We start from the raw sequence: 144,179 nt of genomic DNA, 5'->3' as shown, positions 1-144,179 counted from the left end.
AGGGCTGTGGACCCTTGATGATGCATCTAAGAATCATAATATTTCGTGCGAAATAAAAATTGACAAAATTGATATGTTACATAATTTATTTAATGACTAAAACAAGGATTTTTCTCCGTAGTACTGTACAGTAAAGTAATGCTTTTGAAACATCTCTCGAAACTGCACAGTGATTACAAGAAGAATGACATTAATTTCATATGAAGATTAATGGCATTGATAAAAATTGATATGAAATATATAATTGGCAATACAGTTTTCTGTTTTTATCAATTGTTTTAGAAATATAGATGATAGGCTGACAGTTGATCGTCGAGGGAAGCTAATATAACTAAAACTAAATTTATTGTTAAGTGTAAATAATATTAATTGATAATAAAAATGAATGAAATAAATATGATGATAAACTTGCATGTAATTTCATCGCATTATCACGAAAGAGGGTTAGAAGTATATATTTATCAAAACGTTTTTGTCTTTCCTTATTATACATCATAAACAATCATATATATTAAAAATTAAAGACAAAGGTAAAACACTTGTTGCTTTAGAACGTAAACTTTGATTGATCTTGATAAGTAAAATCAGCTAAGGGTTGGTAGAATTGTTTTGTATCCCACACTTTTTTATATGTTTGCTGATCTAAAATATCAAAATAGATCAACACGTTCGATGTTCTAAAAGTTTATAAGAGCTAAAGAATTTTTTCCTTATACTTAAGAACTCCTTTTCTAATCAAATGTTTTAAATGCAGACTAAACGAAATTTTTTTTCTCAATTATAGATGACGATTAAATATAATAAGGAAAATATTTCCCATGCTAAAAAAATCACTTATCTGTTTTGCATGACAGAGTATTAAATTTACAGTAAACATTATTAAATTAATAAAATGGCGCTTTAGAAACTTTAAACATAAAATATCCTCTTTGTGGATAATAATATTCTTCTTCCGAAAGAATATTTCAAATATTTTTTAAATATTAAATGTTTAGGAAATATATTAAATTAATTAAAATTACACGTTTAAAAACTTAAAGCATAAACTGTCCTCTTTGTAGATCCGAAAGAATTATTTTAATAATGTTCAGGAAACATTATTAAATTAATTAAAGTGGCACATTTAAAAACTTCAAACATAAACTATCTTCTTCGTAGATCCGAAAGAATATTTTAACCCTTTAAAGGGCCATTTTTTTTCTAGTCATATCATGTTAAAATATTTTTAGGCTTAAAATTAGAATAAGAAAAGGGATTCATTTAGCTTATTAGATAAATTTAATTTGATGGATTAATTAATTTGGTTAATTAATAATTAACTAACAAATCAAGACACATCATTTTGTGTGAGATAAAGAACTGAAGCATCTAAGTTTCTGTCTTTCTAAAAAAATGTGTCAGAACTTATGCCAACCTACATAAATTCATACAAAGATTGATAAATTTGGTGGGAAGCATACTTCCCACGGCCTTAGAAAGGGTTAAACTCCCATTCTGCACCATCATCTGCATAATAAGCATTTTCTTTCTTCAATTAGATACACTGCGAAGAAGACATTTCGGACAATATTTATTTTCTGAACCGTCCCTCAATTTACAAGAGTGAGAGGTTGTCTTCGCCAGGACACTTCAGGGCGTGACTTCATCCTCGAGTTTCCTCTGGAGAGTTGGGGTTGATTGTTGCATCCCATATCAGATACACCTACTCTCTGGCCCTGCCTCTCTTTTTTTCCGATTAGAAAGCTAGGCAAAAAGACTCAAAACAAATAAATCTAGAAAAGAAAACAGAAAGCAGCCGAGTTCTGTGAATCGGCTGCTTCCGACTGAATCTGAGTTATATATATATATATATATATATATATATATATATATATATATATATATAGCTTTAGCGGCGTTTTGGTTGTCGTGCTTCGGTAAAAATTTCTTTTTTCAAAAAACATCAACTCTTGTTTTACTCCGGAAATTCCCTTGCGGTTGAGAGACGATATTCCGAATTCGTGGAATCATTAGTCTGGAACACGGTATTCAACCCTTTGCTCTCCCCATCCTTCTGGCATTTTCCCAGAAATCACTGCGTAGAATAAGAAAATCCGATACATCTAACGAGAGAGACTTTCTTTCCCACATATGAAAATTCCAGATTTCTCAAAAATGTCATTCAAAACTGTAATATATAATTTTGTGAAATCTCTGAAATATTATAAATTTCGAGAAAAGATTAATGTGAGTAAATGGCATAAGCAAGTAAATTAATCAGAAAATATAGGGAGTTTTATTGGCTTTCAGTTTCTCCAATTTCGAGAAAAGATTAATGGGAGTAAACGGCATTAGCAAGTAAATTAATCAGAAAATCTCGAGATTTTTTTTATTAGCATTGCTTTTCTCCAGTCTGGTAAAAGTGAACGGTAGAATAAATAGATGTGTAAAACAGTATGGTTAAGCCTAAATCTAAATTCAAAACCTTATTCATGTAAGATCTCTCTAAATCTTACCTTAAGAAAAATCTCAAAATATATTCCTTTAAATTTTGGCAGGATAGGCGAAATCTTTCTTAAAAACGCCGTCCAGCTTTCCTATTCATATTCTATGTTAACTTCAACTCATCATCATTCGATTAAAAAATTATTCATCACAGAACTTGGGCTATTGTGGCTCATCTTCACAAGTTTGGTTTTTGTTCACATGATCGTTGCGTCTGAAACTAAGTGATTCTGACCATAGTGACAAATTGACCTGTGATAAAAAGGTTATATCTCTCTCAAATAATGGTCAAATGTCATCTAATAGCAAATTGCATATATAATATATGCTTTTGATGCCATGCATATGGCATGCAACATACACTTTTGATTCCAATATTAAAATAGTGCAACGCATTTTACATCTAATACCATGATAAACTGGATAAAAATTTGCCGATAGAAATTATTAAAGATTTCCAACCATAATTTTTAATCATTTACTATCTCAGAGAACTTCGATCAGAATTTCTAAAAAAAATTTATAAAATAAAATTTAAAAGTAAAATCTCACTTGCGACATTACCAAAAAAAGGATGAAAAATACATACAGAATCTATATTGATTAACTTTTTAACAATAAAAGAAACGCAAACAATAAAATATTTATGGAAACTACAAAACGTTTTAAATGAATTTGCAATAGACAAAATATTGTCGCAAATCATACATAAAGCTATTATTTAAAGTTTTTTTTAAATGGATGAAGAAGTGAACAACAATCAAAATCCTATCAATGAGAAAATAATGTTTACAGTTTTATGTCGGTTTAAAAATTACTTTTGTGATTTAAAGATCACTGTTTCCAGGATTTTCCAGTCTTTTTCGATATTGCAAACAACGTATATACAAAGCTTTCCATCATATAAATAAAGAATTTTATCTGTACAGTTGTTGCAAATGAATTGGAATTTGTGGTAAAAGGGCGTTAAAACGGGAAAAAGGGCGTTAATACGGCAAAATGTAAAAACGATGTTTTATTGCATTTGTATTTCACTTGGAAAAAAGCAGCCAAATCAATAGCTAGCTAGTGTAAACGCTATGAGCAACATTTTGCTAAATCACACACTCGATCTGCTAGTTTGTTAAATAAAGGGAGTTAAAATCATAATTAGAGGCTTGAAGTCAATTTCTGATTGATTGGTTTGGTTTGGTTATATTAACGTCCCATTTGAAGCAACACTAGGGCTATTTTGGGACGGACCTCGTAATTTTGAACCTCGGTCAAATGACGAGGACGACACCTGAGCTTGCACCCCCCTCTCCACACCACACCACACCAACGGGAGGACGTTTGGTCATGACGGATTTAACGTGCAACAGACCCCCTTACACGACGGTTCTTCTGTGGAATCGGGTCACGAACCTGAAACCCTCCGGTTCCGAAGCCGAGACCTTACCACCAGGCACCGCGGCCATTTCTGTCAAGAGACGTCTAAATTTACCAGACCGCTAATGGCCATATTTGATTTCCAATTTCCTTATGATAACATTTCTATGTTATTCTTAATCTTTTTCGGAATACCAATTTTATACTGTCGTTTTCATACCATGTCAGCTCTTTCTCTTTACAAATTCTAAAATAAAACTCTCGGAAGTTTTTTAGTGAATAATAATGCATTCATGACAAATTGGTACAAATTCTTTTTTTTTCGGGGGGGGGGGAGATTACTCAAATACTTTGGCAGATTTTGTAATTTTACACCAAATAAAATTGTATGCGAAATTATTTCTAAAACTGGCACTCTTTAATCCACTCTTTAATAAATGTGTTAACCCACACACCCCCACCCACGAAAAATTATGAGCCTTGGATAAGGAAAAGAGCACTTCGCAGAGCACTGGCGTACAATAGTTACAAAATATTAACTTTTGTATTAAAATTAGCATTTTTACCGAATCTATCGTGTGATTTTTGCAATGAATCCGTGACATACGGTAAATAATAACCGAAGAACACATTTGGGCTTTAGAAGCATTTCCTCTAAAGACTGAAACCAAAATTTCATACAGAACTACAACTGTAGTCACAAAATTACATATCGAATTTCATATATTAAGTCATTGCGTGTTTGAGTAATCACGTTCACATGCTTCTGAAAGTACAGACCGACAGATTGCCAACTCCATGTTGGATTTAGCTGATAATGTGTTAGATGTGTATGGTATATTATGCGCCATTTAACTCTCTTCGTTTTTTAGTAAACATATTAACTTATATTCAAACAGTCATACAGGCAACGGATTTTTTCAAAACTCGGTAGAAATATACGAATCTGTGTAATGAATATGTGCCAATTTTTATCCGTCTAGCTTAAACATTTAAGTGTCATCTGTGTCAAACACAGAACGGTGGGCGGACAGATAGACAGTCATAAAGCCAAAAATGTGTTTTTAGAACTCAGAGAGATCTAAAACATGGAAATTTCTCAAAATCTCGAGTTCAAATGTTTCGACGATTGCAGTTCTTTCTCTATACTACGTATACGAGAAAGTAAAAAGGAAAAAGAATTCTTATTTTAATAATACTTTAAAGATACAGGAAAACCAAAATAAATTTAAAATTTGAAAAACAAGAAAAGCTTTTAAAATGACTGCAATTTGTTGTTCTTTTAATTCTGTGTCATTAACGCAACTAAAACAGTTCCAGAGTTTGCAGGAAAACTTACGAAGAATGTTAAATATACGATCTTTTAAATTCTTTCTTTATTTTTACTGGTGAAACGCTGTTTTCCGGATCCTCGCGTGATATTCTATACCCGATTATTTACTTCATAATTACGGTAACGTATAATTTCTGTGAATTTTCCAGCGCGAAAAGCAGTAATTGAGGAAAAAAAAAGTTAATTCAAGTTCATTCAAGAGCTATCAGAAAAACAAAAGGGTGCAGCGTTTACGATAATAATCACGATTTCAACAGGCATGGTCAGCATATAAAATTTGGCATTTCCTTTTCTTTCGGAACATTCGGTATTTCTTCCTAAAAATCTAATTTATTTTTACATAGAAAAAAGTTCTTTTTTTTTTTCACTTTTATTATGTTGTCGGTGATACGGATTGAAACTCGCAGGATCGATTTTTCAAACCTGGTATATTCATCTTATTTTCTGCCGCCAGCGGAATAGATTTGGAAGTCAAAAAAATAAATTACCTAGAAAGAAAAATGCTCCACAGGGGAAAAAATGCATGACAACGACAAAAGAATTTAGAAAACTTGATTTTCAACAATATTTTTTTAAGTGACTGATTGCGTTTGTCATGGCAAGAGAAAAATCTGAAATAAACCACGAAAATTCTTCCTCTTCTATCACAAATAATAGCATATCTAAGTTCTTTTTGTATCGAATCCCGCAAATGTATATTTCTTTTATTTAAAACCGGCTGTTATCCTGTGAGTTGCTACAGCAGAAGAAACAATTTTTGTTAAATTATTTCTTCTGCTTAATATCGTTTGCGTTCTGAAATATCGTTTGAAATTTGAAATAGCTATCTTGTTTAATTAGGAAATGGCATTTATTTTCTTGTCGACAATGAATACGTTCATTGAAATTGTAGGATATAAAAAGGAGAAGTGCAAATAATATCTATTCTATTTTTTTATAATATCTATTCTATTATATTTTTAACTTTATTATTCAAGTGCTTTAGGGTAGAATAATATTTTTTGTTTTTCCAACTTCAGCAAAAACAAATAAATTTCTTGGCTGTCCGACTCGTAAGCATCCAACATACAACTGGCCATGTGAAAAATATGGGTTTTCTAGATTCAAACGCTCGCACTTGAAGTGATTGACTTTGTGTCTTGTTGATGTCCATGGAGAAGTAAACGGACAAAAATTAATTAATGAATGAAAAGAAAAAATTTAGCCTTGCACTAAACTTTTTGATTTCATTTCACTCATATTGATTGGGATCAATGATAATAATTTTAGTTTATTTGATTCATGTGCGATTAATTCCAAATGATATATGTCGTTTACTATTTGTGTTTTGTCGATTGTCAATTATCAATTTTAAAATAATGTTAAATCATAGAAACACATGAAACGATTTATTTTTAAATTTCATTCTGTTCAAAGTTCAAACTTCGCGCAAGTGCAAGCAGTAAGTTGATAAATTTTTAGCGCACTTGGATAAACGGTACGACAGCGCATAATGATACGAACAAACAGGCATTTATTTTTATATATTAGATATTAAAACATTTTGAAAAACAGATTCAAATGTAACAATAAAGCAAAAATATTAATATCACTCTTCTTCTTCAATTAATGGTTCCCATTTATTCTGTTACTTTATATATGCTCAATGCAATAAATGATTTGTGCATAATTTCAAAGTATGTTTTGGTTTAATATTGGATCTTAAACTTTTAGAATTGGACACAGAGAGCATCATCTGCTTTAATCGTACTTCTCTTTATATGAATAAATTTTTAACAAATAATCTCAAGATAGTCTCTAAACTACTTAAAAGTTTTTTTTTTTTTTTTTTTTTTTTTTGAAATGGAGATTAATGCGTTTAGAAAATGCAAGAAGTATAATTCTAGTCTTCATTTCAACAAGACTGCTTGAATGTAGGATTCAGATTACATGAAACAGTCTGATATCCTCAATGTTGATCAGGATGAAAAAATTTCCATATTTTTAATTAATAAAAAAATCATTTAGTTAATTCGCACAAAACCTCTTTAAAGATTTTTTTTATATTTCAGAATTAGATAGCAAAAAATCAAACTAAAATTTAAAATATTGACTTCAAAATAAATTTTTTATCAAAAATTAATCATATCTTATAACCTCAAACGTACAATTCTTTTATAGTATGTATAATTTCGCGTATCTCGGAAACGGCTCTAACATTTGGATCAAATTTTATATTTAGAGGTTTTGCTTTTTAAGTTTTTCTATATAGGTGTTTTTCCTGAAAAAATGCGATTTTACGTAAAAAGAGCATTTTATAACTAACTATTAGAATAAGTATATTCAACTTCAGCTTTGAAGTGTGGGGCTTACGGTATAGTGGCTAGAACTACATGAATGACTCATGTTTTGCCTGTTCGACTCGCGCTTTTTGCTTTGTTTCTTTTACTTATGTATTTATATTTAATATTTTTGCTTTTTAAGTTCATATATATAAGCGTCTTTCCTGAAAAAAACTCAATTTTACACAAAAAAGGAAGCATTTTTTTTTATAATTAACTGTTAGCACCTTTTTCTATCTGCTCTCACGCTGGCAATGTCATATAACGCCATTTCGAACCCGATTTCACCTGGTAAAACTGAATGTAAATTCAAAAAATCTAAGTAATGATAGGTAAACTGTAATGTAGCAGATTATTTCGTTAAAGTTCGATTTCGACTTTAAACTAAGTGCATTCGTGTTCTTTTTTAATATATAAATTACCCGTTCAAATGTAGGTATGGTTGAAAAATATTCATATGCAATCAGTATCTGATTCGTATCTAAATATTTTCTCCTGAAATACACGATTTTACAAAAAAAAAAAAAAATAAATAAATAAACTGCCGAAAGACGTTTGGTTTCTCAGATATTCAGCATTTATATATATATTTGCAATGCAAAATTTTTTTTATATAAAATATTAAATAATTCGCAAAATCATTCTAATGTCTACAGCTTTATTTTAATTAAATTGATAACATTTATTGGATCAAAAAGTTTTATATATTGTATTTTTTCGAAAAATTAAAGATTGTTTTCATACAATCTTTAAATACCTCAGAAAGTTAATTTTATATAAGTTATTAATAATTTATAAAAAATTATGCAAGATTTCATTAACTATTTTGTCTGGAAGTTTAAATATTTGTTTACAACGTGGAATATGTAGACTGCCATTTTCAATCTCGAATGGTTGTTAAAAGCAAATGGCCAAGTTTTAAATCGATTCTCAAATAACAAGGAACCTCAAAATAATTTTCGATTAAATCATTTTTATTATTTCAGCACCAATAAGATAAAATAAATCTTATTTATATGTTTCTCTTCCCCATATTTTGAATTTTTTTTTCAAATCACTTTTGACTAAAGGAATTTTAAGACACAATTGAAATTTAAAAAAAAAACTACTTCACTATTTCTTTTACATGAAAAAAATAAACCTTGACAGTATCTCAACAACTAAATAAAATATCTTAAGTATCAATTTCACCAATTTTTATTTAACGATAATGTACAGAATTTTCTAAAAGGTTCATTCCGATCTCGATTTCTAATAAATATATCACTATAATTCTTGCATTTTCCAGAACCTTCAGTTTTGTTACCAAATAGTCGATAAAGTCAGAAGTCTGATATCGATTAAGAATTAATAATCCTTTCAGTGATATGCAAACTTGCAGGAAGCTCTATTACAGTTCGTAACAATATTTTTGTATTAATGGAAAATATAACCAATGTAAAAAGTATCAAAATAAAAACTAAAAGAATACAGAAAAAAAATCTATGAAATTTTTTATATCAATTCAAAGGATTCAAAAAATTTCACTTGAAATTAGAAAATAAAAATTTATTCTAATTTTTTCATTAGTAATGAAGAAAACGTCTTCTAAATTTTATGTATATATTTTAAGAATTAACTTGTTTTGTTTCCATTTGTTTTTAGAGGAAAAACACTTAAAAAATTCCATCAAATCAACAAGATTGTCTTCTCATTATTTCATTATTAATATCGTCTTAATCTCTTCTAATAAGAAAAGAAATTTGTTCTATATATATGTGTGTGTGTATCCATTGGCGCTCAACAGGGACCATTATACCTAGAACAATCAAATTCGACTGACATATATAAACATTGGAGCGCAAAATGGGAAACCTCTGAACGATTTTTTTAATTAATTAAACAAAAATTTAGCCTTTTTCATTGATAATTTCATGTAATATTGCCTCAGGAAAACGATTTTTGCATCAACTTAAATTGTAAAAAATCTTGAGTAAAAATTTAGTTATTGTTCAGTTCTTTTCATTTGTTTTAATAATTCTTCAAAAATAGTTTTATGCATCATTTGCCACAATACTTTTCATTATTGTAATATAATTCCATTCGTAATAAAATTCAAACAATTTTTATTATTTAATTGTGTATTTCTAATTCATTGTTGGAAATTAAGAGCCTATTCTAATAAAATTTACTTTCTTTTTTATTTCACTAGTTTTTTTTTGTGATATTCCTAAATAAAGTTCTCTAATATGATAAATATCAGTATACATACATACATACATACATATATATATATATATATATATATATATATATATATATATATATATATATATATCACTGCCATTTGTAACGCTGCTCGAAGTTAAAAAATATCTCTGCCGTTTCAGTGTGGGTCATTATGGATACCGAATCCTAACTTAATGTCTAAAAATTGATATAAGTTTCTTTTTATGTTTAAATTGCCCGTATTATTTTCTGTTAATGCTGATTCATTATATTCTCTCTTCATGGACCAAATTGAAAGCTATTACTAATATTTTCTTTCAGCATTTTTTTTTATTTGGTATTGTTACTGTTGTTGTTTTACTTTGTACTCGGCATTGCATTTCCTTTATGTTAGTGAATCACTATTATTTTCAGTTCTGAATTTAATATTTAATACTGATTTGAGTGTTCATGAACGTTATGAATAGAAAACACCCCAATCTGAATAATTGGGGTGCTAATCTGAAGTATATTAATTTTTTTAAAAAAAATATCTCTTAAGGGCTTTGCCAATATACATGAGATTTTCTACTACAACATTCGTTAGGAATCTATGACTGTCATATCCCAGATATTGCCAATAGGAAAATAAGTGATCTAAACAAGTACATCTTCTAGTATAAGGAGATATGCAAAATAGAGAGAAGTTCAATTAAATGGTTATGACTGTTAACTTCTAATTATGTTTCGGTTTCCCCATTCTGTTTTAATTCGTCTCACATGCTTCTGAACATAAAGTGTGTGTTATTATATCTTCATTAGGGATATTCATCCATATAATAAAAAAACATGTAAACATAAACACAGCGTGGATGTCTATCCCAATTTGACGTTTAAAATTACTTTGCTAAAAGAACCTTAAACAGTAAATTATTCATAAGAGATTCAATTGAAATTTAACAAAAATAATTATTTAATGGAAAATTGCTATCGTAGAATACGGCTGATAAAGTGGATCAACGATGCTAGAAAAAAATATTTCTAAATAAAACATTTCCCTAGTAGAAACATTTTTACTCCGTCCCTTTTGATAACATATTTTATTAACAGTCATTTCCTTTCTAACATCGACATACTGCCGAATAAAATTTTCGGACGACATTCTTGAGTAACGCACGCATTCAAAATATTTCGAATCTTCGTAAGAGTTTTCAAGGGCACTTACGAGCTCCGCATTTGGTGGAGAACGGATGTTGTCCTTTTGTTAAAAGGCATGCACGCTTGTATTGATTGCTATCAACGGAGTAAATTCATTAAAAAAGGCTTGCTACTACCAACCTAAATAAAGACATTCTAATTGTTTTGATAAGTCACGTTCCAATCTCTAACATTTTTTGGGGAATAAGATTTTAGGAATCAATATAAAAGAAAATGAAGTCAGATATTTCTGAAAATTCAGAATGCGAACTACAAAATGACATTTTGACATTTTTATTCGAGACAGTGAATTCTCTTTTGCTTTTGAATATTCTGTTGTGCACCAACAGCAGTAAGGGAAAGTTCTAAATATCTGGAAATAGCATGATTTGATGAGAAAATGTTCACATTATTCTCAATTTGCTTAGAATACTTTATTGGACAAACTGAATGATTACATTAATATTTTAACATTTAAAATGCAGAATGCCTACTAAAAACAAAAGCCTCACTTCCTTTATTTCAAAACGGTGACAGCTATAATCATAAAAGTAATGCTCTTAGTATAGAAAAGTGGTACATGATGAGACTACTTATAGCGCCTCTTAGCGATAAAATCCGAAATATTTTTGTCTTGAAAAGTGATTCGAAATACGGAATGAAAAAAGTCAATCGTAAAATAATAGATCATCATCAATTAACATGAAAAGATGCTTTGCACACATTAATGTCTAAAATAGAACACATAAAAATTTCATTTATCTGATCGCATTTTCACAACTAAGAATGTAATCTTGTGACTACAGCTGTAACTCTGTGCCAAATTTAGGTTTCAACTGGTCGACAAAAAGACGTCCAAAATTACATATTCGAACGACAAATTCATGAAAAATGCTACATTCTCGCCAAAGATCTGCATTTTGTAATTATTGTTCGTCAATTCTATGCAAGGCATTCGAGGTCTTACCAGGGTCCACAATTTTATGCCGGCAATGAAGGACAAGACCTTTCCTGGAGAATATACGAAAAAGTTTCGAAGAGGCAACTCCCGCTGGTTTTATCTTTCTGCCATAATGCACATCTTGAAGGACTGATTGCACTCAGGAGGCATCAGTAATACATAAATTAATCAAGTAATATTCTGATATGTTGACAATGGAGAATTTCCAGTGCCTAACTATAAGTATTCTGCTTGTTGTACGTGCTACATCCAATCCGTTTATATCATGACTGAAAGAAATGTTGACTGAATCTGTATGTGATTCATGATAAAGTACCATCACCACAAATAAGCTCTTTCAAAGTCCTGTGACTAGAATCATATCAAGGTGATCCTCCACTTCTTATAGAATTGTCAAAACAGCTTCCTTATCCAAACTTCATTCTTCGTTTTTGTTAATGATTACAAAAAGAATGTATTCTTGAAAAATAAAACACTGAATTATATTGATGAAAAATGTAAGAAGCGTCTGATTGGAGCTGGAAAAATGACAAGTATCTAATTGATTCTAGAATTTTCAAATGCAGTTTTTTGAAAGTATACTGCAAATGAATGTATCACTGTAATAAATAAATAACAAATTGTACATATTTTCGAAAAGATTTTTGATTTACCCATAGCTTTTATTTCGCCACAGAGTGCTTACTTTTCAATTCTATTCTCATTTATGCACTAGTTATTATAATGCTTAAATTTTTTTTATTGTCAATTTTTCTTTCCCATTTATTTCATGCGACCTTGGAAGATGCCTATCTCACCATCCCTTTGTTATGGTCCTGCTTCTGACTATAATGCTTACAAAAGCGTCAGCCGGCACGGAGAGCATCTAATTGGTTCTAGAATTTTCAAATGCGTTTTTTTTTAAAGTTACTATTTAAGAACTCACAGCTACACAATTGTGCATTTTGTGAGTTTTAATCTTAGCATTAATATGATCAAAGTAACTTTTACTTTCTAAATCGACAGTGCTGTACGATCATGTATATATTGTTCATATCAGTACCCAGAGACTACTTACCACTTTTCGATGATTCTACCTCGGTAAGGGGTGAGATGCGGAAAAGTGGAGGCATTTCCGGAATTCTTCATCATTCTTCGACCTTTATTTCCGTCCTATTAGATTTTTTTTTCGTTCGGTAATTTTTTTTTTTTTTCTTTCCCCGCGTGTATGTGAGTATCATGGCGTTTTTGGCCATACTATTTTATTTTAACTCAAAAGTGCACATTGATTACTTAAATGGCTAGCTCAAATGGCAAAAATACTTTCAGGCATGGCATAAAGAATATTTTATATAATATCATTAAATGTGACCCAGAGATTATCTATCGTTGTTAATTTCTGATTGTTATCAAAAGAATTCAATGAAAATTAAAAAAAAGTATGTTAACATAAAAAAAATATATATATATTATTATTTTGTAAAAAAGTGAATTATCATATTTTAAAAACAGAAATCTTCCATTTATTCATCAGAATTTAATGTTTATGTTCCTTATAGTAAATAAATATTTTCTTAAGTATTTTATTGTGAATTAGAAACCTTTTTCTCACAATATTACGAGTAATTCATAAATTTTTCTCTTTCTAAATCTGTGAATTATCCGATTTCGCTTTATTGTTAAACTAGCCGCCTTTGACGACCAGCCGGTTCGCCAATCTTAATGTTCGTTAAAATTTTAATAATTAAATATTTTATGCAATTTCTACTTTAATAGCTTCTTCATCAAAATATTTTAAAACTTCAAATTTTGATTATCATATAATTTATTCATAATATTATAAAGGCCTTCAGTCATAACGTAATATGTATCTCTCTCATTTTCTGTTAGCACCCGTAGAATTTATGCTTTAAATTAAAGTGGAAAGAATTTAACTTCAATTAATATAATAATATTTTTTACTGAAACAAAGCATTTTTTTATAATCTGATTACTGAAAATAGAGTCACTCAGCGTTTAAACTTTATGGGCACTAAAGAATATCTTTTTAAATTTATGTAATATCTCAAGAGTTGGTCAACAAAATTTTCTTAGATTCATTATGAGCAGATCGATTCATTAACAATGTTTAAATTTAAATGCATCAAACACTAAGAAAATAAAACGAATCGTTTAAAATAAACGGTTGAAAACAGGTTTTAAAAAAACTACTTAAACTACTAAACGATGTACTTAAAACTATAAGCATATACAAAAAATATATAACTAACATAAATACAATTTACTTACAAAAGCATGCAACTAACCCAAAAATAATTTAAATCATCCATTGATAACGTTGTCATGGCAACAATCAGAACAGTATGCGCATGCGTGAATTTTCTTCGCCGGTTACGTAACGCAAATACGTGATTTTTTCTACGCCAGTTGGGGTAACGCTATGCGGATTAGAAATTTTTAATTTCCTTTATTCTGTTTTATTTTAATTCAAAAGTACTTCAGAATGAATCTGAAAGATTGATTCATTAACAATGTTTAATTTTAAATGCATCAAACATTAAGAAAATAAACAGAACCGATTGAAATAATACGCCGAAAAATTTTAACCCTAGCCTCATTACTGTTGGGAGAAAAAAAAAGTGAAGCCTTTCTCGTTTGGCGCTGGGGATAATGGAAGATTTTTTTGGCGAAAAAGTTGGCGGTGGGGAAAATGGAAGATTTTTTTGGCTGGAAAGTTAGTTTTTAATTAATAATTAAAATTCTAATTAAAAATTCGAAAAAAGAAACCCCAGGTGCACATTCCCAACCTCCAAGGTATACATGTACCAAATTTGGTAGCTGTATGTCAAACGGTCTGGTCTGTAGAGCGCCAACACACACACACACACACACACACACATTGAGCTTTATTATAAGTATATATAGATGTAAATCTTGTCATCTCATCCCTATATTGATTAAATAAACGTATCCTGAAGCATGTACAAAAGCGCGGAGGGTTTTCGAAACCGTGAATAAACAGTAGATTTTTTTTATCTTGTGAGAACATGATGTTGTTTTCGTTACTGGGTTTTGAATAATTGAAGGCAACGAATAATTGAAGCTCGAAATCGCGCAGACAATGAATAAAGCATAAATGGCAATATTCATCTTCATCTGCTTCACCTGCTTTTACCAGTATTGCATTATTATTATTATATATGCTTCTTTGAAAGCAGATACGTTTTTAAAAGGTTGACCTGCTATTAGAGACATGGGATTTTCACCATAGAAATCCTACGGGGCTATAGAAGACCCCCATGGAGTCATCTACTGCGCATGCGCAGGTGGTTTTCGTTATATCTCGTAAACTATATATGTTAGAGACAATGGGTTTCCACCATAGCAATCCTACGTGGCTATAGAAGATCCTCCATGGAGTCCTCTATTGCGCATGCGCAGATGATTTTCGTTATATCTCGTAAACTACATATGTTAGAGACATGGAGTTTTCACCTAGAAGTTCCGCCGGGGATTCTCTACGTTCCCAAAAATTTTGGAACCACTACGCATGAGCAGTACATATTTTGCTTAATATTGGTCAAATCAATGTCGGATTGATACCATTGAGTTCCTAAGGGTCTCGGGATGTCGATGACCGGAAGTTGTTATATCTCGGCTTCTATGCAGCGTATAGACGAGTGCGCCCGTCTAAACACTCGTCTCGATGAATAGAGTCCAATGACATTTTTACCGAAACTCTGGTCTCGATGAGGTTTAAAATCGGGTTTCGAAATTTACAAATTCGAGTTACATTGGATTTGCTCGTATCGTTGGATAGTACTCTCCGAAATACACGTAACGATATGAGTTTGACGTTGCTACTCCGAGTGATTCGCGAGTTTCGGATGTAAAAATTTAATTTTCGAGCGAGGTTTTCTACCTCGTTTTTGCAAAAACTCTCTTTACGACTGGCATCGATACACTCTACTCGATATCCTCTATCGAACGATACCACATTTACATCTCTTACATTATTAGAAGCCGAGAAACGGAAATGAGAACGGATAAAGAACATGCTATTGTTTTGGTTAGGGGGTGGGTTGAAGCTCGAAATCGCGTAGGCAATAAATAAATTATAAATTTAGCGTCCTAAGCTTTCTCCCGATGAAGCCTTGCAAAGAATAAAAGAAAGAGAACGACAGAGCAAACAGAGGCCGGAACAAAGCCTTCAATCAACAAAAACGATTGATGAAAATTTAAAATTAGAAGCTGATCGAATTAAACATGAACGTAAAATAGCTTTACAACGGGAACGAAGAAAGCGTAAACGTATGCAGTGCGTTGCAGACTCTCAATCGCAACACTCAACTTGAAACACAGAACGTGTCCATTTGGATTCTGAATCACAACCGTCAACGTTCAACGCAAAACGTCTCCGTTTCGATTCTGAGTTTCAAATATCGCAATATATCTAAGCAATTCATCTAAGCAAAAAAATGTTCTCGCATGATAACTTGAAATTTGCAATAGCAGATTTCAATTTGTTTTGTTTTTTTCTATGTATTGAAAATAAAAGTATTTTTAGAAAGCAACTTAACATTAACATTGGCAGAAATGCGCGATTGATATACGTGATTATAGAGTAAACTAGTTTTACATTTCGATATCACCGCACAAATTTTGTTTAAATAAACTTTCAAAACTGATTAAAAATGAGAGAAATTCGCATAACAATGGAACTAATATCACTATGAAGCTAACTTTTTTTTTTAATTTTAAGTTGGTATAAACGTATTTTTTTGTGTGGTGATTCATTCAAATATAGAAAGTTTTAGGAATGGAAATTTAAAATGGGAAAACATAGAAATGGAAATTTGCTCAATACAGAAAAATTATCATTTGCAAATATTTGCCTACTAGTACATCCTCCAATAATAATTACTTCAAAGAATGGATAAAAAGTTATAGTCCCAATTAAATGATTTCGTTCCAAATAAATTTGCCTGAGTTATCAAACTGCGTACTTCGCAGCTCTTGATTTTCAAAATAGAGTTTTTTTTTAAAGAAAACGAAATTTTAAGAAAATTATTTATTGATGATCTTTATAATAATTAGTGAATTTGGAGTAATTTTTTAACTACTTGAATATTTATAAAGTTTGATGAATTCTTTGTTGAGAGTAATTTCAATAAAAATAATAACTACAAATATAATAGTAGGATTAAAATAATAACTATTCTGCCAAAAAAAAAAGTAATAGTTCTTTGAGAATGATTTTCATAACACTTCTCATAAATAACATTTGTAAGAATTTGAAGGTCCTCATTTAGATGCTACAACATTTTACTAAAATTTTGAGATCCTCTGTTTTTATCTCTATCTCATCTAATAATAAATGATTTTTGTGTCTTTTGACGACAATCTACAGTCCAGGTCGTTAAAGTTAGAGCTATTTAACTTGCCGTGTATTTTGGAGAGGAAGAAATGCACACTTCAGAGAGATTTTTTTTGATATTTTGATTGGAGTTTTAATTAATTAAAAATAAATGAAATGTTGGCATTTATCCGCTACAACTCCTGAAAATATTTTGAAACATTGATAATTTTTACATTAACACAAAAAGCTAATGTTAAAATACAAAAAAAGATAATGTAAAAATTATTTTTTAATATCTTTTTTTTTCTATTCTAAATCTATTTTAAAAAAGCATGTTTTGTAGCATTACATTTCAAGTGTTGAAGTAAAATTCAAATCGTTTTCATTGTTGCTATTAATATTTCATCCTTTCCCCCATTGTTTCTGAACAAAATAGGAGGATTTGGTTTCTTTTCCCATGTTGAGTAATTTTGAGTATGAAATATGGTTTTAATAAAAATTTTCTTTCTTACAATTAAGGTTTTAACTTCAGAATCAAATAATGGCTACATTCATATCATAAAACTGAATGTATAAATTCATGGGTAGAAAATTAAGGAAATGCATAGCACAATGAATTGAGCGATGTAAGGCTTCTAAAATAGTAAAAACATTGAAGATTTTTCCCGAGGAAGCATGGGAAGACATGAGTACACAAAATTAATAATAATAATAAATATTTAAGCGACATTTTTTACAACCCTTAATAATGGAACCACCTGATCGACAAAGACGGCTAGTATTTTATAAAAAAAGGGGAGGAATTGCTAGTTATTTCACTCTCAAGTACTTTCATTTGTAATTTATATATAATCGGAGGAAATTATTAATAATTAATTACCTAGATGGTAAAATATTGAATTAACACTCAAACTTTTAATCCTCTTGACAACTTTTGCATTAAAAAATAGTGTCTACACTTTAATAAAAATTTATCTAAAGTAATAAATAAAAGCTAATCAGTTTAAATATATTAAAAGAAAGTACTTCTTATTTTGACAGAATTTAATTCACTTGATCTGTTAAGAGGAATTCATTAAAATTATAGATTATTACGTACGGTGGTTGTTTTTTTTTTAATCCAATCTATTTCCGATTTTTTTTAAACCCTAGGTTAGAAAATAAATCGTGGATTCAAAATTAAATTTGAAATATCTTATCGACTCTGTCAAATCAAGGTGTGTACAGCGAGCCTTTTTTCACACCATTTAAAGCAGGAGTAGGGTCATAAACATTCCCCCCTTCTTCTTCCATTGAGAAAGGCTGTCGTCTTTCCCCTCCAGATGGATACCCAAAGAATATAATCAATTAATGACATTACTTGGCGGGAAAATAGTAGAAAGTCAGCTTCTAGTGACCAGAGCAGCATGAGACAACCAAATTGATGGTTTTGTGTTTATGTTACGCCTGCATTAGATTTGTAAAAAATTTTAATTAAATGCCATTTTTTTAATCTAAAAGTTTATGGAGAAAATATTAGATTTTGTTTTTTAGAAGAATCTTCTGAAAATTCTACTTCCCAACCTCTTCACCTACATAGAATATGATCTTCGATTTGCTCGGGCAAAAAAAAAAAAAAAAAAAAAAAAATCCTTCATTTGATCCTTTTTTTTCTTTTTTTTTTTTTTTTTTTTCCCCTGTATCGGAAGAAAGTATTTTAAATGCTGTGTGATGTCCTCATACAACAACAGAAGTGGAACGAGAGAGAAAATTATAAATTTATCAATCGTATAGTGTCTTTGCAGTACTGTTTATTATTCTTTTTATATAAATTATATACTATATTATAATATTATTAAGAATCTTTCCAGGATCTACTGAGGCAAATGAAATGAAAAGATATTCTAAGGATCTCATTATTTTTCAATGCAGAATTATGAAATGATTTATTTTTAAAAAAATAACAAACTCTAAATTTAGAAATTTTTTATGGAATATTTCTTTAGTTTCACTGGTAATAATGCCCATACCAACAAATATTATTTTAGATGAATAATAGTTATGTTAGCAAAACTATTCAGTAACATGAAATTACTAAACCTTCTGTTAATTAGTACGATTACTGTATTGTGTTCAAAAAAGTATAGAATTATATCAATTATTGTACGATTCCTAGAAAAAAATGTACAGTTCAAGGAAATAAATTTACAATTAAACCTTAATAAATGAGAATAAATAGCAAGTAACATTTTTTAATCCCTTTCTTTCAATTTGATATCTTTTAATCAACTTTTTCATTTATTATTCATATAATTTTGCACATAACCTTTTATCCTTACATTTTTCAATTATCAATCTATTTCCACTATTCGTTCTATAATTTCATACTTTCACTCAAAATTGCATCAAAAGAAAACATTAAAGTTATAAGTAAATCGAGCATGAGAAATACCCCTCCTTCTTGGTTTATTTTATTTCATTAATATATATTTGCCTTACATTATTTCTTGACCAAGTATTTTTTTTTTGGGGGGGGGGGCACCTAGGCCGAGAGTTTTAGAAACCGGAAAAATTTGTCAGCTTGTCCGTACTGCGTCGTGATACATCCATAACAAATGCATGTATCAATATGCCGTAAAAAATACGTTACTGCGCATACCGCTTCACGCTTGGTTTACCAGAGAGAACCGTGCGCAGATAAGCAGTAGTTAGATTTGGCGATACGAAAGATAAACAAATTGGCGACATCCGGACCATCCACAGTAAGGAAAGTACCCCCTCACATCCTTATTCTTTTTTCATTAATTGTCAGAATGACTGAAAAGTTAATGGCCCTAACAAGTTTGTATTTAAAAATTTTGGGATGCTTTAAAAATTTTGAAATTTTTTTAATCAATTTGTTTAAAATTACTTTAATTTTTTTTTCTTACATGCAATGTACTCGAACCTACTCTATTAAAGATGAGCTGCAATTAAATGTGTAGTAATTTTATTTTTTATAATATTTATTTATTAAAATGTGTTTGTATAAATTGTATATTAAAATCCATAAAAATATATGAATTTGAAAGGAAAAAAAAGGTGGTCTTCAAAATCTGCACAGCTTAAAGACTTCTATTAAGCTTAATATGGCTGTGTATATATATTACCTATATTCCTGTTGGTAGTCCTAAATATCAACTGCATAATTAATCACTAAAACACTATAAAAAGTTTTCCCCCTCCTTCTCTAAGGTTACTCAACACAAAAAAGGAAATCACATAGAATGGTAATCTCTATTGATATTGTTGGATTGTTGTTGTTGTTTTCTTATTTTAGTTTGATACACAACTATTGCAAAACAGTTAAATGGAAATAGGAGTTGCTTTTTATAATTATTTTGCAAAATAGGTCATTGAAATCATATAGAAAGACCACTTTCAGATCAATTTTTTTACTTGATATGGAATTTATATTAATACATTGACTGCCAAGCTGAATTTCTTACAATATAATTTATATGGGTCACAAGCAACCCCCATGGCAGTCAAGGTTTTAAAGTAAACAGCAATAGCATTCTAAATGCGTATCAGCTTTAAAATAAAACTCCCGAAATTTCACATAAATCCATAAACATTGCAATATAGATAAATGTTCAATAACATGAAATATTGACAAGAAAAATAGAAATACATCCAATAGAATTTATAAATAAATGCTGCAGAATTTTGATTTAGGAAATTCCCAAATGTGTAAAATACGTATTTACATGCATTGCACACTAGCCATCTGATTCAATATAGATGGCTAGGTTGCTAAAAATTTTTAATAAATATTTTATATGGATTGTTCATGCAGGCTTCTTTGGCAACATAATTTTAAACTTAAACTTTGATAGACGATTTTAAAAGCCTAACATCGTTGAATTCATTATGCAAAGCAACAACCTAATTTTCTATGACTGTGAGGGATATTGTTGCAGCAATTGGTGTTGGAAAAATCCAGTGTTTCTATGTAAATCCAGTGTTTAATTCAACAAATTAAATTTGGGGTAATTTCTCCAAAACGAAAGAATAAATGTGGATGCAAACGCAAGACAAAACCTAGGACAATTTCTTGTATGAAATAGTAAAATGCATCCTCGCAAAATAAGTACAGATCTTCAAAGTATTAGCTACTAGTGTGAGCGTTGATTCATCTACAGTATAATGAAGGTTTATTGAAGCAGGGAGATGGGCAAGAAAACAAAAACAGTTGTTAACTCCTGCAGTGAGGAGAAAACGTTCGTATTGAAACAAGAAATATCAATCCTGAATTACACAAGACTGAAATAAGGTTGTATTCAGTGATGAAACGCATTTTTTTTAGTGTGGGTGCAAGAGATTTGATGAACATTTTTCAGATAATGTGCTGAAGAACCCGCCCATTAGGGAATATGTTAATCAAAACAATTCAGCAGATGTTTTGATGTTATTTTACATCTGGGGGACATGGCAGCTTAGTATCATTTAACAGGATGATGAACTCTAAAAAATACATTTCAATACTAGAAAGAAAAAATTGTGCATCTGATGCAAATGTTCCCTGGTGGTGTTGGTGTCTGTCAACAAAATCTTGCTCCATGCCATAATTCCAAACTGGTAAAGAATTTTTTTCAAGAAAAGAAATTAACTGTTCGGATTGGCCTGGTAATTCTCCAGATGTAAATCCCATCGAAAATTTGTGGAGCATTATGAAGAGACATGTGAGTAAAATGGACAGCTCAACTGAGAGAAATATGATTGAGAAGCATAAAAGTTTGGTTTCATGATGATATCAAAAATTTATGTTATAAATTAGTGGAATCCACGCCAAAACGTGTACAGGATCTCATTTAAGCTAGAGAAGGACATATTTCCAACTAAATTGTTAAACTATGTGTGACAGTAAACCTATACTGATTAAATAATAAATGTGAAAATTTTTGTGTTTGACCCAATGAATTTGCACAAGTAATATATTAAGGCATGTGTTAGGAATAAAATGCTAACAGAAAAGGGAATGTTCATTTACAATAAAACAACAATGGTAAATTATCTTTACTTATACTTTTAATTTACGCACAACTTTCTATTTGTTTGTTCTTCCTTAGTTGCGGTCATTACTTTTTTATTAATTCAGAAATATTTTTAATGAATTCATCATAAATTTAAACACTTAAAAAGGTATATTCAGTGTATATTACTCTCAATTTAATTTTAAAATATCATAAAGAACATAGACCATCAAAATAAATAATTTATTTTAAAAATTTCTATCAAAGTTGAGAAAGAAAAAAAAAATGATAACGATAAATATTTACATTCATTATATTAAAAAAAATCATAAAATTAACTGATAACTATTCGTTGAAATGTATAGATTTTATCTATGTGTCAATTAATTAAGAAACAAGTAAAATGTGTACAATATAGATCAATAAAATTGCAGCATTTGTATTAACAGAGTATCTTTCACATTCCAAGGAAAAATATTTCGCAACAATATATATAGAAATATATATATACATATATATACAAAAACTTATTTTGTAACACTTCTGATGGAAACAAATCAGTTCCAAAATTTTATAGACAACAAAAATTTTGATTTCATCACATAAAATTCAAATTTGAAACAAAAATATAAAAGATAAATATATAACTTATCTCAATTTAGCAAGGAACAGGATAAAATTTAGAGAAATCATTTTAAATTTTACAAGGTTAGAAAATTTTATTTACAGATCCAAAAACTGTAAAAGTTTTTAATTTAAAATAAACTTTTTAATTAAAATTTATCCAAAAACTAAGAAAAAATTATGAAAAAAATGAAGATCATCAGAAAACAAATCAACACTAACATCAATTATACATTTTTAATAGACTTGTCTTAAATATTAATTAAAATTAAAAAGTAAACATTGCTGCTACATTAATAAATTGTAAAAAGTCCCATATTAAAATTGCTTTTTTCAGGTAGAGTCTCTTGTTTTATTCTCCGGGTTAACACTGGTTTTTTTGCTACATTTCCAGACTCTGAAAAAGAAGAAAAATAATATTATTTTAACATTAATTTTTATTCATAAACATATCATTGTTATCAAATATACTCAATTGATTTAAAAACATTTTAAGACGTAAAACCTGATAAGAGTGAATAGTAACAGCAAATAATCTATACATAGGTAAATCTCCATTTCAATTAAATTATGTAATAAAAAAATATAATCGAATTATAATTTGTTATTGCTGACTCAATGAATTTTAAGACTCATCTAAATACTTTATTCATTGCGTTTTTTGTTTGTTTTAATGTTACAATTAGCATCTGCATGGATCTTTAGATTTTGGAGGGAGTTTTTAGATTTTTTTGTTCAAATTTATTCTTTATTTAGAAAAGTAAAGCACTAGTCAATTTGATGGTAATTTCAGAAAAATGAGCAATAACATAAATTTTCTTATACATATGGTACAAATGATTTTGTTTGATCTTAATTAAAAGACAAAGTTAATTTTCTTCCAATTTCCCATTATCATATCGATACATACTTCTTCAAAATCATCTAGAGTCATAAAAATATGCTTGAGCATTCTTCAAATATCAGTAGTATCAGTGGTTACTTGTGGTAAAAATAACTTTTTACTTTGCATTAAGTAACTAAGGCTACTCTTACTTCACAACAAGGAATATCTTACATCTTTACAAAATAAAGTATACATTTTTCTCCACAATCTGAGAGGAGTGATTAATTTTAGTTTGATTTTTCAGTGTTATTTTTTTAATGTATGAGCAGTTTATTCCTTGATCTATCTTTTCTTTCTGTCTATCTATTCCTTCTATCATTTCTTTTAGATCAGGAGGGCAAATGAAATAGATTTCTTGAAAGTTAATTAAAGAAAACTAAGTTTATCAAAATATTAATATTTAGTTAATACTAATTGTTATCCAAAAGATTTAATTCTAACTGAAACAAATAAAAATCAACTTGAAGCTACCTATCTCGATTTCAAAATCAAAATTTCTAATGATAAAACATTAGTTGGTATCTACGATAAAAGAGATTAATTCAACTTTAAAATAATTAAACTTAGTAATTACCATTCTAATCTAAACTCTAAAATTTTCAAAAATTTAATTTTCTCACAATTTAACAGGATTAAAAGAGTTTGTAATAACAAAATTTCCTATATCGAAGTAACAAATAATCTCATTAAAAATTTAACTACTAATGAATTTCCCAGAAACTACTGCAATATTAATATTTTAATAAAAAAATAGCTGGCTGATATGGTGACAAAAATAAAAATAAACTTTCCATTGCATATTAACTAACACAATAGATGGTGCTGAGACTGTCCAATTATTTATTACCTTGAAAGTCGAAAGCAGAAACAAAATGAAGCTGGAAGCAAGACAGAACACAATGGGATACTTTTGTAGAATTTTTTTTTTTTTTTTTTGCCTGCTGATGATTCTTTCCTTTTTGTTTTGAAAATTGGTTGTGAGAGTTCTTGTATAGTTTGTATTATGTTATTGTATTTTTCGCTTAAATTGGAGATTATATTCTTCTGTGATTTATTGTGTTATTTTTGCATAAAATGGTGTATCTCTTAGGCCTTAATTTCAGGGGATTTTTGGGTCATAAGGGGTCAATATTGTTGGACTAGAAGTCAGACTCTTTACAGAAAAAATCCCTTGTTTTGAATCCTTGCCTGAGGGTGACCCTTGAGTGAAGGTGAGCTTTTAGGCCAGATTCTTTTTATTTTTATTTTGGTTTATTTTATTTCTATTTCTCCCTTTTACTTTATTTACTTGATATTTATTACTAATTATATATATATACATGCAGTCCGGAGCATCATCCTGGGCCACTTGCATCATCACTCAACAGCCAATACGAAGCCATCTGATTCCAGCCACTAGAACTCTGTATGCAGTCATGTAAAAGCATTCATCTATGTAAAAAGGTCCAGCCGTTCTTCAAGTTCATTAAATTCACTTGTTTTCATATAATGTGCGATTCTGGTAATATGAAACATCTCTAAACATTAATCTCAAATGGGTTTTCTCCAAAGGCCCGTGAGAGATATTTGATTTGATATATAATCTGGTTAGTAGAGGCCTGTTTTCGAGTTAGAGTTACATGTCTCTACATATATATATATATATATATATTGAAAATGCAAATTTTATCAGTTCTCTCTGACAACTGTTAGACATAACATATGATACTTAAAATCAAAATAGAAATGGCAAGAAAATGTCACAGTTATTTTGATAATATTAAATGGCCCTTTTTGAGATATACCCTTACATTAAAATTATCACACTATGGTAACACATACATGACAATTAAGTAGATGTGCTTCACAATAATGCTGTGAATGTATTTCATTCTTTGTGATGATCAGAAAGCATATATATCATCATAAATATAGATAAATTAAAAACACTAACACTTTTATCAAATTTTTTTACTGCAAAGCTGAACTTCATAATTATTCCCTTGACAATAATTAATTTCCAACTTTTATACCTTTTAAGCAATTGTTTATAATTGCTTTTATATCAGTAACATTTTAAAAGCACACTGAAAATTTTTAACAAATGCAAATTGTTTGATGCAAAAAAAAATCATTTAAATGGAAATAAAAGTTTGCATAGTTTTTAGATGAGATAAGAACTCATTCTAAATCACAGTTTTTAAACTGTTAGAGAGTGGCTGCAAATTTTTCTCAAATCTTAAACAAAAACTGCATAATATTTTCAAAATTATCTTTTTTAACTTGATATTATTTCAAAGTGGTTGCAAATTCATGACAGTCTATACAATTATGCTATTATTTTCTAGGAATTAGAAAATAAATAACATTCATGGGTTGTTAATAGAAGTATTAACACAACAGAAATCAAAGAATGAGATCTTAAAGTAGAAGTGAAATCATTTTCATTAATTACAGAAAACATAAAAGTACTTTACTTACATATCCTAACATGTAATAATTATCCCTTAAAATCTTATCAAATGATTACCAATTAGAGTTCTATAAATTATTAAAAATATAAGTATTTAAATCAATTTTTTAGATAGCAATTAACTATATGCAGTGCTTTAGATAAAAATGTGTTTATAGAAAATATCTTTTAATATTTGAAGGAGTAATAAAACATCATTAGTCAGATTTGATTAGCTCAAAATTTCTATTTAGTTGGAAACACTTTTGTTAAATTATACATTTTCAAATTATCTTAAGTATGTGCGGGTTGAGGTTCGAACTCGCAACGTTAGGGCTCGTAGCCGAGTAACATAACCACTAGACAAAAGAGTACTCTCTTCTCCGGAAGTTGTTATCTGGCTTATAATGTTACCACTACAATAGTCCCCCACCAGTGAGTCGGTAGAGTTTATTGCGCCAGTTATGGCGAGCGACGAACGTGATTATCGCGCCAAGCGTTATGGCGAGCGACGAACGTTGTTATCGCGCCAAGTGTTATGGCGGGTGACGGCGAGCGTGTGTGAGTGGTTGCTGCCGGTAGATGGAGCCACGACAGCTGAATGAAGGATGCGTTTATTCAGAACCAGGGTCACCAATGTGCGGGTTGAGGTTCGAACTCGCAACGTTAGGGCTCGTAGCCGAGTAACATAACCACTAGACAAAAGAGTACTCTCTTCTCCGGAAGTTGTTATCTGGCTTATAATGTTACCACTACAAGTAAAACAATTAAAAAAGTTTTTTTTTTTTTTTCAAATTTTAAATCAGATAAGTTTAAATCAATCACAAGTGTAAATACCCAAAATTTTACCTTGGTCATTCTGAATATATATTTGGTAATCTGTAATAACTGGGGAAAGGTCATCATTAGATGAGACATTGATGATTGCTGGCACATCTTCATTATCCACTCTTTCATTCACACAGTCCTTAGAGTTTGCATTTACTTCCAAAAGTTCAGTCTGAATATAAAGAAAATCTATAAGTTATGAAAACATATTTATAATAAAATTATATCTAATTACCAATTTCTTAAGATTTGAAAAAGTAAAAAATTTGATCTTCCGATCACACATACAAATATAAACTGAATTCATAAGTGTGGCATATGAATTAAAAGTTATACCTAGAAAGTTGGCTTTTTCAAATATCACATTGCAAGCATTGGCTTTTACTATTTATTTGCTTATCTTAGTGCAGAAAATTATTTCATGAGCTCTCTTATCAAAAAATGAACAAAACAATGCATTTATTACACATATATTACTATATTTAAGTAACTGAGTGTTCAGTCTTTTTTTATTATTATTATTATTTATTTAGATTAAAAATTCCAACTGTTATCTATACTACTACTTTGTATTTCTGTGTCCCAGATTTATACAATAAACTGGATTTCAAATAACCAAAAATGAGATAGAGGAATAACAGAAATACCAATTTTAATTTATTGATAACTAAAATTTTTTCCTTAATTGAAAACAATCATGAAATTCTCTATTACTTAAAAATGTATTGAAAATTTGACTACTGGCTTTTACCAGTTTATACAGGTTGAAATTCAATCTTGAAAAATGCCTGCTTTTATAATAGGGCAATAATATGCAAATATAATATGTAATAAAATATAATATGCATATGCAAATATAATATGTAATAAAATTCTGTATCATTTTTTTAAATTATTAAAAAATTCATTCCTTTGCATTTTTTAAAAATTGTTTGGAGCTTTTTAAGAGATATTAAAATTCTTTAGTGTAACAGATTTTCACATTTTAATTAAAAATAAAATTATGAGCAATAGAAAAATTTTGTATATTATAATATTTTCTACATAAGGGTCTTTTAAACATTTAAAATAATATATACATTTGAAATATATTTGTTTATGGGCTTGTTGAAGTTCTGCATTCAATGTTTAAACTGCATAGCTTAAAACAGCTGATTTTTTTATTTAATAAATGTAACCTTCTGCATCAATCTTTTTTACTAAATATTCCAAATTCAATTCCTAAATATTGTAGCCATAAGTACATTTTAAATTCATGTTTTATATCAAATTATTAGTTAATATTTCATCGATAAAAATCATGAAAATAATTTCCTTCTGAGCAATGCAGGGAATATTAACAGTTAGTAATATATATACATCTACCTATCAAAAAAGAAGAGTATAAAACATTATTCACTCATATATACATATATAAAAGAATATACAACAGAACCATTCACCAAAATTCTTTTATACAGCCATCTTTTCAACAGAACAAATACCATAATTATATCATTTTTAAATACAAATCAATAAACAAAATTTTAAATCACTAGTATTCAGTTAATTTGTTGTGGTTTTCATTTCACTTAGTCAAAAAACTATTAAACAACAAAAATTTATATTAAAACATAAATTTGACATGAAAAAGACAAAAACTAATGATTTCTTACCCGTAGAAAGAAAGTATTATTCAAATAACAATTTTAGAATTTCAATAATCATAATATTTTATTTAAAATTACCAACAATTAGGTGGGGTTTTTTTTTTTTTTTTTTTTTACTTGTATAGTAATATTGTAATATTGAAAACGTATTAACTCTTTACGTATAGTAATATTGAAAGAAAGTATTATTCAAATAACAATTTTAGAATTTCAGTAATGATAATATTTTATTAAAATTACCAACATCTGTAATTAGGTGGGGTTTTTTTTTTTTTTTTTTTTTTTTTTTTGCTTACTTGTATAGTAATATTCAAAGGTGCTTCAACTGTTAACATAGAAGCATCTTTAAACTGAAATGCTACTTCATTCATAGAATTGATTTGGACAGCAGATATTTGAGGCATAACAGCTTCTGTAGCTTGCACTCCAGCTGAACCTTGTTTCAAGTCATATACTAATGACTTGCTATTTGATTTTTCAAAAACTGAGCCCTTCAGTGTAAACATCAATGGCAAAAATGAATTTCCTGGAATAGAAATTGAATAAAATGATATAATTCTGGTATCAAAAGAAAATAAAAAATTGGCTTTGCATTAGAATAATTTCATTCCATTTATCTAGGTTACATGGAAAAGTTTTGCGACTTAGAAAAGAATGAACAAAAAACAAATTTTAATTTATCATTCAAATTAAATTAAAAAATAGAATTTGCTTATTACTGAAAATTATACAAAAGACATGACAAATTTATTTACATATTTAACTATTATAAATAATCATTTGCTCGGAATAAAGAAAAATTTGAAGGAAAAAACTATAATAACACTGTTTAAAAACAAGAAAAAAGAGTTGCCAACAAACTCGTATTGAATATTTTAGAATATTTTGAGGCTGCTGACTTCAAAAGTGATGTCACTCTAGCCAAATGGTCACCAGTTTTTTATTTAAGATATATTTTTAACATTTCAAGAGCATCTGTAACAAGTAATGTTAAATTGCCAATTTTAGTTTTTACATTTCATTTATTTTTTCTGTTTTATTCAATTAATTATGTCATGTACATATTCAATACTGCAAAGAGATTTCCCTAAAGGAAAATTGAATGACTTAAAAAAAGAAATTAGCAGATCAAAGGAAAATGAAGAACTTTTAACATCTAGATTAAATGAGGGGGGGGGGGACTGTCTAAAGCTTGACATTAAAACAACAGTTTACAGAGAATTCTTTCATTCTTTAATCAAAATAGAAAGCCTGTATGCTAGAATATAATATTCTTCTTCTTTTCCTCATGGAAATAGAAAATGTGTTAGAAGATTGGAAGTTTTTTACAGCCAATTAGACCATTAATTAATTATTATAGTCAATTAGAAATTTGAAATATGTACTACTGCACAATGGCAATCAATAACTTTCCCTGACAATTATTCAACCAGTAAACTTAAGGAAAAATATCACAATATTAAAATGATCTTTAGAAGCTCAGTTATAAGGAACATCAGTGATCTACTTTTGAATTCAAAGATGGTAAACTTCTTACTGAAAAATAAAGTGGATACATTAAGTACCTCTTATTTCATTTTCTGCCGTGATAGTAGAACACAAAGAGACAATTGAAAAAAAGTGAAATGAGCTTTAAAAGGAATGCTGACTACAGATACAGTGAATATTATCAGTACTATTATTAATGTTAACAAAGAATCATTCACTTTATAATTTATATTAAATTGCACATAAAATTTTATTATCTGTAGATACCTATTCAAAATACTCTCATAAAAATTAATCTAAAAAATAAATGAGTTTAATAAAAGTTTAAACTAGCAAATTAAACAAGTTCATTCTTCAAAAAATTTTAATTAATAAAAAACAGTTACATGTACCTGCCTTCCAAATATTTGGTTTAATGTCAATTTCTTCTGTTGTTGTGTTATCTCCAATACAAATATTTGGTTTGATGTCAATTTCTTCTGTTGTTGTGTTATCTCCGCAAGAAAAAAACTGTGTTGGTGTTGGCAGAATAGAAGTATCTTCCATCATTTCAGTTGTTCTTTGAGTGGGCACGTCTTCATAACCATCATTTAAAGGTTCCAACTAAAATAAAAGTTTTGATTTAAATTAAATCCTTTAAAAAATTCAAGTAGTTACTTATATTAACAGTAAACGAAACTGTATCAATTTTTCTTGTCATAAATTAAAATACAAGAATAATATTAATAAGAAACGAGCATAACAGAATGATTTATTATTTAATAAGATGTACATCGATATGCAGTTTTTAACAATATTACATTTGAGAAAAGCATCTGTATGAATATACAAAAAATTAAAACACAATTTGTCAACATTAACAAGAATATGTAGTATATAGTAGTTGAATGATTTACTAATAAAATGAGCAACTATGATCAGTGTATATATATATATATAATTAAAAATGCATAAACATGGAATATGCATTTCAAAAAGAACATTTTTTTTTTCAAGTTTGAAAATTCTAATATTGCACATGCTTTAAAAATTTGTTAACATTTTTGAAAAGTTAAGAAGAAAGAACTTCTGATTATGCTTAAATTTGTAAATCATTACTGTAAAAACCTTTCACTTTTAAAATTGAAATGAAATGATAAAACAAATATATAGTTGTAAATGAGTTATGGTATTCATAATTCATTTACAAGCCAAAATTTCTTCATTAAACATCACTTTCATACACAAATTCTCATTTACGATATTATTTAAGATTACTCCTCCATTAATTATGTACATGTGAAAAAAATGCAAAGAACTGAATTGAAGATACTATTATGCTACCACATCTCAAAAACATAATACTTTGACTAAAATTTCAGTAGGCAGTTTGTTATAATGAAATATTAAGTTTAAAATATATATAAAAAGACTGTAAATGAAAAAAAAAATTTATTCTCAATAGAATAATTTTCATGATTTTTTTTCCAAGATTTCAGAATTTTTTTAAATGACTGCCATTATTTTTAAAGAAAATACACAAATCCTCCTCTTCCCTCTAATTTACAATTTTTAGCACAGATAGTTGTATGCATAAATGATTGTTGAAAGCAGCACAATCTTGCAGCATTTATGACTTCATTTTAAATTAATAATATTAAAATTAAATATTAAAAAAATCGGATGTTTTGAAATTCAAACCAACTTCAAACTGAAATAACTGTGATCAGCATGTCTAATTTATTTCATCTCTAACTTGATCTACAAATAGATTGTTATCAGATAAACCCTATATACTTCTTTACTTATCAGAAGTATAGTGCAGCTGGAACACAGAAAAAAATTATTTCAGTACTGATTCTTTTGTTACTTTGTTTTACTAGAGACATATAGTAAAAGAAGATAACTCCTTAAGATAATTAAGAGTAAGGATTCATTTTATCCTTACTCTTAATTATATTTGAAGTCAATAAAAGTACTAAACCACTGGCAAGTGCTAATAGAAGGAAGTTTCAAAACACTTAAATGGTCACATACATTTTCATGCTCTATTTCTGAAAGTTTTTCAGAGTTTTATGCTCCATTTCTGAAAAGTTATCATGGCATTTCAGTGAAAACTCATGATTTACTATATTGTAGATCAGCTCTAATCACCTGGTGAGAGTGATACAGGAATTACTTAATAGCCAGTGAATATATTTTGGAAAGAAAAGATGAATGAGAAACAAAGTTTGACTGGTTATACTACCCTTCTCTGCAATACCCTCTACCCTTCTCTCACCAAAAAAAAACAAAAAAAACATGTACAAGTTACATAGCAATTGCATTTATTACAATTCCTTTCTTCACAATCCATTCTCGGTTTCAAATTTTTATCTCCCATCAGCAACTACATTTGTCTGTCTGAAATAGAAACTAGTCGGAGCCATGCTATATTTACTTATAATTTTATGCTGAAACTACTTAAATATAATTTAAAGTTAATTTTAATTTTAAAGAACTATTTTACAACATTTTCACTACATTTAAGTTTTGACTTACAATATGCATTCTGTTAGTGTTTGATCAAAAATAAATTATGTACAGCTGAGATTTTATTATTTCACAATTTCAGAATCTACATAAAATAAAGGTCTTGAAAAGCATTTGATGTTGAAGTGATCATTCATTTACCATTCCTATCACACACTTCATTCTCTGATTCACTTTCACAACAATACTATCCAGGTTAGAGTACTCCGGATCTAATAAAAAATATTCCTGATACTTATCATATCAGAAAGTGACAAAATTATCAAATTTGCAACTATATCAGTTATATAAGCAGCAGTTTTCTTTAAAACATTAAGAAAAATTATATGAATTTAAGGAAAAAAAAATAAATCCACCAAAATTCATAGTAATTTTAAAATAATATTTCTACTTTTAGAATATCAGGAGAAAAACTAAATGCTTTGAGACCAATAAGTATCCAAAACAAACATTTGTATGAGAAACTGATAAACACATTTGTTATAGCTCAATTACATTAGAAAAAGATAAAATCTATAGCCATTAATCTTTCAAAACATAAAAAGTCTAAAGGGCCATAATTACCTTTATAGGGATATCCAACACATATTTTGGCATAGCTTCATCAGATATATGAGATTCATTCACAGACGAAGGAATTCCTAGAATTTCATTACATACAGATTCAGATGAACTTTCTGATTCAATATATAATGAATAAATCCGTGGCCTAACAAGATCAGATACGAATTCACCATCAAAGTTATGTTTTAATTTATAAAATAATGGAGCTGAATTGCTTGGCATACCTGCAGCAGAGCCAACTAAAACAAATACCAGTGGAAATTTAATGTCTTTATTTTGTTGATTTTTCACTGATTTAGCAAGAATGTCTGTTTTTGATTCAAGATGTTTGACAGAATATATAATTTCTCTTTTTGGAATGGCTTCTAAAAATTCTTTAAATGATACAAAGTTTTGATTGAATTCCCTGCAGTTATCTGAAAAACAGATTTGTGTAAGATTATCAATCAAACTATATTTTATATCACAAATACTATCATTCAATTTTCAAAATAAGTTTTAGCATCTAAAAAGTCATAATTAACTAAAGAAAATCAAAGTTATTTATACTCTTCCAAAGTATCCAAGGTAAATTAATTGAAATTAAGGCTTGCAAAGTATTTATCATATGAAAAATTTATCAATTAATATAGGAAATATAATGATATATTCAAGATGCAGTTATATTGGAATTTAAACTTGGTATTAAAATGTTACTAGAAAAAACAATTCAAAAAGTTAATTATTCTGATGCTATGTTGACAAAAAAAATCAAGAAATACCACTGTTATCTAAAAATATCAAGAATGCTTTATTTAAAAGTTCTATAATAAATATCATACACAAACATTTATCAAATATTTCTATGACTTCTATAGACATCTATAGCTACAGTCAAGAATTTAATTCATTTTATATAATATATATATTGAACAAATGGTGGATTCAGGCTTTAGAAAACCATAACTAGAGAAAAAGTGCATCAATTTTTTCAAAGTTATATCATGAAAATCATTGTGGCAAGTAATAAGAATTTGTCAAAATTTTAATTATTTAATTATATGTCACAAAACATCTTTATGAAAACTTGCCTTTTGCTTCATACCAATTGAGAGCAAAATTTGAAGAGCATTTTATGCAATAATTTGGATTTCCACAGTATACTAATATGAAGGTATTTCAATTTTATTTATATAGATCTTTAAATCATTTTATCTTAAGCTCACTATCAAAGGGTGCTATTAATATGCAATGAAAAATTAAATTAATCAAACAACTAATAATTAAGCTTTAAAACTATTTAAAAAATATGTTGTCACTGAAAATACACTTATGATAAAAATTTTAGAACTTTAAAACATCAAGAAATGAATGGAAAAAAAATATTTTGCAAAAATTCATCTTTACACATACGAAATAAAGCAAGTTAAAGAACAGTTGTCAAAATCAAGAGACTGAAGATGAAAAAATGAGATTCCTGAAAAAATTACTTAGGAATTTGATAGTTATTTCATTAACTTTGTAAAATGAAATGAGTAGCAATTAACAGTTGTGTAGGACATATGGCCAGATGACATTTAATTGTTATGGAATCAAGGTTACAAAGTCACATTCTATGGGAAGTGCATCTTATATCCCTCCTGAAAAATGATCAAAACCAGATTCTTCATAAGTGTAAAATAGGTGTTTCTACAGGAAAATAAAACATCATTCATAGGCGAATTGGAAGAGAATGTATGGAGAAAGCAAATAATAAAACTGGATTCTTGCTCTTCAGAATTAAAAGAGACTCTAATTCAAGAATTTATAATAAGATACAGTGAAACTCCATTATTTCCCATCTCTTGAGGATTTATGTGGACTAGCAAAACTCACTGTTGTTCAGGCCTTTTTTATTTTTAAATTCTCTAAATACGATGAACACTGTAACAGGAACAGTGTAAAAGTTATTTGTATATGGTGTACATAACTGATGCAGCAAACTCTACACTTACTAGCTATGTATACTAGTATAAAAGGAAACTTGTTTTCAGTATGTTACAACTTGGAACACAACTGTTTCTAGAGATGCAATTGGATTTAGTCAATCAGTAAGTAGGAGAAGACTAAGATAATTGGCATAAATGCCTATTAAAAGAATTAAATCCATTTTATCACGGCTAGACATATCAAAGTAATTCTCACATAGTCCATAACAACTTCACAATAAATCTGAACATAAATTACACATTTTTTTATAGAATAGAATAAGATTTTTTTTTGACCGTGTAATTTTGACTGTTAGTACAGTAAAAGTAAGAAACAGATAATTTAGCAGAAGGATTTCACATAAAATAAAGAAAGGGAATTTGTACAAGGTCTACAGGAGGCTTTAAATTAGAACATGAAGTATCAACATAGTAGCCTAATTGTAATGATGTTGCAAAATATTGCCTTGAAGTTGCATTTGCACTTTTTTAAGAAACTAAATAACTTTCTTAGTATTTAATGAGCAGTAAAATGAACCAGTATTTTGTATGTATGGTGAAAAATTTACATTTAAAAAATGAAAAGCAGAGTTTGTGTGAAATATTGCTTAAAATTGGTCAAAACCTTTATTGAGGCATTTTAAAAGTTGCAACTTGCTTGTGGAAAAAATTGTTTTAGTTGTTCTGAATAATACAAAGAGGACCAATAAAAGGGCTACTTCCGTGTTAATAAATGACCTTCATGCTAAGAAAGTGTTTGCCTTCATTTATGCTAATTCTCTATTAAATGTCCATGAGATTACAGAAGATCTAAGCATCAGTAAAAATTCACTTGAAATATAACTGCAAATGTATTATATTGCAATAAAATTTTGGTTTATTTCATCACTGATAAAGAAAACATTAACCATATCACAAAGGTACTGGATTGTTCAAATATATATTAAATCTTTCTAAAAAATGTCACTATACATCAGCTAAAAAAATTTTGACTGTCTTTTCATCTTAATCCTGAATTTCATTTTGAAATATCAACAACTTGAAATAAGAAGTGAACAAACAGGCTGCAAGAATGATGAATGGCTCCAAAAAAGAAATCCCAGGAACAATTCCATCAATGGAAAACATATTGAGAAAAGCATACAATCAAAGTCATAAATAAGAAAAAGAAAACATTTTACAGAAGATAAACCACAATAAATGGTAGGATCAGCAATTATATTATTTTAAAAATTTAGTTTATTTTTGATCAGATGATAAAATTACTATGACATGGCAAAGGAAAACTATAATTGACAAAATTGTTTCAGAAAAGCTTGATCATCACCAACGATATGGAGCAGCATAATATAAATAGTTTTTCAAAGAATAAATATTGCTTAATATATATATAAATATATATATAATATGTCAATATAGTATGACTATATTGATGCACTATAACATATTGTTATGATGCATGAATGAATGAATCTACTGCAAATAAATTATGATACAAACAGAGATTTAATTACAGTAGTTACTTACAAATGATTACAGTTAATATAATAAAAACAACTCAGCATTCAGCAGACTGCAAAAATAATGCACTAGCTCGCTTACAAAGCACATTAAAAACTCAAAAGCGTACATAGCCAGTTTAACAATTTGCAGTAAGAAAGACCTAAGCTCATACACCAATTTTATGCAATGAAAGTATTCCAATCCACTATTGGCAATTGTAGCAAGTATTTTAAATAATTTTGGAAGAGTCTCATTTTTTTTTTTTTTTAGAAAAGAAAATCAATTTTAAAACACCAATCTACCAAATATGTTGCCAGCTAACCCCAAAAGTGTCACTTTACTTGGTGCTAATAATCTTGCCAGGAAATAAAATAATTTCAATTTACAGAATTTGTAACAGTGTCATAGTAAGAATTAAATAATAAGAGTTTCATGTTTAGTAATTTCAAAAAATATGCTACTGAATAAAGAATTAAAATTATTAAATTTATATAAGAATGAAAAAGTGCATGCATACAAAATGACATTTTTAACTGCTTACTATGCAAAATGCATTTATTTGACTGTATGTATAAAACTGTAGAGCCTAAATTAAAGTAAAGAAATTAAAATAATGCAACATTATTAATTGTATTTGTTTGCTTTAAGTGTGTGTGTGTGTGTGTGTCTGTGTGTGCGTACGTGTGTCTCTGTGTGTGCGCGTGTGTCTCTGTGTGTGTGTGTATGCGCATGCGTGTGTCTGTGTGTGCGTACGTGTGTCTCTGTGTGTGTGCGTGTCTCTGTGTGTGTGTCTGTGTGCGTGCATGTGTGTGTGTGTGTCTGTGTATGTGTGTGTGTGTGTGTGTGTGTGTGTGTGTGTGCATATATATATATATACACACAAAGAAAACAAATGCAACTAATAAAGAAAAATATTGTTAGACCTTCTTTCAATGAAGTGCTAAAATTATCTTTCACGTCTTGCCATTCCTTGAAAAAAATTTCAGTTTGTCTAAGAGTTGGAATTGGAATTGGAGGCTTTTTTGGTGATTTCTTTTGTCTGTACTGCATAGTAAACTTCTTTTTTGCATCACTCGCAGAGAGGCCCATTTGAAAGTACTTGAAAAATTCTCGCTTAGCCTGAATGAAAAAACAAATTAATTAACATTTTATAAATTAAATTTCTAAATACATCATTTAAAAAAAATACTTGGAGCAAAATACATTATGTAGCTTATAAATGTGCATATATTATTATTCTGTTACACTTATCATTCTATAAATTTTTCCATTACACAAAAGCAGATAAACAAATTTCATCACCTCTTACTTGAAAATTAAGAATAAAAAAATTTAGAGCTACATACAGACAAACAAAAGACTTTCAAGTAATAATTATGGTGCACTTTCACCAAGGAAAAAAAAACTATGCAATGTTTCAGAAGTGTCATTTTATTGTATAAATATTCTGTTTACGAAGAGTTTATACAAGACATTAGACTGCTGAGAATAAATTAATAAAAAAGGTTCATGAAAAATTCAGAAAAAAGATAATTAAAAAATAGGTAGAATCCAATCTAAAAGAATTACTTAAAATTTAAAATCAAAAACCATTTTCATCTAGTTCCTGAAGAGAAAGAAATAGAGGCATTATAATTAATGTTTTTCACACTTGAACTTGAAAGAAGTAAGATATTGGGTTTTATAACATCAATGGCTGTTAATTTTTTCACACATTTAAGTATTTACATAATTGTGAAATAACAATTTAAATTTTCAATAGAATTTTAATAAAAGTATTGACATTGCTTCAAATAAACAGGGAATTTGGGAAAAAAATAATAAAAACCATTGCTACTTAATTTGAAAAATCTTACTCCATAATGGGGGGGGGGAACTTAATGTCAAGGATTTATAGGTTATTTTTATTTTCAAATAAATTCCAATTTTGGTGTAAGTTATTAGCTCAAGTTTGTATTTTAAAATTGCTGATGTTATGTAAAGATTGGAGAAATAAAGATCATAATCAGATCTTGGTGAATTCCAATAAGCTGAAAAATGGTAATTTATGATGACTATCTCAATTATGTCCATTAACAGATTAAGGCAGCCTTCTGAGTATAGGTGATAATACATATATCTACAATATCATGTAAAATGATCTAAGATAGTCAAATTTCTTTTAAAGATTTTTTGATTAAAATTATCATTCACACATTTCCATTTAAGAAATAAATTACAGAATTCAGCAGTCAGATTTCATAGATTATCGGATCCTTTGTAAAAATGTGTATGATGCTTTATATTATAGGGAAATCTCCAACAAATTATGAGTGAATACCCATCCTACTTTTCTTTCTTCTACAATCCATTGTCTAATCTAAAAACCAACCATTAAAATATTGTGTAATACTTCTGCAGATTACTAACTTTCAAAAATTGGGATTTCATACATTTTTTTTTATACAGTTAATTAAGGAAATAAGTACAACACATAAAAATGTGGTCAAATAAATTGCATGCATTAAATGGAACAGTTATTTTTTTCAATTTCCTTTTTAAAAAGTTACCTACTAGTATAATCATGTGGAATATTTGGTGGAGAAATTACAAACAATTCAAGTTTACAAATTACATTATTTCATAAAAAGGACTACACTGAATTAAAAAAATTTTTCAAGCAATATCTGTGCTATGTATCAATGACAATGCTATGTATTATGAATTTGTTTTTAATAGCCAGAGGTCATTTTTATTGCTACACGCTCAAAGCTCATATATGTATGCTCAATTCCAGAATATTAAGCAACTATTAAGGACACAGATAAAAATAATAGAAATTACCGAATCATCTTGTATAAAAATTCTTAATCTATCATCAAATTCTTTCATTGCTTTTTCTTCTGGATGATCTAAACGATGATTATGTTGCCCAGCAATCTCAATCACACAAGGCAGTGGAGGATCATAGTATAAATATTCATCATGCATTGTAGAAGATGCATCAGGCTTTTTAATATAAATATTTATTTTAGCAAAGCAGTCACTTCCTTGAGATATCTCTCTTTTTCTAAAAAATGGATTGTTGTCTTCCCCTTCAGTATGAACTTTTTTCCTCCAAAATGGATTGCAGAACCATGTACAATAAAAGACATACCTGTAATCAATTCATAAAACAAAATTAATAATTTTTTAAGAAAATACAAATGTTTTTGCATAACATTTATTCTACAAATATTTTAAATTTTAATGAATAAGCAAATAAACTACAATAAAAAAAAAATTTTTTAATGAATTTTAATCAACTTTCAAGGGAAATACATAAAAAATAACTCATTCACAATTTGTATAGTAAAAAGATAAATAATTATTGATATTTTGAATTTCACATTCATCTGAATTGATAAAACTTGATATAAATCTTAAATTTCACTCAATATTATTTTCTGTATTCAATATTACTCAATATTACTTTAAGAAAATAAAACATTTTGCAAGAATTCCTATTATACTATAATTATTATTTATCTATATATTTTAAAAGCTTTAAATTAGATTCTAAACTGCCAGCAAGAATATGCACAGGTTGCAATTAGGAAATTTTAAGAAACATTTTAACAAATCTTCTCACCTTAGAACACAATTTCACAGCGAAAATTTTAATTCCAGGTCAGAGCTGGATGCATACATGTGCATGTTATAAAGAAAAAACTTTTAAGAAACAAATATTAACTTTAAATTAATTAACCTCTCAATTTTATTAAATTTAAAATCCAGATTTTAATTTTAAATTAATTAATTTTTAATCATATTTAAGAGCTAAAATGATAATTATCATAAAACATTTTTAAAATATATTTTTATATCTTACTTATTCAATAAATAAAAATTATTCATAAGAACAGCATTCCTGTAGAAGATCAAGCAGAAAACAATTTATATTCAAAAATATTTTTTACATCAGAACATTTAGCAATGTATTAAACATAATGGATGACAATGATGAACTATTGATGGTATATTAATATAGGCTTTAGAAGGACTTTCTTCCCTCAATAATTGTCACAGATAGCAGAATATTGTATATGCTTTATAAAAACTTTTTAATTTACCCTCAGAAAGAAACACCTAACAAATTTGAATAGGTTCACTATTTACTTAATTATTTAATAAATTATCAGTTGTTTTCCATACTTTCCAAGATTAAAGTGGTTTTATAAAGTTGGAATAAAAAAATTGTAACTATTTAGAGTCAAAATGTTTTAACTTTTTAGGAATTTAAGATGAAAATAGTAATTTCAATTATTTATCATTATTAAAGGATTCGTTTAATATTATTTAACAGTTTAACTATACATTATATTTTAGCAATAATTAAAGTATCAACAAATGTAAAATTATTTTATAAAGCATAAAATTACTAATATTTCAATCAGAAATATTTATAAACTGTTGATTTAATTTGAAATAGTTTTGAAATTTTTCTTTAAAAAAAGCATATAGGATCAAATCATACTATTTTACCACTAACAACAGTTATCGATATAAGATTCTCAAAAATTTGGAGGTTATTTTCTCAAAATTAGTTGAAGATTGTGCTTTAATATTTTAATGATTGAATGCTCAAAAAGTGTAGCACAATGTCAAATGTCATCACATAAAATATCATCTTGAGCTCAATTTCTCAACAAGTATTCTTCCTTTGTTAGTATTAACTCTGCAAAACTTCATTAAACTAAAACATCATACAAAACAGGAAATAAAGCAAGTAACAGGCCAAGTCTCCTGTTCTCTCTATATATATAGAACAAGAACAGCTGCATAATAACATATCAATGTTTATTCTTTAGTAACTTTATCTCAATTTAAATTGTTTGTTGCAAATTTGATTATTTGTTCCTATCAAATTTGTGATTTACATTATAACCCTTGAACTGAAGTGACAAGTTTCTTGTGCAAATTGACACTGATGAGCAGCACTCACCAGATATTATTGAGAGTTGATACTTTTTGGGAAGTTTTATTTATGAAAAAAAAAATGATAATTTCAGTATCAATCACTATTCAATTAATTAGATAATTCATTAAATCTTAACTCTTAAAGATAAGAAAATTAAACTGCCTGAGTAATGCGGACTAAAAATGAATTGCAATCCAAGGGATTAATTACAATATGATGTACTAGTAATTTTAGGTATTTCTAAATAAAAGAATTGTATCACTAAGAATAATGTATGCCCGGGTCACCTGTTAGCCTTGAATTTGCAAGAAATTTATATTGATGAAACATTTCAACAGACATCAACAAAATAGGTCATTTCATTAAACAAGAATGAAACATTTTCAAAATCTTTTATCTGATGAAAATAAAGCAAAATATAACAATGATTTTTTTTTTTTTTTTTGTGAAACAAAATTTGTCTTTGCATTAGAAGAAAACAATTCAACTTATAGGAGGGAAAATTGGGTTAATTTTAAAAATTACTATGCACTTAATTTCTTTACAAAGCAGTCTTTGTAATGTTGGATGATCAGAAAAGAAAAAAAACTAGTTTTAAACAACAATATGATACATTGGAAATCATTTCAAATATAGCACATATTAAAGTTATGTGAAAGTCATTTATTTAAGTATTATTGTATGTCATTATAGAATACCTGAAACAGCAAGAAGCATTCATATTTTTTAACTTCCATAGATCCCAACAGATATAACAAACATACCTGTTCTATTTTATTACAATGTGCATTGGCCATTATACATGAATGAAATTAAATTTCAAATATTAATTTTATTAATTTTTGTAAATTAAAGATATTTGCAAAAACAAATAAAGAATTGAATGCTTACTGTACAATAGAGAAAAGCTTATAGAAAATTTGCCTATACAGGAGAACTGGGTACGTGGCTGCATATGAACTTTTTAAAGTCAATATCACTAAATACATTAAATCTTTTTTTTTTCTTAATTTCTTTTTACATTAGATAGTTTTGCGAGTTTAATACGTTTGCTAGAATTTGTACCTACTTAACAAGAAAAATGGTACCCAATTCTCCTATTTTACCCAAACTTGTTCATCTTTCACACTACATATTTTCTGTAGTTTAAAATATGTGGTACAAAACTTTTAATTACTTGAGAGAATATTGCTTTTGAGGCGTCCAATTTGTATTAGTTTTTTCAGCAAATAATTCAACAAATTTATTAGCTTCTTTTTCAGAATTTATTGTTGATCTTAGGTGTGCATATTGTGCTGTACTTCTACTCCTATCCATCAACAAATGAAACTGTTCAATTAATCCTTCCATCATTAGTAAGAATTAAATATCTTAGTAGTTCAGAATATGTTAATTCTTATGATACTGTAGTGAAGAAAATTTATTAGAGTTCATCAATTTTCATTATTCAAGATCTAACATTCAGCGTAAAAACCCCATCGTAGCAACGATGACATACTTAAATATACAATTATATTTTCTGATATTGATGATCTATCTTAGAAGCACATTTTTGCTTTTAAGTCGCTTGGTATCAAATAAATATTTTATTTCAGAAGACGAAATTTAAGATCGTTTTTACTGGCTTATGCAGCAAGTTATTTTATTTGACACACAGGAAGGATTTTATAGAAAATAGTAAATAAAGAAAAGTTGAAGTGGAAGTATGTCTTTATTATTAGATTTAAATTGTTGTCAAACTTTCAATGAAAAATCGTAGTTGATATTTGGTTCGGAAATAAATATAATAAAAATTATTTTTCTTAAAATACTTCCTTTAGAATACTTATAAGCATAAGCTTCATTGTTTTAAACTTTAATTTATAATCATTAGCCATGATTATAAATTAAAGTTTAAAACAATGCAAAGCCATTATAATGCAAAGCCAACTAGCAGCTCGCTTTCAGAGGAGAAACAGATAGCAATACAGTACCAGTCATTAAAGCAAAAATTGTTTGCTCTAATGAAATTGTCAATTCAGATATAAAATCCCCATCTTAAAACCATTGGGGGCATTTCGTTACTAAAATATTGAGAATTATCAATAAAGAGGCATTAACTCCTTTTCCTTTTTCTTTCTTTAGAGGTGGATTAGAGAGCGCTTGATCTACTGATAACGTATGCATATAATAAATTCAATTTATACGCTTAAAATGTATTATTTTTTTTTATCATGTGATTTTAATTTCAAGCCCTTTTACTTCGAAGTTGCACGAACATACGACCTTTTCACTCTTCTCCGTAGTTTCTCTAGAATTATATTGCAATGCCATGTGAAAATCAAGTGCCTAAAATAAATTCTCTTCTGAAGTGTTGCGTTTGAGTATTTGAAATATGATATTCAGTTTTTCTCTTTAATCGTATAGTGATATATATATATATATATATATATATATATATATAGCATGTTACATGAAAAAAAAACAATATGAAAGTGTCATCCGTAAGCATCTTAGATGGTTTTCTGCTCAGTCATTGGAAGCGATCACCTCGTATCTCGAAACTTACACAATGAGGGAAGAGATAAAAATCTATTCGATATATATGATAATGTTAAACCAATGGAGAATTTTGTATATTTTAGCCTTGCTCAGAAAAAACTTCATGCCCTTTCATTTTCTTTAAAATAAATAAATTAAAGCGAATGAGTGAAAGAAGTAAATTGAAAGATAAAGGGGGGGGGATCTTGCTTCGGTAAAGCAGAGGGCGAAAAACTGGATCAATAAATAATTTCAAAAGCAGTTATATCCAAAAAGTTTCTGGAATATAAAAATGATAAGAGAAAAGGATAAATCATAATAGTAAATCATATTTGAATCTAAAAGCATAAAAAGAATTCTTATTAGTCAAGTAGAGATAAATTGCTCTCTGCTCTAAAATGCGCGAACTATTAGTGGAATATTATGAATCAACCCCACTCTAGCTCGTATTAATTGAAAATAACTTGGTGCAAACACCAACAAAAATAATAAAACAGGCTCTGTAAGTTTTTTTAATTACTTACAAATTTTATTTTGCTTATTTTCTTAAAAAACTTTTTTAATTTTGTTATTTACACATTGTAAGAAAATTAGTGTCGCAGGAAATTGATTGGGAAAACAAATTTTTTAGATAAAAAAAACTCTTTAATCGAATTAATTAACTTGGATTAATTAGTATCTGGAAATTTTTTTCATTTTCGAAATCGGAATTTTTTTTATAATTTGATCAAGTATGCCTTTATCCATAGTATGCCATATATTTATCAAATTTCTCTCGAAAATTCACAGTAGCTCTAGAGATATAATTTTGTTCGCATAAATCTCCGCATCAAAATAAGCCAAATTGAATAAGAGTAATTAATGTTGCTATTGCTAAACACACATAAACAAATTAACATAAAAAATAAAAGGTACTTTTTATCAATATAAAACAAGAGATTCAATAATAATAAATATCTGAATTAGCCTCAGGAGGAATATAAAAGTGAATGTACGAGAAGAAAAAAGTAGTCTACATTCACATCACAAGAGAGAATAATTATTATAAAATCGGTTATACACTACAATACTTTGATGAACACCATCTCTATTCCAAATTACTAAAATAAAGGTATTTGTGTGTGGTTCAGTCTAAAGCGCGGGGTCTTATTGCTGCGATGGAAAAAGTAACGATATACATTTTATTTACTTCAAACTTTGTGGTAATTGGATGACTGCTATTTATTTAATTTCTTCGAGTTACACTAATTGCACTAATTAAGGGATAAAATCATATTTGAAACGCTGATAAGATTGTAATTCCAATCAATAAATTATCTTTAAAAAATTTAGAATTTCTAGATAAATAATACTTTTTAATTTGAAAACCAAATTTAAAAATAAGGCAGTTTTTACTGCCCTTATTTGAAATCCCTAGATCAAACGAAATCGAAAATATTTAAACTATATGACTAGTGCTTAAACTTTGCGTAAAAAAATCATTAATGAGCATTATTTTCACAACTAGTCATTAATTAATACATTTTAGAAGGAAAGAAAATAAAACCTAAATAATTCATTAAAGATCGGAATCCAGCAAATTTAATAATTTTTTCTACAAAATTCTTGTTAACATTTTATAGTTTTTATATCAATGGATTAAATATATTTATTTTTGATAGGAAACTCATTTTTATAAAAATTATATTATCTGGAAATTATCCAATGATGATTTTACAATATAATTAAAATGCTTATATCGTGACGAGTAGAACCATAGAAACAATTAAAAATAATATGCAGTCCTTCAAACAAATAGGCGTGTTAAAGGGGTTAACAATCGACAATGGGGATTTTGCAATCTTTTTGCAAATATTTCAAACACTATTACAAATATGCAGGTAATTTTTAGGAGTCCGATGTTTTAATATCCTAGATTTGCAATCATGTAAAAGTTTTACTATGTTACAATTCAATTTTTTATCGAAAATTTATAATTTGTTTCATTCATTTGTGTAGTAATATTATGTTTTTTAAATAAGAAGAAAGAAAAAAAATCCTGATAAATATCTTGCAATTTTCGATATCTCTAACACGTTTTATTATTCATTTAACATTCGATGTTAACTTTTTCATTGGATTAACATTTTGTAAAACTAGTTTCACACACAGTTTTTATCAGAAGCTTACAAAATATTTTTGGTGTCTAATTTCCTTACAAGCAATCGATCAAGAGAAAAAAAATTGGTATGCATAATAGGAAAATTCCGAGATACTAATTAATTAACAATTTCAATTAGTCCAATAAATCAGTGTGTCTATCTAAACAAACATGTCCCCTTGATCCATTTCCATCGATACCAGTTTTGTGAAGATGCGATAACAAATAGCAAAGTTACAGAGATGTCCCATTATTTATTTTAATGATTGCACAGCAATTAAATTATGAAAATTTTTGAATTAATTATGAAAACTGACAAGTTGCGCCAGTTAAAAGCAAGAAGAGTAATTTTTACTATTTTGGTGTCTTTCAATATCAGTTTCTGTGTTTGTAAAATCAAACTCCTTTTTTCTTTTTTATGACTATTTTAAAACAATCATTTTAATACTACTACATATACATTAATACTACTACATATTATATACATTTGCATCTCCTCTAAATTTTTTTTTGTTATCATTTTTATAATTTCTATCAATGTGGTTAAAAAATATTTGTTTAAGTTTGCTTTCTTTATCTGACAATACATTAACAGATTCAATTTAGGACAGCAATATATCTTATTATTTACTTCTGTTTGAATATATTTTATTTAAATTTTTTCAGTTCATATTACATAGTTATTAATGGGAGAGAAAAAAAGTCATCATAAGAGGGTTAACAAAACTTATTCTTTTAATAACTCAGAAAATGGAAAAGATATTCCAGGTTCTACGGCCATATGTCACATACCATAAAAAGGATAATTGCAATTTCGATTAATTTTAATCTAATAGTTACTTATTTGGTTCTAAAAATATTTTGTGATTTAAAAAAGTTGCCGATTTCCGACTACGCAGCTACCTAAGGACGCTGGTATGTGTAACGTTGAACGCTGAATAAATGTTATTAGCCTAATTGCCAAATAAATATATTTATAAAAATATAAATCCTATGAATTGTAAAATATTAGCAAATTTCATAGTATAAATTGGGTCTTCGCAAATTTCCGGTTTGTTCCATTGCATTCGTTTTATTGTTACAGTATTTATAAACACTGAACTTAAATAATGTAGATACTGCAGAGCCACAAGTAATGATAAAATAAAAACATGCATTTCCGTACTGAAACTGTGAATAAAACTACACTGAAATAAAAGTAGCGAAAGTTGTCCCCCCAAATATAGCATTGGCGTACAGTTGTTATGAAATATTAATCTTTAGTGCGAATTTAGCATTCTTACTGAATCGATCGTGTCATTTCTGGTGGTTAATCTCCGGCATGAGGTTAAAAGTATCCAAAAATCAAATTTCTATTTTATATCATTGTTTCCAACCGATTGAAGCAAACATTTGACACAAAATGACACTTGTAGTCACAAAATTCCATACAAAATTTGGTATTTAAGACATTGCGTTTTTGAGTTATCGCTTTACACATTTCAAAAAGTACAGATCGACAAATGATCATTGGATTTTACTCAAAATTTTGATGTAGATGCAGATTCTAATTCTGTATACCTATCTAGCTTTCTTCGTTTTATACTTATCGTATTAACTCATATTCAAACAGCTGGACAGACGGATTTTGCTCAAAATTTGATAGAAATCTACAAATATGGAATAAAACTGTATGCCAAATTTCATCTGTTTAATTCAAAGGGTTTTTGGGTTATATTTGTCACAGAGGGAAAAAAAAAAATTACAAATGTGTTTTTCGAATTCAAGGATTCTGTATCTCTTTTCCGAAAGAGGTCAAAAACTCGGAGAATCTCGAGTTCAAATTTTTTGAGGATTATAATGTTTTCTCTATACTTCCTGCACAAGAAAGTAAAATTGACATTGTAAGTATACTTTACCAATAATAAAGTATAACACGTGAGTGAAAATAAATGTTATAGATTAGGTAATAACAAAACTAAAATTGCCTTCAAATTAAATTGGGAATATTACAACATAAACATACAAGTGTTCTAAAAGTGCAAATAGGTTAAGTTCATGTTAATTTCTTTTCATCAGTGGATTTTTCTTAGGAGAGGGCTTCAAAATAGACAGACATAGTAAATTAACTTTAAGACAGCTTTTAAATTACCATATTCCTTTTTCGCAGTTCCGCACAACTGTTCCAAAGCGGTGAAGATTTTTGCCGACAAAACTATCACTTTCTCGCCGACAGGAGAGGCAGACAGTTGCCGACAAGGAGCAATTTCAATTGCCCTCCTCCTCCCCGGCTAACCATGCCACCAGTCTGCTTAAACAGCTCGGAACACACATTCAAAATGGAGATTTTTTATTAAAATTTTAAATTAGAAATTAATTTACATGCAAGACAGACACTGAACTCGTCACATCATGCAGTAAGTAAGGCTAGTAAGTGTTGTGTATGGAAGTATCAAAATGAGTATGTTTTAATTCGGCTTTGAATTAAAAACATCCTTAATTTGTAATTATTTATATAAGTTAAAGAAAGTAAGGCACGATAAAATGGATAATGAACGTAATTCCAAGGAAATTAGAAATGGCAATAGAATTCACCGAAGAACGTTTTGTGAACTACAGATGAACTTGGCTAATTTAAAATCAATAAAACCATAATAAACATTCAATGAATGCAAAAATTTGAATTATGGAAAACTGAGGGCAAGAGAAAAGGGAAATTATAAATTAAAAATACCAGTAAAAATTTATTTTGAATATTTAATATATTAATAATTACACCATAAACAATCAGTAATTTTAATAAATAAAATAATATTTATAATTAAAATTCGTATAGTATTAAAAATACAAGTTTCAATAACGAAGTAATTTTTATAAACAAACAGAATACCCTTTTTCACAATTAATGTATCTTGTTGCGGATCGGTGTGAGCGAGAATAGAACCTGGGGCCTTGTGGTTCGCAACCCAGTAACATCACCACAATGCAAAAGCAACTGCTGGGATAGCGTAGCTGTTAGTGGCTTATAAGCTTTCCACCACAGACTCTCCCTCCAGTGAGTCGGAGGTGAGACGAACGACATAGCTGTTGAGTGGTGATGTATTTAGCTGTTGAGTCTAATGTGCCTGTACCCATTTGAGTAGCGCTAAGCGTTATGGCAAGCGTGTGTGGGTGAGTGGTTACTGATGCTGTTGTTGCGTCAAATGAGTCTGGCGACTTCGGGTTGCCGCGGTCTTTTTGTGTTGCTGCCTCAAGTGAATCTGACGACTTTGGTTTGCTGTGGGTAGATGGCGAGGTCACCAATGTAGCGGATCGGTATGAGCGAGGATAGAACCTGGGACCTTATGCTTTGCAGCCCAGTAACATGACCACAATACAAAAGCAATTGCTCGGGTAGCGTAGCTGTTAACTCGCTTATAAGCTGTCAGAGGTTTTTAAGAAGAAGTGGTTTTCTAGTTCTCTTCAAACCAGATAACACTGCCCATCATTCTGCCATATTTCTGATGATATAAGAACAGATGTGAATAGAAGGATAATATTATAAAAGGAGATAGTTCAAAAATAATCAACACTGGAAATAATATGATGCTTATTTAAATCCAATTACAAGCCAAATCGGACACCATTTTCATTATTGCAATTTTGAAGTAATAGTATGTTTTCTGGAAAACATAATTATTCATATCTTTGGGAAATAATTTCAGATTGTTAAGATGGCATTTCATAACGTAGGCTTTTTTTATGTTGTTTTAAAAAAAAAAATTTCGTTTACAAAGAATCCATTGTTGATTCCAATATTACCTTTTTTTCACTTAATGAAAAAATTATTTTGAAATTGACACACATGTCTTAGTTTACTTACAGAAGTAGACAGTATACAGAATTATATCTATCTGATTTTTTTTTTTTTTTTTTTTTTTTTGAAATTCTTAATTGGTTTTATAATTTTCTGTTCTTGTTTCAGTTCCGAAATTAAAATTTCATTTTATTAATTTCCTCAGTTTTATCTTTAATGTCATCCTCAAGGTGTAAAGCCCTTTTTGTTAATCTAATAATTTCTTTTTTTAAGTTTTTGTACTCCAGATATTTTTAATAACATATTTAAGGCTGATAAATAAAATATAGAACATAAAATTTTGCCAGTTTGATTATAAAAAATTACATTAGTGGCTCTAATGTAATTTATTACTGTTTTGTAAAGTGTTCTTTAGTTTCAAGATTGTTCATAATAATTGTTGCCCTAATTTGAGGCATCTCAAAAAAAGGAACTAACTATATGATGTACCTATTTGCCAGCTGATGAATGGTTTTACAAAACACCTGGAACCTCCTTTCTTATCACTTCCTACTAAGTAAAATATTCCTAGTGACATCTTATTCAGGGTGACTTTCATTAGTCTCTCAGAACATAAACAGTAGATCTCTGCTAAGTATTTTAAACTTATGTGCCTATTTAATTTCCAAATTGCACAGAATTGCAAAACTTTTTTAAAAATGTAATTAAAGTAAAATAAATAAATATTCAAACAGTAATAATAAATATGAAATGTGATTGGCTTAAAGGGCTTCCGTAGATGTCTTAGTTGTTGCATGATGTATTAATAGATAAAATGTTTCTATAAAAATCCATAATTCTTTAATATTTTTCATATTTTATGATAATTAATTTTTAACTAGCAAAGAATATTATCATTTTGATATTTAGTATATATTGCCAGAAACAAGGAAAATAAATTAAATGGATATTTTTTTACATTTAACCAATAAAATGCATATTAATAATTAAAATTCTCGAATGAAAGATCAATCTTTTTTAAAGCTTTTAAGATGTTAAATAATCAACAACTGAAATAAAAAGAGAGACATTGAGATTTTTTTAAAATTAACAAAAAAATTTCATCTCTTTTCATGACATTTAAAACTATTAATTGCCTGCAGCTTTTATTGCTGAAATGATGTGTGATCATTATAGTGATAACTAGGGTTTAAAAATACTTATTAATGTAGTTTCAAATATTTTTTGTGAACTTTGGTGGGAATACAAGATCCAAATGATAGATCAATCTTTTTTATAACTTTTAAGATGTTGAATAATCAAACCAGGGACTAAAAACACATATTAATGTTATTTCAAATATTATTTTTTTAAACTTTAGTAGGAACACAGGATCCAAATGATAGATCAATCTTTTTTATAGCTTTTAAGATATTAAATAATCAACAACTGAAATAAAAAGAAAGACATTGAGATTTTTTTTTTAAAATTAACAAAAAAATTTCCCTTTTTTTCATGACATTTAAAACTATACATGACCAGGAGATGTCAATAATTTTTTCCCTTTTTTTATTCCTTAGCAATTTGCAACTTTTCTTCAATAAGTCTTGCAGAATTTTGCAAGCGACTGTCTCAAAGAGAAGCGTTTTTTTACAGACAATTCTATTTTTCACATTTTCTTATTAAAAATGAACTCTTGTACATTACTTTATTTATATTTACAATTTGATAAATATTAAAATAAGACAAAGTACACGTATATCAAAATATGCATAATTTATTTACAAATGTTTCATTAAAGTTTTGTAAATTAAGAACAATAATGAAAAATATTTACATATAAGTCATAATACAAAAATTCTCCAAAAAATTTTCTTGAAAATTTTATGCTCAAAAAGTAATGATTTTAAACATGAATTAAGAATCAAGTAACAAGTACAAAATGTTAATTATTGAAATTGCAATCATTTGCTTATCTGAAAAGTTGTCTACCATGTTGCAAGGAGGGGGAGATTTTACACCAATATATAAATATTCAAACACATAAGTTTCAATACTTGATGGTATAAAGAAATACAAAACTTCAGTGATGACATTTAATATATTTTACTAAAACTTTTTAAGAAAAATTGAAAAGTGAACCTCTCTATGCTAATTAATAATGCATAAAAATGAAAGTAAATATCTAGCATAGCTTTCATAGATAGTAAATTCATCAAATAATATGTTTAAAGAAAAAATATATAATCATCTTTGATTAAGATCACAAAGAAAAGACTAAAATAACAAACTAAATGACAAATATTTCACATCATGAGACATACTTGCTAATTCAGAAACCAAAAGTTGTAGATATTTTAATTTAATATAAAAGAATTTTTTTCATCTGAAATTGGACAAAAAAATTTAAAAAAATTATGGCAGAAAACAACAACAAATAAATTTTAAATATCAATACTTAAATTTTAGGCAAAACTAAAAAAAAGTAAAATAAAGGATTCAATATTAAATTAATAAGTCCATGTTAAACCACTATTAAGTATTCATAAATCATAAAGCACCCTATTATTTTTACAACAGAAATAAACAGAACAGAATTCCTCAAAAATGATTCAAAAGGAAAAATGATTATTGTCAATTTATAAACAATACTTATAACTTTGATAATTAAAATGATAAAAACTAAAACTTCAAAATTAAAATTAGTAAAGAATTAGGTTCTCTAAAAACATGTTTAAATAATTACTAACAGATTTTATCTGAAAAGCTTGCAGGGACAGCAATCAATTTTGACTTTAAAAAATGATGAATCTGTTTAGATGGAATATTTGTAATAAATAAATGAAATGCATTATAAAATATGAGGGTTTTGAAAATTTTACTATCTTAAAATGCAACAATTATTTTCCAATTTATAATATAAAAGTCAACAAAATCATTTATCATTTTAACTTACAAATTATTTTTCATAACAAATAATATTAGATAAAGGGCAAATCATAAAATCACATACTACATTTTTGTATTTTTATATAAAGGTGTCCCCCCCCCCAATAGAATAAATCAGAATTTTATTAAGAAGAATTAGAGTAACTCTATTAACAAAATTTTGAGCAAGAATAGCCAAAAATGGATATTTTTTAAACCTATAATTTTACACAATCAGCTTTTACTTTTCAACAAAAGCAGAATCATCTGTAAAAATAAGCATAAAGATTGAAAAAAAAAAAAAAAAAATCTGAACTTAAATTGAAAATAAAATGCCTCAACTGAAAAAAGCTATTTAAAAAATAATCGAAAATACATATATATATATAAAAAAATAAAATTCTCAGAGCTCAAGCACAGAGAGAACACAGGTTCAAGATATGAAAAGTGTTATCTTGAAGAATATTTTATTTCTATTGATAATAAAGGAATCATATATGAACAGAACTTTTTTTTTTCATTAAATTTCTCTGAATATAAAATTTATACATTTTCCTTAAATTGATTTTAATTAATTGATTTCATTAATTAGAATTCAATTCAAATTTCTGTAAGATTACCAACATGACCAGAAAAATAGCAAAAGACATGAATCAGCCACCATACTCTTAATTGGCAAGGGGTTGCACTTACCAGTACTTTGCAAAATGGTTCAACTCAGCTTTTCATGGTTCTGCTGACGCAATTGAACAAAAATTCAGAATAACAGTTTTAACACAAAATCAAAACTTCCAACCACCTGAAATAGGCAGAACACCACAATCTCGATATATGTTAGTGCTTTTCTTCTCATATTGAATTCGATTTGCTGCCAAACGATTGGTAAGAAAAACATCTTTTATTCTGTTTTTAACACTGTTTTTTTCCTCTGGAGGTAATCTCTTCATTTCTGGAAGTAGGGACATTAAAAACTGATAGTCTTCATCGTTTTTATCAATTTCTGTTACAATTACCTGTTTTGTTGCCACATTTTTGCACAATTTTTTTCTTTGAAGTACAGGTTTATTTATTACAGCCTTTATAGGAGCTGAAAAAAGAAGAAAAGCAATAAAATTTTAAAATTAAGTGTAAAAAACATTTTGCAGATTCAACATATATTCAAGAGATTCTAAATGAAAAAAATTGAGTAATACGTTAACAGTTATCTGGACAAATCGTTGAACGTAAATGATTCAATAACATACTGCCCTAATTTAAATTTTCATGAGAACTTGAAATTTATATATTAAAAAAAAGAAGCAAAATACTTTATTTTCTAGCACATATTTCATCATCTCTATATGTTTAAAATAATAACAAATAACATAAACTAATGAACCAGTTACCCAGCCCCAACCACAAATTATTGTTCCATACAAAAGCACATGGGCCTCTAGATAAGTCATTGATGATTGTCTGCAGTCTTCCATTTTTTATTTTCGAAAAAAATCAAAAAAATACTGCATCACTATACATTGTTTATGAAGAAAACCCAAAACAGAATAATACATCAACTCAAAACATTGGACTATTTCAAACTGTTTAATTTCATATGAAAACTCATGTATTTTTTTAGGGTAAAAAATGGAACTTGTAGCACCAGAACTGTAATGCGTCACCGGATGGGATGACAGATCTCTGCCTAAAGCGAACATTTTGGTAACCCTGACACCGGAAACAGAGTATTTCCAGAGTTTTTCTTCAGCCTGTGTGCGGTTCCCTTGCTTGCATGCGAGGAACCCAAGAATAACTTAACTTTATGACCAAGAATAACCAACTTAAAGAATATAATTTTTATAGAATTGGTTAATTAAAATTTCTTTTAAATTATTACTTGACTAATACCTATAAACTGATCAAAATAGTGTTTATATAAACTTGGAAAATCTTATTAAAAACCAGAGAAGAATAGCAAAACAATAAAACTGATATCACTACAATGCTTATTATTATTATTTCTTAAATTTTAGGATGGTGTAAAAATATTTCTTTGCAGGGATTTGATCAGAAATTATGGCAGAAAAACGTATAATTTTTCAAACCTCATATTTGAGCCTTTAGGGATTTGTAAAAACTTTTAATAGTATAGTTAACCCTTCAAAAGTGTTAAGGAACATTTGTACCACATTTTGTTTGAATTCTTCAAGGAATGTGGAATTGCATAAGCTTTAAAGAATTAAACAAACATTCAATTTAGCATATACAGATTATTACATTATAAAAATATATTATTTAACATAATCAATGTTAATCTTTCCAAAAAAAAGAAAAAAAAGGCTTCAAATTGTTGGTTATATACATTTTGTAGACCTCTCCCTTTTAAATACTAATGAAAACTAAGAAAATGATTTCATTAAAAGTTATAAACATACTCATGTTTTAAGTAAATCTGTATAGTGTCTTAGAGATTTCAAATATAAATTGTCTTATTTTCACATAAGACAGAAATAAGTGTCTTATTTTCTGTATTGTATTACTGTCTTGTATTTTCAAATATAAGTTGTATAAGCAATTTCAATTTAAATATCTTCAAATGAAAGCAATCTATAAAAGAGAAAATTGTGAAATTTTATAATTTTTACTTTATGTTTCTTTTATTTTTTAGATAAATTACTTTCTTAAGATACAAAGTTTTAAAACCCTATAGAACAGGTTAATAGTAATAATACATATAAGTGTAAAAACCAGGTATAGTTATCATACATTTGATTTTATGTCAATTATTTAAGTCTAATTATGGATATGCATTTATTTTTCAGATCTCAAAAATAACGTCTCAGAATAATCACGCCCTTCTTATTGTCTCACAGCTTGATATCTGGAGGAAGACAAAAACAGACAACCCAAAAATCTCAAGCTTTGCACTGTTTGGAGAGTTTTTTCTTTCTGAGGTATCTGTTGTGAAAGCAGAAAAGTTTGCAAAGATTTCTTCAGACTGACACTAGGAGGGTTAACCAACTAGTCACTCATCATATTAATTTCATTATTCAATCCAATTTAAATTTTGTGATTAATTTAATTCTGATAAACTGAAAACATTAATCGCTATAATAGATAAAGAAATGAATTGAAAAATACAAAAAAACATTGCATTGGAAATGCATTAACTTTTCATGATTGCAATGAAAATTTGTAAAATGTTTTGTCATTAATGAAATTAATGATTAACAATTTTACCTTCAACTATAGAAAAAAAGAATTATGCAGAATAACTGTAAAAACTCGGAGATATAATAAATATTTAATTTTATTTTATTCAAGTAAAATTCTTATTTAAGTCACAATTATTGCACATCATTTAACAAATAATAAATAACATGTTTAAGATAATTATAACAAATAAATAATATTATTTTCAGAAGATGATCCTGCTATAAATCAAGAGAGGTTAAAAATCATAGCTAAAAAATAAAACTATTTAAATAATATAAACTTATTTAAAAAAAATTTTATTTTAAATAATGAATTAACAACAACAAAAAATTACTAGACTTTAAAAGGTAATGAAACCATGAAAATGGACTGCATTTTATTAAAATAAAAAGAGATTTTATATTATAAAATTCAAAATAAATTTCTACGTTATATATTTAAAAAAGGTTTAATTAAGAATGAAATTAACTGGAACTTTCATTATGACAAGCATTGTTAATATATAAATATTAAAAAAATTTTTTTAATTGAGTACAAAATTGTGCACCAGTTAAACTGATATAATTAAAAAGTTTTTTTTTTTTTTTTTTAACTTTAAGATGGAATAAAAACGATTTTTTGTGATAATATTTTAAGAAGTTAGTTGTCTATAAGGAAGATGCCAAAAAATAACATATTTGTGCATTAATTTTTATTTAATTAATGCTTTGAGATATCTACTTAATAAGAAAAGTGAATACATAGGCTTAGCTATCTGTTGACACTCTAAAGGAGAATACTGAATAGAGAATTATCACATTTTGTAAAAACATCTAATTTGAATTTTTTTAAATCAATATTTTGGATTGATTTTAATTATTTGAAATTTCAAAAAGTAAATTGCTCTGGGGTGGATGTTTTCACTTTCCAAAATATGTTTATACTATTGCTGAAACCTCTACATTCAATGGTGAGTGCAAAAAGTCAGACACAAAGACTCAATTCATTTGCTCATTTAGAAGAAATAAAACATTTAAGAGTACTAAAAATTATGTAGTTTTATCAAAAACATATCTATGGCAAATAAAATTTTTAAAATCAGATTGGATTCACTCAAAATTTCTACTCAAGTATTTTTAAGTTAAATAACAATTCAAATAAATTATACAATAATTTATTTTCAAACTTTTATCATATTAAACAAAACATACCAACAGGTGATACCACCAGATCTTCCCTTGGTTTTTTAGACCATCCAATTATTGAATCTGCAATAACTGGAAAAAGATCGCTGCATGATGATGCATTGATAATAACTGGTATTATATCTTTTTCATATACTCTTTCATTTGTGTTGCCATTAGATGTTGAGTTTAATTTTGCTTCTGAAAATTCAGTCTGAAAAACAAATCCATGATTAAGTGCCAATAATATATTAATGCATAATATTATATCAAAAGTATAACTTATATTTGCAAATGTTATCTTAAGTCATGAAGGAAATTAAATTTCTATAAAATTTGTGCTAAAATAAGTTAAGTGTTCAGATTCTTATTATTTATTTATTTTACCACTTTATACATAAATTAAAAATTAAAATTATCATTCATAAAAAAGTACACCATTTTGAGAAAAGTTCTTTCAGATAAAAAATAAACTGCTGAAAAAGTTATGAAATCGAAATTAGTCATATTTCTTTTCATTAGTCATTATAAAGATAAATATTCTAGGAGACTAACATTTTAAACAAATAAAATTTCCGATCTTCAACAATCAAGACTTATCGAATTATGAAGATTTAAATTTCTTTATTTTAAACCATCAATGGTTTGTTTCTATAAAATGAAGTCCTTGGATAAGCCCTTAAGCAACTTTGCAATGATTTAAATTATCTAAAATAGTGATATTCTAAGCTTTATAGTTCATTCTTTCCAGAAGAACTGAGCCTTTTTTTTAAAGTAGAATGACAAGAATATTTTACTACATATGACTAAAAGGATAGGAGGATTTTATATACCGAAAAATATTTTCAGAAATACATTTACTGGTTGAAACACCAAGAAATATAATTCTTTATGTTAATTAAAGAATTTTTCCAACTGGAACTATATGTTCTGTTATAATGGTTTAAAAATTAAATCTTGGGTTATGAGAGAGTGGACATTCTGTATACAGGATGGATAATTAAAATATTGTGTCTATATTTAGGACTTAGGTTCCTTCATTTTTTACTCTAATCTTCATTAATTTCAGTTTTCAATTTCTTTCAACTTCAACACAAAAACTGAATTTAATCCATTTTAAACTTATCCCATGATTAACTTAAAAAAATAAATAAAAAGATTAACAGTATTTATTTATTAGGTTTATTAATGGTTCATCTCTATAAGCTTTAATTTTTTTAATATTTCACTTTTTTTATATGTTTTGCTTAAAGGCTTTACTTATTCCTAAAATATATATTTACTTCTATCTGAGGAAAATAAAATAATATTTACTCATAAGTTTGGTTCATATATGGATTATAATAGAATCATGTTTCCAAAGCTTATTTATACATCTTTTAAACTAATAACTGAACACAATTAAATCATTTTCAAATTAAAATAAATAAAATGATAGTTTTGTTTTATTAGTCAAAATAAAATAAAAGTTCTTAATAAAATTTGCCAGTGGAAGGCAGAATTTAAATAAGTCATAGTTAAACATTCATAAACAAAAATAATAAAACATACTTAAAAAAATCGAACCCTGCTTTTTAATTTATCATGTCTGAATATTTTTATTTCTGGATATAAATTCTTATCATTAAGAGTTAAATTTTTAAACTATAGTTGGTGACACAAAATGCACTGATGAATTGAATCTTCTGAAATATTTTCAGAAAAGTAGTACCTTTCTGAAAATAACTACTTTTATTGAAAATAAATGTAGCTTTCTACTATTATTTTTTGCTGAAGTATTTCAATAATCTGATAAGAAATAAAAGATAATGGTAAACAGAATTTAAATGAGTTGTTGTGAATTTGGAAAGTTCTTTGATATTTTACATTCTTTAGATCCTGATATAAAGGCAATTCCAAAATCAATAATTTTCAAAAATATTATTATATTTAAAGCCTCTCATAACTGTGAAAATTTATTTTATTAGAAGGGAAAAAGAATGTAAGACTTTTTTCCCCCTTACCTCTACTTTAATACTCAGAGGCCCTTCAGCCTTTAACATAGAAGCATCTTTAAACTGAAAAGCTGCTTCATTCAAAGAATTGATTTGGACAGAAGATATTTGAGGTATAACAACTTCAGTAGCTTGCACTCCAGTTGAACCTTGTTTCAAGTCATATACTAATGATCTACCATTAGATGCTTCATAAATTGAGCCTTTCAGTGTGAATACCAAAGGAAAAAATGAATTTCCTGTAAAGAGAAGTAAAATAAAATTTTATAAAATGATGCAAAAGGAATTTAGAAAATTTACATATTAGCACATTTATGAATTATTCCTATAACTTTCAGTTTGCACATTGGTAAATCTAGAAATTGCCACTTAATATGGCGATTCCAAGCAAAAAATAGATAACTGTTTTTTCCTCTTTTTATTCCATTAAGAAAAATCTACATTTGCATTTGACCAGCAGCAATGTTAATAAAAATTAGCATACTTCCTTAGTAAGTAGATTGCCTACAGAGATTTTGCTTTTTATATCTGAAATAATCTATTAATATAGGTGTATTTAGTCTTCATCTAAATGAATTTCACTCAAATTAATTACTAATTTTGCCAGAAGATAATAAAATTAGATACTTTTGCTATGTATAAATTTATAAAAACACTAATTTGCTTCAGTAGTAAAATAATTTATTGGATCATACAAAATATGACTAATTTTATAGATATTACAAATTTTAAAAAAATTAATTGTGTTCTTTAAGTTCATAAATTATTTAAAATTTGACTGATTTTTTTAGGATGTCTGAAATTATCAGTTTAAAGACTGTCCATTATAAAATGAATTTAATTGAAACCTGTACTCATTAATTATTAATGCACAAAGTACTGATTTATATACCCTGTTATATACACTGTTGTCAATTTTCACTGTCATACAGGCTGCACACTTATCGTATTCCTCAGAATTTTATAACAAAATAAATGTTGTATTATAAATAATGACTATAAGAAGAATAAATTTCTGTACATCAGTTTCATCCCTCTATTATATAATCAGAGTTGCCACTCAAAGCCAGGAAAAAAATTCTCATTGTTGTTCCTATATTTCCTCTATATGTACATACAATATAAGAGGAAATGTACTAGTTACAATTGAATAACAATACTCTAGTTTTATTTAGTATAAAAAGTAAGCAACAATTTAACAATACCAAAATAATAGTATATTAAAATAATGTTTATATTTATGTACAGAAAAAAAAAAATATTTATTGCGTGGATCTTAGCAAGGTAAAATTAATATATTAAGGGGAGAATATTGATCACCTCTCATGCTCTTTAATTGTAAGTCACACAAAATTAAGGACTCGGTTGAAATAAAACAGAAAACAATTATTTTTACTATCATGATACCAATCATTTGATGATTACTTTAAAAAAACATTACAAAGCAAGATTAGTATTTTTATTCACTTATTTTTGCTGATTCAAATATTTGGTCATCAATTTCAGCAACTTCCACAGATTTTTCAGTCTTCAATTTCATTATTTTCTTTGGCAAACAATTTCATTTGCAATGCTGCTTTCCATTTATTTGCTTCTTTTCTTTTTCCTGAATGTTTTTCTGCTTTTTTAAAGCTTCATAATATCTTGCATATGTTAATTTAGAATCTTAAACCAAATCTTTTGAAATTACAACATTTAAAACTCCATAGTTTATGACATCATACACAGTTCTTAGCCAATTAAAGAATTTTCTTTCAGATTTCCAACAAGTATATCTTTGTTGATACTAAATCCACTTTCCACAATCACAATGCCATGTGACAACACAAGAATTATTTTTGCAACTTCCCCAAAATCAGGAAATTCTTTTGATTTCAAAATAATAGAATAGAAATCATCTAAGCAAATTATTTCACTAAATGAATCAAGCTTTCTTTATATTCAGTTTTTTCAAGAAAATTTCAAATTGGATCTTTGCACATTCTGAACATGCTTGGAAATTTGTGCTTTGGAATAAATAAGTTGAAGCAAATCAACCATTCATATTTCACTTAATAATGCACTGTTCCTCAATAAATGTGGATTTAAACAAGATGCAGCTCTTAAAACAGCACAAAATTTTTGGAACGAGCATTCAAATATTTTTTAATAATAATTTTCACAAAGATAAAACATGCTGTTAAAAAGCCTCTTTTTTCAGCTTAAATAATAAACTCCACTAACTTGTACTTATAATTCCAATAGCGTCCCCCCCCCCTCAGACTTGGATTTTAAGAATCATCCCATTCCATTTAAAATAAGCTGTCTAATGTTTTTGTTTCTTCAATTACGCTTCTTTTGAGAATATTTTAATATTTTCCGCTAACTGTTTAGCAAGAATAAAAAGATTTTCATATAAAAAAAAGCATCATTGGTTCAGATATCTGAATTTTTTTAAAGAAATGACTAAATAAAATTAGCATTATAAGAGAAGAAGCTAATTTTAAAGAGAAAAAATTTATTTTGACAAGCATTTATAATATTATTACTTGTAACAGATTCAGGTAGTTTCTTTACTGAAATCTATATATATTTTTATGTTGTCAGTAACTTTTAGAACATATTCAGAAACATTGGCATTTTCTACCCAGAATAAAACATTAATGGAAATTCAGAAAAACTTGTTATTTCCAGGAAACCAACATATCTAACCGCAATTTTACACATTGCTCTAAGAGTAACATCTACTTTCCATCCATTTATATCTATACCAAAACAATCCATGGGTTGTGTGTAGTCCACAAATACTTGGATCTAAGATTTTGCAGTCATTTTTGCATGAAAATTCTTCTTTGTCATGTTTCAAAATGTTTAATTTACATTTGGTCCATCTACACTAATTTATAAAAGTAATTGCACGTCCGAATTTGATATAACTTCTTTAAAATTCTAAAAAAGTTCTTGAGCAGTGGTATCCTTAAAAATACAGAATTCCCATATCTTGTGGTGAATATTGGTTGATTCACACCAATATCTTACAATAAAATCCAGATGGTATTTTTATCAAAGCCTCATCAAAGAATATTACACATTTTTAATATCTTAAAGATTTCGAAAGAGATTTTGAAAAAATTTTTGGGTGACATAACAAAAGTTTTTTTTTTTTTTTTTTTTTTTTTTTTTTTTTTTTTACTGTTTTAGTGAACATATGTGAAAATATTCCCCTGTATCCCATAAAATATTAAAGGACTGATGTGAACAAGTGTTAATCCCATAAAAGTTCAGTTTTAAATTATTATTCTTAAACTAAAAAGTTCGAAATGGGGCTTATTTTCGGACATCAAATTTGTCATCTACTATATTCCTTTCAGATACAAGATCCACTATCAATGATGACTTTTTTGCACTGGCATGTAGTTTTGTTGGCTTTCCCTCCTTTAGTTTATTAAGTGTCTGTTTTACCATATTGCTTAAATTCATTATCTTCTTACAAATTGAGCAGCATGCAACAAACAAATTTTGTGGAACTTGTCTAACCCATTCAACAAAGTCAGGATTGAGATTTTTATCCGTCCAATCCATGTTAAATGCAGATTTTAATTAGCTCTTTGTTTTAAAAAAATTCACTAATATAACCTGAATAAACTCACAATTTCTCAAATAATAAACAAATTATTCAATAAAATCAAAGTGCGAGCAACTAAACATCACTGTGATGTTTCCACAGATGAAATGTTATTATTCCCCCAAGAGAAATATATACTATTCTCTCACGTAGTTTCAACAATCTCGTGCATACTCATTAACTACAATTCGGGAATCTCATGGAAAAAGAACAACCTTTCAAATCAAAACTTGACTGATTTATATAGAAAAAAAAGGGGGGGTGAGATTAAAAAAGGGACGAGTTTCCGCAATTACACAATCATGAATGATATTGCTTCATTTTGGAACAATTGACTAAGATATTTTATTCTTACAATATTTAGAGATTGGCACTTTTAGATGGGGGGGGGGGGAGAACTAAGAAACTTAAAATTCTCTTACTTTCCAGGCTTTTACAGAAATTTTCAAATTACCCTGCCTTTTCCCTGTTTTTTTTAATAATTTTTAAATTCTCTGTATTTTTCTTGCGCCGTGATAATAATGATAATGGCAAATTGTAGTAATTGAGTATTTAATCAGAAAATACAAAAAAAATATTTTATACATGTAGTTTTATATAATAAATCTTTAATTTTATATGATAAATCTTCTATACACATAATGATGAATGTCAAATAATATATTCATGAAGACTCTATCCATTATTACAATATTTATATTATAATCACATTATAACATTTATATAATAATCAATCAAATAATTTCCAATCCTACATGCTTCTCCAGAAACAGTATTTAATAGTCTTCCAATTTATGTTCTTACTGAAGCAACTTTTAATAACCAAAATTATAAAATCTTCTAATCTTTAAATTTGTATTTTTTTTTAATTATACAGTAATAGAATTATGGTGCTTTGGGATTATCCCTGTGACCAGTCAACGCTCGCAAAAATTTGCCAATTAAGGGTTACACAGTAATTTGCGGTTATTGGCACAAAGCTACCTTTTGGCAATAATATTGAGTTTGGCGAAAATGGTCGATGGGATAATCATAAAGTATCAAAATTGTTATTTACATTAAAAATTCCAAGGAAATCCATTTCCTTTCTACATCAAAAATATTTTTTAAACTAATATGAATATATCGAAAAACAGCCAATTTATTTCAAAATAAGATGTCCAATATAATACAAGAATATGCTTAATAATGTTACTGTTAGCATCTTAAAAAAAGAATTACTCATTTCAAGATACCTAACATAGCATATGCAACTTCCAGGAACAATACATATTCACTCTGAATATTCTGATAAAAGCAAATATACAGCATTCATTTTAAGGTAATTTTAATAATAGTGATAATAATAAAATGATATATACCTGCCTTATCACAACAAATATTTGGTTTGATATCAGTTTCTTCTGTTATTGCATTTGCATTGAAGCAAATATTAGGTTTAATGTCAACTTCTTCTGTTATTGTGCCATTTCCACAAGAAAATGCCTCGGTTATTACTGGCATCATAGAATTATCTTCTGTTAGATTAGGTGTCTTTTCAATAGAACCTTGAATGGGTTCCTCGTCATAACCATCATTTAAAGGTTCCGTCTAAATTAAAAATTTTACTTTAAAATAATCTTCCAAAATAAACTGAAATAATTAATTATGTAAATACAAAAGAATTTTGATAATATATAAGAATAGGATAAAATGAGAACAGCTTCTTAGATAAATGATCACTCAATATTAAATAACACTGAATTTGAAAAGAATCAGTAGAAATGCACACATTAAACTGTAAATGCCCATCTTAATTTGAAGTTTTCAGTAAATTTCTTTTAAATTATATTTTTTAAAAATGCCAAAATTAAGAAAACTGTAAAAAAAAAATGAAATGTCAAAGAAGGGGAAAAAAAAAAAAAATTAGATGATATCAACACAAAGATTTTTTTTAAAATTTTTTATACATAAATATTAAAATATTTGGATCAAAATACAAAGATAAATTTTGAATTCCTTGATTTACCTCAAAAACAAATAAAAGTAAAAAACAAAAAACTTATACTTCAAAATCAGGCTAATGGAAGGTATAATCCAATGAAAAATTGATTAAGAGTTTTGGATTCTTAGACAAAAAATCAAAAACGATAGAATGTGTTTGATTTAGCCATGAAAAATATATATATATAACAGTTCTATAAATAGTGCGATGAGTATTAATGGATTAAGATAACACACTTCATCCTTGCATAAACAAAATACACATTATGTTGAAGTCTAAAATGCACAATTACATTCAGTCTTAAATCTACCAAAATAATTTAGTTTGAATCCTATAAATATTTAAAACAAAAATTCATAGATTTTGCTTAATTTAGTAATTAGTTACAAAAATTGATTATATATAATTAAGGAGCAAATAAATATATAAAATATACTAAGAAAATGTGCAATCATGTATTTTGTTTGCCTTGTATTTTATCTAATAAAGGCAGACATGTAGATGCTTTATGAATTTTAATTTACATTTCTTCCTTACTAGATAAAATTTAAATTGATTATGTCTAAATTTGTAATTTGCTATTGACAAGCATGAAGCTTTCAAACTTCATTCAAAATTAAATGATAAAACAAATCAAAATTTAATTAGAAAATTGGTTTAAGATATTAATTATTTATTGTTAAATGTTTATCTTAATTATAGCAAAATCTCTTCCCATAAGATAATAGTAATCACTGCGGTGCATAACTGTTTAATAACACAGTTGTAAGTTTACTCACATTTTAATTACAGGCTTGTGAATAAATTTGCTTCCAACTTTGCTTCCAAGACAGGATAATACAATCATTTCTTTAAAACACTATAATCTTCCCTCCCAAAGATCAGTATGTTATCTGATGTAGTTCATGGTATGGTATAATAGAATGCATATAAAAATAATATCATTCACTCTTGATATAACTTACAAACTTCAGAATGACTTTTATCCTCTATTTCAGAATCTTTCCGAATGACTGCCATTAATTCATCAATATGTCTACTAGAATCCTCACCTACTCTTAATTTGGCATTTAGTGATTTAGATAATGGTGTGTGTATATCTATCCATGATTAAAACCAATGGTCATCATGCAGTAATCGATTCAATTAAATCTTAGTTACAAATAGTTAAGATTAATAAAAATAATATTAAGAGTTTTCTTTCTCTCTATTTTCCAAATCGAAATCAGCTTATTATAGGTTAAACCTCACATACATGCTCTAAACACTAGAAAATTTTAACATTGTCAAACAGTTAATAAATATGATTTAAATAAGCTAAAATTTGTCTTCATTTTTTTATATTATGGAAACTTTAATACAGCCTACAGAGAATAAGTGAAACATCAAAAATTATAACATCATTAAAAAAGCCCTTCATAAACTCAAATTTTAATAGAAATATCAAATTCTTTTATATTGGAAGCAGAAAAAAGAATAGAAAATCAAAAATTCTCATTTATAACTTAAGCAGATAAAATTCATTGATTCAGAGATTATTCTCATAAAAAAAATAAAGGGCTTACTAACTTTAAAAGTTAGCATTTTAAAGTACAGTGGAACTTCACTTAACAAGCATAATTCTTTCTCAATAAGAATCCACATAAAGAAGGGCATTCCATTCTGAAAAAATACTCAAATTCTAGCTATGTTCTTGCATCAGGTCATCAAGATCATTGCTACCAATCTCTGGCCCAATAATCTTAACCAGAGATAAAAACTTGTCAATTAAGGCTCCATCGACACTTGCTCAAATCCCTCGGAATTCAATTCAACAACACTATCCAGCAAAGACTTTCATGTAGATATAAAACTTATCTTCAAACAAGTGCTCAATACAGACAGAAATAGGCTAGTACAACATGTGATATCACAGTGTGTCCTTGTCAATCTTTCAACAAAACATTACTCATTCAGCGAGTCACTTTTTTACATTTTGCTGTGCTTGTTATGTGAGATGTTCACTAAGCAAGGTTTATTTGCAACAAGCTTTGGTAATTTATTTTTCATAACATGAAAAATAATCCAAACTACATATTTCAAACTGAATAATGAGATGTGTACATCATTAAAATGTTATAATTACCTTTATTGGAATATTCAGAATCTCTGTTGAAGCAGATTCACCAGTTACAGGAGTTTCATCTACAGACATAGGAACACCTAATATTACATCTGATTCATGTCCAGATGAATTTTGTGACTCTTGTGATGTTTCAGTGAGTTGGCCTTTAACAACAACAACAGCAGCAGCAGAATCAATACAAATTGAATAAATTCGGGGCTTAACAAGATCAGATACAATCTCACCAGCAATACCATGTTTTAATTTATAAAGTAAAGGAGCTGTATTGCATGGCATAGCTGCAGCAGAACCAACTGATATAAAAACAAGAGGAAATTTAATGTCTTTATTGTTAGCCTTTGCATCTGATTTAAGGGGAATTTCTGTTTCTGACAGAAGATGCTTAACAGAATACAGAATTTCTCTTTTTGGAACAGCATCTAAAATTTCTTTAAATGTTATTGCCTTAGGTTGAGATTCTTTCAGATCACCTGAAAAAAATATTTGAATATAAGATCATAGATAAAAACATATTTCAAAACTTAAGTAATGTCCATTATATTACAAAATAAATTTTATCAACTAACAAGGTATAAATCATCTAAATTTAAATCAAACTTTAAAGTCTTTTATCATTGCAAATAAAATTAGTGAATAAATTTAAAAAACGAAGTGCCATACCCTTGATGCATCTACATTACAATTTAAAACTGAAAAAAAAGTGTCAAGAAGGAGACAATCCAAAGAGAAAATTATACTAGATTATTATTCAGTAAGAAAATATTATGGAAAATAGATATTGAAATGTAATATAACATAAAATATCACCTTTTTTGCAATTTAATTTAATCTGTAATGACCTTTATTTGAAAATTCACTAAGAGTTAAAACTCTCTATAAAAAAATAGTAGCAAGGTTGGATATAAAAGAGTAACACACATTCAAACTCTCTCAAAAATTACTGTCTAATTCGATATTTTAATAAATAATATAAGCATTTTGATTTTCTTTTTGCATTTTTACCTTTTTTCAGAATGTTTATTTTAATGAAGTTACAAAGATTTTTTTATTTGTAAAATGAAACAATATATTAATGTCTCATTATACAACACTGAAATTTAGGAAATTACTGCCATTTACAAAGCAATTGTAAAGGAAACCTACGGAGAAAAAAAAATGTGTTTCGCTGTTTGAATGTCAATAAAAGAGAAACCAATAGGAATGACACAATAAAATTTAGACATGCAGAATGATAAAATATGATTTTTGAAGCAATGGTCAATGATTTAAAATTATTTTATTGCTCGAGAGCATATATTTCTGTAAATATCAACTATATTTATTCAACTGTCACAAACATTGCTCATGTCAGTTTGCAAAGATCCTATAGAAACTAAATTCAAATGCCACTACAACTTCTTTAATGGGTGGATTAAAACATTACCAATATGGAATTTTCATATTCAACTCAAGAAGACTACGTTGTCTCAGAGTGTTTCTTGACACATCACTTCAATCAAGAATTATCCATCAAAGGAATACAGAGTATCATGTATTCATTCCCATATCTACGTCTAAACTATTAATGAAAATCCTTTCTTAGGATTCAAAAGAATTTGAAAAGGATGTGTCAAAATCTTTTGATAAACTTACATTAACAGACATTTCAGGCTACGTCACTGTTGTATATGAAGAAACCTGGTGCCTCGGATATGTTTTAGATGAAAACGAAGACCTCAATGAAATAAATGTAACTTTTTTTTCATCCATCTCCTATCCAAGAAATGCCGATATTTTGTGGATATATATATATATAGTTAGCGTGTAAAATTACTTAAAATCATTTTAGTTTCATAAATACAAGATTTATAACAAAAACAACATCATTAAAAAATTTTTATATGGCAAAATATAACAGAATCAAGGTCATGGACTGAAAAAGGTATTTGAAATTTTTCTGGAAAACAATCCAAGCATATCAGGCAAACTAAGGAATTAAAACTAAAACTAAATAATTAAAAATCAAGCCTTCTCTATTCAGAGCCATTTTTTTTATATATAATTTATGTGAAAGCTTTTAATTGGTTGTAACAATGAGCACCAATATGTGGTTAAGGCACAAGTCTTGTATTTCTGCTTGTCAGTTGTTTGTTTATTTCTTCTTCTTCTTTTTTTTTTTTTTCAAATGTATTTCTTTAGTTTATTTGCTACTATTTGGCATGCATTTTTACCATGCTTGTAGTAGAATCTATTGTATAAGTTCTCAATATTATTTTACTTAATAAAGATATTTTTTTATAAATTCTTTAATTTTGTTTCCTGAGCCATGTATCCATTGAATTCCACTAAATTTCTTAAATCAATAAAAGATGAAAGTTTTCTTAATGAGTGCATTTGCTGAAAGAATATTATGAAAAAATATATTAATATATAAAAAAAAAAAAAAAATTAAAATTTTATCAAGAGTAACTTCTTCTAAATGCAAACACTTCAACATCCTATGAAAGTTATTTAAAAGTATTCATGGTGAAAATGTATAGAAAATGTACAAAACAAATGCATATAATCTACTGCTTGCTCTACTAGATACAAGAATGAAGTGCCTTACCCTTTGTGGTGCAGCGTTCCACTACATGGAACATCTAACTTCGCTCGCTTCTAAAATCGTTAAATTCAATAATAAATGGGGGGGGGAATATGTTTAAGAATCCCTTTTAACCTTCTTTTTTAATAACAGATGACAATTTAAATCAAACTTATACATAATTTTCAGATATAGCATGCTCTTGAAACCTATTTCTGTCAAAAAAATTTGTTAATTTTTTTTCAAGTAAAAAATAATTACAATGTTATTTTGTTGATTGATTTTATCTTAAACTACTTATTCAACATATTTTTAAATTTTTTGTAGAGAAAGCATATATATAACCATTACATAAAAATAAATTACCAATCAGCTGGAACACAGTGCCGATCATGTTACTCAATGGGATGCCAAGTCGGAAAGAGAACACCCGTGTCTTCATTTCCTGTTCTTTCCTTTTTTAGTAGAAAATGAATTCAATTCAAAGAATAGTATTTGGGAGGGTCAGAATTCTTGGAAATGACCAATCTTTACTATGAGTCTAAAGTTTTGGAATTTTTCTTTTCTTTCCTTTTTTTTTTTTTTTTTTTTTTTTTAATCTGTATCCTTTGCAGTATTTACTTAGAGCTGCACGGAGTTTCCTGCTCTTTATTTTGAGTTTTGCATACGTTTGTTTGATATAATAGTATATAAATTTTTAATTATATATATATATATTATAGCTTTTTTTTATTTTAAATATAACTATAGATTTTTTTCTAAATTAATTATTTTAAAAATTATCTGGAGAGATCAACTAAATTTTTCAGAAATACCAAAAGTACTTCAAAAATTGTTCTTCAATGTCAAATCTCAGAATGCCTTCTTGTGATGCACCTTGGATTGTGCTAAATATGCTACATAGGTATAACATACTCCCTTTTTTTATTCAAATTTAAGAAATTTTACTTATTTTCACACTTTACTGCAAAACTCACTTAATCGCACTTCTACATCTCTAGCGACACAGTGTTCCAGGTGATGGAACACCCCCAAATCAAAACAATAAATACAATCTCCAGGAAATTTAACCTAAATAGTCCTATAGGTCTTAACAGGTTATCTACGATATTTTTTTGTATGAATTTAAAATTTAAAGGGTAGTGTGCCAGAAAGGGACAAAATATTTCAAGCAAAATGATAAGATATTTCATTCTTTTACATATAACTATTTTTGTAGATATATTTATTTTCAGAAATAATTGATATAAAAAATATACAGAAAAAGTATAAATCAAATACATTTAATAAAAAAGCTATTGTTATACCTTCTTTCATTGTAGACCATCTTTTAACCCCTTTCCACTGATTATAAAGGCGTTGAGCCTGTCTAAGAGTGGGTGTATGTTTCGGTTTTGCCGATTTCTTATGTCTGTAACGTACAGCATATTTAGTTTTTGCATCGCTCACAGAAAGACCCATTTGAAAATATTTAAAAAATTCTCTTTTGACCTGCATTGAAAGAAAGAAAAATTTAGGATAAATGTCATAATACCTCATTTAAAAAAATACTTAATACAGAATGCTTAACGTAATCTGAGAATATTTATTTACATAAAATATTTTAATATCATAAACTTTCCTCATTATATAAAAAATGATGGATGGATTTGACCAGCTCTTAATCGTATTGACAAGAATTAAAAAAAAAAAAAAAAAAAAAAAAACTTACAAATTTAGAAAAAATTATCCATGATTCATGGATGGGTCATTATTATGTATCAGCATACACAGATCTTTCTTTGGAGAAGACAAAGGGAAAAAGTGTGGAGGGGGAGGACATTCAATGTTCCATGAATGTGCTTTGTATTATTAATGCAATAAACTGGTAACTTAAAAAAATCAATTAATCAAAAATTAATTATACAAGATGCTTGCTACCTCTAACTAAAAGCATCTTATTTTATCTTTTCACACATTTTAGGATTTAGGCGAATATTATTCAAACTTCAAATGAGATTTTAATGAAAGCCTTCAAAACTCGGTGATTATATTAGAAATATTTTTAAAAATTTACTCAAACTGAAAATTTCTGCTCCACAATACAAATAAAATGCAAACTAAGAATTTGTCATAAAAGATTTAGCATAGTTTTAAATAAAAAGCACAAGGTTTTAAAGGGATGAAAAATATGTGAATTGACTTTCAAAGAAAATTAGGATAATAAATTATATCATATTTTAAAGATTTCAATATAATAATCAACAATACAAACAATTAGAAGAATTACAAAAGTTAAAGAAATCAAAAATAAAAATGATATATAAAGAATGATAAAAGAATTATTAAATCTGATATCTAACATTTTGATACAAATAAATCCTTTATTATTGAAGCATTATTATATAAATTAGAAAAATAAATCTACAGCAAAAAATGCATGTGCTTCATGAAACTTACAAAATAATATAATGAAATAATAAAATAGTAAGAGCATTTTTAGCCACAGGAAAATGATATTTTGAAGTTGAGTTTTTGCATTGCAAGATATAACAATGCAGCAACAGATGTAAACAGAAACTTTCCTTTCCAATTACTAATTTGAAAATTTTACAGAAAAAATTATGCCATTTTTTCTTCCCCACCTCAAAGAGATAAAATTAACCAAATGCTTATTATAAATGTGAAAACTTCAGGACCAATAAAATTTTAAATGCTTGCTCAGATATCAATATCATTATAAAATTCAAATTAGTGGAAGGATTTAAGAATGAAAAAAAAAAAAAAAATGAATGAAATCTTGCATTTATTTTTCAAAACATTTTTTAACTATATTTTTAATCTGGATATTTATAAGAATAAATAGAATCCTTCCAATAATTTCGTTTTCAATTGGATTATTGAAATAAATAAATTGCCCTAAATTGAAAACCATTCACAAGAAATGATTAGATAGTTGTTTTTTTTAACAGCTCACACATGGGGGAAAAAAGCCTTTAACATTTCAATACGTAAGCTAGCAATAGAAATAAGGCAACAAAATTCTTTTGATCTGCATTTTTCATAAAATATGTTATTTGCACTGTTCTGATCTTAATAAGACAGTTTTTAAAAAATCATATATTTTTTTAATTAATAAGATACGCAATGATAAAAATTATTTGAATGAAATTCTAATTGAAGATGGATGTCCTGACAACTGGCAATATCTTCAGCGTTTGAAATTATAAATAAAATATAAGTGCTGTTAGTAGTGGTATTCTATAACTTTTAAAATAATATTAGAGTGACAAGTAGAACTGGGCTTTGAATTAGTGTGCTGAAACAACTGCTTGAGTCAACTCATTCGAATGGTTTTTTTCACAATGAAACAGACAATTAATGTGGCAAGCAGGCATAAAAAAAATTACAGACTTTTCCTTTTTATTAAAAATATTCTTTTAAAATTAAAAGCTAAATGCATTCATTAAGATTGTTCTATTGCAGAATGCCCTACTACACTTAAATAAAAATAACACAAGTCTTTATGTACAAAGTTAAATTCCTAAAAAAGCAATCTAAAAATTGTAAAACTTTCACATGAACATTTTATGTAAGATTCAAATTTCAATTTCAAACAGCTTTAAATATCCATGATCATTTACATTTTTGCTATTGCTAATTGCAAATAAAAGTACTCAGCAAAGTATCAAACAAATTGAACATACTTTACCAACAGCATTAACCTGATCATCTTAGTCAAATTCAAAATCTCTTATTTGAAGTTATGGCTGAAATTGAAAAATACAAGGGGGATATTTCCAGATAAGGCTAAGATATATCAGCTCCAAAATTAAATTTTTGAACTATTTTTAAAATGCCAAAACAAAAATCATGAATTATCTAATATTATGTCGTCAACATTATTTGAATTTTTTGTACACAGATACCAAGTGCCTGATAAGTTTTAAATCAAAAATTGTGATTACTTATTTTAATACAGCATTATAGTCTGTGTATTTTCTGTAGGCAGTTCAAGGTTATATTTTCTACCTCGTTATTGGTTGTCTCCTACCAGTAACACGGTAAAAAATGTGACCTTGAACCGCCTACAGAAAATACACAGACTATAGATGTCTAAAACATAGTCCTCACATCTATTAAAAAAGAAAAAAAATTATATATTTAAGACATGAAAAAGCAAATGATAACTTTACCTAAAATATTTTTACTATTAACTTTAAAAAATGATGTTACTTTCATGCTTATTACTTCTAAACACTATGGTGAAAGCATTAGAAAAAACAAAGCAAGAGAGATGCAAATGAACGAACTTTTATTTACATTTAAACAAATGAATTGGATACAATAAACCATTAAAATATTTTAAATTTAGATTTTAAGTTGCATTGCTAAAGTTTCAATATCAAAAATTATTTAATTCTGCTATACATTAAAAATATCTATATTTTTGTTCTTTGTCTTTTCAACTAGCTTGTTTGCAGACTTCTGCCATGCATCTTCTGCCATCATCATGTACAAATTGTCTCTTTCAATTTCCATGCTCTTTGATTTTAAATCATTAATTAAATCTGCAATGTGTTCCTTTTGCTTACTCTTCTTCCTAATTTTGAGAACACTATTTTTGTTTGTCCATGATGTAATGTCCATGCATGCAATTCAAATTCTTTTGTGAAGAGAAAATTGTCTAATTCATTGTCGTTTTTTTTTTTCTTTTTCCCCCAATTTATTTGAAATTAAATGTGCTGCAGCACATTTTTTTTTTTTTTTTTGCTAAGAGTTTTAAATCACAATATTTTTTGTTAAGGAAAGCCCTCTTTTAATTAAGGTTATATCGGATAGTATGATCAGAAGTTTTAACTATCGCCCACAATTTCTGATGATATTTTTGGTCTCCTAAATATTTTGATAAAAATTTAGCAATTCAATTCTTGGATATTCCGAATTCCTAAAATGAATGGTCTACCCCATATTGAATTTGGCTCAATATCTTATAATCAAACAGCCAGACAGATAGACTTCAACAGAACAGATTTTGCTCAAAATTTGATAGAAATCTACAAATTTGATATGAAGACCATATACCACATTTCATTCATCTAACTCAAAACATTTTTATCTTTGACAAAAGATGGATATTTTTCAAAAAAGTGTTTTTCAACTCAGAGAGGTAAAAAATGTGGAGATTCGTCAAAATCTTTTCAAATTTTTTGATAATTACAATACTTTCTCTATACTATGTATATAAGAAAGTAAAAATGTTGGCATGTCTTATTGTATTTTATCATTTTACGAGTAAAAATGTTTCCAATTACCAGGCATCAAGATCAATAAAATGTTTCTCAAATCCACTTTTTCAATTGAGTCATAAAAATCTCATAAAATATCTTCAATTATGGAGTGGTCCATGAAAATTAAAGGACATGTCAGGTTTAAATCTCTTTTCTTTGTTTACTCATTTTTTTCACACCAAAATTTAATGCTCCGAATTCTTGTTGAGCACTTCATCAAGCAATAAACTATACACATTAAGATCAACCACACATTTAATTAAGACATCCTGAAAGTGCAGAACAATGCAAAAAGCAATTTGTTGGCATAGAAAACTGCTTTCTGACAATTTTGTGAACTGTGAGGATTTTGTCTCAATATATTTTATCAGAAAGATTTCTACAGCACTCTTTTTATGCAACAACAGGAGGACTAATAGTGATTTTACAGAATGAATTGCATTTTCAGTTGTAGATTGATCGATTTTTTGGTCAGTTTTGTAACCAGAGATGTTGCCTAATAGCATAAGTTCAAAATCAATATTTAAATGAGGTGGATTGCTTTCATCAATATTTTTGGGGTTATTTCTCATATCTATCAAGAGAATATTCAACCAGCAAAATAGCACACATTGAAACTTATAAGGATGAAGCTTAGAGTTTTTATTTGAAATTGATTAATTTTATCATTTGCAGATTCATGCTTTTTTTTTTCTTTCAGTTCTTTCCTCCTCTTATTTTCTATAACTGTTATAAAATTAGACTCATTGTGTAGAACTGAAGTTGTATCACAGATTGAAGTGGAATCAAGTCTTGCATTTGGTGTAGTAGATGGGGCTAGCAGTTTTATATTACCTCTGAAGAAGTAGTAATGTAGATCTTTTCTTTTTTTCCCCTTGGTTTCTAGAAGCATAGCTAGAGTCAGATATAAGTGTAGTAGATGCAATTAGTTTCAAAGATTCTATGTAAGAAATTCATTTTGTTGGAATGTTCTCTTTACCAAACCAAGAATTTTTAGAAAAAGTATGCTCACCATTACAGTTAAAACACTTTTCTGTAGCAATATAGCCAATATTCTCCCGACTGGATGCATGCCAACATCCTAGTTTAAGTATGTCTAGATTATTAGCATTTGAAACAGAGTAATAAGTAGGCTTGAAAAGGCAAATATATCCAACTTTTGCATGTTGATGTAATTTGGCAGAGTTAAATGTCAATGTTACTTTATGTTCAGGAGATGATCATTCACCCACATAGAAATATACTGCACCTGGCCACTAATTAATTTTTTACTAATTTCTACAATGGGAACATTTGACAGTTCTCTGCAAGTTATAATTTCTGCTGGATGAGTTCCAAGACTGTATGTGGACTTTCTATAATGAGAATGATAGGCAATGTCTTTAATTCCTCAGCTTGCTTGTTTAAAAGACTCAATTTTGACTAGTAGATTGCCAGAATGAAAGTAGATTTTATATAGCTTATATTTTCAGTAATTACCATTTCAATCACAACCAATTTGTTTGCAGCTTTTCTATGAACAATAAAGAAAGTTGGATTAGGATTTAATGTATTTTGTTGTCCACTAAAGAAAGCAAGTTTTTTCTTAAACACAGAATAATGGTGTAAATTCAAGTCTAATAGCACCACCCATCATGGAGCACAATAAGAAAAAGTAGCCACCTACTGTGGAGATTTTAAGCTTTGGCGCCTACTTTAGAGGTAGCTGGAAGCAATATGCTCAGATTCATCCCAGAATCTATGACTACCTTAACACCAAGGCTAAAAAGGTAACTCCCTTATTTCATCTGAAAAACAGATAAACCCACTCAAGTGACTAGCTACCAATTTGATATATAGGGAACTACAGTTTACTATCCATCTGCTATAAAAAATAATAAATTAAGAAACAAATAAAGTGAAGTACTTTTAACAATTCCATTTTAATAAAAGACAGTTATTAATGTAATTATGCTGGCAATGTGATAACTTGGAATATCTTCATCAGTATATAGGATTATAGATTCTAAATGAAATTATTAAGCTTTTCAAAAAGAAATAAACTTTAACAAAAAAAAAATAATATTTACACTATATATATATATATATATATATATATATATATATATATATATATATATATATATATATATATATATATATATAACCAATCTTAAGTAAGAAAAAGTTTGAAAACGAAACTAAAATGAAAACGAAACAAAACAGTTTCGAAATCGCAACTAAAATTTATAACCTATTTAAACTAAAACCAAAAAAGAACTTCATAGTATTTAGTTCACTTTCATAGTTCAGTCATAGTTCACTTTCTTTGAATCCCTGCTTGAGGGTGACCCTTGAAAAAGTCTTCAGGCCGGATTCTTTTTTTATATTTTTTATAATTTTTTTGGTTTAATTTTTATTTGATTTTTTGTTTTTCCTATTAACTTGATTCTAATACTTTTGTATATATATATATATATATATATATATATATATATATATATAAACTTTACTCTCATCAATACCAGTTAGGATGCCTGAATTTCTAGGCATCAAGTAACAGATATGATATATAGAAAATAACAATAAGTACTATATTAATGGGAACAAAACTTCTTACTTGATCTCTAACTCCTTTAACAATTTTGCAATCAAGTTGTTCTAATGGATGACTATGCTGCCCAGCAATCTCAATGACACATGGTAAAGGAGGATCATAATGCAAATATTCATCATATTTAGAAGAGGAAGGTTCAGGTTTTTTCACATATATATCTATTTTAGCATTGCAATTATCTTCCTGAGTTGTATCTCTCTTCCTCCAAGATCGGTTGCAAAACCATGTTAAATAAAATGCATACCTGCAATTAAAAGATAAGGAAAACTCACAACTTCATTCAGAAGAATGCAGGTTACAAGTGCTTTTACTTGTTCTCCAATTAATAATTTCACAAATAAATATCCTATAGTCTATTACAAAACAGTAACAAATAAATTATAAAATATTCAAAAAAATTAAACCCACTTTCGATTGCAAGGGAAAAAACAAACAAAAAGCAACATTCAGAAACAATCAGAAAGATAAACTAGTGCCATTATTTTGAATTTCATACTTAGTCGCATTGCAATATTATATATAAATACATATATATATTGCCTAAACTAAAACAGGAGATTTATATTGAAAACAAAGTAAATTTTTTTCTTAGAATATATTTTTTAATCTAATTTTTCTTCATTTTTAAAAATGAAATCAATTCAAAGTGCATGAAATATCATTTCCTCAAAAATAAATAATTGTACACCCAAATTAAATTAAGCATACTGTAAACCTTTGTAAATATATTTTACTGCCATTTAGTATAAGAATTTAATATCAATTTCAAGCTTTCCAATAAATGTAATTCATTTTTAAAATAACATAGTTTTCTCAACTAACAATCAAATTCCATTCTGAATGATAAATCATAAGCTGAATTGTTGCAAATCAAATATACATATTAAAATGCTATTTTCCTTCAAACAGACTAAAAAGATAGTAATTACAACACAAAAATTCAATCTATGCATATATTGCTAAATAATATTGTACATACTGTAAACAAAAATATAACTTGAAACTATACTTAATTTTAAAATTTGTTATTTGTGGTTCACACGTCACAAACATTAAAAGAACATGATACATCACTTGACAACAATTTAGTTTTAACATTATTTTTCTTCTCTTGTATTTTAATAAACAAAGAAAAATTAATGAGAGAGGAAACAACAGGGCTCGGTCACCATGCTAGATATTTACTAGAAGCAATTATACAATGATGCATACATTTATTTTGAAAAAGGTAAACTGAATTCAATATGATTTTGTTTTAACACATTTGCAACTTTGGTTATCAGATTATAGCAAACTTAAATTAACACATGAACTATAATACGATACAGTGACTGCCTTATCGATTTCTGAATGGAAGGAGGATTATACAAAATCTCAAACAATGTAACAAATAATTTAGCTTGAATTTATTTTAACTTCATAAAATCAATGTTCATATGGAATATAAAATGAAATATCTTTCTTCAAAACAGAAGAAAATAATTAATAAGACAGAAGGTATAAAATATTTTTTTAAGTTAGACGAGACATACTATATCTCATTTACAAGGTGTATGCAGTATAGAATATAGTTTAAAATAACTAGTTTTTAAATAAACAAAGTACACAAGACTATTTTGTAAACAAATGCAACTAAGAATAATTTGGCATTTTTTATGACTATATTTAGCACATATAAGGAAGATGAATGTCTGATTTATGTACCATTTCGACTATTACAAAATTTCAAAAACAGCAAGACTGTATTTAAATATTTCAGCACTCTTATCTCTAAGAGAAATATTTCTTATGTTTGATTACAGCATTGAAAAGTGTTGCTGTTATTTCAAGTTTAAATAAAAGGTCCGTTTATTTTATTATTATTTTTCATTTGATGATATCAACCGAAATACATACATAGTTTAATTGTGTAAAAGAAAATGTAAGGTTCAAAGTTTTAGATGAATACAAATCTATATATTTTTCAAAGTTTGAGAGCACGTTGTATGTTTCAAGTACCTGGGTGACACTTGTTTCCCGGTTTGAGGTATCCAAATTGTATTAGTTTTTTCAGCAAATAAATCGACAAACTTGTTAGCTTCATCTTCAGAATTTATTATTGATCTCAGATATGCATACTGAGCTCTACTTCTACTCCTATCCATCAGCAAATGAAACTGTTTAATAAACTCTTCCACAGCCATAACTGGTAAAAGAAATCTATGCAATTAGAAAAATGTTAATTCTTATTTTAGCATCCTTCTGTTAAATTCTTTGCATTCATTAATTTTTATTATTCAAACATTGTAATAATATAATTTTCTGCATCATAATAAAATCACAATAACAGGAATATTCACTAAAAATAAATCAACTATTAGCTTTTTGGAAAAGATAGTGAACAATTCATTTTAAATGTTTCATAGACATAGCACTATCCCGAAGCAAGGTATAAAAAGATCCAATCCCAACCAAAACAAACAACTGCCAACTATTGAAAGTGTTGCCATTCTTTTGTATTAAAAAAAGCAAGCTTTTAATCATTTAAAACTAAGATATATCTTTCATCTTTGAATAAAAGGAAAAAAAAAAAAATTAATGGACCTACATACAATGGTGGACTGGCCAGCTTACTCCATGACTTTACGCATAAAACAATGTTTCATCGCTGTAGTAGTGGCTCGACTCGTCTCGTCAGTGATAGATTTCAATGATGTTTGACTCAAATGTTTTCAAGGACAAACTGTCATTAATTTCAGAATGGATAGTGCAGAATATGGAAATCAAAACTAATTATCTACAGAAATTTCTCTTCCGTGCAAATATTAAACTGTCTTACAATCAAATACAAATGTGAATTGGATAAAGATACCCAAAATAAAAATTGTAACCCCAAAGCCTTGTCAGTTTCAACTGAGTTAAAAGGCATTGTGAAAACTTAGGAAATAAGCGTACTATTTATCATTTAAGACTGTCACAAACGTCGTTAAATATTAAAAATTTAACTCTTCATTCTTTTATCAAAAGTATTTGTCAGCATATTCATCAGAAATTCAATGAATGTTGGAAAATGCTACTCCTAACATTTTTCATTTATGAGGAATTTATTAATTTATCTTTGAAAAAGTATTCTTTCATATTTAATTTAGTTATATGCCATATATATGTTTAATGGGAATTCTTTACAATTTGAGTAGTATCTTTGCTTTTGCTTTTGTGTGTGTGTGCTATGCAGATGGATTTTAATAAGACATACTTTAAAACATTATTATTTTTTTTGTACTTGATCTATTTTTACCAGAAAGATTATCGAATAAAAAAAAATTGTGAAAATCTAGTGATTTCAAAAGAATTGCTTTTGAATTTTATTCAATGTTTTATTTATTTCGTGCTTCATAAATTGTACAGAATTTTTCTAATGTACTTTTTTCACAAATTAAAAATATAACAAATAATTTCTACAAATGTAATCTGCTTCGGTTATTTGTCCTAGACAAAACTACACTTGAAATGTAATCAAGTTTAGTTTAGTTATATTAATACCCCGATTTTAAAGCAACATTGGGGCTATTTTGCGACAAACCTCGTAATTTTGAACCGCGGTCAGATGACGAGGACGACACCTGAGCTGGCACGTCCCTCTCCACATCAGTGGGAGGACATTTGGCCTTTTGGCGATATGTGAATGCGCGAGGATAGAACCTGGGACCTTGTGGTTAGCAGTCCAGTAACTAAACCATTATACCAAAACGATCGCTTGGGTAGAAGAGTTGTTAACTGGCTTATATGCTATTCACCACAGCCTCGACCGACTTAACGTGCACCAGACCCACTTACACGACGGTTCTTCGGTGGAATTGGATCTCGAACCTGAAACTCTCCGGTTCCGATTTTCTCCCTCCTTGTTCAGTACTTTGCTACCAACGTGCCACGTTGGCGAGCTCCTTTTCAAGGGTTGTTCCCTTTTGTAACTGAGCGGGTCATGATCCGCCAGAACTGGATGTGAACTCCGAACGCGATGCTATACCGTTGGTAGCGGGGTGATTTCAAGCCCCTTCTCATAGTCAAATAAACCGCATTTTATAGCTACACCGCAATTCTTAGCATCATTTTCATTAGTTACACTGCAATTATTAGTTCATTTCTCATTCTAATTTGTAAAGCCATCAACGGCCTCTACACTTCTCTTTACTTCGTATTAAAAAGAAAGAAAAAATACCTTAATCTAAAGTAACATTGATTCATGCTTTGTTTTTTTATCTATTTAAACAATTTTCTTTAAAAAAAATTCCTGTTAGATAATCCTTTTGCCAGATTGAGATCGCCCCTCCCCCCAATGTGGAAATCATGTATTCCGAAATCTTTCGATTATTGCTCGTATTTTAAAAACTGTTTGATGGAAGATAATGTAACTTGCAACAATGATATTTTAAGACTTGGTAATTCGATTGGCATTAAACTTTTTTGTGATTTTTTAAATTAAAAAACTTTTAATTTGTGGTTGTTATTTAAAAAAAAAATGAGCTTGAATAAGTCTAAATATGGAAATGATCTCGTACATGAACAAATATTTCATACACTTGAAAGAAATATATTTCTGCAGCGATAAGTTTTTAACAGTTTCATTGCTCAGCAATTAGTTTCGAATATAGAGTAGTGAGCGGATGCTTTTTTGACTGATTGTACTACGAGAAAAATAAGCTAGAACTTCTTGATCACATAACGGAGATACAAAGCTCAAGTTTTAACTTAAAAGATCATACAACTGTTGTGAATTAAAGTCAGAATGAGTATCCGTGCATTATTCTTATTAGAACAATGCATCTTGATAAATTAATTGGCAGCAGATCATACAAAAAAACCCAGACATGACATGAAATTGTACTATCATTAAAAGAACTATGGAAACCCTTGAATAATCTTAATATACAGGGTGTTTATAAAGTCCCGGACCCATTTTGATGTTTAATAACTCGTAAAATAATAAAGATATAAACAAACTTATGGCATTTATTGATGAAATAACTCATATATTTTCCTTTTCAGGTTTGAATATTTTTACTTTTGTAAATATCGTCTGCACATGTGGTTAATTTCAGATAATTTCATTTTCCAGTCTAAATATCAGTACTTTTCTAAATATTGTCTGCTTATTAATTGCATTTTTCTCTCTTTTGTTTTTGGCAACTATTGCAATATTATGTTTACTTTGGATGTGTTTGTTCTATGTAGTACTTTTGTATGTGATGTTTTATTCGAGCGGATATTAAGGAAAATGCATACACCACAAGAGAAAGCACAGATTTTATGGTGGTTCATAGAAATGAAATCGATAGTGCAAGCACAGAGAAATGTCAGAAGAATTTACCAAAAAGATCCTCCATCCAAAAACAGCATCTTGCGGTGGAAAAAGAATTTTCTAGAAATTGAAAGTATCGAAGATAAGAAACGTTCCAGACGTCCTTGCACAAGTGATTTTGATGTTGAGCGTGTCAAAGAGACATTTTTACACAATCCTAGAATATCTGTGAGATCAGCGGCAACAGAATTGGATATGCCAATTTCGACGGTGTACAAGGTTATTAAGAAAAAATTAAGACTGCATGCATACAAAGTTCAAACTGTTCAAGTTTTGGAATCGAACGATAGGCCTAGGAGGATGGCCTTTGAACAGATATGCTAAGGAGGATAGAAGATGCTGCTGATTTTCTGAGGAGCATAATGTTCTCCGATGAAGCATCCTTTCATGTTTCTGGCATTGTCAATCGCCATAATGTGCGCAAATGGCTCTGTGGATGCCGACACGCTTGTCGCTACCTGGCGTGAAATTGACTATCGACTTGATATTCTCCGTGCGACGAAGTGGGCACACGTGGAAGTTCATTGACAAGGGTCATGAAACTTTTTGAGTCTATTTAACCATTTATGTTATTAATTTAAATCTATCTTTATTATTTTATGAGTTATTAAACATCAAAATGGGTCCGGGACTTTATAAACACCCTGTATATAAATTACGTGTCACTTTGTTTGTCCGCGATGGACTCCTAAACTACTAAACCGATTTTAATCAAATTTGCACACCGTGTGCAGTTTGATCTAACTTAAAAGATAGGATAGCCCTTTTTTTTCAATTTTTAATTAGAATTTTAATTATTAATTAAAAACTAACTTTCCCGCCAAAAAAATCTTTTCATTTTCCCCACCGCCAAATGAGTACGGCTTCATATTTTTTTTCCAACAGTCATGAGGCTAGGCTTAAGATTTTTCGGCTGATTATTTGAAACGATTCTATTTATTTTCTTAATGTTTGATGCATTTAAAATTAAACATTGTTAATGAATCGATCTTTCAGATTCGTTCTTAAGTACTTTCAAATTAAAATAAAACAGAATAAAGGAAATTAAAAATTTCTAATCTGCATAGCGTTACCCCAACTGGCGTAGAAAAACTCACGCATTTGCGTTAACGTAACTGGCGTTGAAAATTCACGCATGCGCATTGTGTTCTGATTATTGACATGACAACCATTATCAACGGATGATTTAAATTATTTTTAGGTTAGTTGCATGTTTTTGTAATTAAATTGTATTTATGTTAGTTATATATTTTTTGTATACGCTTATAGTTTTAAGTACATCGTTTTTTTAGTTTTTTTTAACCCGTTTTCAACCGATTATTTTAAACGATTCGTTTTATTTTCTTAGTGTATGATGCATTTAAAATTAAACATTGTTAATTAATCGTTCTGGTCATAATGAATCTGAGAATATTTTGTTGACAAATTGTTGAAATATTACATAAATTAGGAAAGATATTCTTTAGTGCCCATAAAGTTTAAACGCTCAGTGACTGTTTTCAGTAATCATATTACAAAAAAAAAAAAAACTTTGTTTCAGTAAAAAATATTATTATATTAATTGCAGATTAGTCCTTTCCACTTTAATTTATAGTATAAATTCTACGGGAACTAACAGAAAATGAGAGAGATACATATTACGTTATGACTAAAGGCGTTTATAATATTATGAATGAATTATATGATAATCAAAATTTGAAGTTTTAAAATATTTTGATGAAGAAGCTATTAAAGTAGCGTAAAATATTTAATTATTAAAATTTAAACGAACATTAAGATTGGCGAACCGGCTGGTCGCCAAAGGCGGCTAGTTTTAAATATATAAATTTATAAAAGGAAAAGAAATCGTAGACTTATTTTTCAGATAGATTCGCAGATTATATTTCATAATAGTTTGCTATTATCAAGGCATCAGTAAATAAATTAGTGGGAATGTTTTTCCTGAAACTTTCTCGTATTCTATTTTATAAAAATCTTATTCCCTTTGTCCCGCATAAAATTATATATCTCAATTAAGCCTAGAATGCCTTGATGAATAGTTACGAAATACAAATCTCCGACGTGAATCCAGCATCTTTATTGAATCTATCATGGGAATATATATATATTGGACAACTTTCAACTAAACTAAATCAACATTTGACAGGGAACTACAGTTGTAATCAGAAATTGAATTTCGTTGATTTAAATCATTAAGCAATATGTTCAGATGCATGCCAAACTACAAATTGACGGACGGTCAACTCTTGACAAATTTGGTTCAAAATTTAAAAGAATATGCATTTCAGATACTAAACTTGTGTACCAAATTTCATCTATATAACTCTCTACGTTTTGCAATTAACGGATGCTCTTGTTCTCAAAAGATAAGACAGAATGAATTTCATTGGAAATTCGATAGATATCTACAAATTAAGCCTAAAATCCACATACCAAATTTCATCCATCCAATACTTTCAGCATTTTCATTTAACGTGTTCACAGACTAATATAATGGCAACAACAACAACAAATGTATAAAATAAATAAATCTGGGTCAGGAACGAGGAAATTCTATAAAAGCTCCAGCTATGACGATTATATTTTCTCTGTAATTCGTGTAAGAGAAAGTAAACATAGATTGGAAAAAATGCAAAAACATCTGTATTATGCAAATAAAAAAAAGATCTAGCAAGACAACAGCACCTCAGAAAAGAAAAGTCTCGCAATACCATGACAGTAAGAAACAAAAACAAGAAATTAGATAAGAGACAAGATTCACCATCAACTTCCACTATTAACAAACATCTGAAAATTAAACTAGAACGTTTTCGAAGGTGCTCATGAAAAAAAAAAATGATAATAAATTAAATGTATTTCTCAATAATAATAATAATAAAAAAAAAAACATTTCTAAATTCCATTAGCAAATTTTTGTCCAAATAGAAAATATGAAGAACGTAAAATTTAAAGACATCCCATTTCATTTTTTAAAACTTTAGAAAATATGCTTTATTCTATGCATCCTAGAATTCTTTCTATTAGATATCGCCAACGACAAAAGACATATATATTTATATATGTAATGGTATCTCTTAATCTAATTTAAAACTTAATTTCCTAATTTTTATCTTAATTCAGCCCATATTAACTTTATGCTAAAATGGCCTCTTATTTTATGATCCAATTTTCACTTGTTTAATTAATGCAACATGCTCTCTATAAAAATGCTTACTTTTGAAATTTCACACTCTCCGAGTGAAGGGATAAAAATCCTTAATGTCTTCCACTTTCTTTTAAAAATACCTAAAGTTCCCTTACCTAAATTTACACGTATCATCGAAATCCCTATCAGAATCTCACAATATAAAATCATTGAGGAAAAAATTTCGGCCTCTTCTGCTCTTGTGTCGCGATAAAAACTGACGCATTTCTTACCACTTATTCTTTGTACGTAAATTATGCCTCCAGGGATGGAATGAATCTGGTTTAAAAATTCGAAAGTGTATTCTCTTCAGCCACACAACTGCTTCATATATATATATATATAAACATACCACTTCGGGTGCACTGGATCTTTTTTTTTTTTGTGACTCTTCATTCTCAAAACAAAAATTTAAAACTGACAAATGAATCGAGTATAACATATAATGAAATACAAATATAACATTAAGTGTTGGCGGCCGAAATTTGTGTGCGTATAAATTTCGATTATTCTCTCATATATGTATATCGTCTTAAGAATTATGAAATGTTTAAATAATTAGAAGCAATTTATAATTAAATATTAAAATATTTATTTTGAACCATTATGGAAATCAAAATATATCACATGATGAAGTTTTAATGAATTCTGAACTAAAACATAAATAATTTTAAATTATATACTCTTTTAAATGACATTAAAAATTATTTTTTTTAAATATGCAATTGCAAGGAGTATCTGAATCTAATATGATGTTATGTTAAATATGTAGCATGTATACTATATATAGAACAATTGCAAGCGTCATATCTTATTTATATTTTTCATTAATACCATTCACAATCTTACAAACAATTTTTGTTCCAATTTGTGAGTTAAAACCTAATTATTGCATTTTACATTGAAGTGCATATTAAGTCAAATATAAAATTAATCACAATTAAAAGAAAAATGTAATACAAAATAAATATATTTACATTGCATAACAGAATTAAATTACAATAAATATTAAATTGCAACACAAACTTTAAATTACATGCATCGTAAACCTTTTTTCTTTTCACTCTTCTAATATGCAGTTGAAAAAAAAGTCAATGCAATTAATATGGTATGTATATAAAATATTTTACATTTATCATGAGAAAATAGCATCACAGTTTTAAATATCCTTCTTAGCATCATTCACAATTTTATGGACACAATTTCGATTCAATTACATCAATGATAAATTTAGTTATTATTCTAAACTGCTAAATCTAGTGTTTACTATATTTTACATTAAGATATAAATTAAAATCTAAAATTACAAAACATAATAATATAAAAAATTAATGCATCAACTATGGAATTAAAAAAAATCAAACACCATGATGTATGCTGAGCAACATTCTACATACACCAATACAATTATATATTGATATATTTGTACATTTAAGTTAAAAATCTAAATGTTCAATTAGGAAGTTTCATTTTCCTAAATATAATCCTAAAGCTCAATGCTTAATTCATTTTACTTGCAAAGACCCATACTTTTTTGAATTTATTTATTGATTTTTTTTTTCATAAAGAATTTATTTTGTTTATCTACAAATCAAAAACAAATGCAATTTTTTGTGAACATTTATTTCAGTATCAGATGCTGCAAAAATTATTTAAAATTTGAAAGAAAAAGAAAAAAAAGACATTAACAGATTTTTAATTTCATTTTTGCCTTTTAAAATTTTGTATTTCTTTGTCTTACTCATATCCTTATTTTCATTTAAATTTATTTTGTTATGATATTTTAATTTGCTTCGATTTTTTATAGATTCTTACAAAGACTTCATGTTTCATTTTCCATATCTATATATATAAAAATTACCATGTATACATTTATAACTGCACGAAAAAAAAAGTTTTGGAGGAATAAGATCACTAAATAATTTTAAAATACTGATATTTAGAATACTCTAGGACAGGGAAGGCGAATCAATGGCACGCCACTGATCAAAACTGTTTGCATTTTAGTTCAAAATAACAAAGTCCCCTATGAATTATTACGAACAAATGCGATTGGTCGGTCGTGGTGTGCAAATTCCCATTCCCAACCCTATTTCATACATGGGGAAAAAAAAAAAAAAAAAAAAAAAAAAAATCGGGCAATATCAGTGGTTGGCACCGTCGCTCATTCAGCAAAGAGAGTGTGACGTCATTATATACGAATCTCGAAGTAGTTTCAGTTCGTATTGCTAGGATTGTATTTCGTAAGTTCCGAAGGACGAATTTAGAATCATCGCTAGGAGCACACTCGTTTGTTAACGTCTTGCCTTAGTTATGTCATGGACTACAATTGCTAATGATGCAAAGTTTGTCTACGCAAAGCGTAGTCAATTTCTTTGACACAACTGTATTTTAAAGTTTATTTGTGTTATATTTACAATTTTTTACTGTTATTTAATATGGCTAATTCAGCACAAAAAAAAAAAAAAAAAAAGAAAAAAAGTGTAAGATAGTAAGTGTAACAGGGAATTTCAAACTTGGTGGACAGAGAAATATGGCAGGATAAGTAAAGGCGACAAAGCGGTGTGTGTTTTATGTTCTGGAACAGTGGTATGTAGAATATCGTCGGTAAAACGGTATTTTGAAGAAAATCACAAATCTTTTTGCAAAAAACGCAAAAAGAAGTAATTACAAATGAATAAAAGAAATAAACAGTCGACGTCTATGATTAAATATGTTAGCATAAGTTGTCATACAAGCGCGGCAAATTACTCGGCTGTAAATGTCACTGCTCGACATAGTAAACATTTTCAGGAGGGAGAGCTTTTGAAGGAAGCCTGGTTGACATGCGCGTCCTCACTTTTCGATGATTTTGATAATAAAAATAAGACAATTCAGCGCATCTAAGATATTCCTCTGTCTAGAAACACAATAAAAGAAAAAATTTTAAAACTGGCCGGAAATGTATCAAATCAACAAAAAAATGACATTAACTCCGCTCCTTTTATACCGTTATGTCTTGTCGAAAGTACTGACGTCACTAAATCGGCGCGTTTAGCTGTTTTTGCTCGATATTGTGTAGGAAACATCATTAAGGAAGAATTAATTGCGATAACATTGCTGCTAACAACTAAAAAGGGCACAGATATTAGTTCGGCTGTTAAAAATTGGCTTACTGAGAAAGAAATTGATTTGAGAAAAATTGTTTCAGTAACAACTGATGGTGCGCCAAATACGATAGGCAAAAAAAGTGGTTCCATTAGTTTATTTAAAACAGATATGGAACATTCGATTCTGGAATTCCACTGCATTATTCACCAACAAGCCTTGTGTGCTAAGAGTGGTTTAACATCTCTTGTTAATGCAATGGCAGTAGAGACAAATATAGTCAACCACATAACGACGCAGGCTTTAAATAAGCAAAAGTTTGATGCTTTATTGGATGAAGTCAACTAGGTGTATAAAGGCTTACTGGTGTATAATATTGTTCGCTGGTTGACCCACGGGAAGGTACTTCAAAGACTTGTTGACTACTTGGAAGAAATCAGACTGTTTCTGCAAAAGGAGGGGAAATTGATCAATACCCACAATTGTTGGATGTTATGTGGCTTTCAAAATTGATGTTTTTACAGACATGTGCCAACATTTCAATGAATTAAACGTAAAGTTTCAAGGCAAAAATAAAACAATTATCGTCATGATGGATCTCATTCGCGCTTTTGATGCTAAACTGCGTTTTCAGAAACGATATTATTACAAGAAACTACAAGTACTTCCCAAACTTGGAAAAAAAATCAAATATTTAGATGTACATGAGAAACCAAACTAAGAAAAAGTTATCCAGGAATTTATTTCTGTAATTGATTCTTCATCAAGGAATTTTCATCGAGATTTTCACAGTTCAGAGAATTATCGGAAACACTCAAGTTTATTATGTAACCTGTTGTGACTTCATTTGATAAACTGAACCTGTCCCAATTCGATTGGTTGGAAATTAAGAATTTGAAATGCAACTGATTGAACTTCAGTCTAGTACAATATGAATTCAAAAAATTATTGAAACAAGGAAAAGGTTGGAATTGATTGAAGCAGAAAGATTAACAAGCAATATAAGTAAAAATGTCAGCAACAAAACTTTGGAAATATGGAATACGATTCCAGGTACATTTAACTGTTTGAAGAAGCTGGCTCATGCTATATTAACTATATTTTCATCTACCTATGCCTGCGAGTCATTATTTTCAGAGATGAATAACATTAAAGATTCACTGAGAAAGCATTTGGCAGATCACTCCAATTCAGGGTGCATTCTGCTAAAAGTAACATCTTACAAGCCCAATATAAATTATTTGTCATCTAATCTTCAACAACAGAAGTCACACAAATGTTACTTTAGTTTGAATTATATGTACAACTAAAACATTTACTTCTATATAATGCAAAATGAATTTTTTGTTGTAAATTTTTTACCCAGTACATAAAGAGTTTCTAGTTGTTAGTATTTAGTTTTGTTATTTTTCCAATAATCACAATGCAAAATTATTTGACGACACGTCTATACCTCATTTAACATTTCTTCAGAAAAAATTGCACGTTGATCCATAAAGGTTTACCACCCCTGCTCTAGGATATATATATATATATGGAGGGGAAAAAAACAAAACTAAAAAATGATATATTAAAGCTACAAATTGGAATAATAATTAGCACCAAGAGAAATAAATTGACAAACTTTTGCTTTGAGACCAGCTGTTTTTATGATCTTGCAGTGAAAGAGAATGGACAAAAGTCATTCACTTTCCAGATTTTTTTTAAAAATTTGTTTTAAAATATTTCAAATACAAGTTTTCCCTCAGCATATTCATATTTAAGCTATGATCTGAGCGCAAAGAAATAGTTGGAATTATATTTTGGAAAAAAGTTTGTCAGAAATTTTTATATCAGGCTCAATGCTACTGAAAATCTGCACGATTCTGTATTGAGATGAAGTCTCATCTTTGCTTCTCTCCTTTCCACCTGAACTTAAGACATCTCTGGTCGCACTTTACTTTTCTCACCTTATTTCCCAAACAAATATCTAGTCTCCTTTGAAATATAGTATATATATATGGACAGAACTATGAATGCACTTTCATCTCTCCATTTTCTTCAACAAGTTATCCCAACGCTATCACCTAGTCCCATCATTAATCATTTGGGATGATTGAATGCCGAATTCCACAAGTAATATCATACAAACTTATGCCATCAGGTTGAAATATAATGAATAAGACTTGAAAATTTTCCAAAACAGTATGAATTACAAATACCACTAACAACAAGAAATTTAAAGTTAAATTTTTTGAGGGAAAAAAACCCATGTTACTTAAATTCAATTGAATTTACAACAAATAACGAATGTTATTGGCAAACAAGATGATCATCAAGTGATATTTAAAAATTAAGCCAGAGTCATCAAGTTTAAACATATGATGACTTCATGCACATATGACAAACAGATGCTTCCTTTTTCTTTGGCATAAAGTGATCCATTTCCCATCTGTCCCCCATTGAATCTAATACTATAGGCTTGTATAATTGCGTAACAATGCTCAATATAAAAAAGAAAGCCTATAAAAGTTCTTTTTATTGAACTCAAAAATAAAAAAAAATATACAAAATTTTGATATTCTATAATACAATTCTAAAAGCGAAAAGAAAATGGAGTGAAAAGGAAACCGGGAGGTAGTATTGACTGTTGCATTCCATTCCTGAAAAGCAAAAACAAATTTTAGCAAAAGTGTAATTCCAAAACAAAATTACAATAAGAAACTTTAAAATGTCAAAATTAAAACTTTATTAGATTAATTTAAAATTGTTTCACTATGTTATTATTGTACTCTTCTTCAATTAAACTGAAAAGCTGCACTAAAAATTTTAAACAAGTTAAATTAATATTATCAGATATTATAAATTTAATATCTGATAATAAGAGTTAAAAAATTAGATCAATTTTAAAATCATATAGGTAGATGAGTTTAGTAAAATTCTGGAATGTTGTAATAAATACAGTAATTGAAATTCAAGAAGTAAATGTTTTCCAAATCAGAATAGTATTTCTGATTATATAAAAATTACCAAAAATAAAAAACCATAAAAATTAAAAAAATTTTAAAAAATTATTTTAAATGCTAAATTATTAAATCCACATCATAAAAAGAAAATACAGGATGGTAATAATTAAACTTTCCCTATAAACAGCATCCTACAACGCAAACGGATCGCAACGAAATTTGGTTTATAGACTATACACGAGATGCGCTCACGGAATTTCGGAAAAAAAATATTTAATTCCAAAATTTCCACCAGAGGGCGCCTTTTCCGGAAAAACATAATTTAACACAATAAATGACCAAAAACGGAATACAGAAACATTATTAACATTTATTGACTAGTTTCTGGTTATTTTGTCATCGAACCCCATTAAGTAAAGGTAAGGAAAAAATATCAGTATGCTGTTTGAGGGAGAAAAAGACAGTTCAGTCTGCATAAACAAGAGCAGATTAGGACGAAATTACACAAAAGGAACAGTTGTTAATCTTGTCTAGGACGATGTAGGGAAAGGTGCTCCATGTGATCATCCTCATTCACCAGCAAGATTTCAAATTGGGGAACATTGTGTTCAACAGCAGATCGTAACTGATCAGTTATGATGCTTCGCACATGAAGCGTTATGGATTTCTTTAAGTCATTCAACGTCGCAACACCTGCACGATACACCAGCATTTTTAAGTGGTCTCATACACCATACCATACACCAGAATTCGCACAGATATAAAACATGACAACGTCTGCAAACGTTTCATACCCTAACCTGTTTTGCATAATGCTACTTCGCAAGCATGCAAATCTCGACTCCCCCCCCCCAGAACGTAACCTTTTCCGGTTTTACATTTTATTACTCGTAATTCTTGTTAATATTGTTTCTGCATTCAGTTTTCGTCGTTTATTGTGTTAAATTTAATGTTTTTCCGGAAAAGGCGCCATCTAGTGGACATTTTGGAACTAAAATTTCTTGTTTCAAATTCCGTGAGTGCATCTCGTGTAGAGTCTATGTACCAAATTTCACAGCAATCCGTTCAACCGTTTGCGTTGTAGGATACTGTTTATATGGGAAATTTAATTATAACCACCCTGTATTTTTAAATATTTAAAATTGGATATATAACCTTTTTTGTTTATGTGAACAAATTTCAAATGAAACTTAATTTTTAACTTTCAAACAAAATATATACTTCAACCTTTAATGAAACACAGTCTCAATACATCTAAATGATCGTATGCAGATATTCTGAATGCTCCGCATAAAATTACTCCATATAACTATTTGGATATTTCATTACTTTTTAAACAGTGTTATCTCCTTGTCTACAGAGTTAGAAAAATATTTTCACTATATCATAAGTCTATTTAAAACCTAGATAAACTATATATTCTTTTTAATACTTTTAAGAATTTATTAAAAGCATATTCAGTTTAAATAAATGCAATAAGTAATAAATTACATTGCTGAAACTATCAGGGTTTTTTTGTCTTCATTTTTTTCTTTCTTTCTTGTTGAATACAAGATGTTCAAGACAAATATTTTAAAAAGTTTTAATCAAATTATTATATTTCATTTTTAACAGGTATGATACAGAAAATTCAAACATAATAAAAAAATTAATATATAAAATGTCAATAATTAAAATTTTTTTAAAGTATAGTTTAAAAGAAATAAATTTACTTGTGGTTATATATAGCTCAGACAAAAATTAAAAATTATAGAATAATATTTTTATCTACAAAATAATGCATTTATTTCAAATACAAATAAACTAATCAAAGTACTTTAAAATCAGCGCATCAAAAGATACAGAATTTTATAATGCACCAGATTGTGGCAAATGTATTGCATTTAAAACTAAGGTACTTACTTTCAATAACATTTTTTTTATTGTTAATTAAATTAGATGACACTCACAGCTCATAAAAATTGATAGTATATAATTTAGAGAGTGAAACAATTTTTCAGATATAAAAATAACAAACAAACAAAAAAAAAAGCTTTGAGGCAGCAGAAATATATTAACACAAATTAGTGATTTTAATTGGTGATTGCCTTTCTAACAAAAATTCAGGAAGCTTTCATATGCATTTAAAACACATTAATATTATCTTTGAAAAGTGAATCCCTGTTTTCTCTTTGCCTACAGATCAAACAATATGCTCATCACAACTAAATGGTAAGAGCAAATATATTTATTAATACCCTATAGGACAGATTGTTGGATCAAAACTACAAAATTTGTCACAAATGTACTTAGCAAAGTGGGTTTAGAATGCAATTAATGGCACAAGACCCTAGGAGAGTGGGGGAAAAAAATGCCTTTCAGGGCATTTTATTTTTAAATTTCACTTAAAAATTAAGCCAAATCTAAACTTTTCCATCTGCAACATTCAAAAATACATAAAATTATTTTCCGCTGCATTAAAAATTTAAAAAAGTGTCTTTTTTAACGGTACCAATATATTTGTCTTACAAAGTTTTCTTCTAATTTTCATATTAAAAAAATGCTATTACACATAATTTGCAACAATATTTGATCACTGCTACAATGAAATACAAATAATTTTCATTGTCTCATTAAATATTTAAATACATGCTTTCTCCCAATGTTAAAATCTTACTTTTGGTCCAAAAGGGCACAAGTAATCAGAATTTGATTAGCAAACTTCTACAAATGAGTAGAATTCGTATATCACCATACATATAGAACACATCTAATAATACCTATTCTTACCATTTCATTGTTAAAAGGCAAGGAATGAGACACTGTTTAAATTTTCATATTCTTTAAAATTGTAGTTTCATTCACTTCTTAACAAATCTCACAAAGATATTAAGTGGCAATAAAAAATAAAAATATTAAATAGTAATTAGGAATAATGAATGATAACACATGCTCTTCTTTATTTTTATCAACATTTACAAATCCAGTTTAATGTTGAAATCAACAAGGCAAGAATATATTTCATGAGAAATAAGAAAATGAAGTTATGCTTTTAATGCTTTGTGATATTTGATTATAGTCCATTATGAAAAACCATGGACACAAAGAGAAAAACACATGAAAAGACACTAAAGTAATGTTTCTAACATTTCTATAGTCTGAAGTTTAAAAAAACTTTTTAAAATGAAATATATATTAAGTTATGCATAAGATACCTAACAGAAATTAAATGCAATAAATAATATTCCTTTTGAACAAGTTGGTCATTGAATGTGGCTTGATATTACAAAAATACCAATAATGAATATTTTGAAACCATATTTGTATTTTTAAAAGAAAGAAATTAAATTATTTTGCATATTTAATATGTGTTGCGCATAGAATATCACAATATAATCATTGAATCATATATAATTTAATTTTGTTGTTCTTGTACATCAGCACAGAAATAAAATTCAAAATGTGCTACATAAGTATGAATTCTGCAAAGTTTAATCAAGAAATAAACGGATTTTATACATACCAGGATAATACTTGAAAAAAGAATAAATACTTATAGTAAACACATTAGACAATACACCAAAAAATTCAGAGAACGATTGTTGTTATTTATTGTCATATGAAATATTTTAAGAATAGTTTTTTCCTTTTTTTCCTAAATAAAACTAAAAATATATGAATGCATTTATTTGTATTACTTACTACTCCATTTCAAAATGACTCAATATTCCCCAATGATCACTTGGAAAGCATCGGTGAGGGTATAATCGTTCAAGTCCTATTAGCCCAAAATATGAAGGCTTTAGCTGACGAGGAGAGGAATGCCGAACATAAACTCTATCAAATCTACATCTAGGCTTGAACTTTGCGTTTATAATGAGGTTATCATTTCGAGTCATATCAAAAGTGTAGGCACATTCTTTTCGGCGTCCACAAGTTATCCATAGATCATCTATGCCAGCTGGCAATCCACCCCATTCATTTAACTGGAAAAAATATAACATGAAATTTATCTGCAGTATGATGACAAACATACTGAAAAGAAAACTGTCATTATAATTTTATCATAGAAAAAAATGCAATTTATATATTGAAGAATATAAACCATAGTTTTTTTAATGATATCAATTATCTGCAGCATTTAATTAGGCATCACTAGATTGTTAAAGCTAAATGAAATCAACAACGTTTTTTAAATCATTAAATAAAGAGAATATTTAATGTGAAAAAAAGTCAAACTATAAAAGATTTACATATTTATTTTCAATTTTATTAAATATATACAACAATAGCCCTTTAAAAAAAAAAAAAAAAAAAAAAAAAAAACTCTTTAGATGCTGATACATAACTTTTAAAAATTTTAAATAAAGGGAGAAGCAGTTCAGATTTACACTGTAGCGGAACCATAGTAAAGTGCAATGGTTCAGGTTTAGATACATTATAAGTTTATCACATGTAGCAAGGGCCTGTAGGAGCTAAAGTGGTATATGTACAGTAGTACAATCTCACAATGAGTTGAACTGTCCAGTGAAAATTACATTGGTATTGCCCAAAGGATCTGCTATATTTTCTTTGCACTGTTTTCTTGCTCATTTTTTAATGCTATTGTAGATCTAGCATTTATTCCATAATGGCCTTTTTAAATTCATTGCATTCCTTTCATGGAATCGTTCCTCTGAACAGCAGTTTTTATAATTCTGGAAATAATTACAGGTCATATGAGGCATCTTTATTTTGTAATTTTCTACTTAATATCAATTTTTACTTATATATTCCAATGATCATTTTTATTATTTTACTTTATATCCTGGTAATGTACAGCAAATTCTTTGCATTGATAGCAGAGGCCCCATCTTTCCTCAATATGCTTCCATGCAATACTAATATCAAATTATACAAAAAGCAAACTTGTAACAATAACATACATTCATCTAATATCACATTTTGACATCATAGGCAAACCTCATCTTGCTTGACAAACATGTAAAATATAATCTACCCATTTTAGACTCAGTCACTAATAACACATTATTAACTTCATTTATTATATTGAGGGTAGATATTTAATAAAACAATATAATTAGCAATTGAAATCTGATATCTGATCTGATGTTGTTATACAAGAAAGTTTTTAACAGACACCACTCTAAAGAGTGAATAGTTTTCATGTAAAAGTCATTCAATTCTTGCAATAAATGAATATGCTACTTTAAAAGGTGAATTAGCTATTCAATATTATAATAAGAAGCCTTCCAATTTCCCTACATACCACTATAGGAAGCATGTAACATTAATGAACATAACTTAAGACAAATCTATTAATATTATCATAAAATAAATTTGATAACTTAAAGTCAATAACACTTTTATAGTTTGTTTTTAAAAAATATATTCATAACAGATAATTATTAAAGTGAAAATTTAAGGGAATGGAAAGAGCTAAAAAGAGATTTTAGAGTCAAATAAGCTCAGCCTCTCTAACAAATCAATGTGATATGGAATAGTTCTATAGTAGAAAAATCTATTTAGCTGAAAGTTATAAACTTATACGTTTTCTTATAAAGAAAAGTTAATGTGCAACAAAGCAAAATATTACCTCCTTATCTCTGAGATTTAAATCGCCAGCAAATATTACAGTAGTATCATTAGGAGAGATCAAAACTTCTTTGAACATTTGCTTTAATTGTATTTTTCTCTCATCAGCTCCTTCAGCAGTGCTTTCAAGATGGGAATTAAACAAAAGCAAATTTTTATTTTTATAAACAGCCTGGAAAACAAAAAGAAAAATATCACAATAATAAATTGGATGAGCCAATATTGTCCAATTTGAATGACTAATAATGATATACAATAAAGAGTTAAAACATTATGGCCGGCTACTCAATAATGTGTTTTGCCACCTTTAGCCTGCGAAACATCTGCAATTCATCTTGACATGAATGCCACAAGTCCTTGGTAGATGACTGAAAACAAGTTATACCAAATGTTTAAGTAGCAGTCATACAAAGCTAAGATATTCCAATAAGATGATATTTGATCTCCTAGTTGCCTTTCCATGAAATTCCAAATGTGTTCAATTAGAATAAGATCCAATGAGTTAGGTGGCCAGGACATTAATTAAAATTCATCATTATGCTCCTCAAACTATTCCAACCAAATTTTAGTTATGTGACATGGGATATTGCCTTATTGGAAGATTCTATTTGCAGATGTAAGGGTGCAACTAATCTGCAAACAAATTCAAATAGTCAGCAGCTTTCATGTTTTATTCTACCACAATTACAGGTGCCAGAGCTGCACATGAGAACACTCCCTAAAGCATAATATTGCAGCCACCAGCCTCAATACGCACTGCTATATATAAGGGAAGCAGCTGTTTGTTTGGAAGATAATGTACCTTGACATAACCATTGATGCGATGAATAAGAAACCATGATTCACCCAACCAGGCAACTCTCTTCCACTTATTCATGGTCCAGTCTCAATGTTCCAGGGCCCACCATAAGCTTAGTTGACAGTGATGCTGGCTTAACAGAGGCACACAAGTGTGACAATTGCCGTGCAATCCCATATCCAACAATATCTGCTGAATTGTGTGTTCTGAAATACTGGCATTTGAATCTGCATTGTATTGGGCTGTTAGATGAGCTACAGTGTGGTGCCGATTTTGCTTTACCTAGTGGGACAATTGCTGATGTCCTTTTTCTTTGATGACATGTGGATATTCAACACCTTGGTATCTATCTACTGTTGGTTTCACCATCTTTTATCTACTCTGCATAAATTATAACAGCAGATTGTGAATAACCTAACAGTCATGCAGTGTTGAAGATACTCATTCTGAATCTCTGGGCTATTATAATCTACCCTCTATCAAATGAGCTTAGATCAGCACTTTCCCCCATAAATACAAAAATGATTTGTTATCTTCTGCAGTAGCAGTTAAATACAATTCCCAATTAATCACATGCCTTCCAAGTTATCCAATGAGTTTATCAAAAAATGTGGTATTATCATAAGGTTTTGGCTCTTCAGTGTACTAGTTAGTTACCACAAATGAAAATCAAAGAGAGCTTTTGTTCAACAACAAAAATCCTAAAACAGAAAATAAAGATTTTTGCAAATCAGTGGGTGAATTCTGCTTGAATTTCAATTACTTTTATGCACCTCAAGGATTTAAAATTATCTGTTTGCTTTACTACATAATTTCTAAATGCTTCAAGTAAAAATTACACTAAAGAGAAATATACTTACATTCACTTTTAAGCAATTCCTCATCATCCTAGTAGTGAAGTCAATAATCTTGAAATCTTTATAAGAAACAGTGGATTTCTTGAGGAATGTACCAACGAAGTATCCAACTTCATTTCCAAAAAGACAATCATAATCTGTCAGTTGCTTTAAAAAATATTCAGCAGATTCAGGAACAATCTCTTGTAAAAATACTATATCTGCTTGTTCACTAAAGCAATGAGTAAATATAAGTATTATTTGCAATTTAAAAAATTATCAAAGATTACTAGCAAAAATATTTTGTGATCTTTCTACTTAAAAAATACTATCAGGAATACAATCATTAAGAATATCTTTAATTAGGATAATCTAAAATGAAAAATCAAGCAAATGGAATCTAAAATTATATAAAACTTCCTTAGTCCCAGTAAAAATTTAGTTTGTCTTTTCATTATTTAATGCAGTTCACTATAAAAACATATATTTAAAAACACCTCCATGACAAGTTTGCACACATTCTGTTCTCATCATTAAGTTACACAACTTCATTAGAAATCGAAATTAGGCACTGATAGTTGTCTAACTTAATGCCTTCCCTATATGCCAAAAGTATAATTTACAATGAGCATGCATCAATACCTTTACCCAAGTTAACATGGTAATGTCATTTAACATATTTTATAAATAAATAGACAATTAGAACAATTTGAATAAACAAACTGATACTGCAACAGAAAATAAGGAACAAAGAACAATTGTAATACTTAAGAGAAACTGGGAATTTAAATTAGAATTATGTTGGAGAGATTCTAATTTATTAACAGCTACTGCAACAATAAATTTCATGTTGCAGTCATTGAAAGAACAGCACACAGCACTATCTGAAGAATTATATATTACATTGAAAAATCGCACAGAAGAAAGGCATACCGAAATAGAAAATGTATTACGGTATTTACATAATTATAATGATCTTAAGAATGAAAAAGAAAAAGAAGAAAAGGGACTAATCAATTCAAATCTGATCAAGTTTATAATAAATTTTCTTAAAATTTTTTACCCACAAACCTATCCACATTCAGAATTCGGTACAGTTATCGAATATTATGATAACACTAATGTCGATAGTGAAAAGGAATTGCCTCTTGAACAAAAATTAGAATTAGCGATAAATAAAAAAATTTCAACGAACCAAAATACAATACAGAAATCAGCTATATCCAAAACCATCCGACGAGAAATCGATTTATTTGAAGATGAGGGATTTGGAGGTAAATACTTGGAAATAGTATATTTCGCATTGCTGACAATAACACCAACTAGCGTAGATGCCGAAAGAGCGTTTTCGATAGCTAGTATTTTTTGCACAAAATTACGTTCCAGGTTTAATGACAGTACAATTGATGCATTATGTTTTTTAAGATCACATTTGAAAAATTTGTAATAATATCACAGATTGAATAGTGATATTTACACTTTTTTGTGATTTAAATGAGATGTTCCTTTACTTTTTTGTGATTCTTTATATATTGTTATAATTTATAAGTTACAAATTATTTTTTGTGATATTTACACAAAAATGGCAAACAAAACAAAGAAATACATGTGTTTTCTTCCTTTTTCTAAAATTTCTACTGCCGGTATCCCGGTATTAAGATCTAAAAAATACCGAATACCGGTATTGAATTTTCGGTCCGATATTGCAATTCCTACATGCAATTTGTAATCAGCATAGGAAAACATTGTTCAGAATTTTAAAAGAAGAAAATATTCTACAAATAAATTTAATGAATGAAAGTTGAGTACAGTTCATGTCTAGGTATTTAAATTTTTTTTACTGGGGACGCTTAAGATGTGCTTGCCACCAATCTAACAAATACTGTATGTAATTTGCAATAGACAATTGTTACATAAGCAATTTAAATGCATCAACGAATCTGTGCTGCCAAATATGGATAGCTTCTGCTATTAAAAACATTTCTCCATTTCTAAATTATTGATAGATAGCAGATCTTCAAGAATTTAGCCCATTCTTCATCTTCTTTAAAGTGAAGCATGTCAGTCTGATTAATTTTCAATAGCCGCAGTTGCTATATGAAAATGTTTGCTTTAATGATCATTGCACCAAGCCAGTCAGGTAGGTTAAAGAGTCTGGCAACAGTAGATGTTGATGAGTATTTGTTTCACTGCCATTTTGACGATAAAACAAGCAATTCCAGCACTTCATGAAACTCACAAAGTTTGAATTTCCTTTGTATCTGAAAATTCATATTTCTGTTTAGTATTCAGTATAAATTCTAAAGTATTCCCGCACCATTTAGGTACTGACATCTTAGCAGCCTTTAAAATATCAGTAAGTCAGTATTACAGTTCTTTAAAGTTTTCCAAAGTGTTTTTTTTTCCCATCAAAAACAATTTCATGTAATAATCATTAAAAAAAATACAAAGGTTACAAACAAAAGGAAAAATTTTCTTTAATCAATTGAAATTTATTTTAGCATTATCACACCTGAAATACTAATTGTAAAGTAAATTCTAGAACTAAGCTGGAACACTTTAACAAGATCTTAATATCCTCCTCCATCCATAGAATTTATCGGAACACTCTTTATCTAATGAATATTTATCATTTAATGCATTTGATTATCTGTAGTCAATGCAAAAATATAAGAGTAAAATCACATAATAAACAACAGTAATTTTACATGACTCCAATATTGTATAGGATTAAATTTACAGTTTTGCTACGATTAGTCAATGTTGATGCTTTAAAACACACCCAACTTTTAACCATGCCTTAAGAAAAGGCAGCTGGAAGTGAAGGAAGAAGGTTGTGTTTTCTTGGCTCTTGCTTCAGGATTATCTTTTGGTGTGGCTTAGGTTTTTCTGGTTGTTCAGTTTATTTATTTCTTCTTGATGTGGTTGTCAGGGTAAGCATTACATCGTTTCTGCGGTCTTCCTTTGTTCGTGGAAACATAGTAGGAGGAGTTTTCTTTTTTGTTTTTATTGGTGTTTATACCGCCATTTTTCACTGGGGGTGAAGTGGTAGTGGCACTATGTATTTTTTTCTTTCAGAGATTTAAAGGTAAGTCTTCTATGTTTATGATTATTTTCTTTTAGTAAATGTTTTATTTCTTTTTGGCAGATTAAAGCCAGAGTATTTGTCGGGCAAGACGAAGCGTAAACCCGATGACCCTGTGTCTGAGAGTTGCCGCAAAGATAGAAGGATCAATGATGCATTGACAAATGAGTTCCCACTCGTTGACAAAGCTAAGATAGCACTTCAAAGAGGCTGTTCTATCGTTAAATTGTGCATAGACAGCAAGACAGGCTCATCCCCATGGATTAAGTCAACTGACATTAACGTCAAATTTGAACCCATCACTCAAAGTTATGATACGTTTTTTGTAAATAAACTCAAAAAATCAATTCTTATTACGCGCCACATAAATTCAATCGAAAAAGTGACGAACTTTTGTTTCGAGTTTTCCAAACGCTTGTGTCCGAATTATTGATACAAACATCGTCACCAAATAAGTTGTGAAAACAACAAAAGATGTAGAAAAGTGACTGGTTACGAGATTATTTTTAAAACTTTGTTGTATCATTCTTGTATCTGGCAACTCTTTTTTGTGAGCACTTCTGTTTTAATGTAATGTTTTGTGTGCGTGGTAGTTTTAGATGTAGTTAAAGTAGATTAAAAGCTTTTTATAAGTTTTTGAAGAGTATAGAGTTTTATATACTACATCACATGAGTATTGAAAATTAGGAATATCGATCCATAATAGAGTTTGGAGATCGATATCCGATATCTGGCGTCCGTGACAGGATATCTGCTACGATTCGAGTAAGCCATAACTTTTGAGCTTGTTATATTTTTGTAATGGAGAAACTAAAGAATTCTCGAAAACAGTATCGGAGACTCTTTACGATTGCTCATAGTGACTTTTTGAACTATGAAAATGAGCTGACTGTCGAAGATAAAATTTTGAAATTAAAAATTGTAGAAGAGAATGCGAAACTAATGGTAGCGCGTGAGTACGAATTTCGAGAACTATTGTTTGCTTCCGAAGAGACTGAGGAAAATATCAATAATGAAATCGACATTTCAGAGAGTTATATTGATAAGTGGCGAGTTTTAGAAAATAAATTACATGATCCTTTGGATGAGAAAAAAGAACATTCTCCGGCTTCTACTGTTTTCGGAGCGATGAGTACTACACCGAACAATTTATTGCATTATTCTAAAATCAATTTACCTACTTTTGATGGAAATATAAAGAACTGGTTGTGTTTTGGGGGACAATTTCAAAAAACTGATAACGATTCCAACCTTGATAATCATGATAAATATGTTTATTTAGCACACGCTATGAAGAAAGGTTCACCCGCTGACGAGTTGATTAAAAGTTTCCTCCCTGGCGGTGAAAATTATGAAAAAGCGGTTAAACAGTTAAAGCTACGCTATGGCAGAGAAGAGTTGCTCGTCGAGGTTTACGAGAGAGATCTGTTATCTATTGTACTATTAAAACAAAAGTTGCAAAAAATCCCCATACGTAAACTGTATGATCAGTTAGAAACAAAACTAAGAGCTTTAGAGTCTTTGGGAGTGATCAAGGATAAATATGCTGCAATGTCGTTCCCTCTAGTTGAATTTTCTCTCCCTGACGAGACTTTAAAGGTATGGCAGCGATTCCGAACTACGCATAGACGAGTGAGTGAGGAGGTGACGTATAGTTTAACAACCGAGAAAAAAGATACCTCTTCAAATAAGAAAATGACAAGTAACGATCTAGATCGGCTTTTAGACTTTCTCCAGGATGAAGTGGAGGGAGAAGAAAGAATTTGTTAGCTTCCCAAAGTTTTGATCAATCTAAAGAATCAAGCTTTTCCAACAGTCGTCGAGAATTTAACGAGAAGAAGTTTCAAACAAGAGTATCATCAGCAACTGATCTTTTGGCCTCTAATCTCAATAAGAAGAAACTTTGAATTTTTTGTACTGAGGAACATTATTCATGAAACTGTAAAAAAGCTTCTAAACTGACTTTGCATGAAAAACAAAGTGCTGTAGAAAAGGCCCGTTGTTGTTTTTGGCCCGTTGCGAATTTTTCATCCGTTCCTCTAGTCCAAGGAATACACAGGAAAATACAAATAACCCCACTCATGACACCAAATGTTACAAAATTTTTCTACAAATACCGTGGATCAATCGCAATAATGCAGCACATTTAATCGCTAGTTCAGCAGCTTTCTTGCTGTCTAATCCTCTCAAATCTTTTACTTGTCGGCGACTCCGACTATGACACACGACTTCTGACGATACACACAACTTCACTGCAGCTTCAGAGTGCCTGTCTTTTATAGCTCCGAAAGGCGGGGCTAGAATCTTCAGACCAATCAGGGCGTACCTGGGTGCATCTCGGTTCTTTGTGGACGGATCGTGAAAGTTCTCGAACTTTCCAGTATTATCCATTTAGTCGCCAAACTCGCCGCCAAATGGTCGCAAGCTCAGCACGCACAGGACAGATCTTACAAAGGTTTTAACGGTTTTTCCAGGATGACACTATTCGTGCTGGGTAGCAAAATTACAGATTTGTAACAGTATTTACAACACTCACTGTTCGGTGGTTCCAATACCTCAACCTGCCAACATAATGTATATATGATATATTTGTCAAGCGTTTCAGAGGAGTATAACTGTCATTTTGAAATACTCGGACAGGAAGTGATTTGTGAATCAATATTATCTAGAAAACGAGGGTCACATTTTGAAGAACTCAGAGACTACAACATTCATTTGGCGGAAGATTTGGATGGTCCAACTGAAATTCTCATAGGAGCTGATGTTGCAGGAAAGCTGATTACTGGAAACTATCTCCAACTAAAAAATGGAATCATTGCAATTGAAACAAAGCTAGGTTGTACGGTTATTGGAAGTGCCAATAGTGAGAATACAAGCTTATTAATCACTTCAATGCTCACGACAAGTGCTTGCATAACAGATTTGTGGACTCTTGACTCTCTTGGTATCACAGACCCATCTGAAAAGAAGACGGCGGTTGAACTACAAGAAGCAGCGAGGCAGCATTTCTTAAACACAGTTAAAATAGAGAACAATAGGTATGTTGTGAGTTTACTTTGGATTGAAGATCATCTTCCACTTCCTGACAATTTTGAACTTTCTGAGAAGAAGTCTGAGAAAAAGTTCGGTTTTAAGTCTCTTTACACAAAGTTGTAAAGAGACTTAAAACCGAAGGACTGTTCGAAGCCTAAGGAGCAGTGTTTAAAGAGTGGTTGGAAGAAAATATCATAGAAGAAGTGACTAAAGACGAGGTTAATCTCCTTGCACATTATTTACCACACCGTCCTGTTTTGAAGGAGGACAGTACAACCAAAATCAGACCTGTATTCGATGCTTCTGCTAGACAGAAAGGTGCCCCTTGCCTCAATGACTGTTTAAAAACTGGAGTTAATTTGATTGAATTGATACCAAATATCTTATATCGTTTTCGGTTGGAAAAAAATGGAGATATTAACTGATATTAACAAGGTGATGATTAGGAAATAAATGGAGATATTAACTGATATTAACAAGGTGATGATTAGGAAATAAATGGAGATATTAACTGATATTAACAAGGTGCTGATATTAACAAGGCCTTTTTGCAAATTTGTCTGTCACCTTCAGATAAAGATTTTTTGCGTTTTCTGTGGATTGGAGAAGATGGTAAATTGAAGTACTTTAGACATTGTCGTGTAGTTTTTGGTGTGTCATGCAGTCCCTTTTTGCTTGGAATTGTTATTCTGCACCACTTGCAAGATGTATTAAACCATCAAGATAAGAAATATCCAGAGAGGATGGTAAAATTATTAATGCAGAGTTTTTATGTGGATAATTGTGTGACAAGTGTGCCAAACGAGAAGGAGCTTGAACTCTTCATTGAGGTTGCGACCAATGTCATGGCTGAGAGAAGTTTTCAACTAAGAGGCTGGAAAAGCACATGTTTAAAGAATAAAAGCACTCCTGTCACGAATGTTTTAGGATTACAGTGGGGCAAAAGTCTCGATACTTTGGTTATAAATATGAACAGCCTGAAGGAACTTTGTGTAGAGAATGTGACGAAGAAAATTATTCTTTCCACAGCTCATCGTATCTTCGATCCTATTGGTGCAACTTGTCCTGTTGCATTGTTTCCAAAACTGCTGCTACAGAAAACTTGGGAGCGAAAATTGAATTGGGAGGAAGAAGTGGACTCTGATACTAGAGAAGAGTTTCTGAAGTGGATGAGAGACATATTTCATCTCGAAAAGGTTCAAATTCCTCGACATTTAAAAACTGGTGATGCGAATGAGAAATGTTCCTTGCATTTTTTCAGTGATGCGAGCATGTATGCTTATGCAGCAGTAGCTTTTCTTCGAGTTGAGACGAGTGAGTATGTCAAAGTTCAGTTGTTAAGTGCTAAAGCCAGAGTTTTCCCAACGGGAAAGAAGAAGACCACTATTGCAAGACTAGAGTTATTGGCGGCTACAATCACTGCACGCCTTGCCTTATCTATCACAAAAGACATCCCACATGAAGAAATCTATTTGTGGTCCGACTCAACGACAGTGATGACTTGGATTAAAAGAGAAGATGCTTGGAGTAACTTCATACAAAACCGTGTTGCTGAAATCTTTGACTTTCAAAGAAAATTGGAGACATGTGCCTGGTTCGTTTAATCTTGCCTATCTTCCAAGTAGAGGTTGTTCTGCCAAGAAACTAGTGCAGTGCAAATGGTGGGAGGGCCCTGATTGGCTGCATTTACCTGCTAATCAGTGGCCATTCTCAGATGTAGTAGTCAATGAAGATGAAGTGCTGAAGGAACTAAAGAAAACTCTTGTGTCTACCCCGACTGAATGTTTGAGTGCTCACGCCATCGAAAACGTGAATATGGAAGAACCTGATTGGTACTATGGTTACTTTTCACAATATGAGAAAATTGTACGTATGATTGGCCGGATATTGAGATTTTTTAGAAACTGTAAAAAACCAAAAAAATTGAGAAAATGTGATATTCTGGATGCAGAGGACTTTGAAGAAGCGGAGAAAATAGTAATAAAGACCATTCAAAGTGAAGCATTCATTAATGAGAAAGACGAGAAATTGAAAACTTTAAAAGTTTACAAAGATGAGAATGCCATCATCAGATTGAGAACAAAAATTGAGTATCGCGAAGTCAGCCATTCTTTTCGAAGACCTGTAGTCCTTCCTTCTCAACACCATGTTGTGAAACTTTTAATAGTTTCTTTTCACAAAAGACATGGACATGTGGGGACTCAAATGCTACTTAACCTGCTGAGAGAACATTTTTGGATCTTAAATGGCCTAAAAACTTTGCGATCGATCATCTCAAAATGTGTTATCTGCAAGAGGCATTCTGGAAAAAATTTAGATGCAGAGCCAGCCCTAATTACCAAAGATCGAATCAGAGACACTGCTGTATTCGAAATTGTAGGAGTGGACTTAGCTGGCCCATTGTACTTGAAAGATGAGAAAAAGACTTGGGTTTGTCTTTTCACATGCGCGGTGTACAGAGCTGTACATCTTGAGCTTCTATCAGGCATTTCCACTGATACATTTTTGTTGGCCCTGCGCAGATTTGTGGCAAGAAGAGGTAGATGCTCAGTTATCTACTGTGACAATGGAACAAACTTTGTTGGTGCTAGTAACTTGCTCCGCTCTTTAGACTGGAACCAGATCGTAGAGAACGGAACAATAAATCGCATTAAATGGAAATTTAACCCCCCTACTGCGTCCTGGTGGGAGAGGTTGATTCAAGTTATGAAAAATGTGCTAAAGAGGGTGTTAGGTCATGCCTTTTTGACATATAAGGAGATGATCACGGTTCTCTGCGAATTGTGAATCGATAATCAATTCGAGACCTCTCACCTACATTTCAGAGAGAGATACAGATTTTGTTCCACTGTCACCATCATTATTCCTACAAGACATTAGAGAAGTTGGAGTGCCCGACTGTGATGCAGCAGATCACAAAAGCCTATATAAAAGGATAAAATATCGTCTTGCTTTGCAAAAGGACCTTAGCAGGGGTGTTTGTGGGACCCCAAAAAATCCCCTGAAACTTTTACGGACTTACTACCGGCATTTTGGAGTTTCGAGAAGGGGGGGGGAGAGAGAAATGAAAAATTACAATTATGAAATATTGAATGACCTAATTATAAAAGTTCAATGAATTACTTTTTTTGCAAAATCAATAACCATAAATTTTCAAACATATAAACTACTACATTTTATGCAAATCTTTTAAATTACCTGAATTAATTCTTTTAAAAAAATTATCTAATTTCTGCTGCTTTTTTTTTATTTTCTGATGTTTGTGGGCTTGTCTTTCTTTTGTGGTGAACTTCATAATTGCAGGAAGGTTGACTTTTATTTTCCTCATTTACAGTTGAAGAAATTTCCTCGAGAACTGCACATGCAGAGGTAGAAGCAGTTTGCTTTTCTGCTAATGTAGAAGGTTTTTCAGAGACTTTTATAGGTGACTCATCTGAAATAAATGTTTTTAAGTCCTCTTGACATGTTTTCCAACTTCTGTTCATATTCAGTAAGAGATCTTTGTGAATTGGATCAGTCATTGGATTTTTTGAGCCATGTTTTTCACATGAGGTTTCTTTAGAAGCCATTAAATCATATTTAATAGTCTGCACTGCATCTAGGGAATCAATCTTAAGAGAGGTTCTATAGTCAGTGACAAGTGTATCCATTAAGTTGAATGCACTTTCCACTAATGGGCCATGGAAGCAGCTAAGGCAGGCTTTGACCAATTTAGCCAATGTAGGATACTTATAATCATTTGTGAAATCATCTTTTAAATTAAAAACTTTAGACCAATATTTATCAATTGTACACTTGACTTGATTTCCACTTTCATCAGATGTGTAGAGCATTTCTTTGGTGATATCAATATCACTCTGGTATAACCTTATTTCAGCTTCTACTTTTGACTTTTCATTATCACTAAAAATATGGGACATAAAAGATGATAATTTTTTAAAAGCTAATATTGTACTGGTTTTACCTCTTAGCTCTGGATCTAATGCTGTAAAACTAATTAGATATGAATTTTTAAGGGGTAATTTCTGTTTCATATGCTGAAATTTCTAAATGAAATTCTCTTGCGTACATAAATAAAAAATATTTCAATAAGCGAAACGAAAAATTTACACGTGCATCATTAAATGAAACGAAAATTTTACACAGCGAAGAAAAAAAAGTTCCGAAGCGATCAATGACAAATAGCTAATACGGCGAAAAATCCCCCTTCTCTACTTATTGGCGCCACGCCAGGAGAGATAAGACCTTTGAACCCAGAGTCACGTTATCGCACATCTGGTCGAACGAAGTCTCCCCCTTTTTTTTCTGCCGCGCCTACTTGCCGAAAAGAATCCAGAAGAGAATGTCCGAGAACCGGGGGAATGAGTCATAACTCGCAATAAGGAAGAACAAAAAAGAAGTTTTTCCCCCTTTTCACGCATTATCACTGCCTTTGGAGAAAGAAAGGAAAAGTTTTCACCACACACACTGACCTTGCGTTTTCTGCTTTCAAAGCAAACAAAATTACCCAGATCAAAATAAATAATTCATTATTATTCCTACTTCCTTTTTAACGACGATCCCCGGAAATTCCGGGGATCGAAGTTCAAAATCCCCGGAATTCCGGGGTTTCCCCGGAGCACAAACACCCCTGCCTTAGGAAAAGATTCAGGTCTGAGTATTTAGGTTCGTAGATACAAAGGCCAAAGCTTCAAAATAAGTCGATTATTTCTGTTGGTGATGTTGTTCTTGTAGGAAACGATAATGAGAAGCGTATCAACTGGCCCCTGGAACGTGTGACAGAAATCATCCCGGGGAAAGAGGGAATTACCAGACTCGTGAAACTTAAAACAGCCCGTGGAGAAATACTAAGACCGATTCAAAGACTGTTTCCGTTGGAGATAACTTATGATGTGGCTAAGGATGTCAGAGCTAAAGTGCAACAAGAGCAGGTTACTCCTAAAGTGCAACAAGAGCAAGCTGCTCATGAGGTGTCGCACACACGAGTGTTAGATCCTGAAGGTCCCATTTCAGAAACTGTTAAAACTCGATCTGGAAAAATCGTACATGGACCAAAAAGACTCGATTTGTGACTTTGAGACTTGTTGAGTTGCGAACTCTCCCAACTTAAGGTGGGAGGATGTAGAAAACTGACTGGTTACGAGATAATTTTTAAATTCATTCTTGTATCTGGCAACTCTTTTTTGTGAGCACTTCTGTTTTAATGTTTTGATGTAATGTTTTGTGTGCGTGGTAGTTTTAGATGTCCGTAAATGTAATTAGATGTAGTTAAAGTAGATTAAAAGCTTTTTGTAAGTTTTTGAAGAGCATTGAGTTTTATATACTACATCACATGAGCATTGAGAATTAGGAATATTGATCCATAATAGAGTTTGGAGATCGATATCCGACAAAAGATGTAAAAATTGTGGGGGCACACAAGCTGAGGAATGTGTTCTATCCATTAAATATTTTCACTGTGAAGAGGCGCATGACGCACTCAATAGTGACTGCCGTTTCTACTAGATAGAAAAAGAAATTATTAATTTGATCACATACAAGGACATCTCTTTCCAGGAAGCAAGGAGAATAGCGACATCGCCAACCTTCGCGCAAAAAGTCAAGAGTGATCCGGCAGTTCATACTCTTGATAACCCCAACAAACAAGCTTCCGACCTCAAATCAGCCTTCAGGAGCCAACAAAGTTTATTATTGGTCTTATTCCACAGGGGAATGAAATTTTAAAACTTCATGAAGTAAACCGCCAATGCGTGGCTCATATCGTGGAAATCCAAAACAATTGCGACAAAAAAGTGGAGGAGAATAATTCTCTTCGAAACTCTAGACACTTTAAATAATAAAATATCATTGCTCGAATCAAATTTTGGTTACAGCCCGTCTCATAGCCCAGATCTTGTTCTTGATCAAAGTTTCCTTGCTGAAATAAATAATCTGAGTGGGGAAGAAGGAATTTTGGACATAGGATCAGTCACTTGATTTTTTTTTTTTTTTTTTATTCTCTCCTCTTTTCCCCTGTATATATATATTTCAATGCATTTTATTCATTGGAATATCCACGGGATCAAAAGTAAGATCCCTTGGCTGCTCGAACCCTCTTTTTCTCTTGCCCAGTGTCTGGTATTGCAGGAATCTTGGTTGAGTACATCGCACCCTTTTTCATTCAAAAATATGAAAATATTTCGTATTGAAAGGCAAAATTCGATTAGAGGCGGCCTTATTACGGCTGTTCGTCAGGATATCCCGGTTTAGCATTTCGCTCTCGCCCTTCCTCCATCGGATGTGGAGGTCATAGTATTAAAGATTTGGCTTGGTCCGAACTTGGATTTCCCAATCCTAGTTATTAATCTCTATTCACCTGGTGGCAAGTTTGAAGCTTCCTGGCTGGATTCTTTTGCATCTTAGATTACTCCTCCTTTCGTGTTGGGCGATTTCAATATGCATCACCTGGCACTCGGGAACTATCATACATTCCTCCGATGTTAACTTGGTCTTAGATTGGTTTAGCTCTAATCAAATGTGCTTACTAAATACGAACAAGTTCACCAGATATCAGGGGATCCAAACCCTCTATTTATTAGACTTGTTGATCTGTTCAACATATATAGTAAATAAAATTAGGATAGAGATTTCCCATGATCTATACGACAGTGATCACTGCCCCATTTTCATCTTGATCTGTAACATCGGCATGAAGTCCCTTCATACCCGCAAATACATAGATTTGAATAAATGTTTTAGAAAGGTAAACAAGCTTATTCAAAGGCAGGACCAACTGCCCTCCCTCGTCAGTTTTACTCAAACTTTTCAGGAAAGTGCTAGTGCATCCTCATAATCTCTTTCTTGGTCCAGTCACTCTCACTCTCCTTGGCGAGATGTAAAGTGCAATTATCTCAAGGCAGTGAAAAGAAAACTCAGAAAGGCAAAACCATAACCTTCAATTTCGAACTGTGTCGCCTATAGGAACATAGATTCGATTCTTAGAAAATATGTGAAGAGGCGTAAACGCAATTTTTTGGAGAGAACATCGCAGGAGGTTGCGTCCTCACATTGCGCTTTTCGGATTATTAAAACTCTGCTGAACAAGGATACTTCCCCATGCAAGTTGCAATGTCCCACGACAGATGAAGAAACCAAAGAAATGGAGAGTTATCCATATAGAAGCGTTATAGGTTGCTTTATTGCATAGAGAACTAGACCTGGCATTAATTATGCTGTAAATCTCTTTTCGCAGTTTCATTCCAATCCTGGAGTCACCAACTGGAGCGGATTGATGAAACTACTAGGATATCTACAAGCTATCAGACACTACAAATTCGATCTTGGGAACATCACCGAAGTATCTCTTTGCGTCATGCCGAGACGATCGCATTTCAGTGAGCGGACGATTATTTTCTGTGACAATGCACCGATCTCGTGGAGGACTGCCAAGTAAAAATCAGTAACCTTATCATCGATAAAAGCAGAGTTCATCAGCATATGTGAAACATCAAAGGAGCTAACATGGCTGAAGAATGTTCTTGAAGAAAGTCAATTTTTATTAAGCACCAATGTGTTCCTTGGGTGAGATCTCTCGTAAACCATTAAGTGGCAATATAACTGCAATTCAGTTTTCTAAATCGTCGATTGAAAATAACGGCACTAAGCATCATATCATAAAATATCATTTTGTCAAGAATCTATTAAACTTTAACATTTTTAAGTTACTGTATGTAAACACTAAGTTGAATAAAGCAGACATATTTACTAAGTCTCAAACAAAATTTCAGATTAAGAAATTTAATGAGAAATTATTTAAAAACCATGAAGTGAAATATTAGTATTTGGTATTTTTTTTAAATAATGTTATGTTGTATAGGATTAAAATCTTGCATAAATATTATGATGCATTTTCAAAAATGTCTTTAGAAGCATAGTATGCATTTCAAGTTGAGAAATTATTTTGTGAGAATTTGTTAAGGTTAAAGAATATTTCTTTTTTCCTCACATTTGTCAATGGAATGCTTTGTAAAAGATTTTCATCTAAATGTTTCTTTTTAAAAATTAAGACTGAATCTATATACAAATATTGATTATTAGAAAATGTTTTTGTAAAAAAAATATAAATGTTTTATATGTGCTGAATATTATCAAAGTATAAAAACTGTATGCATATCAAAGTTAAGATATAAGACTAAGTTTTAAAACTAAAAAAAAAAAAAAAAAAAAAAAAAAGAACCCTGTAAGTATCGCGATAAAGCTCGTTAAATTTCAGTATTTAATCTAATTCTATAAATTAGAATTATTCTTAAGAAAGCAGCTGAAATACTGCCGAGGGGGGCATTTGTTGGGAATAAATCAAAATTTTCCTTCCATTTTTTTTTTATCCGAAGCATCTGCTAGATGCAAATTTTTTGAATCTTTATCTAATTGGATGCAGTCACCCAAGAGCTAATATCTAGTATAATATGCTAATAAGATCACTCTAATTAGCATATCATTGAAGAAATACAGTTTTTTGTTTATCGCGACACTACAAGATTTTATTTTTTTTTTTTAACTGATGGTACTGAGAGACCTCTGTAGCTCAAACTATCAGCCGCAAAGCTACCAAATTTTGTACGGGGGTTACTGACGACATGGGAAAAAAATTATCCGCGAAAAAAAAAAAATTAGTTTGAAAAGTTGTCGATGGGGGAATGTGGCGCTTTTGATCGAAATTTTAAGTTTAACTGCAGGATAAAATTTTTAAAAGCTACAGTAAACAGATAAATGAATAACAAAGAATTAATTTTTCCACAAATGTGCTTTATTCGAAAAAATAACTTTTGTAAATGGTAACAAATTTAAGAAAAAAGAAAGAAAGAAAAAAAAAAGGAGATTATATTAATTTTTTTTTATTCTTTTCCTTTTGTTTTTATTCAGTAGAATCGCTTTCCCGGGGAAGACATATGCTATTTTCAATATGATTTCCATTTTCTTGGACAAAGCATTGCATTCTGTACAGCTGAATGCAACATTTCAAGAGGCATGTTTATAACAGTCCGTATTATGTTTTCCTTTAAAACTGATAAGTTTGAAACTCCACCAAGATAAACCTTCGATTTTAAATAACCCCATAGAAAAAAGTCACAGTGGTTAGATCTGGGGAGCAAACTGGCCATGCAACACGAAAACAGCGACTAATGACTCTTTCTTCTGTAAAGTGATGGCGCAGCAGTTGCTGTACACATGTACCAATATGTGGTGGTCCTCCATCCTGCATAAAGACAATTTTATCTAAGCATTGCCTTTGCTGAAGTTGTGGGATAACAAAACTACCCAGCATATCATGATATCTTTGAGCGTTTACGGAACAGGTCTGCAGTCCTGCTTGGGTAATAGTCTAACAAAAGTATGGTCCGATGATAAAATCTGCTATAAAATCACACCAAACTTACTTTTTGAGAATGGAATGAGAATGAAATTTCTTGAAATGCATGGGGTTGTTCAGATGCCCAAATTTTAGAATTCTGAGTGTTAACAATCCCATTCAAATAAAAATGGGCCTCATCACTTCAGATAATTATCCAAGGCCACGCCTCGTCGACCTCCATTCTGGCAAGAAATGTCAAAACAAAGGTTAATCGAAGATCATAATCTGTAGGTTTTAATTCATACAAAAGGCTAATTTTATATGGATAAAATTGAAGAATTTTTCTTAAAACTTTCCATACAGTTAAAGCACTAGCATCCAATTGTCGGGCAACTCAAATTGTGCTCATCTGATTTCTTTCAACTATTGCAGTCACAACGTCTGTGATCGTATCCTCCGATACCGGTTTCCATCCTCAACCAGGCCGAATTGCGAGAAAACCTGTTTTTTCAATTTTTTAATCATTGCTTTCACTGTATTAATTGATAGAGGTCCTTTACGTAAATTGTTTTGCCTTCTAAATTCGCGAAGAGCGGCCGCTGCATTCGATTGATTAAGATAAAAGAGCTTCACAAGTAATGCACGCTGTGCTAAAGTGAGACGCATTTTACAAATCCACTGATACCTGAAATGATTTTCAATGCCCCGCTTCTTTTTTATAATTCAAAATACTGGCGCTGGTGTCAACTACGTAATCGGGATTTTGCAATTTTCCCCCGTGTTTCATGCAAAATTTTAGTTGTCTTAAAGTGTAAAGCGCCACATGTTTTTCTATCGGCAACTTTCGGAACTAATTTTTTTTTTCTTCTTTTTTTCCGCGGATTCCTTTTTCCCATGTTGTCAATAGTCCTCGTACAAAATTTGGTGGCTTTGCGGCAGATAGTTCAAGCTACAGAGGTCTCTGAGTACTGACAGTTAAAAAAAAAAAAAAAAAAAAAAACCCACCCTGTATATAAGACGGTAATGATGGAGTTGCCGGAAGTTGCTGTCGTTGTGTGTATACAAGCTGATGTGCATCTTCGAGAAGTATGTTTTCCTTTTCCTTCACTTAAGTTCAGGTCACGAGAAGTTTTAACCGCGTTTTAATAAATATTCAAGTTATCCTCTAATCGTCATTGTGTGAATCTCTTCCTTGATAGATAGATGCAATTTATTAATTTAGGGCAAATTTATCGCAAGATAATTTATCGGCAAACAATAAGGTCCCTGAATCTTGAAGAACAGCAAAGATTATACCAATCTTGAAACCTGGAAAAAGTTCATCAGAGGTCTCATCATACAGACTCATAGCGTTGATGTCTGTTATAGGAAAGATTTCCGAACGGATAATATTGAATCGGCTTCTATGATTTTACATAAATAAAAAATTCTTTTCCCCTTTTTCTGCCGGGTTTTTACCATGCAAAGGCATTGACATCTTTTCAGCAGTCCTGACAAACAAAATTTGGATAGCTACAGCTCAGAAAAAGTTTGTGTATGGCATTTTCTTAGACATAAAGTCTGCTTATGATAACGTTTGGCATGATGGCCTGATACTCAAGGTACTACAATCCGGAATAAAGGGTAAGTTGGGTATTGTGGATTGCACACTTTTTGCAAGACTATAAAGCATTTGTGTCTTGTAGAGGGGTTTCCTCTTCACTTTTTAGGCAAGAAAGAGGCGTCCCTCAGGGAAACGTTCCTTCCCCATTACTCTTTACAATTTTCACGAGTGATATCTATAATATTTTACCTAATGAGGTCACTTGCTTTATCTATGCAGATGACATTTTCCTATTGGTGGAGGAATGAAATATAGAGGTCTTCTTTCATGACTGTAATATCCCTTGAACCAATAATATCCATTTTCTTGGCATTCAGTTTGCTGCAGTCTTCTAATTCTGTTCACATATTGAACAACTCAAAAACAAAGCCTTTAAGAAACTAAATGCAATCAAAGCCCTGGTTGCTCCAAGGTGGGCGGGCATTTGCATCTAATTTACTGAAAATTTGTGATGCTTGTATCACTCAAGCGATCGAATTTGGTGCTCAAACGATAGGCATGACCAATAAAAGAGCCAAAAATATGAAACTTTGCAAAAAATTCAGAACAATATCCTTTGCTTTGCTCTCAGGCTCCCCAGGTGGACACCTCTTCCAATTCTTTACAAAATATTAAACGAAATTACTATAATATTGAGATTTAGGAGGAAAAATGCAGCATTTTTTGTCAATCAATTTTCAGCCTGTGATTTCACAAATGTATCGAGAGCTATTATCGAGACTAATTCCATTATTTCAAATAGGTTTCCTTGTGGAACCACATTGGAGGCATTTTCGCACTTTGAAAACTTGTCACTGGACAAAATCATATCGACAAGGGTCCCAGTTGATTGGGAAGAATATCAGAATTTCAATATAATGACCCACGAATTGGGATTCCAACACAGAGGTTTAGATCGCAACATCATCAGATTGCTTGTATGCTGAGTATAAAGTATCTATCCCTGCAGATAGAATAATATGGCCACAGATGCATCCAAGAAAGAGTACTCAACAATAGCGGCCACCAATTGTTCTATGAATGCTATAATTAAGGGGACAATACATAATATAAATTCAGGGGAGGGATTTGCTTTGGCCTTGGCTGTTCTAAACTTTATAAATGAATCTAAGGACTATATAATTTTGACGGATAGGTTGTCAAACCTGATGGCCCTGAGGAACCTCAATTTTCATTCACCGAGGAGTTCCCTTCTTCTAGCTCAGATTATTTTTTATGCCTTAAAACTATGCTCTTCTTTGACACTGGTATATACTCCCGCCCATGTGGGAATTGCAGAAAACGAGTGGGCAGACTCTTCTGCAAAACAGGCATTGACCTCCCCAATAATATGTGACTGGATTTCGCTCGAAGAGTCAGATCGACAAGTTACAAAGCTGTCCGTCTGAAGCAAAACAAAGAAAGGAAAAATTCTAAATACTATGAAAACTACAGGTGGCTAGAAAATGTTAACTTAAAAAAATCAACTTGTCTAGATGAAATGAGATATTGACTTTTCACCTAATTTCTAGAAGTCTTCCAGTTAATGATACTCTTTATAAATGTGGACTAATCGATTCTCCTAATTCTATTCACTGCAAGATTCCAGAAACCTGTGAACATATTGTTCTTTACTGTCCTTTATATGAAGTAGCAAATGACTCTTTACATGTAAAGTTAGGCTGCATTCCACTTTCGTTTGATTGGATTTGTGACTTTTCTTATGAAAATCTTCTTAAGATGAAGGCCATTTTGGCATTTTTTCGTAGCAGCAGATAGAGTTTAAGAAATGTTTGTGGTATTCATGAACTTTGTTAATAGGTAACCTGGCACCTTAGTGGCATCAGATATAGTTTAATAAACTTTTGTGGTATTTGTGAATTTTGATTATTGTTAACCCGGTAAAAGCTAAGAACAACAATTCTAGAGCACACGCTAGAGAACACACCTTCATTCCTTCCTTAACCATACCTTAACTTTGCTGTACTTTTTTTTGAGGCTGATATATGAAGGGGCATATAATATGCTATTTCAATTCAAGTAATATTGTATTTTCAGTATCACTCATGAAAAATTTTGTATTTTTTTTCAGGAAGTCTGTATACAAAGCAAAATGCTTGAGATATTTTATTAAGATTACATATGAAATTTAGGGAAAAAAATTAATAAAATCTTAAATTAGTTCTCCCCTTCTACCTTCAAAAATAATGAATATATATAATCTGGGTTCAAAATAAATTTCAAGGACCATAGACATATTAAAATATGTGTGGGTGGGGGAAGGTTCATTAAATACTATCACCATTCTGGAAGGAGTGGGGTCAAGAAATGATGATTCAAATAAAATGCATAAATCTAGTATAACAATAATAAAAATATTAAAAATTAAAATTAATCAAAATTATTAATTTGAGATTAGCTAATACAATATGGAAGGAGCACAGTGACACAAAACTTTAAAAATTAAAAAGAATGTATTGTTGGAATAGTATTTGATAAATAGCATTATACAGCCTAAGAAAAAAATTATAAAAATAATTTATTACTTTTAAATAAGTAAATGTAAAACCCAGGATTTCATAAGAAGCTTATAGAAATACCCATTTATAATACTTTTATATTAATTTAATTGATTAAGATAAAAATAATACGTAGTTTACGTCAAATAATATATATTTTATGTTAGATTGCAAACTAAAACAATACTGTAATAAATATTTATAAATAAAATTGCAACATCAGAATGATATAATAATTTTTAACATAATCCAATACCATACAAATCTCTTGAAATAAATCCACAAATTATATACAGACATAAAAATATTTACTTACTTCATAATTGTTTTGCAAACAGCTTTAGTACGAAGTATCAAATTCTTCTCATTTAAGCCATCAATATTCCAAGTAATAAACTTCAAAACAGGCTTTGTTTTTTTTGTACTGGAATTTAATTCCTTTGCAGTAGTTGAATATGCTCTTTTCTGTGAAGAATTTCCAGCACTACGACAAAGAGCCGATTCTGCTAGCACAGCTGTTGCAGCAGCAGCCAATCTTTCATTGCTACCACTATAATTGTTAAAATTTCAGATAGAGACAAAATAAAATATTTTATTCTTCCCTTTAATAAAAAAATAACTATCCCAGGTAGGAAATATATATATATATATATATATATGAAACTCAAAAATTGCAAAACTTACTCTACTACTACAACAACTTGAGCTTCCTTTTTATCATTTACTCGTACAGCACCTTTATTATTTCTATCTTCAAAAAAGTCATGCACAGATTGCTAAAAAACAATTCATAAAAAATTACACCGTAAAAAAATATAGAGATGCATATTTTTTATATAGAATTACAAAAAATATGGGAAAATACAAGTGATAAATTAATACAAGGTGGACAATCTTAGAAATATTGTAAAAGTAAACAATACATGCAATGTCAGAGGTAAATAGATTCCTTTTTAAAATTTCATTTGGACAAGAGTTTATATATATATATATATATATATATATATATATATATATATAATATTGGATTTTCTTTGAATTAATTTCAGTTTCTTTAAAAATAAAGAGAATAAAATAGTTCAGATTTGGTTTTACAACAAATAATTAACTTCCCCAAAAAAACTAAATTCAGAATTTAATTTTTTAAATTTAATTAAAAGTTTCAGTTCATTAAAAAATAATCTTTCTCTTCCTGTAAAAAATTAAATACCTAGAATGAAAAAGGCAGATATAATTGATATTTTACAATATTAGCCAATCTTATTTTATTTATTTTTTCACTTCATTACTCTACAACTACACATTTCTGAAAAATTCCACACAAATTAAAAAAAAAAAAAACTACCTCTAAATTCCACTTGCGGTCTTGCAAGTAAAACTGAGCACAAGCTTCATCAGTTTCTGTAATTTCTGCAAATTTTTCACATAACCTTTGACACTCTGCTACTTCTGGAATATCTTCACTGCAATCACTATCATCAGAGCTCATATTTGAAAATGAAAATTCTGACAGTCCTCCTAATTAATTCGAATTTCAAATGAAATATGTATACTCTACAAAATAATAAAATAGAATTACACAAAATTCTATTTCAAATGTAATGTCTAGATTTAGCATATAATAAATAATATAATAAAGATGAACTGAAATAAGAATTATCATAAGGAATGACTAATAGTATTTGCAAAGGAAATTAGTTAGCAAAAATTTTACTTGAATGAAATAGCAGCTTCTTTTAAGAAAAATTATGGTTCAAATACAAGAACTCTTCGAAGATATAAACTTATTGCAAAGGTGTGAATTACTAATATGAAAATTATCGCATTAAAAAGGAAAGTAATTTCTACCAACAAATTACGACTGCGCAAATAAATACCAGTCAGGCAAAAAATAAAATAAAGCAAAGGAAACCTATCATACAAGAATTTTAAATCAAGAAATCAAAGTCTTGCGTATTGAGATGATAGCAAATCTTCCACGAACAATATTAGCAGCGTTTCCTCAAATTCGAAATTTTAAAACTATATAAGGTAGAAAATTTTAAATATAAGCATATATATCGTATCACTTTTCAAAATTAAGTCACTATTTTGCAAAAAAATTAAAAGCTTTTATTGGAAAATGACATGAAAGAAACTTAAATCACCTGTTCTAACAAAAGTAATCAGCAAGCTCTTGACAACCACTTACACCTATCGCGCCTTTTCTTTGAGCATAATGTTTACATATTTACGGAATGGAGTTCATCTGTTGCCAAACTGTTTGCATATTGTAGTTTCATATTTTTCAGATTATCACAATTTTCATTTTATATATATATATATATTAATTTCTTTGATTTATTATCACAATTCATTGAATTATAAATTGAGAAAACATTGTCTTCAAAAAGAACAAATATTTGATTATTTCGGTATGTTTAAATACAACATGATTGAAAAACTTTTCTTGCTCTCAAATTCTGCGTGGCAATTTTTCAATTCCTTGTTTGTTTCTTTTCGGAACCACGTTCTGCTTTAAACACCGGCGCTTGGCAAGCTCTTTTTAAAAGTCATAGTAATTGCACTATTTCAGTCATAATGGAACCTGTTGAGTCTGTCAAGCGATTGGTAATTTTGATATAATAAAAAATCATTATAATCCTGCATTAAATATTGTATTTATTTTAAGTATATAATTGAAGAATCGTATGTCACTCATAAATAAACTTCCAACGATGTAACATAAATCTAATTTTTTATGTCTTTTAGGATGTTCATACTGTAATTTCTTCATATAATATATCTTTTTTGCAATATCTTTTTAAATCTACATCTGATCAGAAAGATTTCATTCCAAGTTTCGTTTTAAATCAGCTGATCGTATATTCATTTACCACCATTGAAATAAAATGTTGTTAGCTTTTGAAAATAGTTGATAATGGCTGAATATTTCTGTAGATTGTTCCATTCCAGTAGTGTTCTCATAATAGTCAAAGTTCAATCAATGATTCCCTTTCAACCTGTTGCGTAAAGTGACCTAGTTAATTATTACAACTTACACAGTGTCATTCCTTACAGGGCAAAATATTGTATCATAAATCTACAATGTCGTTCGATATTCTGTATAAAATGTCGTGGAAATAGATAATGATATTACTTGGCAATTTTTGCTTGTAGTGCGATTGTGTTGAGTACTTCATACTAGTAGCAAGGGATTTTTTTACTGGATGGGATATATTTTAATAACAATCCTTTTCATGGGGAACAGAGCTTAGGTAAATAAAATTGTATATGATATTGCCTTCACTTGAATCCAATATCCTGAAACATTCGTATATGAATATCTTTCCAGGTAGGAGTAAATTTCTAATCTCATTTACATCATATAAATTCCTTACTCTTTATGTAAAACTCTTCTCTTATCATGAAACTGATTAGCAAGACTTGGATATTTTAATACTATTTTTTTTTTATTTAATGGTTATTGAAATGAAGTTCAATTAAAAATCTTTATTTAAGAAATTTAATATAATTTTATAATTAATTGGAAATTTATAAATGATGAAATTATGTAAATGAGAAACTATATCTTAAATTAAGATGGAAATAAAAAAAACCTCCTTATTTGTCTTCATAATTTGCTGAAATTAAGAGAATGCATTTTAAATAGAACTGGAATATCAAACATTTTTATTAGCTTTAATGATTCTCAGCTTTCCACTTATTTTTGATATTCTATAAGTCCATTGCTGCCCAATGGTGAGATCTCATCTCTTGGGGTTGGATATTCTCTAAATCTAAAATTGAAATTACCTTTCCAATTTTAAATTGAAGAACCTAATTATAAACTTGTTATTCTATGTACAAAATTAAATTCTGTTAAAGATTTCTTTTGTATGTGTATTTGTTGCATATTAAAATTGGTGCTGTTTCCTGTTATTATAACAAAAAAATTTCGAGGGATAGGGGCTGGCTAATGGGTTGCCCTTGTTATCTGACAATTGTTGAAAATTATGAGATCCTTTGTAAATTAACCCTCATTATGCTTCAAAACAGAGTCATAATATGCAACTAGATATTTATATGAAAACTTAGACTTATTATTGCATTCTAATTTCATATTGTTTCATAAATTTATATTTAAAAACTAATTTTTTCTTATGTTTTAATTTTTATGAAATATTAGAATTTTTATTTAGGAAACGCTATACAATGAAGCTGCAAAAGAAGTAAATGCAATTGAAAATCTAACAAATGATGTCAGTTTGCCACAGGAAGTTTCAACTTTGCAAACTGAAAATGAAAAATTGCAATATCGAATCAATATTTTGAAGAGAGTATGTTACCCTTTCTTTGTATATATATTTTTGTATATATTTTAAAATTTTGATATTTTTTAAAATAAATATCAGTGTAATTTTAATATCAATTTTTAGATATATATGTAATGATATTTTAAACTCTTAATTTCAATTTAATTAATTTCCAAAGTTTTATCTTAATTTAGCCCATAGTAACTTCCTTCTAAAATTTTCTCTTGTTTCCTGATCTAAATCCACTTTTTGTTTAATTAATTCAACTGAAGCTGTGTAAAAATTATTGCGCCATCAGTTGCCCTTGCCAAGTTCAACACGAGTATTCAATTGACACGTGACCGGAAATCGCATGTTATGTAAGACTAGTGATCATTTCTTTCGTCCCTTTCTTACTTTTGCTTTTGCCCCGCGCTGTGGCGGACGTGCCTTGTCCGCGTCTCTGCTTGTAAATAAAATTGCTTTCCCGGGATGGATTAAAAGGAATTTAAAAGTGTAAAATGTCTCTTCAGTGTCTTCTAACCTCTATTCTGCTTCAAACAAAATAAGCTTAAATATATATATATACTTAATTGATAAAAAAAAATACATGAATAATACATTTTATCAGAATTATTCTATCATTTTTTTAGCATATATATACTTAATATATTTTAAACTGACATTTAAAATATATGGCACTGCTTTTATTTTAGAAGTATATTTTTCGGTGAAATTCCATCTGCAGAAAAGGGGAGTAGGAAAAAAGTTACTGTATTAAAAATCTATATTGTTATAACAAACCTTATTAGAGTTCAAAGATTCCAAGGGAATTAAGAAATTGTTTCCAAAATTACTTTGTGTATGCATTTTGAAGTCACACACACAAAAAAAAAGATAAATTCTTATTTCAAGAAAGTTGTATTTATGATAATTCTATATATTCTAGCATGCTGAAGAACTGACTGAAACTATAGCACTCCAGGGATCCATTTTGAATGTTTTGCAAGATGCTTTTGCAGTTGCTATCAGACAAGGCTTTCCTGAATTAGAAAACTTTCAATGCAATGTTACCAGATCAACATCAGAAAAGTTTGGTGACTATCAATGCAATAGTGCAATGAATATTGCTCAAGTTAGTAAATTACATTACTTTATTTATTTGAAATACTTTTTCCTGTTTTTTTTTTTTTTAAAATTTTATCCTCCTTCCCGCTTGAAAAAGTAACTGCACAATTTTCTAGATTCTATGAAAGTTATTGTTTTTATTTGAATATTTTCATATGCATCCTTTCATATTGTAGCATGTATATTTTTTCCTGTATTAGATTATATTGATTAAATGTACTAGTGAAATTAATCTTATTTTGTATCATATATCAGTGCCTATTGACAGTACAATAAATTTTATTTAATAACGTATATCTGTGCCTATTGATAATACAATATTTAAATATTTTTTCATTTAATTATCAAGCATTAGATTAATTTTATTTAAATTTTGATTTGACTTAAGCAATTCCACCTGGTTTAAGGTGGATTTAAGAAAAAAATTAATTACAAAATTCCAAAATTTTATATAATAATTAATTGACAATTAAGAAAAAAAATTGAAAATAAAATATCAAACAAAAAACTCTACATTTTAGCATATTAGTAAAAGTATATTTTCTAAAACTATTCTTTTTATTTTTATTTTATTAATGCATAATTAGTTATATATAAATTATTTTGTTGTAATATATTTTAACTGAGGGTATCTATCCTTAAAATATGTAAAATTATAATGATTGAAGTTTGCTTTCCTGTGAATCACAATGTTTTCTTTGGGGGTGTCTTTTAGATAATGCGTCAGCGAGGTTTAAAGATGGCACCTATGGAATGTGCTGAAAAGATTGTAGCCAATGTTTCTTGCCCTCTAGTAATAGAATCTTTGGAAATTGCTAAACCTGGATTCATTAATGTCAAAGTGAAAACAATTTTCTACAGCCAGCGTATATCTTATTTGCTGAATGAAGGTGTTAAACCTCCTCCTATGAAGAAAAGAAGAATAATTGTTGATTTTTCATCCCCTAATGTTGCAAAAGAAATGCATGTTGGTCATTTAAGGTAATTTTTTAAAATTAAAATTACAATTTTTTTATGTGTAAAGCAGAGTGTCTTTTTATGTGTATTCCTATTACATATTTACAGTTTTTAGTACCTGGTATTGGTATTCAATTGAATTAGTATTGATTTATTTTAATTCCAAGATGTTTTAGATGCTAGATGACACATGTCATGGTATCTAAATCTATTATTATCAATAGAGGAATCTTGAAAGGCTTTCCTTTTATCTTCTGCTATATTTGCAGGTATTATATATTTTATATGTTTTTGCCTTTTTAAATTGTTTATTGGGGGGGGGTTCAATTTACTGTTTGCTTCTTATCTACTCATTGCTAAAAGCTACAATCCACATGCAGCATCTCAACTGATTAAAAAATAATAATAAATGAGCTACTGACACCAAATGGCAGCATTTGATCATTGGGAATGTTGAATTTTATATAAGTGCTTTGAAAAACCAGCCCTATTATTGTTATATTTCAAATCATTTTAAATTTTATTTAGTTTTCTTAATTTAGTATTGTACTTGGTTTATTCAAGTCATTTGTATAAAACTCAAGTCTAACCCTCCCTCCTCCAAAATAATGTAATTAGAAGTAAAAAAAAAAAAAAATCAAAATTATTAATTTAAAAAATTCTAGATTATTGATTTTAGCTTTTACATTTACTATTTTAATCAACATGTGAGACTTAGCTAGATTATTACTTTCTTCTTTTTAAGACAAACCACCTGTTTGCCAAAGGTACTAATTTTTAAAATTTTTTTGAAAATTATCAGTTTTTAAAAATGGAATTGTTTATTATGTCATTCCATAATAATTATTATTTTTTATACTCATTTATTAAATAGATCTACGATTATTGGAGAAAGTATATGCAGACTCTTGGAATATTCAGGCAATGATGTTCTTCGGCTGAACCATATAGGTGATTGGGGAACTCAGTTTGGAATGTTAATTGCTCATTTACAAGATAAATTCCCTGACTATATGGAAAAATCACCATCTATCCAAAATCTCCAAGAATTTTATAAGGTTTGTTATGTATTTGTTAATTTTTATCTTATTACTTTTAACTTTGGTACTAAAAATTAAGTTCTTGTTCAGTTTATTTCAGAATTATCTATAAATTTTATTTCACATATTGTAACAACCTTGTATTTGATCTGCATTGAAAAAAAGAAAAACATGAGTCAAAATGAGTTGTTTCATTACTCGAGAAGTAAATTTTATTTAAAATAGGCGTATTTCATAAGGTAATATTTTCACATTTTGAATCTGTAACTTGATCTTGGTCAATGCACATATCACAAATGCTCAATGTGCATTATTTTTATTACACAGTGTGCTTCAAATCCAAACTTAATTCTTCTCTAATCTTTTGTAACAAGTCATTGTAAATGCTACCAATTGCTGCTGTAACATGGCTTTCAAATCAATGATGATTATTTGATATGGAAACATAATCTGAACAATTTTGCTAACAGGAATAAAGAACTGTTACCTTTTCTGCCACATTATCAAAAATCATATTCTGTGTGATATTTTTTTTTGGGGGGGGGCTTGTAGAAACTAATGTGTGCTTGCTCCAAAGAGTCTTATTGATTGGAAATCTCATATCACAGCTACTTTTGATAGAAATACTTCAGGAAATCTGGAAAGAATTGCATTGTGGGCTTTATTGTGTAATAAAAGAAGTGCCTACTGAACATCGGTGATGTTTGCATTTAAAATCTGAGTAGTATGTCTTGATGTGCACTTGTTTCAAATAAATAAAGCAACTCCCTATTTAACATAAAATGATTGAAACTAGGGTACTCATTTTTGAGCTAATTTTAATGTATTTATATAAATTTATTAATTTGGCATCAATAAATTTTGGATTAAAAATTATTATCTATAAAAGAAATTTGAAAATATTTTTTTTTTCTAGGAATCTAAGAAGAGATTTGACAGTGATGAAGAATTCAAGAAAAGAGCATATTCTTGTGTAGTAAAGTTGCAGAACTATGAACCAAATATAATAAAGGGCTGGAAACAGATTTGTGATGTCACCAGACAAGGTACATAAATTATGATACATTTTTACTTAGGGAATTGCATAGCAATATTTTAAATATTTCATTGATATTTAATTTGATATATTTAGAAATTTTATAAGGCATTATCATTTTGTTGCATAAATAAATAATTTTAATTTATATTACTGTGAAACTGTGTGGTAAGTATGTTGTATGCTGTAACATCATGACTGAGTTGGCTGTCTCGTAACAAGTAATTTTAAATGTGCCTGGACATAATTTTGATTTTCTTATTTTTTATTTAAGAACTACTCATATTTAATTAAAAAAACACTGTTAAAAGGGTTTATTACTTGGCTATTGATTAGATGTATAGTCAAAACAAAAATTTCGAAAGGCGATTGCAAATTTTGGTTTTAGAGTTCATGTCATTTGTTTTATCAGTCAAACTTACTAAATTATCAATAGCTTTCTTATAGACAGTTAAAATATTTTTGACGAGGCATATTTCCAAGACGTTATGTTTTAAGCAAATTTTCAAATATGTCTGAATTAGCCATAGATTTTCTTTTTTTTTACTGAATTAATTTCAGTGATTAGCTGTTGAATTCTAGTATTTTCACTCTCCTCAAACAAATTTAAGAACCTAGTTTTTGGCAATATTTAGTTTGACTGTCACTACTATCTATATCCCATATAAAAAATTTGGATCCACTGAAGAGACTAGATGCTTAAATTTCAGCACTAATGCAACTTATCTTAAACAGAGTTTCTACTGGTAAAACAAAATTTTCAGTTTGTCAATCCAAGATGTAGATATTTTAACTCTCATACAGATCAACTCTGTTTTTGTTTATGTCTCATTCAACATTTTTACTTAAAGATCTGAGTCACCATTATATTAGCCACTTTTCCACATTCGTGATAAGAAGAAAATAATAATAATAAATATGATTTTTAAATAAAAAAAATTAAAATAATAAAATAAAAAATTATGTAACATGCCAAATAAAAATATGATTTTTAAATTCCAACTCTAATTTCAAATCACATTCTATTTAAAAATTTGCTGCAAGATGAAGGATCATCAAAACTAGTACAAAATAAATTTCTATAAATTTGAAAACAAAATGCAAAATGTCACCTACTAAATTTGCTAGGATAAATTAAATATAATAATAATATTAAATATTTATTAAAAAAAACGTTTAATATGGCACAAGTTATAATTCAGCCATTACAAAACCACAAATCAACTTGGCACCATTTTTCTTCAGGCTAAATAAGTTTTTATAGATAATGAGTTTGTAATGATGATCTCAATTTTTAATCAGAAGATATATTGATGTAAAATTTTCTTTTCTCTCTCTCTGTTTTCAGGTTAAAATCAGAATTATGATGAATGAAAGTTTTCAAAGTGACTATTATTAGTTAATTTTTAATTATGATTCTTAGATTTGTAGAATTCTCCTGTTAAGTCAAATATTGTGCTAAAATATATATTTTAAAGATTCATAGCTTTTGTTTGCAAAAAAAAAAAAAAAAAAAAAAAAAGTAAAATAAGTTAAGCATTTGGGATATTTTAAAATCTTGGAACCACATTACGATTTTTTTTTAAGAGTTGTATTTTCATCACTAGCATTTATTTATTTTGAAGTATGCTAGTAAATGCCTGGTTCTGGTGAATAGACCCTATTTCAAATAGGGGGGGGGGGAACTGATGATAAAATATATAACTAATGGCTGTTTCTTCCTCTTTTAATTTTATAATAACAGATATTAATTTTTAAAATATTATTTTGTTCCCTTTTTATTTATTTATTTATATTTTCTTTCAGAGATAGGCAAAATTTATGAACGTCTGGATATAAAAATTACTGAAAGAGGTGAATCTTTTTATCAAGAAAGAATGAAAAAATTAGTTAAAGAACTAGAAGAACGAGGTATAATTTTTTTCTAATATAAATTCATATATGTATTTGGTTGTCATTTTTTTCTGCACTTCACTTCTGTAATCACTCTGAAATTAAATCACTCTTAATTCTCAGAAAATTGTTAATTTTCTGCTTTTTATTAAATTATTAGTGAAGGAGTTAGAGACTAGTCATAATAGGGAAAAGTATCAACATGCAGTAGTATGTTGTGTTGTAGTTAAAAAAAATTTTAAAATCAGAATGTGCATTTAAAAATTCTTATGATGGGCCATCATTGCTCCATTGAAAGGGGTAGTAGAAAACTATGAGTCAAGCTCTGTTTTTTCTATCCGATAGAAAAAAAAATATTTTGTGTGCCAGAAATAATTCTTAATATTTCTTAAAATATTTAGAATTCTAAATATTTATTTTCTTAAAATGTTAAGTATTGTAGTCAAGTATTGCAATTGTAGTTGGGGAAAAAGTTTACAAATACATTTTTCAAAGTATGCACAATTGCTTCCTATGTATATGTTTTCTCCATTTTGCTCTTCTAATAGTAAAAGTCCCCCAAGAAAAATTCATATCTTGAGGTGATTCAGTCAGAAACCCATTTTCTGACATTTTTGTAATTGTTTAAATTGGGTTGCTGCAGAAATGTATGAGGCACTGACGAAAACAAGTAGTTATCTGAAGAGACCAAGTCTGATAAATATAGTGGGTGGGCAAGAATTCTTAACCATGTGCAGATGTCTCTGGCATCCTTTGCTGCATAGGATAATCACTTTTCCATGCCTTGCAGCACAATCTAGATGCTTTTCAATCAGTGTATGATACAAATTGATCAGTAGTTGACAGTAGATAATGCTATTCATTGTATCTTCTGATTTCAGAAGCTCATGGAAAAAACATCCTTCTGATCACACCAAAGCAAATAAGTGGAATCTCCACTTTTGATTTATCTGAACTAAAGCATAATGACATTTTGCATTTGGACATTATCTCTGTGTGTTTCTATAAAGATACAATGATTTGCATTAGGCTTTACTTTTGATTGGTCAAGAGAAGCAGTTCTTGCTGCACATGCACTTTATTTTGTTTGAAACTAGGCATTTTTATCACACAAACACAATATCACTTTAACTCAGAATTGGTTGCATATCAATACCATTATAATAGATACTGTCCTAGCAGCAAATTAACATGAAACTATGAACCAACCCTTGCTTCCAGAGCCACCAAGTGAAAAAAAATTAAGAATTATGAATTGGTATACCTAGTATTTCATAAATTTTGATTGCAAGTATGGTGAATAATTCTTAGAAAAATGTTTTTACCTATTTATTTTGTCAGTGTATTGAGTTTTAAAATGCTGTTTGATTTATTTATTTATTACTATGTACAATATTTTTCATAAATCAACAAAACTGTCCAAAACTATGAAAAGACAACTTGTAACACATTGTAATTCATTCCTTGTGTCTTATTATCCAGCCATAATTAATAGGAAATGAAAATAAAAGGAAAAAAATATGAAGGAAAGGTTTAAAAAAAATAGGTGAAAACCCCATTTTTGAACTTGTATATAGATTATGAAATAGATAAGTGGTTTTGTTAGCTTATGGGGATACATAGTGACACATTTAAGTACTTTGATAAAAACCATTCTTCTAGAAGTAGAACAATAATAGTAATAATAATAATTTGTATTACAGCTCTACTAGGAAATTAACAGCATCCCATTCAAAAATAGAAAAAACTTGTTTTCAGTTCTCTTAAAAAGTCTGTAGACAGAAAATATTTTCTCAACACTCGCCGCCACAACAGAGACCCCTTCATGTCAGTGAAGCAATTTTGATTTATTCTTCAAGCATTGTCAACAAGAAAGAGTTATTTAAAAAATATTATTATAATTTTTTTTTTTTTTTTTTTTTTTTTTTTGCCAAATGATAAATGGTTTTAAAAAATTTAGACCAGAAGAAACATTACTGTTTTAAAACATTACATTGTTTCTTTATGAAAGGAATAAACATTTATTTTGTTAGATTGATTCTCATTAAAGAAGGAAGGCCAATCATTGATCTTTTGTGGCATATTTTATCTAGTGAGAAGTGTAATCATTTTACAGTTTGATTCTAACCAGAAAAGTAAGATGTACTAGTGGAGTTTGAATTATTCTTACCAGAGAATTAAGATCGACGAGTGATCCTATGGTAAATCCTGTTTAGATTTTCCATAGAAAGTGTTTTTACACTCATGTGAAAGAAGAAAAAAATGGAGATAGTTGTCATTGTAGGTAGATAAAAATGAATTTTGGCAATATTTGAAAGTCATCATCCAGTTCTGTATTGGATTGTAATCCTATTTTTAACTGGACTTGACAAAGCAGCGCTATCTCACTGTTATTAGTTGATCGAGGTCTGGAACAAATTATATAACAGGTTAGTTATAATTTATTAGCTATTTTTTTAAAACTCTCCTCTAAAATCAACAAAATTGCCAATAAGTTTGATATATTCAAACTTTCCTGCTCTCTAACCCAATTTAACTAATTTATATATAACTGTCCATCAATCTATATTTTCACGAGCATTTAAATGTGATAACTCTTAAATGCATTGATTTAGATAAATGAAATTCAGTATCTTATCTTGCAATTTATAACTATAGTTCTGCATCAGATTTTGATATCAATCAGAAAAAAATGTACTAAAACACAAATTTGGGATATTTTAAAAACTTGCCAGAGATTGATCATTGAAATCATGGGTCACATGATAGATTTAGTAAAACTTTTAGAATTTCACTGAAGATAACTCTTAAATGCATTGATTTAGATAAATGAAATTCAGTATCTTATCTTGCAATTTATAACTATAGTTCTGCATCAGATTTTGATATCAATCAGAAAAAAATGTACTAAAACACAAATTTGGGATATTTTAAAAACTTGCCAGAGATTGATCATTGAAATCATGGGTCACATGATAGATTTAGTAAAACTTTTAGAATTTCACTGAAGACCTTCATAACAGTTGTTTGCCAATACACAAAGGATTTGTAGCATTATCCAATGTTCATAGTCTTATGTGGGAGTGGGGGAAAGGATACACCTTTATCTTTTAAGAGAGAAAGGGAGAGAATAATAGAGAGTGTTTATTTAACTTTATATTTTTTAAACTAATTATTTGTACTCAGTTTTCAATTTCATTTATGCTTGTAGGTGTTTTAGTTGAAGATGAAGGCAGGAAAGTGCTTTTTGTTGAAGGTGTAAATGTACCTCTGACAATTGTGAAATCAGATGGTAGTTACATGTATGCTACTTCAGATCTTGCTGCTATACGACAAAGAGTTGAAGAAGAAAAAGGTGACTGGTTGATTTATGTTGTGGATGCTGGTCAGGTATGCTTTATATGTGTGTAATATCTAATAGTTTGATATGTTGTACATATTTGTTAATTATTTACAATTTTATATGTATTTAAATTAATTGTTATTGAATAATTGAGCTTAATTTTGATCAGAAAAATATACATTGATATTATGATAGTTTTTTTTCTTCAATTATTTGTTTATTGTTTTCATATGATTCTACTGGTTATTTTTGTTATTTATGATAAACACCTGAAGAACTGGAAACGGACTTTGGATGTTGTAGCCTTTCAGTTTTGTTTTATTTGTTTGTGTTATCATCTTCATAATTTGAAGCTACTGTATATTTTATAACTTTTATTCTGGGAAAGGTCTGCTGAGTACTTCAATGCCAAGGTTATAAACTTCTTTTAAACTGTCCTGACAACAAAGGGCATTGTTCTTAAAAAAGTCACAATATTTTTTTTTTTTAAATACAGGTGTATTTTGAATTGCAAAAGAAATTAGATAACCTGAAAGAACAATTAGGATTTGGGATGATAGGAGAAAACAATTAATTTTCTATTTGTTCTTTGTGACTTGTTTACTTTCTAATAATACTAAAATTACTATAATGACTGAATTGGGTTCACTGATTACTAAATTCATGAACAAAATTGTTATGTTTATTTTGTGGATTTTATTTTCTTATGACTTTTATAGTTTGTTTAGGAAATTTGGTTTCAGGATGGCCAGCTGACCGGAAATTGTCTGGAATATCTTAAAAGCCAGGGAAATTTATTTTAAAACTGGATTTTTTTATAAATCAGTAATTCTTAACAAAAAAAGACTTCACACAGGTTTGTGTGTGTGTGCGTGTGTGTGTGCAGAATGAAGCATCATTGATAATTAATAGAAATCAGTCATTTACTGATAGTCAAAACAAAGGCCATCCTTGCTTCTGAGCATGCACCAGGTTAGGGCTGATTTATATTTAAATTTCTGAGCAATCAAGATTTCCAGTATGCAGCATTGTCAATGCCGTATTTGAGAAATCCCTTCAATTTTGATGAATAACATTTGTTGATCTAATTTATAATGGATTCTGATTCAAACTGTGCCTGTTGTGTGTCTCTTAACCAGTTTATTATTTGCCTTTTTATTCTACGTACTTCTCTAAAAAATTTATTTCTTTCCCCTGCTTTCTTGCATTATTTATGGTATTGCAATGATAATTTGACATTATTATAATTCATTATTTTTAGTTCAAGTCTTAATTGATGTTAGACTTAGCATTAGCAATAAAAAAAATTTTGTTATGTGAAATTTATTAAATTTACATTTGGAGCTACAATGGAAAAGAAAGAATATATATATATATATATATATATATATATAATATTTTCTCCAAATGTTATTGTTTGCTTTTTATCATGACATCAAGTTATCAATATAATTAATAAAAATTTATTTTACTTTTTTTTCAGTGGGAGAAGGCGGTCTAAATAAGTCCCAAATACCATTATTGTTATGATTTTAAACTTTAATGAATCTCATTTATTTAAAAGGAAATACACACACAATCATATAGAAAACTATTTTTTTCCTCTTCAAATATTAAGCTGATTATCATTTGTTACAAAAGTGAAAGTATGAATTTTGAATTTTAATATTCAAAACGATTTGAAACTGGAAGTAAAACATTGACCCTTTATTGTAATTCCAAAACAATTTATTATAATTAAATAAATATTTTACAATAATTAATTTTCTTCCATTTTGTGAAGATCTTTATTGAATTATAAATTACTGGAGGCTATTACTTTTTTTTTCTCTTTTTTGCTTATTTTTAAATATTATGACCATATATTTTTTATAAATTATTCAGTTGGATGGACATTATGGGCAACATGAAATATATGTTATGCTAATATTTTCTTTTAACATTTTTTTGTATTTGTTTGTAATTCCCCATGCATTCAACAAAATGCTCTATGATTTAAAATAATATTAAACTCAAGAAATTAATTTGTTTGATACATTTTAGGTACACATTTTTCTTGTAATTTTCTCTCAAAAATTTTCAAATGGGAAGGGCACTACTTTACTTATATGTTTTAATGCATATAAAATCCATTGCTAGAACAATTTACAAAATTCATTCATGTCTTTTTAAACTTTATATCTGTAAAACATTTTTCTTTTTATACAATAAAAATAATTGATGATAAAGACCAATTTTTCTTTTTATTTTCTCCCCCCCCCCTTTTTAATCTATATGTTATGAGTTAAGCATTCAGTCAGTTTGCAGGTGATTCCCCCCCCCCCCCTGTAATTGGTATGCTAAAAATTGCTGCAATTTTAATACAATTAAATATTTTTTTCTTATTTTGATACATTGATTTCATTTTGTATTTGTGAATGATTTTTTTTTCTGTTAGTAGAATTATTATTCTGTTGTGATTTGTGTGTTGATAAACAGTATGGATAGGGGAGAACCCACTGGAAATAAACAGATCGTTTCTTTTTTAAGCATTGTAGTTTATTTTAAATTCATTAAGTGATAATAATTGTTTTTTTTTTTTTTCCTGAACCTTAAATTTTATTTGATATTGATTTTAATTTGAAAAGTAGAAATTTTTTTTCACTTACATTCAAGAATATACTGTGCAATAAATAAAAAAAAAAATAATAAAATAAAGCAAACATCATTCCGAGGATATTATATATAACCAGAAAAAAGTCAGAGGTATTCAAACAGTAGAAATGATCTCCACCCTGAGTTTTAATTTCATTAATTAGTTTTAGTGGCATTTTCTCCCAAATAATAAATTATCTTATATCTACTCTGAATTGTATATCTTCAGAGATTTGTTCTTTAAAATTATTTATTGAAAAAAATATTCTTATAAGCTCTGAAACATATTCAATCATTAATTTCCAGAATAATCAAAGTTACAGAAAGTCCAATTTTTTTTCCCACGAATAAACTAATAAAAATTATTTTTAAAAAATTCTTAGTTTTAAATTATTGCTAACAAAAATTATTATTATTTATAAGAAATTTTAGGCTCCTAGTATAATTGAATTTATTTTATATTTAGTCTTTGCATCTGGAATCTGTTTACAAAGCTGCAAGGATGCTTGGATTTTGTCCCCCAGAAGTTCGGACTGATCATGCTGCATTTGGATTAGTACTTGGGGAAGACAAGTATGTTATCATTGCTATGTTTATGGCCTAAGTCATTATATATATATATATATAGTTGATGCTCTAAATTTCTTTTTATAATTTGGTCATTTTAAAAAGTTAGTACATTTGTGTGCATACATATTCAAGATTTAAAATTATAACAGTTTGGATATTTCAGGAAAAAATTTAAAACACGATCTGGTGATACAGTGAAACTTGCAGAATTGTTAGATGAAGGTCTACAAAAAAGTTTATTGAAACTGAAAGAAAAAAAGAGAGATGAAGTAAGTTTTTCTCTTCCTAAAGTCTAACAAAAACTTAAATTTATAGTATTTCCCCTTTTTTGTCCTTTTATGCTGTCCACATTAAATGCATTTCTTGTACTTTTGAATGTATTATTTTTTAAAGTTTATCACAGGATTTGTACAGAAAAGAAAAAAATTAATAGAAGTGATTATTTATATATATATATATATATATATATATATATATATATATATATATATATATATATATATATATATATATATATACATTTATTTTTTATTGTGAAATATATTTTGAATGTTTAATGAAAATTATATTTCTTTAAAAAAGACACTCAGTGCAGTCAAATTTCTATTTAATGAAGTCTTATTGTTCTGCTTAAAATTATTGTTGTGAAGAAAATCCATTAAATAGGAATTTGCAAATTAAATCATCCAAATGTGGACAAAATAAATTTAAACTTACTTATCCGTTTCATTGATTTTAATGAGTATTCTAAATTGTGAAAAGTCTGTAATTCTGCTTTGTGCAGGTTTGATATTGTTACTGAAAAATTTTTCAGTATCTAAAAATCAATGAGTCCATTGTAGTTTTGTGCAGTAAAACAGTCCAAGAAGTTCCATAACAAATAATGGTTCTTTATTTAACCTGAAAACACGAGCACACAAACAGCAAAACAAACCAAAGTATTCACAAAAACAGCAGCACATGCACAGCAAATCGTTTTTAAACAATTGTATATCATCACAAAACACTCAGACAGAACTTCACAGAAGATATTCATTCAACTATTCATGCCTGTTGAATATCTGCTATTCTCCACTGAATACTGGTTTGAACTGAACTCAACTGCCTATTCAATACTGATTGATTCCAGCTCTGTCTCTGAATAATTTTCTTAATAAGGCAGAGAAGGCTATAAAATGATCACTATAACTCCTCCACCAATGAATCTATTATTAAAATTCTTGCTGCTTCTGGAATTTTGGATTTTGTTGCCAAATTTATCTCCAAGACTGAGTATCATTGACCCAGCATCTATCAGAACTCTCTGCCAAACTGTCTTCCTTCCTAAGAACTTGGTGTTTGGCATAAAAATATTCACTCTTTTGTAAAGATTGAAATTGTAGTTCTCCTTTATATGATCTCAAATGCTTTGAGTGCTGCTTTATGTAAAGGTTATTTCATACTCTTTTCTTCATTAATTGTATTGTTTTCATTACTTATTATAACACTTTGTAATATGTTACACTTCATAGGATATTCAGTAATTGCAATTCTTTGTCAGTATTAGCAAATAACTGAAAAACCGCAAAATATTAAAAAAAAAAATAACTGAAAAAAATTTTGTTGGTTAAAATGTCACTCATAATATGCAGGTAAACGACACTTAATTGACCTTCAAAGTCATAGTTCTTTAGAAAATTTCTTTAACACCTTGAGATATGAATTAATTTTACTTCCTAATTAAATGAAATATCCTATCTGAGACATTTATAGTTATTTTAAATCCTATAATAATGTAAAGAGCTTTGAGATATTGAAGCATTTCTGAGTTATTTTTTGCATTTTAAATTACTTAATACTTTCACTTAATTGCAGTTTTAAAATTAAAAATTCAGTAATTTGTTGTATGAACAAAAATTCAACAAATTGCTAAATTTCAAACAAACCATTGCATGCTAAAGGGTTAGTGGAAAAATTTGTTGAATGGAGATCCTAATGTAATTCTTTTAAAGGAATTTTATAACTTATATTACTTCTATATTTGTATTACTTCTAAAAAAGTATCAATTTCAAGCTTATGGAAATAAAAAGGTAATTATAAGATTTAATCAAACTGCAATTCCATTTGTTTATTTTATAAATAAACATGCTTATAAATATTTATATTCATTCTTTATACTAATTTCACTTCCACCTGATCCTGAGAAACATAGAATTTGAGTTATATTTTACTAGCTTAGTTATAGGAATATTTTTATGTAGTTCAATAACTAGATAAACAGAACTGTTGATTAAAATTTTATGTTATTCTTGTTTAAAATATTCACTGTGATTGTCTTATACAATTTGATGTATTTTGCTAAATCTCTTTTACAGCATGTCAATTATATTTGAAAATTATGGATCCCATGATAGAATTTCTTTTATTATAGTACTTATTGTTTAATTGCTTGTTAATATTAAATTGACTGGTTAGGAATCATTGCTTACTAATACAATTCTTTATTAAATTTTCTTTAAAAATTAATATTTTCTAAAATACACATTCATTAAATGAATTTTATTAAAAAATAATGCATATCACATAAAGTGAAAAATGTTATTCAGTTAATGTTTTTAAAAGTTAATTTTTACATGTGTTACAAGAAATCTGTAATTTTTATTTTCAGGTACTTACTCCTGAAGAACTGAAAGCTGCTCAAGAAGCTGTAGCTTATGGATGCATCAAATATGCCGATTTAAGCCATAACAGGATGCATGATTATGTTTTCTCTTTTGATAGGGTAATTTTCCCATTTAAATGCATGTGAATACTTGCTTAATAAATATTTTTGGTGATTAAATTACAACTTTTTTATTTCAGATGTTAGATGACCGAGGAAATTCTGCTGTTTATTTATTATATTCGCTAGTCAGAATTAGGTAAGAATATTAATTTCATAAGAAAGTTGATTTATATCTTAAAATAATATGAAAATGTTTGTTTATTCATCTGTAAAAAGAATAAATTTAACATATTGTTGGCCTTTCATGAGTTAACTTGTGTTATCATGCCCAGATGTTGTTGATTGGCTACGACTAAACTAATATTCAATGTGCTTTTGTTTTGCATTGATATCAAAGTGTTATAGGAAATTCCAAAATCTAGCAGATGTATGCACGGTGGGCAGTAAGAATAACAATTTATTCAACACAAAAACACTGATAACAAAACACAGAGAAGCATATACAAAGCAGCATTTGTAGTTAATGGCAGCACACAAGCAGCAAGTCAGTAATAAATAATTGCAGCAGCACAAAGCACTAAGTAAGTAACAGTAAAATAAAGTATCATTTGATTTCAACTTAGTTATTACTGACACAATTGTAAATTCCAATGAAAAGCATTAGAATCCATGACAGCTTCTTACTGTTATCTGCTCTTCAGACTTTCCAGACAGCTAAGATATCATGTATTAGGAAGAAAAAAAAATAGCCATTTGTAGGGGACGGGATCCATCTAGGATGTTTAGAGTAAAAGATAAATGCAGTGAAATGAGATACATTTGCAAAATTTGTTGTGTACCATTACACACAGATGATAATTACATGATTTATCATATAAAAAAGAAATATTAAATAAATTTGTATTAAACCATTATTAATAAGTTCATTTTATTTCACTTTCACACCTATTTATGAAATAATAGCTGCTGATATGATATAAATCTTGAGTGAAATTGCCAGTCAGCAATGTATACAGAGTATAATATTATGCTTTTTGCATACATTAAATTAAAATTATGTCATTTTAAGGCTGATATAGTAGACCACCTATTTTCTTTTCATAACAAAAAGTTTTGTATAAAGTAAATATAGGGAGATAATGATTTTGAATCAAATGATGTAGTGTGTCTGATCTGTTTTCATTAAACATCAACATTCAATTCATTGTTTTTTAAGAAACTTGTAATTAAATTTGCAACAGTAATAATATTTAAGAGCCTTGTAAAAATTATGAACTAATGATATTTCTGATTATTTAAGAAACACTGAAATTTTGATATGAAAAATTGTTACATTATCATTTTTTAACTTACTATTTTTTGTGATAGAAAAGATAGAAAAACAGTAAATATTATTTAAACAGTTGTATTCATTTTCATGTTATAAATTTATAGGATTTAATTTTTTTTTATGCCTGTAGCCTATTCATTTTTTTTTATCATATGAACTTCAAAAAATAGCACTTAGAGAAAAATTAAAGCAACACCAACTTTATTTATGGAATGATACTCATATCTTCAGAAGCATTTGGAAGTGTTATTTAAAGTATATGAAAGCAAATTTGCCTTTTACATTTTTGTAATACCTCTTTATAATTATTTTATTGGAGATAATGGTTGAAAGTTTTGACAAATTATATTTTATTTGGGAGAAGAAATACATCTCATTTTTAACCTGTGCATTTTTAATGCAGTTTTGTATGCATGCACAAAAAAATTGTGCTATTTTTAGTTAGAATGTATATCATAGTATGTGTGAAAGTTTTAAAGATGTTTTAACCAATTATTAATGTAAAATTTTGATTTCATAGATCTATTGCACGAAATGTGAATATTGACGAGGATACCTTGAAAAAAGCAGCAAAAACTACCAACATTGAACTGACACATAATAAAGAATTGAAACTGGCTAAGATTATATCCAGATTTCAAGAAATAATAATCAATGTTATTGAAGATTTATCTTTACATACACTTTGTGATTATTTGTATGAATTATCTGTAACATTTTCCGAGTTTTACGACAATTGTTATATTATTTCAAAAGAATCAGGTAAGATTTCTTTACAGTTTTTTATTTAAAAAATATTTGTAATAATTGGATTCAAACTAAGGTCTTAAAACTTGCCGATTTTTATCTTAACTTTTCTAAGACACTTATTTGAATATATTGACTGCGCTAAGATGTGTTCAATAGCATTGTATGACCTTAACATATTCTGAATAGCTATATGTTTCAGAAATTACTGATAAAGGTAAATTTATTCTGTGTATCCCTCGATTAATGAGTGTTATGTGCTGTGTAGCTACTCTACTCTCTGCTACTACTCTATAAAGTTGAATGTATGTGGTTGTTGATGCTGTACAAGCTATGCTGTTTGACCTACAGCTATCGAATTTAAAAAATATATACCTTGGAGAGTAGGAATGTGCACTTTGGAGTGATTTTTTTAAATTTAATTTTGGAATTTTTTTGCAACAAATAAAAATATTGCTACACAAGAATGAATTTTATGCCATTTTAAAATATAAAAAAATGATGTTTTAGTTATAATAACAATTGTAGGAATTTTTGATGAATTTTGTCATTTTTTAATTTTTATATTCTTATTTTTGTTTATTTATTTTGGTTAATTTCTAACAATAGATCACTTTCTTAACCTGAAACCATTTTCATTGTTTCATCAAATACTTAATCACATGATTTTTTTTGTGTGTTGTTGAATCGGCTGCTACAGTTCTGTAACAATTAGTTTACAAAATAGAAATGTTAAATTATAATATTATTAAAAGAAGATGAAAATTACAAAAAAGGATTATTGTTAGGAATTGAGAAGATAGATGAACTGCACTATTATGTTTTTAATTGCACCATGATGTTATGGGACTGTCTCCATTAAAAAGGTTCATGTACACAATAAATAGAATTTAAGTAAGACAATTAAAATAACTTGGCAGAGTTATGGACATGAAGTTATATCTAAATGATTTATTTGAAAGACAAACACAGCTAATATTCTTGAGATGACTAATACCAAATAAAAATTTTAATTATAAGCTTTTTACAGTATCAAAATTTCAGGAAAAAAATTCTTATTGATAAGTTATATAATTGATTATTGCTTTGTTTTGCAAGAAGCATAAGAAATCAATTTTTCCTGCCTTTCGGCGTGCATACAATATGATTTTATAAAATTACTTTTAGAGAAAAAAATGCTTGATAACTATACAAAATGCAATAAATTATGAATATAAGTGATGGTCCTGATTAAACTTTTGAACTATTGATATAATAATTAATGTATTGAGGATTATATGTTCTAACTATTACCAGAAATAATGAGGATTGCTATATGAGAGCTAATTATTATTATCTACAAATAAATAGATAAAATATGAATAAAATTTAAATGAAATACAAAATTTTTGAAATAGCAAAAGAAAATAAATCATCTGATTATAATTTTGCATAAGATATTTTGTGGCAAAACAAGCTGGATGATAAGAATTTAGAATAAAATAAATTTATCTTTTTGTAACAGAACACTTTGCTTTGTTAATGTATTAATGATAAATCGATCTTTTTTTTTTTGGACACAAAAAAGAAAAACCATTTATGAATTTTTTTTTTATATTTAAAATAATGAAAATAAGCACTTTGAAAAAAAAATGCAGTTGGGATTTTGCTTTTCAATTCGATAGTTTAATAGGATTCAATAGTTTTCACAGCTATTTTACTTAAAATTTGATATTAATTTTAAAAATGCTGCATGCTTTTACAACTTAATCTCATTCTATATAATCTCTGAATTTGGTAGCATTAAAAATTTAATTCATTTTCTTTGAAAATTGTTATTGTTCACTTTTTAGAGTTTTCTTTTTTGGGGGAAGGAGGAATTTCTGAATGTCTGTTTTTCAAATGTAGTTGAATCTCTATTTAATCTAATCAAAATAGTCCTCTTAAAAATATAATTGTTTAAGAATATTTAACTATATTTAATTTTCTTCTTGTAAATGATTTTTTTAATACTTTATTTATTATCAATCTCTTCATTCACTATAATGTCTTCATTGCTATGGGAAAAAAGTAGTAAGGCTTAACAGGCCTGATGTTTTTCCTGCACTGTCCTTTTTCATGGCAGCCAATTTGTTAGAATTTTGGCAAATAAATAAATGTTGTCTGGAAAATTTAGTTACTAAGATATTTCTTTTCATACCATAGAAAATAAATTACATAAATATCATTCAAAATCAAGACCTTGTAAAAATTTCTTTAAATAGAAAAGTTTGTTGAATGGAAGCTTCTATATTTGTTTTTGAGTTCATGAGCAATTTGGCATTTTATTTTGTTTAATGAAATCTATATTTAGAATATCATTACATATGTTGATCCAAAATTAGTTAGAATACAGTAGAATGAATATTTTTTGTATCATAAACCATACAATGCGATTGAGAAAAATTTTTGATGACGGATGAAGAGATATTTATTTCCTGAAACCATGCAGAAAACTACCCTGAGAGCCTCAAAGTTTTTTGAAAACGAATAAATGTAATATTCTATGAGTAAAATCTCTTAACAGTTTTATAAATGAAACAATGATTAATTATTTTTCAGTTTTATACAGAGTCAAATGTGCATATTCAAACATTTGCATAACTGCTGTTTATCAGTTTCTAACTACATCAGACTCTTGTATAATATTCTTTCATTTAAAGTGAATTAATATACATGATAAAAAAAACTGGCTAAATATTCATATAGCATTATTGAAAGTCCCATGTTACATGCAAGATGAAGTCAGTATTTTTATTTATTTATTTTTGCTTAGGAAATAAATGTTTTCACTTATTGTTTATTCATAAAAGTGAAGCTGAGAGTTTTTTTTTTTTTTTTTTAAGTAATATCTTAGTATCAAATATGCACATTTATAAATTAGTCATGTTTGAACTTGCACAAATTTCCAGTAATGAGTACCCTTTATAAAACAGTTTCCTATTACATGGAGCATATCAATTATATTATCTTTCAAAACAATCTTCCATTTAAAATGATGACTTGACATTTGAATTTGCATCTAATTGACAAGAATTGGGTTATTACAATTTTAAAAACATATATTTCTTCTGTGGTATTTATTTCATTGCTATTAATATTCCACTTATCAACAATTTTGGTCCGTAGTATTTTCTGCAAAATTAATTGTTTTTGAAAATTTATTGATTTTTAAAACTGAAATCGTTCTGAAGAAAAATATTTATATAATAACTAAAGTTATTTTAATAAAAGCTATACAGGCTTCATAATATTATAATTGTATATGGTAATATACATATCTTCTAAACTATTCATCTTTTTGTTAAAGTATTAGTGTAAATGCTTTTGAAAATTAGTAATATTACTAGTCAAATCTATGAATTTAATAAGACATTTAAAAAATGCTTCTGTAATTAGTTGTCTCATTATGTCATTTTATTATTTCAGGTGAGGTGAAAGATGTGAATATGAGTCGCTTACTTCTATGTGAAGCCACAGCCAGCATTATGACTACAGGATTTCACATTTTAGGGTTGAAGCCTTTAGCTAGAATGTAATTTACTTTTAAAATTATTTTTCAAAATAAATGAGCAAAATACTTTTATGATCTTGGATTATTTTTAAACTAAGAAATTTTCTTATCATGGTCTGTTTAGTCAAAGAAAATATGCAGTTTATAGAATTCAGAGTAGACTCTATATTTTCATTAATTATGTAACAAATCTATATAAAAATATTATTTAATTTCAGTAAGGTGTCTTTTTGATATAATATTTTTTAACTTCTTATAAACTGCAAATAATGGGAAGCTGAAGGGTACACAT

General features: G+C 28.7%; 4 protein-coding genes across 9 annotated transcripts; 1 reads left to right on the top strand and 3 right to left on the bottom strand.

The window, feature by feature from the left end:
• Window positions 1–22,850: 22,850 nt before the first annotated feature.
• LOC129961277 (uncharacterized) lies at window positions 22,851–43,238 on the bottom strand. 5 transcript variants are annotated; one of them, XM_056074975.1, is made up of 8 exons: window positions 42,730–43,238; window positions 39,437–39,749; window positions 37,537–37,732; window positions 33,165–33,580; window positions 30,482–30,692; window positions 28,898–29,127; window positions 26,974–27,124; window positions 22,851–23,204 (listed from the first exon to the last, which is right to left on the bottom strand). In XM_056074975.1, exons 1-8 carry the CDS (start codon window positions 42,903–42,905, stop codon window positions 23,101–23,103), a joined length of 1,797 nt encoding a protein of 598 aa, XP_055930950.1. In that variant the 5' UTR covers window positions 42,906–43,238; the 3' UTR covers window positions 22,851–23,100. The 5 variants fall into 5 exon arrangements, with proteins under 5 accessions (XP_055930950.1, XP_055930953.1, XP_055930954.1 ...); XM_056074978.1 differs by having other exon boundaries at window positions 43,051–43,238; XM_056074979.1 differs by lacking the exon at window positions 42,730–43,238 and adding an exon at window positions 42,622–42,716.
• An 8,561-nt stretch (window positions 43,239–51,799) lies between these two features.
• On the bottom strand, window positions 51,800–79,840 carry LOC129961904 (uncharacterized). The gene is made up of 8 exons (XM_056075531.1): window positions 79,384–79,840; window positions 77,389–77,629; window positions 70,827–71,010; window positions 66,957–67,426; window positions 64,209–64,437; window positions 59,253–59,482; window positions 57,277–57,463; window positions 51,800–53,981 (listed from the first exon to the last, which is right to left on the bottom strand). Exons 1-8 carry the CDS (start codon window positions 79,566–79,568, stop codon window positions 53,677–53,679), a joined length of 2,031 nt encoding a protein of 676 aa, XP_055931506.1. The 5' UTR covers window positions 79,569–79,840; the 3' UTR covers window positions 51,800–53,676.
• Window positions 79,841–91,492: 11,652 nt separating this feature from the next.
• LOC129954774 (tyrosyl-DNA phosphodiesterase 2-like) lies at window positions 91,493–120,932 on the bottom strand. Of its 2 annotated transcripts, none has more exons than XM_056068170.1 (8): window positions 120,846–120,932; window positions 120,044–120,216; window positions 119,383–119,474; window positions 119,015–119,248; window positions 99,173–99,380; window positions 97,515–97,685; window positions 95,621–95,904; window positions 91,493–91,636 (listed from the first exon to the last, which is right to left on the bottom strand). In XM_056068170.1, coding segments are annotated over exons 2-8 (1,134 nt in total). In that variant the 5' UTR covers window positions 120,188–120,216; window positions 120,846–120,932; the 3' UTR covers window positions 91,493–91,635. The 2 variants fall into 2 exon arrangements, with proteins under 2 accessions (XP_055924145.1, XP_055924144.1); XM_056068169.1 differs by having other exon boundaries at window positions 120,044–120,252; window positions 120,846–120,924.
• Window positions 120,933–121,173: 241 nt separating this feature from the next.
• Window positions 121,174–143,959, top strand: LOC129954758 (arginine--tRNA ligase, cytoplasmic-like). Its single transcript, XM_056068168.1, has 14 exons — window positions 121,174–121,308; window positions 122,880–123,017; window positions 123,922–124,107; window positions 124,816–125,081; window positions 125,932–126,115; window positions 127,014–127,143; window positions 128,940–129,044; window positions 132,238–132,416; window positions 135,470–135,576; window positions 135,737–135,842; window positions 138,222–138,335; window positions 138,416–138,474; window positions 140,129–140,370; window positions 143,803–143,959. Exons 1-14 carry the CDS (start codon window positions 121,279–121,281, stop codon window positions 143,910–143,912), a joined length of 1,956 nt encoding a protein of 651 aa, XP_055924143.1. The 5' UTR covers window positions 121,174–121,278; the 3' UTR covers window positions 143,913–143,959.
• The last annotated feature ends 220 nt before the right edge of the window (window positions 143,960–144,179 follow it).

This window comes from Argiope bruennichi, chromosome 2, assembly GCF_947563725.1.
Source record: "Argiope bruennichi chromosome 2, qqArgBrue1.1, whole genome shotgun sequence".
In the NCBI taxonomy this organism is placed as follows: domain Eukaryota; kingdom Metazoa; phylum Arthropoda; class Arachnida; order Araneae; family Araneidae; genus Argiope; species Argiope bruennichi.
This window is presented reverse-complemented; position numbering and strand designations above follow the sequence as displayed.

Bases quoted from the DNA above. Each gene is read 5' to 3' on its own strand.
- LOC129961277 (XM_056074975.1), bottom strand. From the start codon at position 42,905: ATGATGGAAGGATTAATTGAACAGTTTCATTTGTTGATGGATAGGAGT. The intron at 30,693-33,164 runs GTAATTATGGCC...CTTTTATTTTAG, and splicing joins TGTTGGATATCCCTATAAAG to TTGGAACCTTTAAATGATGG. The intron at 29,128-30,481 runs GTACATGTAACT...TTTCTATTCCAG, and splicing joins ACCAAATATTTGGAAGGCAG to GAAATTCATTTTTGCCATTG.
- LOC129961904 (XM_056075531.1), bottom strand. From the start codon at position 79,568: ATGGCTGTGGAAGAGTTTATTAAACAGTTTCATTTGCTGATGGATAGG. The intron at 67,427-70,826 runs GTATAACAATAG...TATTTTTTTCAG, and splicing joins ATGGTCTACAATGAAAGAAG to GTGATCTGAAAGAATCTCAA. The intron at 59,483-64,208 runs GTATATATCATT...TTCTCTTTACAG, and splicing joins TATTTGTTGTGATAAGGCAG to GAAATTCATTTTTTCCTTTG.
- LOC129954774 (XM_056068170.1), bottom strand. From the start codon at position 120,187: ATGAGCTCTGATGATAGTGATTGCAGTGAAGATATTCCAGAAGTAGCA. The intron at 119,475-120,043 runs GTAGTTTTTTTT...ATTGTTTTTTAG, and splicing joins ACCGCAAGTGGAATTTAGAG to CAATCTGTGCATGACTTTTT. The intron at 119,249-119,382 runs GTAAGTTTTGCA...TAACAATTATAG, and splicing joins CAAGTTGTTGTAGTAGTAGA to TGGTAGCAATGAAAGATTGG.
- LOC129954758 (XM_056068168.1), top strand. From the start codon at position 121,279: ATGGAACCTGTTGAGTCTGTCAAGCGATTG. The intron at 123,018-123,921 runs GTATGTTACCCT...TATATATTCTAG, and splicing joins GAATCAATATTTTGAAGAGA to CATGCTGAAGAACTGACTGA. The intron at 124,108-124,815 runs GTTAGTAAATTA...GGTGTCTTTTAG, and splicing joins GTGCAATGAATATTGCTCAA to ATAATGCGTCAGCGAGGTTT.